At 27.7% G+C, this 141,581-nt stretch overlaps 17 protein-coding genes across 36 annotated transcripts in view; 8 read left to right on the forward strand and 9 right to left on the reverse strand.

The window, feature by feature from the left end:
• LOC122715818 (protein 60A) overlaps positions 1 to 3,829 on the reverse strand; it is a 30,663-nt gene extending 26,834 nt beyond the window's left edge. The window contains exon 1 of the mRNA XM_043938302.1: positions 3,061 to 3,829. Coding sequence (XP_043794237.1) covers positions 3,061 to 3,517 — 457 coding nt within the window. The 5' untranslated portion in view covers positions 3,518 to 3,829. The remainder of the gene's footprint in view (positions 1 to 3,060) is intronic.
• Positions 3,830 to 8,250: 4,421 nt separating this feature from the next.
• LOC122715742 (spliceosome-associated protein CWC15 homolog) lies at positions 8,251 to 11,842 on the reverse strand. Its single transcript, XM_043938165.1, has 3 exons — positions 11,559 to 11,842; positions 11,097 to 11,403; positions 8,251 to 10,967 (listed from the first exon to the last, which is right to left on the reverse strand). The coding sequence occupies exons 1-3, from the start codon at positions 11,687 to 11,689 to the stop codon at positions 10,725 to 10,727; spliced, it is 681 nt and encodes a 226-aa protein (XP_043794100.1). The 5' UTR covers positions 11,690 to 11,842; the 3' UTR covers positions 8,251 to 10,724.
• A 3,894-nt stretch (positions 11,843 to 15,736) lies between these two features.
• On the reverse strand, positions 15,737 to 27,253 carry LOC122715957 (dedicator of cytokinesis protein 9). Of its 4 annotated transcripts, none has more exons than XM_043938569.1 (29): positions 27,043 to 27,253; positions 26,252 to 26,368; positions 25,643 to 25,821; positions 25,276 to 25,345; positions 24,620 to 25,060; positions 24,034 to 24,528; positions 23,782 to 23,948; positions 23,539 to 23,700; positions 23,356 to 23,435; positions 23,019 to 23,272; positions 22,707 to 22,948; positions 22,440 to 22,539; positions 21,969 to 22,340; positions 21,677 to 21,874; positions 21,449 to 21,595; positions 21,091 to 21,277; positions 20,988 to 21,017; positions 20,044 to 20,222; positions 19,714 to 19,922; positions 19,218 to 19,625; positions 18,760 to 19,060; positions 18,459 to 18,618; positions 18,200 to 18,360; positions 17,780 to 18,109; positions 17,560 to 17,701; positions 17,077 to 17,339; positions 16,648 to 17,005; positions 16,284 to 16,575; positions 15,737 to 16,164 (listed from the first exon to the last, which is right to left on the reverse strand). In XM_043938569.1, the coding sequence occupies exons 1-29, from the start codon at positions 27,139 to 27,141 to the stop codon at positions 15,936 to 15,938; spliced, it is 6,372 nt and encodes a 2,123-aa protein (XP_043794504.1). In that variant the 5' UTR covers positions 27,142 to 27,253; the 3' UTR covers positions 15,737 to 15,935. The 4 variants fall into 4 exon arrangements, with proteins under 4 accessions (XP_043794504.1, XP_043794503.1, XP_043794506.1 ...); XM_043938568.1 differs by having other exon boundaries at positions 17,551 to 17,701; XM_043938571.1 differs by lacking the exon at positions 20,988 to 21,017.
• Positions 27,254 to 27,337: 84 nt separating this feature from the next.
• Positions 27,338 to 31,464, forward strand: LOC122715801 (protein phosphatase 1L). 6 transcript variants are annotated; one of them, XM_043938270.1, is made up of 9 exons: positions 27,338 to 27,356; positions 28,435 to 28,473; positions 28,776 to 29,021; positions 29,171 to 29,368; positions 30,079 to 30,369; positions 30,439 to 30,595; positions 30,680 to 30,810; positions 30,881 to 31,188; positions 31,274 to 31,464. In XM_043938270.1, the coding sequence occupies exons 2-9, from the start codon at positions 28,438 to 28,440 to the stop codon at positions 31,356 to 31,358; spliced, it is 1,452 nt and encodes a 483-aa protein (XP_043794205.1). In that variant the 5' UTR covers positions 27,338 to 27,356; positions 28,435 to 28,437; the 3' UTR covers positions 31,359 to 31,464. The 6 variants fall into 6 exon arrangements, with proteins under 6 accessions (XP_043794205.1, XP_043794206.1, XP_043794207.1 ...); XM_043938269.1 differs by lacking the exon at positions 27,338 to 27,356 and adding an exon at positions 28,249 to 28,266; XM_043938268.1 differs by lacking the exon at positions 27,338 to 27,356 and adding an exon at positions 28,253 to 28,287.
• A 2,378-nt stretch (positions 31,465 to 33,842) lies between these two features.
• Positions 33,843 to 36,619, reverse strand: LOC122715800 (cysteine protease ATG4B). 4 transcript variants are annotated; one of them, XM_043938264.1, is made up of 10 exons: positions 36,324 to 36,619; positions 36,039 to 36,251; positions 35,803 to 35,973; positions 35,475 to 35,652; positions 35,325 to 35,404; positions 35,104 to 35,255; positions 34,930 to 35,008; positions 34,602 to 34,756; positions 34,341 to 34,503; positions 33,845 to 34,109 (listed from the first exon to the last, which is right to left on the reverse strand). In XM_043938264.1, the coding sequence occupies exons 2-10, from the start codon at positions 36,139 to 36,141 to the stop codon at positions 34,042 to 34,044; spliced, it is 1,149 nt and encodes a 382-aa protein (XP_043794199.1). In that variant the 5' UTR covers positions 36,142 to 36,251; positions 36,324 to 36,619; the 3' UTR covers positions 33,845 to 34,041. The 4 variants fall into 4 exon arrangements, with proteins under 4 accessions (XP_043794201.1, XP_043794202.1, XP_043794199.1 ...); XM_043938265.1 differs by having other exon boundaries at positions 36,321 to 36,619; XM_043938266.1 differs by lacking the exon at positions 35,325 to 35,404 and having other exon boundaries at positions 33,843 to 34,109; positions 35,104 to 35,242.
• An 872-nt stretch (positions 36,620 to 37,491) lies between these two features.
• On the forward strand, positions 37,492 to 44,081 carry LOC122715786 (vesicular glutamate transporter 2). The gene is made up of 10 exons (XM_043938236.1): positions 37,492 to 37,714; positions 40,786 to 40,841; positions 41,094 to 41,277; positions 41,787 to 42,020; positions 42,192 to 42,494; positions 42,675 to 42,798; positions 42,887 to 43,020; positions 43,180 to 43,322; positions 43,516 to 43,636; positions 43,712 to 44,081. The coding sequence occupies exons 2-10, from the start codon at positions 40,792 to 40,794 to the stop codon at positions 43,889 to 43,891; spliced, it is 1,473 nt and encodes a 490-aa protein (XP_043794171.1). The 5' UTR covers positions 37,492 to 37,714; positions 40,786 to 40,791; the 3' UTR covers positions 43,892 to 44,081.
• Positions 44,082 to 45,223: 1,142 nt separating this feature from the next.
• On the forward strand, positions 45,224 to 49,139 carry LOC122715773 (rho GTPase-activating protein 24-like). Its single transcript, XM_043938211.1, has 7 exons — positions 45,224 to 45,625; positions 45,742 to 45,911; positions 46,023 to 46,232; positions 46,296 to 46,672; positions 46,771 to 47,127; positions 47,267 to 48,031; positions 48,207 to 49,139. Exons 1-7 carry the CDS (start codon positions 45,489 to 45,491, stop codon positions 48,978 to 48,980), a joined length of 2,790 nt encoding a protein of 929 aa, XP_043794146.1. The 5' UTR covers positions 45,224 to 45,488; the 3' UTR covers positions 48,981 to 49,139.
• Positions 49,140 to 50,394: 1,255 nt separating this feature from the next.
• Positions 50,395 to 52,501, reverse strand: LOC122715852 (U6 snRNA-associated Sm-like protein LSm1). 2 transcript variants are annotated; one of them, XM_043938377.1, is made up of 4 exons: positions 52,376 to 52,501; positions 51,459 to 51,575; positions 50,945 to 51,129; positions 50,395 to 50,869 (listed from the first exon to the last, which is right to left on the reverse strand). In XM_043938377.1, exons 2-4 carry the CDS (start codon positions 51,502 to 51,504, stop codon positions 50,696 to 50,698), a joined length of 405 nt encoding a protein of 134 aa, XP_043794312.1. In that variant the 5' UTR covers positions 51,505 to 51,575; positions 52,376 to 52,501; the 3' UTR covers positions 50,395 to 50,695. The 2 variants fall into 2 exon arrangements, with proteins under 2 accessions (XP_043794312.1, XP_043794311.1); XM_043938376.1 differs by lacking the exon at positions 52,376 to 52,501 and adding an exon at positions 51,655 to 51,714 and having other exon boundaries at positions 50,396 to 50,869.
• Positions 52,231 to 53,198, forward strand: LOC122715853 (cytochrome c oxidase assembly protein COX16 homolog, mitochondrial). Its single transcript, XM_043938378.1, has 3 exons — positions 52,231 to 52,433; positions 52,499 to 52,607; positions 53,007 to 53,198. The coding sequence occupies exons 1-3, from the start codon at positions 52,333 to 52,335 to the stop codon at positions 53,079 to 53,081; spliced, it is 285 nt and encodes a 94-aa protein (XP_043794313.1). The 5' UTR covers positions 52,231 to 52,332; the 3' UTR covers positions 53,082 to 53,198.
• Positions 53,199 to 54,146: 948 nt separating this feature from the next.
• LOC122715751 (blastoderm-specific protein 25D) lies at positions 54,147 to 60,366 on the forward strand. 4 transcript variants are annotated; one of them, XM_043938180.1, is made up of 14 exons: positions 54,147 to 54,215; positions 55,230 to 55,653; positions 55,741 to 55,871; positions 56,035 to 56,231; positions 56,342 to 56,578; positions 56,640 to 57,060; positions 57,146 to 57,306; positions 57,397 to 57,464; positions 57,564 to 57,625; positions 57,704 to 58,594; positions 58,799 to 59,242; positions 59,393 to 59,489; positions 59,714 to 59,814; positions 59,962 to 60,366. In XM_043938180.1, exons 2-14 carry the CDS (start codon positions 55,275 to 55,277, stop codon positions 60,097 to 60,099), a joined length of 3,327 nt encoding a protein of 1,108 aa, XP_043794115.1. In that variant the 5' UTR covers positions 54,147 to 54,215; positions 55,230 to 55,274; the 3' UTR covers positions 60,100 to 60,366. The 4 variants fall into 4 exon arrangements, 3 of the variants coding, with proteins under 3 accessions (XP_043794115.1, XP_043794113.1, XP_043794114.1); XR_006346899.1 differs by lacking the exon at positions 59,962 to 60,366 and having other exon boundaries at positions 58,799 to 59,246; XM_043938178.1 differs by having other exon boundaries at positions 58,799 to 59,489; positions 59,962 to 60,365.
• A 5,574-nt stretch (positions 60,367 to 65,940) lies between these two features.
• LOC122715840 (meiosis-specific coiled-coil domain-containing protein MEIOC-like) lies at positions 65,941 to 84,645 on the reverse strand. Of its 2 annotated transcripts, XM_043938358.1 has the most exons (6): positions 84,520 to 84,645; positions 83,810 to 83,932; positions 81,192 to 83,141; positions 80,938 to 81,103; positions 80,712 to 80,774; positions 65,941 to 65,979 (listed from the first exon to the last, which is right to left on the reverse strand). In XM_043938358.1, exons 1-6 carry the CDS (start codon positions 84,583 to 84,585, stop codon positions 65,957 to 65,959), a joined length of 2,391 nt encoding a protein of 796 aa, XP_043794293.1. In that variant the 5' UTR covers positions 84,586 to 84,645; the 3' UTR covers positions 65,941 to 65,956. The 2 variants fall into 2 exon arrangements, with proteins under 2 accessions (XP_043794293.1, XP_043794292.1); XM_043938357.1 differs by lacking the exon at positions 65,941 to 65,979 and having other exon boundaries at positions 80,052 to 80,774.
• A 658-nt stretch (positions 84,646 to 85,303) lies between these two features.
• Positions 85,304 to 88,554, reverse strand: LOC122715823 (FGFR1 oncogene partner 2 homolog). Its single transcript, XM_043938322.1, has 5 exons — positions 88,444 to 88,554; positions 87,082 to 87,273; positions 86,267 to 86,401; positions 85,905 to 86,156; positions 85,304 to 85,645 (listed from the first exon to the last, which is right to left on the reverse strand). Exons 3-5 carry the CDS (start codon positions 86,399 to 86,401, stop codon positions 85,418 to 85,420), a joined length of 615 nt encoding a protein of 204 aa, XP_043794257.1. The 5' UTR covers positions 87,082 to 87,273; positions 88,444 to 88,554; the 3' UTR covers positions 85,304 to 85,417.
• A 204-nt stretch (positions 88,555 to 88,758) lies between these two features.
• Positions 88,759 to 98,683, forward strand: LOC122715822 (clathrin interactor 1). Of its 2 annotated transcripts, XM_043938321.1 has the most exons (9): positions 88,780 to 88,956; positions 91,745 to 91,824; positions 92,471 to 92,592; positions 92,846 to 93,228; positions 93,301 to 93,514; positions 93,598 to 94,120; positions 94,219 to 94,362; positions 97,939 to 98,166; positions 98,573 to 98,683. In XM_043938321.1, exons 1-9 carry the CDS (start codon positions 88,916 to 88,918, stop codon positions 98,665 to 98,667), a joined length of 1,830 nt encoding a protein of 609 aa, XP_043794256.1. In that variant the 5' UTR covers positions 88,780 to 88,915; the 3' UTR covers positions 98,668 to 98,683. The 2 variants fall into 2 exon arrangements, with proteins under 2 accessions (XP_043794254.1, XP_043794256.1); XM_043938319.1 differs by lacking the exons at positions 97,939 to 98,166; positions 98,573 to 98,683 and adding an exon at positions 94,736 to 97,651 and having other exon boundaries at positions 88,759 to 88,956.
• A 3,710-nt stretch (positions 98,684 to 102,393) lies between these two features.
• LOC122715992 (nucleolar protein 56) lies at positions 102,394 to 104,972 on the reverse strand. Its single transcript, XM_043938659.1, has 3 exons — positions 104,836 to 104,972; positions 103,667 to 104,238; positions 102,394 to 103,547 (listed from the first exon to the last, which is right to left on the reverse strand). The coding sequence occupies exons 1-3, from the start codon at positions 104,836 to 104,838 to the stop codon at positions 102,638 to 102,640; spliced, it is 1,485 nt and encodes a 494-aa protein (XP_043794594.1). The 5' UTR covers positions 104,839 to 104,972; the 3' UTR covers positions 102,394 to 102,637.
• Positions 104,973 to 105,169: 197 nt separating this feature from the next.
• Positions 105,170 to 107,151, forward strand: LOC122715993 (mitotic checkpoint protein BUB3). Of its 2 annotated transcripts, none has more exons than XM_043938660.1 (5): positions 105,170 to 105,327; positions 105,434 to 105,629; positions 105,932 to 106,001; positions 106,081 to 106,391; positions 106,497 to 107,151. In XM_043938660.1, the coding sequence occupies exons 2-5, from the start codon at positions 105,435 to 105,437 to the stop codon at positions 106,899 to 106,901; spliced, it is 981 nt and encodes a 326-aa protein (XP_043794595.1). In that variant the 5' UTR covers positions 105,170 to 105,327; position 105,434; the 3' UTR covers positions 106,902 to 107,151. The 2 variants fall into 2 exon arrangements, with proteins under 2 accessions (XP_043794595.1, XP_043794596.1); XM_043938661.1 differs by having other exon boundaries at positions 105,188 to 105,327; positions 105,412 to 105,629.
• A 428-nt stretch (positions 107,152 to 107,579) lies between these two features.
• On the reverse strand, positions 107,580 to 112,002 carry LOC122715781 (mitochondrial coenzyme A transporter SLC25A42). Of its 2 annotated transcripts, XM_043938229.1 has the most exons (6): positions 111,782 to 112,001; positions 110,249 to 110,478; positions 109,652 to 109,980; positions 109,161 to 109,426; positions 108,740 to 108,914; positions 107,580 to 108,497 (listed from the first exon to the last, which is right to left on the reverse strand). In XM_043938229.1, the coding sequence occupies exons 2-6, from the start codon at positions 110,342 to 110,344 to the stop codon at positions 108,347 to 108,349; spliced, it is 1,017 nt and encodes a 338-aa protein (XP_043794164.1). In that variant the 5' UTR covers positions 110,345 to 110,478; positions 111,782 to 112,001; the 3' UTR covers positions 107,580 to 108,346. The 2 variants fall into 2 exon arrangements, with proteins under 2 accessions (XP_043794164.1, XP_043794165.1); XM_043938230.1 differs by lacking the exon at positions 107,580 to 108,497 and having other exon boundaries at positions 108,772 to 109,060; positions 111,782 to 112,002.
• Positions 112,003 to 137,569: 25,567 nt separating this feature from the next.
• Positions 137,570 to 141,581, forward strand: part of LOC122715883 (homeobox protein MSX-2) — a 33,933-nt gene continuing 29,921 nt past the window's right edge. Inside the window, exon 1 of the mRNA XM_043938421.1 lies at positions 137,570 to 138,365. Within this exon, the coding sequence (XP_043794356.1) occupies positions 137,618 to 138,365 (748 nt within the window). The 5' untranslated portion in view covers positions 137,570 to 137,617. The remainder of the gene's footprint in view (positions 138,366 to 141,581) is intronic.

Raw genomic sequence — 141,581 nt, forward strand, 5'->3', positions numbered from 1 at the left:
GAACGCGATACGCGAACCGGACGATTTTCAAGAAGAATATCCGATCTCGCCGATCTCGATCGCAGCTGAAGCAAAGCGTGACATAATCGAAGAGTTATGTCCGGGGGCTCGTTGGAAGAATTCACGATGGGCGGTCGGTCCGCGTCAGCTGGTTGAACCTTGCGGGAAATATCTGGCCGAATAGAAAGTTTCCACCGGCCCGTTCCGGCTTTCCGTAATCGTCCGAATCTCGAAGATTCTCCGGACGGAGGAACTCGGAGAGAGAACTCGCTGCCGTCCGTCGAGTTCGGGAGGGGGGTTTCGTTATCATCGGGAAAAGTTAATCTATCCATCCGTTGTGCGAGAAATTTTGGAGAAAGCGTAAAAATTCGAGAGGGAGAGAGAGAGAGAGAGAGAGAGAGAGGCGAGTAAGATCGATCGATCGATCACGAACGATCTTCCTTCTTTCGTCATAGAACGAGCGTGAATTCGAGTCGGGGAGTAAGTATGTCGGAGTGTGCGAGGGGAGGGGAGGAGGGGAGGGCGTTTGTTGGAAAGAATTCCGTGACACTTTAACTTTAAGAGGAGACGCGCGTTTTTTCCTCGATCCGTAAACTACTCTCGGATTGGAATTGTACGGTTTTTCGCGTGACGTCACGATTTCGTAGAAATCGACACGGCTTCAAATTTTATTACGCTCCGACTCTCCGATGAATATGCATGCGGAAGCACAGCGCGATTCGCGAGAAACAGGTTCGCGTTTCTGAAATCTGAACGCAAACTGAGAATGGAAATTCGTTTCTTCTTCTTCTTCTTCTTCTTCTTCTTCTTCGTTCGTTCGTTTCTTTCGATCGACCGATAAGTTTAAAAATGATCCAACTATGTTTTTCTCGTATCCCCCGTTTTTGTATAAATAATAGCAATTAAGGTAAAAAATTATCTCGCGATTTTTTTTCACGGGACACGGATCGATTTACTGTCCGTTCGCTGATATTACGGGGACGAGCAGCAACCCGCAGAATAACCACGGAAATGGACGTTCCACTTTTAAACTCGTGAGAGATCTACTTACGATCAATCGTGATATCCATTTCTCGCGAGATATATCGCTCGCAATACTCGCCGAAATATATCTTTACGTTTCCTCTTTATACCTGCTCTCCACTTAATCGCTAATCTCCGAAAATTTCCCTTCCATAATTCGTAATATTTCGAATCGGAGAAAGGGAAGGGGGAAAAAACTTGGGTTTCCTCTTAAAATCGAATGGATAAAGAAGATTTCGAATGTTCGGATATGGCGGTGATCGGGTTGTTCGGTTGAACGATATTCGAGAATCGAGCGGAGGATCTGCCAAAGTCACCGAAGAAACGCTAGACGAGCATTCCTTGCCGCAGAATGCTCACACCCACGAGAACTGCTTCTAAACCGGTAGAATCCAGTTGGTAAAGCGATTTATAATCCCCAAGTAAACTCATACAAGTGTGTTAATTATATCGATCGGTGCTGAAAACATTTTCAAAGTATCCCTGAATTCAAATCCGACGATTAAGAAACCAGTTCTCGCACCAATTCCACCATTTCTCTCTCTCTCTCTCTCTCTCTCTCTCTCTCTCTCTCTCTCTCTCTCTTCTCTCTCTCTCTCTCTCTCTCTCTCTCTCTCTCTCTCTCTCTCTCTTTCAACCAAAAGTTCTTCTTCTCTTTTTTATACCTTTTTTTCGCCCGGACGAGACAGCTCTCCGTCGTTTTAACTTTTTCGACACGAGGTTCCACGTTCCACCGAATTTACGATATTATCGATAAAACGCGATCCATTTGTCACTCGAACGTATTTTCCCCTGCGCGCATGAAAAGACGGCAAAACATCTGGATGGAAATATATTGTCTCTTCGAAATCGAGATAAAATAGATCATTGCTTCATCCTTGGCGTGTGTTAAAAGCGAAACGAGTTAATTAAATCCTTTATATTTAAAACTCACCAACCCCTCGAACGTTAACAATAATCGAATCGGAACGATCACTTTCGCCAATTAAAACGTAATTTTCTCAACTTTTTCAACCCGTAATCGTTCTCGATATAGCTATATACGAGCTACAAAAACAAAAAAAAATCCAACCAAAAAGAAAAAAAAATACAAATCGAACGTGATCCGCTCGCGTTAACGAAAACACGGATTAGAAACGTGTCGGTCCAAGAACAAGAATCATGCCCCTGCGTGGAGACTGCGTGAAATGAAAATCGACGGATCTCTGGACGGCAGCCCGCGCGGCGCGCAAACTAGACGCATGCCATCGGGAAACGCGTTCGCGGAACCTGTTAACCTCCGAGCCAGAGAGAGAGAGAGAGAGAGAGAGAGAGAGGAGGATGAGGAGTAGAGAGAGAGAGAGAGAGAGAGAGAGAGAGAGAGAGAGAAAGAATTCGTTCTGGCCGATTCCGATGGATTCCGGACGGTGTAGTCGGAATCGCGATCCAACGAAACAGAGACGTCATCTCGAGCCAATATCTCGAGCATTGAAACGACGACGTCGTCGTTGACGACAAACGTCACGTCTCCCCTCCTTCTCCCGCAGATTCTTCTTCTCTCACAGTGCGCGTATTGTACGTTATGCAGATGCACAAGAGTAAACTTACGTACTAACGTACGTACGTACGCGACGAGCAACAGTGATAATGACGATCGAGACGCGTAAACGCGACGCGACACGAAGGAACGAGCGCGCAATATCGCGAGCGCGAGTGTAATACGCACGCGTATGGATTATTCATCGTCACGAGTCGAAGCGTACGAAGATCGAACCAGCCACAGCGTTTTTTTTTTTTTTTTTTCATTTTGCCGCGAAAAGAAAATGTGTACGATCTCCGTCTCATCTTCGGATCATTTTGGAACGAGACGATCACCGAGTTTACGGATTCCGCGTACCACTCGGTCCAAACGTGATTCAAACCATCCTCGACCGTGTTGTCGACTAAGTTCGAATATATATATATATATATATGGTGTTATGTGTATATATATATATATGGTACACGTATGCGGAGAAAGAGAAAGAGAGGGAATAAAGAAACGGAATAATGACTTACTGTGCGCGGCAAAGGTCATGATGACGTCGCTCTGGTCGATGGCCCTGAGATCCTGACCGGTGAGGTCGAACTCGCCGGCCCTACGTTGCTGCTCGCCGATCGGCTTCTCGTCCTCGTCCTCGCCAAGAGCGTTCTTGTATATGTCCAAGAGAAACTTGGGCGCCGACCTCTTGACCTGCGGCGGCCTACCGGCCGTGTTCCTCGGCCGATCCGGCAATCCAAGAAGATTCAATATCTCGTGCTCGACCTCCCGTTTCTCGCGCTGGCTGACCACCCTGTGCACGATGGTCTGGTCGAAACCGTTGTCGACGTAGAGGCCGCTCATCCTGTCCGCGGCGGCGGTGCTCGTCAGCCCGGCGAGGATCGTGCCGAGGATCAGCAGGGGCGCGAGACGGCGCGGCGACATCTCGGCGCGTCTTCTTTCCGCTCGAGATCGGCACGGGCCGGAAGCCACCATTCCACCTCCCCCCGCTTCCACCACCACCTCCACCAGCACCACCTTCCCCTCCTCCTCCTCCTACGTCGGCGCTCGCACGACGACGACGTGGTCGTCGTCGTCGTCGTCCCTATCGAGCCACCAACGTGGACACCGATCGAGGCTGCGACCGACAACCGGGCCGATCGAGCCGAGGGATCGATCGATCGATCGATCGATCGCCCTTCGAGGACACCGCGCGCACTCTGTTATTATACCGTACACCGACCGTTACACCGAAACGCGCCACTCTCCCGAATACCACCGATTGTCTCTTCTACTTCTCTCCCTTGCTTCCACACCTCCTTCCCCCCTCCCCCTCCTCCCCCTCCTCCTCCTCCTCCTTCTCCTCCTCCTCCTCCTCCTCCTTCTCCTCCTTGCTCGACACGAGACGAAATCGACGGTTGATCCGAACAGGGCCGATCGATACTTTTCCTTCCCGTTTTTATATCCCGCCAAGATGAATTTATATCCGCGCACAGTGTAAGCACAGTGGCAACTAATCCCGAGGTCGATCGAACCCGATTCCACGGTGATACTCTCTCCGGTCGAGTTGGTCGGCTGGTTGGTCGGTTGGTCGGTCGGTTTTACCGCGATCGAGGATCGATTCCGAAGCACATAACCGAGCGCGCACTTTGCCCGTTTCCGCGATTCAAAGGATAGACACGGGGCGCATGTTGGCGAAACGCGGGCCGATTCTCGAGAGAGAGAGACCGTCTCGGTGACCAGCGGTGACCACTGCCGCTGACTCCCGCGATGCCAGTGCCAGTCTGTTTGTCTGGCCCGTGCCGTGCACCTCCTCGTCGTCGCTGCTCCTCCGCGAGGCCTCACCACCGCCTCCCAGGGCCGTACCGCTCCTCCGACAGAGCCACGCCTCGCTCTTCGCCTTCCTCTCTGCGTTTGCCTGTTTGGATCGGCTCGCTCGCGCCTCGCCTCGTTTCGCCTCGACTCGCCTCGCCTCGCCTCGCTTCGCTTCCACTTACCTCGCCACAGCTTTTGCCTTGCCACGCCGCTAGCCACGCGTACATACTGATCCTTTCCTCTTTTTCCGCGCCGTCCTCTTCGTTTCTTTTTCTTTCTCTCTTTTTTTCCAATTTTTCTAATTCTTTCGCCAAGTACGAACTTATTAATCGCCGTGTATCGAGTTACGTTACTTGCTCCCCTTTTTAATCGCGTTTTTTAAAGAGTATCTCCTCTCCTCTCGCCTTCCTTCTTTTCTCTCTTGTTTAAATTTCCCTTCGCGTCCTACACTTTGCGCGCTCCTTCTCTCTCTCTCTCTCTCTCTCTCTCTCTCCTTACGTGCCGTTCCCTCCATACGTGTTTTTCTTCGCTTCTTTATTCATCAAGTGTCACCGAATGCGTTTTGAAAGCGAAGTTATCGAAGATAAGTTCCATGATCGAATCGCCTCCCTCCTCCTTGGTATCTAAAGTTTCTAAAGTTTCGATCCGCAGCATCGTGCGCATCCAGCCTTTCGGAACGATGTCACTTCGTTGGAACGTGAATGGAAGGTACCAAGAAGAGGATGGTTAATAACGAACGGATGTCATTGCACCTAACATTGTCACCACCCGGTTCGAAGTAACTATTGAGTAACACAGAACGAAGGTTCGAACAGTCACGTGTTCGAACGACGAGAAAAGGGGAAAGTATTCGTGCGCTCGATCGATTTTGAAACGGACGCGTGTGCGTGTGTGCGCGCGTATCGTGATAACGTTGGATATCCGAGAGAACGCGTAGAACCGTGACTGCGACGGAGATGGTCGTGATAACGCGAGCCGCGAAAATGAAGGATAGCCGGTGAAAATGTTTCGCTCGCGATCGGATTGTTCGGCGTACGGAGCGTTGCGCGCAACGCCTTGTGTCGCACGCTCGACGCGACATTCCTGGAATGTTGCATGTAACACCAGATGTTTGCAAGGTTCCGAGGAGATTCGCGGACGCGTGTTACAATGTAACTCGTTACGTAATGCAAGGCTGGTGTCGTTCGTCCACGTAGAACGTGGACGAGGCGCAGGAATTCAATCTACATACGCACGGTATCCACAGCACACCGCCGCGCAAATTTCTGCAACCAAGTCGCCTCGCCGCGGCCACGAGGGGCATGAGACGATTGCAAATTTGATTTACTTTCACTGGGGATCGTTCGCGACCTTTTTACGCGTGCCTCGACTGCTGAAAATAAGAAACACGGGAAGGGAGAATCCGTGTTGAACGATGGAACGCAAAATAGATACCGGGCTGAGAAATAAAATCGCCGATTTCGATTCGGATTTCTCGTCTCGGATTTTGATCTTGCTCGTTCTTCCGATGAGAAAAGAAGCGTCCAGAGCGTCTATGTATTATCGTGTTTCTTTTTTTAAATTTATAATTTTTTTTTCCTCTCTCTTTTTCTTTAGAACGTGATCATTTCTTTTAGCGGTGAAAACACGTTTCATACTCGTACGAACGAGTAGTAGAAATGAGTAGATGGAAGGTTCGATGACGAGATCGAAATTGATAAATGTAAAACGTCGAACGGAACGCGTCTCGCTCAACGACGCGTCGTTTGTCTCGCCAAAAAGGACGAATCTGTTGCTTTCACCGGGCGAAATAAATTTCTTCGCGTCCAAGACTCGCAACTTTCGGAAGTGTAACGGCTACCGTTGAAAAAATAAAAATCCTTCGTTGCAACTGTTCGAACATTCGGATTTACACGGAGAAAGAGAAGAGCGGCTTCGACTCGATGTTTCCTCGACGAATTACACCTACTTTTCCTCGTAAGCTTTTACGATCGTCGTATGAGCGTAAAAATTGGGGAAGAAAACTTTCCAAACTCGTATCCGTGTGGAAAAAGGAAAAAGAGAAAAAATAATAGGAATAACGGGAGCGAAGGAAATAAAACGATTTGTCTTATAAAATAATTTCCCATCCGACCGATCCCACTGAATTTTCGAAGACATTTGCACGTCCCTGGGTCATAGAGATAGGACCGCCCCTGCCGAAGAAGTAGGCGGCGTTCACCAGCCCTGATCGTTGGTATTACTCGGCACTCTAACGTGGTGCCGGAGATCAGGGTTAGCGAAGACACGGCGTGCGATGGCGGCCGACCGAACTTCTGAACATTCTTCCACTTTTTCAACCCCCTTCGATCTTTATCGGATCGCCATTCAGACAAGTTGCGCGCTATTTCCGCCCGATAACCGCACACCAACCGCTACCTACCCAATGCGCGGCTAATGTTCTCGATCCGAGAAAACCCATCCTCCGTTTCCGGCCCGAGGAATGCGGCGGGCCTAGCATTGGAAAATCCCGCTACACGTGTAACGTGAAGCGCTCGAAAAATGTAACTCACCTCGGATAATGGACGGATATGGCAAAGAATTTGTTTACAGGCTGTTACAGGTAACAGCGGCGGGATGGTATGCAGCGGTTGACACGAAAGTTGGCCGTACGAGAAATTCCATTCGAAGACGCGCGCCTCGATGGCACGCAACCTTTACAGATATTTATTTTTGGAAACGGTGTTCCTCCGTGTATCGATTTAGATAGCGTGAAAACAAAATTTGACGACAGGTGATTTATTCATTTTTACGAAACTCCAAAGTGGATTTGTGGATTTTCGTATCTCGTGTAAATGGGACAGTCGAGTCGAAGATTGCCAATACCTTTTTCCCCCCCCCCCCCCGCGAAAAAATTGCGTTACGCATTTATACCATATTGGTTTCGATAATTTTAAAGATCGAAATTTAAATCGAGGATTAAATTTTAACACGCGAGAAAGATATATTAATATTTATTACGAACGTGAAACTTAACATTTTTAATTATGTAAATAAGTGACAAGTAAATAAATAATCTGTTCGTCATCGTACGATGATGTATTTCTATATAAAATATACGACATATTTCGTTATAACAAAATACATCACGTTTACGAATTATACGACTATCGTAAATCATTACGAAAGGATTCCAATAATACGTAGCTCGTAACTATAACCATTAAACGCTATCGACAATTTCACCAAAGTTATAACTCATAAATATTCATCAAAAATAAAAGGACATTTGGATTTGAATTAAAAAGAAACGAAAAACTGGAAAGAACTTTTTTTTCCCTGGATATACTTTTATTTAAATTATTATGCAAATTAATAAACTTGTATGTTTATTTTGTCAAATAAATTCGGACGATCGGAAAATCAATGTCGCGAATATCATGTTTTCATAGGGAATTTTTTAATAGAACTAAACGAAAGAAAAAAAAAAAGTCGCGTGTCATATTTATACGCAATCGACCATAAACGTAGAAGGGATCGGGGTGGGCGGATGACGGTGAAAGCGAATCTGAGTCGGTAGTATCATTAATCTGCCAATAAAGTCAACGTAAGTCTTACAATATCCAGTTTGTTGTAAGAAATATTTGTTTACTCGACACAATTTCTTCTCTCTCGTAGATATTCGCGAACCGATAAAGCGAAATTAAAAAAAGAAAATCCGATTTCTCTGCATCTAAAAAATGCTATTCGATTATCTATAACATTTTCATATTATGTTTCTTATTATAATTCTTATTATTATAATTAGATGGTTTCGGTAATGAATGCGCGAATAAAACTTCCAGATATTTTTAAACGTGGTATTAAGAAATTATACATTTTTTATGTATTTCGAAATTATGAACAATTGGATCTCTTGCATCTTTTGAAAGATCATGATACCGATATCGAATGAATATCTTGATATTTCTTCGATTATTTATTGAAAATACATGGTAAATAAATATGATTATTCGGATCGAATTAATATTATCAATTATCAAATATAATACAACATAATAACTCTATTTTAACAGCGACGACACTAAAATTCTACTTGGTCGCGCAAACAACTCCGGCCGGTTGCATGTGACAGGCATTAAGCACATACCAATGTTCTTCTTACAGGTGTCGGGCACACGCATACCATCCGCTTATTCCGCAATGTTCGGATCTCAATTCCACGGAGATAATCCTGAAAGCATGTTTGAAGAGGAGGATGGGGATTCCATTATCGATGCATGTCGGCTCACCCAATAAAATGTTAGTAGCTTACAGCCCTGGCTCGTCATTCTGCACGTCCATGGATGGAACTCTTGGAGAAAAGCAAGAGATGCTGCAGTTTACTCTCTCTCTCTCGCTCGCCATACTTCTCTCTTTTTCTATCTCTCTCTCGCTCTCTTTCGTCCAACACTCTTTCTCGACTGACCAACAGCAACGGAATAAATAAAGTAAATAGAGGAATATAGGAGGTAAATAAAAAATGTGGCAGCAGAGGAGAGAGAGAGGAGTGTACAAGAGGAAGGGAGGGAGGTAAGAAGAAAAAGAGAGTTAAAGGGAAAGAGGGAGAGGAAAGGAGTGAAAGGGAGAGGGAGAGGAAGGGAGAGTGCCTTCAGGGCGAATTCCCGTCGAGCATCGGCCGCTGCAGAATCCAGAGGTGCGTTCACCGGGGAAATCCCTCCCTCGGAGATTATCCTCTTGAAGAAAACTCGACAACTCTGCATTTTTAGCGCACCGTGTTCGACCGTGTGTCTACCAATTTACCATTGCATTTTCTCGAGCATATATCTTTCTCCTTTCGTTTCATTTTTAGATTTGCATCAAGAAAATTTAACGATAATTTGAATTTTTGAACATCGCGAAAAATAAATGAGATCAGATTATGATTTAAACTTTGTTAATCGATTTTAAATATGAAAATATGAGAAATAATTGTTTTCGCATTTGAAAAATTTGAATATTATCGTTGTTACAATTGGTTAAAGCGAACAAGCGATTGTTATATAATTTCATTCAAATTATTTATTTTATCGATCGTGATCAAGTTATAAAACTAGTCGTCATACACTAATTTTATTGTTTTAGAGAGTTCAAGAAAGATGAGTAACGATCTACGATCTAATTATCGTGAAAATAAATCTTCTCAAAGTTTATATTATTACACGTAACGACACGCATTACTTGGATGAAACTTCTCGAATAAAATATCAATTATAGTCACATTAACACAATGGAAATTGTAAAATACCACAAGGATCGCGATTAGTCAGATCCGAAAAATGGTATTTAAGCGGCACCTCTCCTAATTTGAAGGTTCGAGAAGAAGCCGAAGAGGATGAAATTGGCGATGACGAATTCAACCGCACGGAGAACCGATCGGTCGTACCGTAACGTACGACATATCTCTTCCCAGAAATCATCTTGAAGCGATCTACCAGTGAACGGTCGTCTCTCTTTCTCTGTCTCTCTACCGGTTGAGTCGAGCCGGTCCCTCGTGTGTCCCTGTTGCGTTAGTTGGCCAGGTCGGTGCCAGGGAGTCTACCGGCGATAACCAGCTGCGCGTCGTACCGGTAGACTGCCTGCTGCCTCCGGCTGCTCCGGGGACCCTGGGACCGGTTATACTTGACCCAGCGGTTTACACGCGCTTGCTGCCGTCAGCACCACCACCGCCGAGGCCGGATCGCACCGCTACCGAAACACGTACCTACATTGCCTGGACAAACTTCCAGTATACTCGGCTAGCTTGTTCCTTTTCTCTCCCTCTATTCTACCTCTTTCTTTCTCTTTCTCTCTTTCTTCCTTTTTCCCCCCTCACACAATCAACGATCTCTGTCAGACCAATACATTCTACCTTGATTCACCTTACCCCACTCTAGCTCACCCTGCTCCTCTCCCTTTACTCTCTCACTCCAATTATTTGTACGCTTATTTTTATATATATAAGAATTTAACGATTTCTTTGCGAATTTGTTAGAGTGGAACCTCCTCGAGATAGATTGAGTGCATAAAAGAAAAATTGCGGACAATAAAATTTCCTGAATCTTGTTGAATTGAATAAAATATCGATAAAATCTTGATAACGCCTTCTATTTTTAGATTCAAACCGTACGATGGCTATTAATTGTTCGTATTTTAATTCAGTAAATTTTGTGAATATAACGTGTCGTTAATGAACACACACATATACATATATACGTGTGTACATAAAATTGGATATATGCAATTTAATAATATGCTTATGAAGTTAGCCATTCGTAATCCATTTTTAAATTTTTAAGAATAATTTCTTACACTATTTGTAAGCATAACATAAGATACTTACATATTAACATACGAATATTAACTTAAAACTATATACAAACAAATAATATATACTTTTTATATAGTTCATTCACTTAACATATTTTTCCATAAATTTACGATGAAATTCACTTCTTAATGAATCGTTTATGAATACATCATGTTTCTTTTTTGGTTCGGAACGAGCACAATTTTTGAATACAACGTCATCGTCCCATCGTCGTCTGACTTTCATATCTGTTCTTCCACTCTGAGAAGAATAACTTAGTAAAGGATTTCCAGAAAGAATATTTTCCATTCTTATTCTTTCCTCTTCCTGTCGTTTCTCCATTTCCTGCAAAATAAAAAATATGAAATGAAATAAAAATATTAATTACATACATAAAATTGAATTTAATTGAATAAATAAAATATAACAAACATAAAAAAACAAATAAACATATAACAAACATAAACATTTTACCTTTTTAGCTTGTTCCGCAGCCCTTTCTTTTTTAATACGTTGTAATTCTGCTAATAATGCAGCAGTATCATCTTCATCGCTTTCTGACTCTGAATCATCATCATCAAGAGGATCATCTGCATCTAAACTTGCTGTAGGTACTTGATCAATTTTCTGTCTTTTAGCACTCGTTGTAGAAGTTTCTCGAGGTGGTTCTATCATACGACGGTTAGAACTTTTCTCCTTTTCTCTTTCACGTTCACGTTCTTCTAATTCTTTACGAAAATCTCGATTTCGCAATTCCTCTATTGTTCCTTGTCCATGTTCTCTGTAAATGAAATTCATTAATGTTGTAAATGAATGAGGTTAGGTTTGATTTAGATTTGAAATGATTATTCATTTCAAAAAGTTATAAAAAATTGTTCAAAACAAAAATAAAAATAAATACATATCACTCAAAAATAAAAAAAAATAACATAGTACCGGTATTTTAATTTCGTGTGTGATGGTAAATCTCTGCTGCTATATTGTTTTGATATTGCACTTAAATCTTTTTCACCACGTCCTTGTCCTCCTCTAGCAGGTTCGAACGTAGGTCTTGCAGCCGTTGTCATTTTATTTATAAAATATTGAATATCTATTAATACAAAACTAGATTAAGTTTTCTTTTTAATATAATACTTGTTTGTTCGTTTTCAAAACAGCTGATCGCCAATAAGTCTAAAAAATATCGAATATTATCGACTATCTTTATTTCGCGTATGATATCGTAAATTATATATTCTCACTAGAGGTCGTCGATGTAAACCATAAATCGATATGCCATTCGATTTTAAAAATCGTATATGAAATTTAAAACCAGTTTCGGATAAGAAGCTATCAGGGAAAAATATTCTGCAATTATTATTATATTACAAATGATACGAATAATTATTTTTATAAATTCTAAAATCTACATTATAATTTATTAATGTAATTTATCAATTTTAACTTATTTTAATAATAAAAAAGAAATCATATTGTTTTTCTCATTATTTATTATTTTTAATCACAATGAATCAATAAACATAGTATTTTTTATAACAATATACTAATAGTTATCACATCATTAATCCATAATAAATAATATTTTATCAGAATAATTTAAATATGAAATAAACTAGTATATGTAAACTTATTGTCATATTAATTTATTTAATTTAATAAACAAATCAAATTTTGTTATTTTCGCAACATTAAGATTCAATAAAACATATAAAGTCATTTGATATAATTTTTAAAATATATATATATATATAAAATAGATAAAAACAAAATTCAAAAAGCAATTTTCTATTATATAGTATTAGTGCTTAATTTAATTTTTTATCTGTTAAACTTATGATTACATTGTATTACTTACAGTTGCAACATTTATTTCATGCGCCATATTCATTTTTATTATTGAATACTTATGAACTTTTTCTTTTCTTATACGTTTACATGTTTTTTTTCTTTTTATAAAAGTTCATATCATTAATCACGTATTTTGTGCAATATATTATAAACTATGATCAGGCTTATATTTAAGTTGTTATTAAAATCATTTTTTTTAACATATTGGACAGCATTCTGACTTTCATTTATTCAAATTTTTGCAACTAAAGAGGCACTATATCTCAAAACATATCTTCAAATTTCATATAATAAACTTGAAATAATTCTGTCATTATCATATATTCGTTTATGCAATAATCAAAAACTAAATATTACATTATATATATATATATATATATATATATATATATATATATAGTCAGTATATATAATCTAACCAAATAAAACACATACACATATATATGTATATATACATGCATATAATATATAAAATAAAGCAATATAACTAAATTTTCACAAATCAATTTTAAAAAATATTTATAACAGTTTTAGGATTTGTAATACATAATTAGTTTGAAATATATTATAATAATTAATATATTTGATCTTTTAATTACTAATAATTATAATTTGAACATATATGTATACTTGATTAAAAATTTTAATGAATTTTATAATGTTATTGCTTCATTTATTTATATAAAGAATTTTTTAAAATTTGCACTTGAAAAAAGAATAAATTTCTTTAAAAATTAATCTAATTTAAATTTCTACTATGAAAAATCAAGATGTTATCATATATACGAAATATAATTACATCTTAAACATAGTTATTTTTTAAGAAAAGTAAATATAAACAATTTATAGTTTACTAAGTATAATTATTTCTATTTCTAGTAGTATCTATTATATCAGTTGAGACAAATAACAACATGTATTTCCAAATATTCAGATCTGTGCAATACTAATTTATACTATAACTAATCACTAAGTGCAGTCTGAATAAAAGAAATAATATGTCATGGCACACAAGTTTTACAACAGTCGAATATTTCATAGTTTCATAGTTTTATTTTATAACTAAATTTTATTATAAGCCTAATATTTTGTAATTTACATATTGAAATATATAATTTCTCACTTAGCCTTTTTTTTTTATAATATGAGAACTGTACATCCATTTTGCAAATTCTCAAATTAATAATAAAATATATAATAAAATTGTAATTTTGTCAATAAAATATTAATATTAAAAATCACATAATTAAATATTTAATAATGAATAAAATATAAAAATTATTAATACATTATTATATATTATATAATTGCACTAAATTTTAAAATGAATCATTTTTTTGTAATTATATATTTGTGCGTTTATTATATATACTATTTTTTATTTGCAGTGTTATATAAGCAGTTTTGTACTACCAAAATTGCAAATGTATAAAGCATATAAAAAAATGTGTATTCAATAAAACAATTTTTGCACATATGAGATAAATTCTAAAACATAATATTTTATATATACTAATTACAATTACATATACAATACAAATTGATTACATACAATAATATATAAATTTTGCAAAAATTTTTTCGAATAATATCTATAACAAAATTAACATCGGTATTGCTTTATACATATAATTCAAATGAAATTTTATTAAATAAAATTTCATTAAATAAAAAATAAAATCTGTATAAAACAAAATTTTTACTACTACTAATATGATATTTTGTATATAATAAAAATAATAAGCTATTCAATTTTACGAAATATTAAATATTTAATTCTATATTTTATGTATGTTGTAAAAATTCAAATATTTGTGTTCTTATTTACATTTTTAAAAAAAATTATATCAAGTTAATATGTAAATATGATAAAATATTACTCCCTGTTAGAAATTTATCACAAGAAAATTATATAAAGAAGATATGCGTACAATATAAAACAAAAATTTGTTTAATTATTAAAAATACTTTCTTGTTAAGTACATAGTCCATAAAATTTTATTAATTAAAATGAGGAATAAATATAAATATTTCACATGCATTTAAATAATCTTATTATATAAAACCTTGTTTTTTATTTTTAATTTAATTTTTTATAAGACATAATTTATAAATTTATAAAAAAAAATTATATAAAAGTTTAAATATTAAAATTTGTTCACATTTGTGATATATGCATATGCGCATGTGTAATACATTATATTATAACCTCCTCCTTCAATTAATAATAATTGAATAAATATAGAATTGCTAGCTCCATCTTCTTTACATAATACATATATATATATATATATATAGAATAAATTATACAAATATATATATATATATATATATATATATATATAGAATAAATTATACAAATATATACAAATTAAGCTCTACACATTTAACATATTTTAATATACAAATCATCGAATTCTTACGAAATATGTACATATACAGAATGCTATTAAATACTCATAGAATATCTTTGAAAAATCGATTCTAGACAAATAATCGATTACCAGGATAAATATAAAACTTGATTTTTAAAAATATTGATTGGAGTTTATTTTTCAAATGATTTATATACGATTTAAAATTGATTAATTGAATCATATCGAATCATATTATATTATATCATATTAAATTTTTATATCAACTTTCATATTTTTTTAGTATTTAGAATCTATTCTCTAAAGATTCCATATATTTAATAATACTCTGTACATGTATAAATGCCCCTTTAGGTGCTTGACACCAAAATATACTACATTTAACTAGATTTAAATGTATAATAATAAGTATATATGTATATATATATATATAATATTCTTAATTGTATATCAATATAGATTATTATAAATCTTGCAACTAGGAAAATTTTAATATATATATCTTTCATAGAAATAAAATATCTAAATAGTATTTTTTTGCATCTTATTATTTCTGTCTATATATAAAATTTCAATTGACACAATTATTTAAAAAAGACAGAATATGTATTAAATATACGAAAATGGCAGTGAATTAATTCTAAGAAATAGGCCATGAATAATATTTTTACATTAATTAAAGAGAGCAATGTATGTCATTTTAAAATGTTTTTTAAATTAAATATTTTTAATAATATTTTAGAGTAATATTTTTATATTCTTTTATTCTATTAAAAAAAATAGAAAAATCTTAGTTATTTCTTATTTATAATTTAAAAAAAAAATAAAATTAATAGTATATCATGATATATTAGCAGTGTATAAAAAAAAATAAATTTAATTATAAGAAATTTGAGTAAATATATAATAATAATCTTACTTACGATTGTAATGACATTCATTTATTCATTATTTATAATGAAATTGCTTTTGTATGCAAATTAATCATGGGTTAATGTGACCCAATTTGTACCATTCACTTATATAAAAAAATGCATAAAAAATAAAGCTAATTTAATTACAGATGATTTCATTTTAATAGTTTTTTATTTTAAGTTGTATGATTATTAGCACCACTGATAGCACTAAATAAAGCAGCGCTATTACGTTTAAAATTTCCAATTTGTTCATCAGGCCAAATAGGTTCTCCAAGTAATGAAGATAAATTTTGACAAAGTTTTTGATAATTTTCACGTAATACTTCTTGATATTCATGTTGATCAGATGTAATTAGTTTGCTATTTATTTGAAGAGCTGTATAACATATTTTAACAAATTCTCTGGAAAAATTGCGAAAATAATACGAATTTATAATTTAATAATCAAAAATCAATATGGGATATTTAAAGAAATAATTTCATATATATGTATATTTCATAAGATTTTTTAAAAAATATACCTGAAGATATCTTTTAATTCTTCAACTTTATCATCTGGATATTGTGGAGATAGAGCAGGATCTAAAAATGCAGAAGCATATGCAAGTGGTCCAGCATTCACAGTAACGCATATACTTCCTTGTAATCTTAATTGTAATTTTTTTACATCTGTTGGACCTATAAGAGCTACATCTTCTAATTCTTGGACACGTTGTCGCATTTCATCTAAAGCAACTTCAATTGGACTCAGTTCCATTATTCGTTTTTCAACTACTAAAATACGTTTTTTAATATATGGGAAAGAATATTGTGCTAAAATCATACAATATAAATTAAAGTATATATTTATAAATAAAACCATAAATAAAATTGAGATAAACTTACTTGTAAGAATTGTTCTACGTTTCCATTGCTCTTCTGGACTACCTCTTGGTTTTCCTTCTTTAGTAAATGGAGTTTCAAACATAAAACATAATACATTATGATTTTGTTCAAATTCTGTTTGCCGTATTTCTAATTCATATTTTTCAAAATAAGGTGTGACATGCGTCACTTGAATATACGCTATTTTTGAATCTAATTCACTTATATCAATAGGTATAGAATCCATTATCATTTTAACATTTTCTGAGCCAAATTTTTCAGAATATAAATGATGAAGACGTTCTGAAATTTCTGATAAAGATGTAACTTTAGGTTCTTTATAAATATATTCTTGTCCATTTTCATCCTCAAAATATGCCTGAAAAATATAATTATTATAAATTATATATAAATATATTAAAAAGAATATTATCAGTTATTAATACTTACTGAACCAAAAAATGCAACTCTATAAAATCTTCCAAGAAGTCTTTTTCCGGATTTTGTAACTTCAACAATTTTATTACATGCTTGTGCCAAATGAGAATAACAATTTGCTAATGCTTCGTAATTTCGTTTCTCTTCATACATAGGAACTATTAATCTGTATAAATGTCCAAGAAGTTCAAAACGTTCTGCTTTTTCCAACATCTCAGCACAAATTTCCAATTGTTCAAGAAGTATACATTCGTTGTAATGAATATCTTGTACACCTAAAATAATTCCATCATATATGTTTATGAAATTTTATTTTCAAGAGATATAATTTTTATTTCCAAGTAATTTTATAACATTTATATTAATTAAGAGAAATCTAAAAATTAATCTAAATTTCTAATTAATAAATATATACATTAAAAAATAAAAAAGGGAATTAAAAATAATAAAAACATAAAATATAATACAAATACATATAAAACATACAAATCTCACCAGCATCAAGTTTAAGACTGCATTCATCTCTAGAAATATTTTTGGAAATCTTATCAAAAGCTTCGGCTCCCCATGTATGAACTTTTCTTAATTTCAAATATTCAGCTATTAATGCAGCAATATGTAATTGACAAAAAGCAGCCTAAGAAAATAATGAGAATATAATATCATAAATATTTTTTCATTTAAAAATTATATTTAATAAAATTGTAAAATATACCTCTGAAAAATTTCCATCTCTTGCATGATTTCTAGCCATGGTTTCTAACCATGTATGTCTCAATTCAGGTGTACTAGCATAAGAATTAGCCAAACTATGTTGTAAGTCTACTAACATTTCAGGATCATTGTTATGTTCTCTCATTTGAGCTGTGGCCATTAAAACCGTTCTAATTCTTTTATTAAGATCTTTAACTTCAACTGGAAAACCAGTGCCTTTCATCACTTTATCAGATGAAGCATAACTATTTATTAATGATAATGATTCTTGAAATCTTGAATTATTTAATCCAATAACATTTCCAAGCATTTGAGAAACAGATATTATTACCTTTTTATAAATATAATGTATTAATATTTAAAATATAATTATAATTAATCCAATATAAAAAAAAAAATCATCTTTTTGATTTTTTCTTACTTGCAAATGAACTCTAGTTAATCCTTTTCTACTAGTGAATTCAAAATTGCTTCTCATAAGAAGATAAAGTAAAGCACAGGATTCCTGCCTGATAGAACTTAACTTACTATTACAACAACGCAATAATTCATAACATAAACGACCGCATAAAATTGCATTGCCTATAAGAATAATAAAATAATAATCACTCAATTAAAATTATTAAATATTAATTTTTTTTTATCTCAAAAAAATTCCATCTAATTATTAAACTTTATACCTTGAAACAGAATTATAGAATAATTATTCAAAAAAGCTCTGAAACTAGCAAAAACATGACGTAATAAAGTTTCAGATTGTCCAACTTGCAAAAATGATAAATATATGTTAAATACTTTTTGCATAATGGGATTGTCACCATCTGTTGCTAAAAGTACATCCTATAAAAGAAGTATAAAAAAATATTAAATAATATGTAATAAAAAATATAAAAATATAAAATATATTTAAAATATAAAAAATGTGATATACAATCATAACATATCAAATCTAAAATTTAATTTTTTACAATTATTTTATACCTTAAAATGAATACAAAATAATCCTAAACAATCCAATGCAATGAGACCAACTTCTGTTGCCATATTTGCTTCTAATAAAACTTGATGCATCTTTCCACTATCATTTTCAACAAGATTTTCTCTTACAGTAGTATTATGTGGTTGCAAAGTACTAGTAGTAGGTCCTTCATTAGAAAAATCAGGAGGTGCCATTCTAGCTGGTAATGTCATTGCTTTCACTGTTCGAGGTTTCCCAGAATTATTTACCATATTTGTAGCTATTTGTCTTTTACCAATATATTTAAAATGATGAAGACTCATTCTAAAATCAAAAATTATATATATATATAAAATAAATAATTTAAATAATAAATAATTTAAATAATTATATATGATATAATATATAATATAAATAATTTGATATATATATATAAAATATATCAAAAATAGTTTTTATATTTAATTTAATATTAACTTACTCTATTATTGTAAAAAAACTTAAAATTTCACAATCACTGCATTGTTGCCACCAAGCAATAACTTGATGATCACCCAAATATTTTATCACAAATAAAAAACAAAGTAAAATATCTTTAACTTCTGATGACTGCAATTTATCGCATCTAGGTGATGATTGAGTAACACTTAAAGAACGAGAATGTCTTTTTTTTTCGCTAGTACCATTTTCAATTGGTTCACGAATAATAGTAGTTTCTTGAGATATATTAGATTGAGAAGCACCAGATATTGTTGATGTATCTGATTCTATACTAGTGCAAGAATATCCATTAACTAAACCTTGACCTGCTATGGCTGCGAAGTATGTAGAATCTCGTAGATGCATAGATGCTCTTATCGGAGATTGAGTCTCCAAATGTAACGTAAGCCTATATATATTTTTTTATATAAATTTAATTTTTTTCACTTGCATATTTTTCAAACAAAATAACACTATCAAATTCACTTTAAGTATACCTATGAATTGATTTTGGAGTTCCAGTGGTTGTAACATTACTTGCAGTATCTTTATTTGCCAAAAATGAACTACTAGTTGATATTCTATTGGCACCATTTTGTTTAATTTCTGTTTTACTGTTGTCATGTATAGATTGTAATCGATGTAGATTTTCTAGTACAATACCTAACCATGGTATATAAATGGATGCTATTCTACTTAATTGACCCTATGATAATAAAATCATATTATTTTCGAATTGTATTTAAATAATATTAATATTTAAAAAATGCTAATCATATTAAAATATAACTTATAAAAACATAAAAAAATAAATAAAAATAGTTTACCTTATTTTGATATCTCTCATCAAGTTCATGCTTTGCCATTAAATCTCTTAATGTAGCTATTGCTACTTTACGAATTTGCACAATTTCATTTAAAGATGTTCTAACTTCTTGCATTAAAAGTCCAACTAAGAAATGATGTTTGCAGAAATCTTCAGATAAACAATATTCACTTATTAAATCTGTAAAAAATATTTAAAATTAATTTATTTGATATATTGTAATCTTAAATAATATGACAATAAAAAAATATGCATACAAGGGCCACCTAATTATATTGAAGATAATAAATAAAATTAAAATAACTTAAATGAAAATTTTTTTTTTAGTTTATTATAAATTATTAATTATTTCATAGACACTTATTATTTAAATGAAAAAAAAAATATATTTTATAAAATTGTTCATCATTTAATAATATTAATATTTCGTTAATTATAATTGCAATCTTATTTGCAAATTCATGCATTTCTTTTGCATTAAAATGTTTTTAAGTAATAAATATTAAGATAAAAATATAAAATTTTACATAAAAAAATATGATAATTATCTAATAATCAATATAAAATAAATTTATGTAAATCTATCTTATTGTATTATATGTTGCAAAATTATACAATATTTTATAAATTCCACTTTACAATTTTCAGTGCATTTTAATAATATATAATATAATATAATATATAATATAATATATAATATATAATATATAATATATAATATAATATATAATATATATAATATAATATATAATATAATATAATATATAATATATAATATAATAATATAATATAATATAATGAAACAGTCTTGCATAGCAATAAATAAGAATGAAATTATTTTCTAAACATCTACTGATTCATAGTGATTAATAACGAGATAATTCTGTGCAACTCCCATTCACTAGCTACAATAACAATAAACAGGGAGTGTATGACTTAACATACCATCATATTCTGGATCATTCTCTGTATCTTCTAAATAAAGCATAAAATGATTATATTATATAATTTTAAATATCAAATATAATACAATATTAATTAATTTTACCTCTGGAAGTAATTCGTGATTGCATCATTGGTAAATTGAATGATATATAATGTTCATGTGAACAGATTATTTGTAAAAATGTAAATTTAAAATCATGTAATGTACGTTGATCACCAGGAGAGAAATTATCCATATATAAATTTATTAAATAGAAAACAAATCCACGATCCATAAATGTAAGACATCTCTATTGTAAACAAATAATATATATATATATATTATTTATAAATATATATTATAATAAATATATATTATATTAAAATAATAAAATATTATTGTCAATAATTTAAAAAAATAAGATGATATAATATTTAAATTAATAAATTGATTTTACTTTTTTTTTATTGCATTTACTTACCTTTAAAAATTGTGCAAGACTTTTATTCAATTCATGAGTTTCAACTGGCATTTCTTTATATTTATTCATAAGATAAGGCATAATAACTTCCATTAAACTTCGAATTTTTTCATGATATTCTTTAGAAAATCTTTCATTTCTATGCATCTATAAAATAATTGAATTATTAATTGAATTAAATTTCATTCCAAATTATATTTTATATATATTGCAAAATTTTATTATTACTTTTATTCTTCCTGTTGATAACAAATGCTGTGCCATACTTTTAATCATTATTTCAAAAAAGAAACTAGAGTGATGCATAAATTTATTTACTACTAAAAAATCAGTATTGTTTAGTTGCAATAATGTAGAAAGATGTTTTCCTAATTGTTCATGAACTGTTAAAATGCAGTTTCCTTGAGAAGGTGGTACAAAAACAAACTGTAAAATATATTAATGTAAAATAATTAATATAAAATAATTAAAATAATTTTTTAATAAAATAAATTTTATTATATTATATAACAATATTTACCTTGATATAAGCTTGAAGTGTTTCTTTTCTACCAGCTTCATGTACCATATTTATAAAATGTATTAAAACTCTTATAATATATAAACCAACTTCTTCATTTGTTGTAGAAATTAATAAAGTAAATAATTGATTTAAAATAGTAGGAAGAAATGTAATAACAGTAACTAACTGTACAGCATGAGCAGCTTTTAATATTTTGCAGGTTTCTGAATCTGCTGGTACTGCTCCTAATTTTGTATCTAAGATACGTTCCATGTGAGCAAATAAATTATGCAAATGTACATCACGGGTAAATACTGTTGAAATCAACTGAAATGCTACTGTAAATACTGGCCGTTGGGAATCAACCCATATAATTTCCGGTCCCGCATTCTAGAATAAAAATTATATTTTTTAAATTTTAGAAATAATAATTGCAAATAATTATTACATTCTGTTATTTTTTCATATTGATAAAACAAAAATATTTACCCCTTTGCCTAACCCAAGAGGTTGTATTGAAAGATAACCTGGTGGTAAATGTGTCGCTACAGGTAGTGTTTGTATATTCATATCCATATCTACATTTAATCTATATAAAATGTATATATGATTATTTTATATATATATATATTACATATGGAATATATGAAATATATATGATATAATCAAAATAGTTTTTTTTTAAATATTACATTTATATATTATAAAAATTAGATTCATGTTTTATTAATAATATATAAATCACAATTAGCATACCTTCCTTTATGTAACAAGGGAGACCAAGCATAACCAACACAATTTTCAACACCATTTTCTTTTTTTTTATTCATATCACAACTTATATGATAAAAAGAGAAAAGTAAATGATGCTTAGCATGAAGTTTCGGTGGTAACCGTATCTTAATTTCTTCGTACCAAGAAGGAATTGCATTATGATGTAAAACTGCACAAGACGCTCGTAAGCACAAAAGTGGAGTACCGGGTCTTCCATATATACACTATTAAAAAGATGAAATTAGTACCTATTTATTAATAACACAATTATTTATAAAGCAATATTTTATATACTCTTAAAGGTGTAGTATTTTCACTATCATCATCTCGTAATTCAATAATGCAAGCAATGTTTCTAGCTCTTGTGAATATTTTTTGAGTATCAAAGCAAAGAGTTTGTGGATATACATAAAGATGATTAATATAAGTTGTATATGGATGAACATCTTTCTCTGAAATACTTTCAAATTCTGCAATTTCAAAAGTAGGTTCAGATATTGGTGGTAATGGAAATGGTTTTAAAGGTGCTAAAGATGTAGATAATGTATCTATAAAAAAAGAATAAAAATGTATTATATATTAAAAATATTATATCTATTAGAAAAATATTAATAATCCTTCAAATACATACTATCAGATAAATCTGTAATTGACTCAATTTTTATTTTCAACCAACCAGGTATCACAGTCAGTTTATTAAGTTTCTCAGGCCTATAATAAAGAATATCAAAATGTATTTGAATAATTTATTATTGTTTATAATATATATTATAACTTAATATATTATAACTTATTATATGTTTATAATACATACTTTCTATACTCTGAAAGAAGTTTGAGTAGTTCTTCATCTTTTATTTTATTCCCTTCTTGCCTGTATATTGCAGGAAAATCTGATGATGTATCTAATTCATTACTATATAATCTAAATAATGGTCTAGCAGCCCAAGCAAATGGCATTCTATAATTTCCCAATCTGTTTTTAATTATAATTATTAAACAAAACATGTTATACATATACAAATATACAATTAAATATAATAATATATAAGATTACCTTTGGCAACATGCTCTAACTTGTTTATGTACCTTTAAACCTAATCGTGGATCTTTTGTAGCCCTTAAATATGGTTCAGAAGTTTGACATATATTTCCTTGTAATATTTTATCTATTCTTACAACCAAAAATATATCAGGATGAGGATTACTAATACTAAATATGGCCTAGGAAAATGTAGATTATTATTGATAATATAGAATAATATTAATAATGTTATATTAAAAATTCAATAATAAAAAAAAAACAAACCTGTTTTGGATACTTAATCCAATCTAATGGTATATTTTTCAAATCATTTGGTAGTTTAACATTTTCTGTAGATTCTGTCATAATACCTACAGGACTCAATTCTTTTATCATTTCTTGAATAACTTCATGATTAATATCAAAATGAAAATTTTCAGTTAATTTTCTACCATTTCTTGCATCATAAAGGCTTAATGTAGTTTGATAAGGTTCCACTTGACATAATGATTCCTTTTCATCTATTGGTGCTTGTAATCTAAATTTAAGACTTTCACATTTTACAAAAATTCTTTGTCCAAATTGTTCTTTGTATGGATCAATATTTTGTTCATTACAATTTCCCAACTGTTGTTTAATATGTGGTATATGAGGATAAATACTAAATAATTGTTTACGATTTTCTCGTCTCGCTAATGCTATACTGGTATCTGTTTCCCTAGAATATTTTATCAATTGTGGATTCATACTTTGTTCCAAGCCTTTGAGTGTTCCATAAACCTACAAATAATAAAATCAAATAGAATTATATATAAAATAGTTCATTTAAAATATTAAAAATTCAAATAATGTTTATTTATATTTCTAATACCTGCATAGGTTGTGGAGAAGGAGGAGGTGTATTACATGCTCTTTCTAATGAAGCAGCACGCTTTTCTTCTTGTTGTTTATAATGTTGTAATACTGAGCTCAATTTTAGTAACCAATCCTGCATATCTGTTTCATTATCTGCTGCTAAAGTATATGATTTATGAGTTCCGCTCATTCTTAATTCAAAACAATATCTTCCACGTTTTGAATTCCTAACAACTTCAGTACAAAAATCCATTACTATTGTCAATTTGGCTTCACCTTTTTTTTCATCTTTAAAAAGTTCAAGAATGTATGTGCCATCAACTTCTTGCCTAAGATGACAAAATCTTCTTTTGAATGATTTTGAACCAATATTTGCAAACATACGATCACTACTACCAATTTCTGGTCCTTTCATTAAATAACCTTCTTTTGTTATTCCATTATTCTTTGTTAATTCCTAATAAAATTAAATAAATTATTTAATACTTTTTATTAAATAAATTTATCATTTTACAATAAAAAACAAAATATAAATGGATTAAATAATATAAAAATTAGTTTTATTTAATGTTATAAAAACAAAGAAATATTTAAAATTAAATTTTTTTCAAATTAGTTTTATCTCAAATTGTTTTTACACAAAAAAAGAAAGAAAAAATAAAAATATTTTACCTCATCAACCTGATCTACTTCTGTATCTATTTCATATACTTCATCTTTCAGATCTTCTATTTTTGCTATTCTAAAAAAATAAGAAAATATGAAAAAATTAATATTATATATTTTTATTATATACTTTATTATATATTTAATACGAAACATATATATAATATATTATCAAAAAAAAAATATTGGAATAATTAATATTAAAGTACAAAATATTATTTCATTATATGAAATATGAAATATTATTTATTAATTTATTATTAATTAATTAAATTATTATTATAATTGATTAAAACATTTAAAAATATTTATCAAAATTATATATATTTTATTAATATTATATATATATATCACTAGAAACATAAGGACATACTTAGGTAATTCAAGATAAGTTCCACTATATGCTGAATATTTATAATGTATGAGATTCCAATTAGATGTGTAACTTCGTAAACATTCTTTTGTAAGAAGATTTTCTCCTCCGTCTTCATTATCTGAAGTTTGTGATATAGTTGGTACAAGAGTACGGTATCTTCTAGGTAATACCACTTGCTATATTAAAAAAAGATATGAAACAAATGAAACAATAAAGATAATTAAAATCAAATTAACATTTTTTTATAATATTTTTTATAATTTTCCATATTTTTCCTTTTTTTTTACTAAAATTATATATATTATTATTTTTATAAATTATTTATATAATAATTTTATATATATAATTATATATATATAATAATTAGATATTAAGTATATATTATTTATTATATATATTTTAAATATATCTGTGTTGTAAGACATTAAAAATTAAATATAACATTTTATAAATAAAAAAATTAAAAAAAAATTCTGTATTATATATTTAAAAAAATAGATTTAAAAATAGCATAATATTATTAACATCCTGTATATGAATCTATATGATGATTTATCTATTCATGCAACGGATGTAAATTTTTTTAAATAGATAAGAAATACTCACTGAAACATCATCTTGAGGATATAGTAGAAGCTCTCTCTGAGGATCATTTTGTAATAAAGTTTTATTCTTTAATACAAAACTTTCAAAATCTATAGGTTCTACTAAATGTGGTTTATTCTGAAATTAAAATATTTTTATAAAATAAATAATAAAAAAGTAAAAAGAATATTATAATAATAATTAAAAACTATAAAATTACACATTTTTAATTAAAAGCTATATAATAATTATATTATATACATAAAACATAAATATATAATTAATATTATAAATAAAACATAAATACATAATTTATATATATGTATATTAAAATTTTTAACATAATATTTAAGAATTAGATATTAATTTGTAAATAATTTGTAAATAAAAATGTAATTTTGTTTAAAAATAAGAAATTGTTTTTTAACTAAAAAAAATAATTAATAAACAATGAATCAAACTATTACCATAAATAGACATGTTTTAATATGAATAACATTATCTTTAAAAGAATCTCAATCTTACTACATAAGAAATTAAAATAATGGATGACATTTAAAAAATACAAATAAAAAATTGATATTCAATATCATGCTTATCTCTTTTTTAGCTTGAAATATTTATAGTTATTCCCGGGTTAGTTGACAGTAATTATTATAAATAATGAATTAACGATATTATAAAGATTCTAATAAATAATTGAAAGAAAAATGTATTTTCATTAGTATTAATTATTACATGTTTTTTTTCGAAAGATAATAAAAAAATCTATATAAAATTAAGCGGTAAATATAGAAGATAGAGAAACCTACTTGTACCGTACTTTCACGTACTACCTGAGAGACAGTCTCTCGTAATTGAGCGGCCATACCCGGTTTACCCAGGCCGCGGGTAAACTTCCTTTCGCTCATCTTAGTTGATGACACATTGATCTCATCACCGTTCGCCAACTAAAGCAATCATGAGCATCACGCATACTCATTACATTGGACAATATTAACCACTCACTATAACCGCGGCCATATTTACGCGGCTTCTAAACTCACGTCGTAGCAACGCATGACAGTTCTCTCTATGCAGTTTATAGCGTAATACATCGCTGCAAATATATATATGTGTATATCCGGTATATATATTATATACAAAATATTTAATCACGTTGCAAGTATATAACATTATCCTTAGAAATTATATATACTATATATACATACGTATACATAAGATATATATATATATTTATATATTGTAAATATATATTATGCAATAATTACTTATTCTTCAAATAAAGATAAATATTCTAATTTTTTTGTTTTTAAGCTTTAATTTAATTAATATTATAAATGTAAAGTATCATAAAATATTGTAAATTTTTGGCTAATAATTATAATAATTTTTTTTTATTATTATTATAATCCTATAATATTGAAATTCTTAGTCTTTTAATAACTATAAAAAATCATAATAGATTACAATTTTTAATTTTATAACCAAATAAAGTTTTGATTATAGTAGAATAATCAAAATCATATTTATATTCATTTTAATAATATTAAACGCTTTCTTTCTTTTTATATATGTTCTGTTGCAAAAATATTTTCAAAAATTGTAATAATATAAAAATAAATAAATATAAAAATTGCACTTAAAAATATCTATATCGCATTATGATTATAAAATACATTATTAAAAGCATAATACATTATATCTTTCTATAGAAACATATTTTAAAAAATTATAATTATTTTATTTCTTTTTTATTAATTTAATCTATATTTATGTTATATCTGAAAGAAACAAATGTTTTAAATTTAGTTAAAAAAATATTATACATAATTGAAAATATTTAAATTTTTTTTATTTAAATAAATAAAATAATTCTAATTAATTATAAATAATATAGAATACTGTAATACCGCTTAATAATACTTAAAATTGCGGCGTGAGGTCAAATATCTATCTACAGCAACGTTTGTAATTTGGCATCGTCTGCTGTAGATACTAAATAGTATACAGATTTTTTCTTGAAGATTTTAAAGGTTTTTTTCAAACGAATAATTGTATGAATTTTCGATGATTTTTTAATTTTTTATAATTTTCATGCATATTTGGTGCTCTATAATATTTATTTGTTCACAAATAATTAATATAATTGACATACAAACTTATAAGAAAACTGGCTTAATTCAAGATATTTTTTGTATTAGATTATGGATGACGAACTAGAAGACAAGATTTTATATCAGGTAATATAAAAATAATCAAATATAATGCTTGTTTTTTTTTTAGAAAAATATTTTTGTAAGAATAGTTATCATATATTCGATCTACAATTTCGCGTGATTTGTATTCAAAAATAGTTCCGATTGATTGCTCTCAAATTTTTATAACATATAAAATAATTCATCTGTCATCTTTTTATTAATCAATAATAGATAATAATATTTATTTATTTGAATATGTTTGAACATTTAAAATTTATTTATAAAATTTTCTTTATAAATATCAAACACATCGTTAATTTTACATTTATGGGATTGTGTAACAGACATATGTATCATATATGAAGCTAGTATCAAAGTTTGCAGTGGGTATTCCCACAGGATTAAATGCTGGAATAAATACTCCTTTGGGTTATTTTTGGAAGATCATGAGAGTATATGCATTTAAGCCAGAAGTATTAATTTGTGGTGCAGTTTTGGCAATAATTTTATTTTATATACAAGCTGTTGATGTATGGAGCCGATCATTGTTGGGTAGAATTCAATATACTCTTGGTCGTACAACATCAAAAGTATGTAAAAAATAAGTATAAAAAAATAAATTATATAATAATATAATAATAATTTATAATTAAATAAATAATATTTGTTATATAATTGAATTTTATTTAATTTATTTAAAAAATTAATTATTTATTATTTAATATTTTATCTCTTTTAGGTATCAAAACTACAATTTTTAGTTAATGATTCTGTAAATAATGGGGTGAAACTTAGTTGGGAATTAAAACAAGGACATATTGCTGCATATGCAGTTCAAGGTCATAGAGCTCGTATGGAAGATCGTTTTGTTGTAAATGAAGATATGAACAATACAGGTGTATCTTTATTTGCAATATTTGATGGACATGGTGGAGAAGTAAGTTAAAAAATATTCAAGAAACAAATTTATTTAGATATTATAAAAATTTAATCAATTATATATTAATAGGATATTTTTAAAAGTTTATTTATAAAAATAATATTTTTATTGAAATTTTATATAATATTTTAAATTCTTCTAATTTTTTTATAACATTATTGATATGATATGATGATAGTTTTTCAAAATTGCAGATTAAAGGCACAAAAATAAGGTAAAAATATCTTACAATGGTAAAGTTATAATATAAAGTCAAATATAATAATAGTGAAAATTAAATTAAAAGATATAAAATATTAAAATATAGATTTCAACAATATACTTATATTATTAAGTAAACATATATATATCAATTACTTAGAATTTATATCATTTATAGATTAATTTCAAATATTATTATATTTTTGTTATTGTTTATATAATTATTTAAATAGAAAAATTTAAATATTATTATAATAGTGTGCATGCAAAAATAAATTAACAAAAAGATTATGTTCTTCATACATTAATATTTTTAGTAAAAAATATAATGTATATTAATAGTTAAATTATATAGTTAATGTAACTATAGTTTATTATTTGTCACTATTTTTAAATATAGCAAAAGATATTATTAAGACATATAGTATACTGATATGCTAATATTCTAAATCTTTTTGTTATTTATAAATACAAAATATTGATATATTTTTTTTTTCTTTCACCAGTTTGCAGCAAATTATGCTCGTGATAAACTTATTCCAAATATTAATAAAAAAGTGATTGAATTGAAAAATATGATAGCTGGTAAAACATCATACGTATCAGAAAATACACAGAAAAATGAAGAAATGGAAAAAAAAGAAGAAAAAAGTGATATAGGATATCTTGAACGTAAAAAATCGTTTCGTAAAACTGTAAGCACATCATTGACAGATGATTGCAAAAAAAATGTTGATGTAACTGATCCAGAACTACTTGATAAATTGGATAGTTTACAAAGACCAATAACAAGAGAAGTATGATTAATTATTATCTTTTAAACATAAATTACAAAAAAATATTTATTTTTTTGTTTTAATTGTAAGATAAGACCATGCAGAACAATAGAAAAACCTCAAAAAATAGATATTGCAAATTATCTTGATGGAAATAAAATAAACTATGGTAGATTATTAACTGATGAAGTATTAGCAGTGGATAGATTATTAGTTGAAGCTGCTAAAAAAAACATGGATATAGCTGGTAATCATATATATATTTTTATAATTTTTATAATTTTATTAAATTTCTTTAAATTTAAAAATAATTTTTTTAAATTTTTATAAGGCACAACTGCCTTGATTGCTCTTTTAGAAGACAATAAATTAATTGTAGCAAATGTTGGAGATTCAAGAGGTGTGATGTGTGATGGAAAAGGAAATGCTATACCTTTATCCTTTGATCATAAACCACAACAAGTACATAGTTTTATTTATATAAATCATATTTATTACTAAAATATATTTTATTTCTAAAAATAATTTTTAGGAAAGAGAAAGAAAAAGAATAAATAAAGCTGGTGGTTTAGTGACATTCAATGGTGTATGGAGAGTTGCTGGTATATTAGCAACTTCTCGAGCTTTAGGAGATTATCCATTAAAAGATAAAAAATTAGTTATTGCTGATCCTGATATTTTAACTTTTGATCTTAGTGATCATAATCCAATGTTTATTGTTTTGGCATCAGATGGCTTATGGGATACATTTACAAATGAAGAGGCTGTTGCGTTTATTAAGGAACGCATAAATGAACCACATTTTGGTGCAAAAAGTATTACATTACAAAGTTATTACAGGTAATGTATAACTTAACTTTACAATTTTATTTAATATCAATTTAATTGTTTTATATATTGTATATTTGTTTTTTTTTATATATAGGGGTTCTGCCGACAATATTACTGTAGTTGTAATTAATTTAAAAGATCGTAAATATAGCATATCAGAGGCCAAAAATAATCAATAATGTAATATATAATGAATTTGTTTTTTTCCAAAGATATTCTAGTCATTAATTATACATTAACGACTAAGTGTAAATCTGGAAAAAAATAGAAATATACTTTTGTTTGTGTAATATAAAAATTTAATTTCATTCTTTATAACTATATTAATTTATATTATATATTGTATTATAATATTTCATTTAAATTTAATTATGATTGTTAAATAATATTGTTAATGTGAAAACATAGAATATTTATTGAAAATTTGATAATTACAGCATAATGTAATTTATTATAAATTACTATATAAATATTTTTTTATATAGAAGATTCCTCTTATTTGAGCCATTGATTAATCGGGTAGTCATTTATTTGAAAGCTTTAAGAACAAAAACCAATCATTAAAGATAATCATTTATAATTTTCCTCTTAATTAGGACAGTGTATTATAACAGATAATTGCAATATTATAAAGATAATAAGCAGAACAATATAAGGAATATCCTCCCTCATTCCATTCATAATTATCATATTATGATTTTATTTATAATTTAATCAAAATATATACTTATGTATATGATTATATGGATCTAATTAGAAATAACCAATCATTCCTTTGTCTTGTCATCTTTTCTAAGTCTCACTATTTATACTTTGCATTTTTTTTTTGTTTTTGTTCATTATAATTTTATTTTTTTAAAAATTTCTTTAACTAATGTTAATTGTGCATACATTTCAGAATCAAATAGAATATGTTGAATATTTTAATTTTTAAAAATTGTTTTTTTTTTTTAATTTTTCAAGTTAAAATATAATAATATGTTACACAATAAAATGCTATATAATAATCTATCATTAATTGAAAAAATTACTATATTGGACAAAATAAAAGATTACTTACTCTATATAAATAATTAATATATATTTCTTATAAATAGATTAATTAAAAGGTCAAAAGATTCAATGTCTCAAATAATCGGAATCCATTATTATTACTAAATTTATTTACTATAAATTTATTACTAAAAAGTATTACAAAATTTGTAAATCATTTATTAATTATAATGCACACATGTTTTATATTATCAAAATCTTGTTTATTATTGCTAAAAATATAGCAACAATTTTAAACTGTATATTTTATTTTATTACATAAAATTTGAAATACAGGAAATTTTATGCTATTTAAATAAATAAATTTTGTTATTTATAAAGAACAGCCAAAATTTATCTTATATGTAGATTATACTACAAAATATTCTTTTATTAAAAATTATTAAAAATTCCATGTTTGTATATGAAACTATATATTATTTATATATCACATGATTATTAATTTTTACTTTTTAACAAAATAATAATGCAACAAATATTTAGAAAATCATAAACTATTAATAATAATAGTTTATGATAATAATAGTAATTCTTTTTTTATAAATTTTTATAAAAATGTAGATATATTTTTATTAGATTGCAATAAATCTCATTATAATTTGAATGCAAATTTAATTATTAGACATAATAACATAATATTAAAATAGTTTTAAGCATAAATATATAGAAATAGTAATATTTTTGTTGATTTATAAAATTTTTAATGATACTTTTAACTATAAAATATTAATAAATATTTTTAATCAAATTTTAGCCAATAATTCTAAGCATCTTATTTAAATTTGAAATAAAAATTTATATTATTAATTATTTCTATAAAATTTAGTAATTATGTATTAAGTAATTATTTTTATAAAATTAAAAATCTATTAATGCAAATAATATATAATATTAATCAATATGAAAATCAATTTATTTTTGTATACATATATATATATTCTATATTTAAACTTTAGCATTATAAATTACTAGCATATATTTGAAATAAATAATGTAAAAAGTTTTATTTAATTTTTAAGAATTCAATTTGATTTTAATATTTTACGAAGTATTTATATCACCATTAAAATCACATGCATTATTTGTTAAAGAAGGCAAAAATATTTTAAGGACATGAGTATTTTTAATTTTTGTATGAAATCCAATTCATTATGTAATTATTGCTTTAGAAAATTTTGATACTTTTAAGATATTTTTAAAATTAATATATGATTTAATTGATTAATTATAGTTGAAAGAAAGATGTATAAATATGAAGATAAAAATGAATAATGTACATGAATATGAATATTATAGCATATTTTATGTTTAAATATTTTTATACATTAGATTCTGCTAAAATAAATTTATTTTAAATATAACATTTTTTCATCTTTAAATTTTTAAATACATAATTATTAATAATAATTTAATCATTTACAATATCTAATATGTATTAAAATTATTCTATTATAACTGATATAAAAAGTAAATATATTCTATGTTGTTTGTGAAATTAAATATAATTTGTATTTTGAAAATATCTTGTTTTATAGAAAATTTTGCTTATATCAAAATTATTTCATATTAACAATGTTATTATTAACAATATAAATAAATTACTCATGTCCAAAAAATTTATAAATATAAGTAATATATACAATATTTTAATTATTTGGTATAAATTATTTTATTATTCAACTTTCAGTACTGAAATAGTACTAGTTAAGTATTGAATGAATGGTTGTATTTTATGTACGAATGGACCATTTCATTCTTTGATGTTATATATACATTATTTATATCGTAGATTTTGTTAATAATGAAATATCAACCAAGTAATTCAAAATCTTCATCAGATGTATCACATTGTGGATCTATATGTTCAAAATCTACAACTATAAAAAAAATTTTTAAAATCAACTATAATAAATTTAATTATAACATTTATCTAAAATTTATTTATACTTATATATATAAAAAAATATATATAATTATTTCTATAAATATTTATATATATATAAAGTATAATATATATGAATTATAAAACTTCAAATTATTTATACTCTTATAAATATATAAAATTTTACTTTTTTTTATTAATATTGTACAAATTTAAAAATACTTACAACTTGAAGCTGCTATTGCTTCTGAAGCAACATCTTCAACTGACCATTGTGCTAATCTCTCTGCACATAATTCAAGTAAAGGTTGCTTTTCTGGTGTTATTAATTCTTCTTGAATAAATTTGCATAAAGATTTAAAGTCTTTTTCAGTTGCACAAAAAAAACACTAAAATATATATTATTTTCTTATTTTTTAAAAATATATTATGTTATTAATTATTTAATTTTCTGATAGTTTCTAAATAGAATTAATTATTTACTAACAAGTGCTACAGAAGGATCTATCTCTATAATAGGAATACGACCAGAAAATTTACAATGATAGGTAGCATCCATTTCAATTTCTTCTTCTTCTAATTTTTTGGCAACACTACCTGATTTTTGTGTTGTATGAGGATCTAAATAAATCACTTCATTTCCTACAAATAACATTGAAATTAACCAAATTTAATTATCAATTTATTACAATAAATTTATTAAAATAAATTATCAATAAATAATATTTTCATAAATAATTCTCTCTAATTAAATAATTCATTTAATATATATTTTTCTTTAATTTAATAATTTTTATTTTCAAATGCATTCATACCGACACATCCTATAAAATATAATGCATGGGTGGGTTTTCCTCCAATTACTCCTAGAGATTGTGGAATTTTGAATGATGTCTGAAAAATTATAGGTATGAATAGATTACCCTTAACCTTCATCCATATTTCACTCCAATTTTAGCCATTCATGCAAGAATTTATTTCTTTATTACTTTAAGACCATTTATGTAGATAGGATTAATCTCGCTTAACCCAAGGCGAAGGGGTATTAAAAGTAATAAAGGTTTCCATTGGCTAGGTGCTTTTAATGGAGCATCACCATCGGCTTCCACTGTTGTACCTCCTTCTACTCTACATTGTTTTACTATAAATATTTAATTACATTTTAAAATAAAAAAAAAAGCACATTAAAATGAAAAGTTTAATCACTTACAAATATCATTAACTATTAATGTATTGTCAAGAGCAACATGTATAGTGATTGAACTCCATTCATCAAACACAACTAATTTTCTAAAAATTATAATTTGATAAAATATCAAATCTTATATACATAAATATTTAAAATATAATAAATATATACTTTAATACTTGTGCTACTGTATTAGGACCAAACCATTGACCAACTTCTTTTCCTTCTGATGCTCCCATTAATGCAATTTGATGAATAGAAAAAGGAGCATTTCTTTTGTCTTCAAAGCGTTCTAGAATTTTCAGATACGTACTATTTCTAGTTTCCAGACTCCATTGCCAATCTCTACCTATTTTATATATATAGGTATTTATATAATAGTTAGTTTAATAGTATTTATATAATAGTACATTCATGAATAAAAATTGTATTTAAAATAACAATAAAAATATTAAATGATATAATAAAATTAATAAATTTAAATAAAAATGAAATTTACCTAAATGTAATATAATTAAAGCTTGACCAAGAACCATTTGACCACATCTTAACATACAACCCCAACCTTTATCAGATGTAAATGTAGAATTGTAACCACCAATAGGTACAAAATTTTTTCGATAAGTAAACCATAATTTGGATCTTATATCCCTACGAATTGCGTCGAGTTCTGAAATTTAAGATCTTACATATCTAATTTATTAAAGATCTCTTTAATGTAACTGTTTATTAGACCTCTTATGGCATTATATTTTTTTCCTAGAACCCAAACTGGTTCATCTGTTTGTGGTATATCCTCTGGTTCGTCTGAAATATTTTGTGTGAAAAGACTGTCCATTTTCACAATATATATATACTATCTACGTGATTTAAAATCCTTCAATCTATTATAAAGATGAAATGCTTTGTTACTCTACAATAATACATAAAGGAGAGTACAGTTTTTTTCTACAAAAAAAAAGAGCAATTGAAATAGGTTAAGTATTTATCAAAGAATGATATTCTACATAATACAACCACCTTCAGCTTGGCAAAATGAGCATTGGTCATTGCTCATTGAGCGTAGATTTCATTGTTTTGGTAAATAACTAATATGATGATGATATTTAACTTTAAAAAAATGTCAATAATGCCATATCAACAATCCAGTTGATTAATAAAGATTTCGAATATAATCGAAAATAGTTTTAATTCTTGTAAATTATGATATCGGGTATTAATGTAACATAAAACATGTGTTATTTTAATTCAAAATATTTCGTTTTAAAAATAATGAAGTGAAAAATATTTTTTTTGTATTCAAATAAGCACATATTAATCCCATACATCTAACTTTTTATTTCACTTTGCAAAATATATATTTTAAATACTTCTTCTTTTCACTAGATGGCATACATTTTCACATATTACATATATACATAAATGAGCACGTATTATAAACTTCTTTATGCATATATATTTATTCGTTTATTGTTTTCATTAAATAATTATTAAGATTAAATTTGTTTGTCAATTTTTTAGAATCAATTATATATTTAATATATATCATAAAAAAGAATACGTGATCTTCATAATTTCCTAAATTGTTTTCCTTAATTTCCTAAAATGTTCTATTTTTGTTTTCAATATTTGTTAATATTAAAAACAATTTAAATAATTTGCACAATTTAAATAATATATATCGAAATAAAAATTTATTTTTTTTTTCTTTTATAATTCTATTGTGAATTAAATAGTTTTTTAAATCAAATAATAATATATAAAATAGAAAATAGAAAAATAATAACAATTATTATAATAATAGAAATAATATAATTATAATTAATTTTTAATATATTATAAAAATAAAAAATGTAGAAAAATGTAAAAAACCATACATTTTTAATAATTTAAATTTTATAAATATGTAGAAATATTTTTTCTGAAATTATCAATTATTTAAAAAAAAATGAAATATTTATATAGAATATTTTATGTAAAACAATTCAAAAAGTGTCAAATGCTACTAACGGAATTACCGGAAATAAAGAAATATTTATGAATTATTGCATAATGTCGAAAATATTGCATAATATTCGAACTGTTACAAGTGCAATACGATATTGTGATTGGTGCCTCGCAAAGAACAATTTCCAGCCTTCTATATATTCAACTTTACCTGTACAGTTCACTACTTACCCACTTAACATTTCCGTTTATTTCAAACAGTTGCTTATGGCCATTTAACGTATACCATTGCGGAATTTCTTATTAGTTCTTAAGTAATGTTACAAACATATTTTGTAATTTTTTACTAATATTATAATTATATGATAATATGATTTTTATTTTTTTTACATTGTAAATTTGTAAATAAGTGATAAGTGAAATTTTTGTGACGTTTATGGATTTATTTAGAAAGATTAAAAACAGTAAGTAAATAATTATAATTCAAATATGAAAATAAATTTAATTTGTATATAATGAGAAGAAAGTATTATTTTTTTAAAATTAAATGATTATTGATTCGATATTAATTTTTTATAATTGAAATAAATAAAATTATTTAAAATTCAATATAACATTTTATAATATTTAAAGTATAAAATATTATATATAATTATATATAAGAAAAAAAATTATTATAAATATATTTTTAATTAAATTTAAATTGTTATTAACAAAGGTATAAGAAAAGTTTATTTATATTATAATATATAATATATTATATATTATAATATATAATATATAATATAATATTTATAAAGTTATATTAGATTAAGATTAATATTAGTGAAATTACGATAAGTAAATTTTTAAATAAAACTATTAAAAAAAAATAAAACTATTAAATTTGAAAAACATTCAATTTTTATCCGGTTTTAGATTATCTTTAATCAAATGCCATTTCGATTTTTTTATTAATTAAATGTCCTGTTGTGCTGTTCTCTTTCATGAACTGGATTTCCTTGAGACTTTCTACAGATATTGTAATGATATTTTATATATATATATTTATAAATCTTTGTATAAAGATATCGAATGATTTAATGAATTATTTTAGAAAATTCCAATGTATATTTTATATAATAAAAAAAATTATTATATATTTTATATTTGAATAACAAAAAGTATATTACTATATTAAAATACTTAAATTTTAATGCTATGAATATCTATATTTATATTTAAATTGTCTAATAAAAATCATTTTTATGAGTTACCATACTACAATGCATAATTCATTAACTACGATATTACGACTTGACATGTAGATATGCAATATGACTCACTTTAGTTTATAATTCATGAAATTTCTTTTGTTCTTCGTGATATTGAGATTCTCTAAATTATTTGGAAAACATATAATATACAATATGGAAATGTATTTATAATAAAATATTAATTATAACAATTATGATTTAAAGAACATTAGTTTATAATACAATAATGTTATAATTTAATTCTTCTATCAAATTTTCTTATAAAATTTTAAAATTTCAAATATTTTAATAAGATTTATTTATTTCTATTTTTCTTTATTATTTATCATTTAGTAATATCACTTAAATTTAATCAATTTCTTTATAATTTGTGAAATATTCTAATTGTATAAGAGGAATTTTAAATTTATAATCCATAATCAATTCCAGTAATCTAATTGAACTTCGGTAATACACTAAATTAATTTTATCTAACGTAATAAAATTATTCATCGAATCAATATTTTGATCGAGTAAAATACTTTTTTTAAAAAATAAAGATAAAGTCTTACATGTCATACAATAAAATTTTTTTATTGACATTTGTTTATATTTATAAGATTACATATAAGATTTCAATCACTTATAATATAAATATATATATACAATCTAAGTGAAGATTAAATCCATGAATATTCAATTATTTCTTGTTATCGATAAATTTTATATAAACGTATATTCAATAATTTTTTTATAAAGTTTTGAAATAGAATGTAGGAAATGAAAGTGAATGTAGGAATGAAGTACGATCAATAATCTACAGATACAAGTATAATCCTATCGTTCATATCATGATTAGATCACAATTATATTTCATTGACATTTTTGAATTTTCAATTTATCATTTATGAATAACTTGTGCATAAATATAAATCAAAATAAAATTAAATAAAATTATAATAATATTAATGTATATTATTATCGATTTTAAATATGTATTAATAAAAAAAGATGTAATTATCAATTATTTTTTAATCACATAAAATTAGAAAATGTATTTAAAATAGTTGTAAATTTTACTTGTACCAATTTGCAAAATAATTTTCATTTTTTCATTTAATAATAAAACTTTAATTTGAATTATGAATACATGTTTTTATAATTTGATATCTAGTATTATTTTAAACAAAAAAAAAAATGGATATATTCTTGAATTTTTCAAATGTAGTAATTTACATGCAGGTATGTAATAAAATATACACGTTTGTAATATAATATGTTTTAGAGAATATATTTACCTCAAATATGATAAAATGTTAAAAATTACTTAACTGTTAAATTTGATTATATTGACGGAAATATACATATGTTATCACAACTGTTGCTTTGCGTAACAGGTTGTCGCTAATATTTACTGTATAAAAGCTTTGTGAATATATCAATAGAATGTTTATATATATCAGTATACTTGAAAAATTAATTTTCTATTCAAATGAGGTATCATAAAATATAAAAATACAATAATTGTTTGAATTATAATTGTTAAAATAATTTGAATTTATTACGATATTTTCAATTAATATGCACGACACTGCAATATGGTTTCTATTTTATTGTCTCTTGCGAATGAAAAGGAAAAATGAATTTGAAATTATAAGTGATAAAATGATTGTTATTTTCTAATAATAATTCGTTTTTAGTTTTGAACAAACAAAAATATTATTATGATAATATATTATGATTCTTATTATTTCATTTAAAATTTAAACATTTGTCTTTTTTTTTTATTATTATATTTCTAATGAAATAACATAAATTGATTTGCATCGTTTTCTTTGTATATTGTCTGCTTAGTGCGGAACTTTCTACTTTCGAAGTATGCTATTTGTAAGTACATACGTAATACAAATATATAGGTCATTGATAATAGTAATCTTTTTTTCGATATTTTTAATAGCTAAAATTTATATAATTATACATATAATTATATGTATTACTTTAATTCTATGCATTACTTTAAGTCTATTATTTATTATTATATAATGTTTGTATTAATAAATTGAAAAATTTAAAAATGAATTATTACATTCATAATAAATTTTTCTAATACGAACAATATAATTAAAAAAATCTTATCTTAACCTTGATAATATTTAATTGGAAACACATTATTACATATTTTTTAAGATTTTATCTGGTTTGTAAGCATGTAAATAGAGATATGTATCATAATTCTTTTATAACTTTGTCATAATTTATTAGATTTCTCTGAATTTCATTTAAAATCAGTAATCTTTCAGGAAACGATGGAGAGAAAAAAATCGATTGAGTCTGGCAAAGATACTGACTATGGAACGTGAGTATTGCAACTAATTATCCCATTGCAATAAAATTGATGAATTGTTTTTGTTTATCTTTGTTTATTCAAAGAATTCAAATGTATAAATTTAATACATTAATACATAATGTTTCATATTTAAATAATAATAATTAATTTAAAAAATATTTTTTTATTTAAGAAAATTTTTTATTATTTAAAAATTATAGAAATTATATTTATTTAATGCGATATATATATATTAACATTTATATATTGATAATCCTTTAGCGTTAAATACGAAGATGAACTTGTATCTTCCTGGAAATTTTGGAAAAAAAGAAGATATGTAGTCGCAATATTAACATTTCTCGGATGTTTTACATCTTATATTCTTCGAGTAAATTTAAGTGTAGCCATTGTTGCGATGACTGCGGAGATTCGTAAAATTGATGAAAATGGAAATGAATATTTTGTAAGTTTGAATTAAATTTTAATTGGTTTAAGATCAAATTTTTGTTATTATTTCTTATAAATTTTTTTTGTTTTTATTATAATTATAAGATATATATATATATATATATAATTTACTATAATTATTTTATTTTGCTTACAATATAAAAATTTTAAATTTCAAATTTTATCAAAATTATGTTACTTAGTATTTACATCATATTGGGAATATTATAAAAATAAAGATAAATAAATTAACAAAAATTTGATAACAAATTTTAACATTGTTATCATCATAAATTCAGTAAGTTAATGGATTAATAATAATATATTAATGCAATTAAAATGAAAATTTTCTCTTATCTCTTATCTTTTAATGCTGTGTTATCATATTTTCTATGTGTTATATTCAATAAATTATTTATTTACGATTTTTCAATATTTACAATTCATCATAAATTTTTGGAAGCTTAAAAAAAAAAAAATATACTATAATAGATAATAAATTTTAATTTTAAAATGCATTTACAGGAAAAAGAATTCGACTGGGATTCAAAAACACAAGGATTAGTTTTAAGTTCCTTTTTCTATGGATATATAAGTACTCAATTACTTGGAGGATTGCTTAGCACACGTATTGGCGGAAAAAAAGTTTTTGGTTTTGGAATTGCAATTACTGCTTTTCTTACAATTATCACACCACCTTTAGTTAAAGTGAGCGTTTACATTTTGCTCGCTTTGCGAATTATAGAAGGAATTTGTGAGGTAGACGATATTTAATTTTTAATTATTTAAATTATTTTATTTAATAAATAAATCTATAATTATTATTTAAAAAAAATTAGAATAATTATGAAATTTCTTTCAAACATATGTATATTTAATATGTTATAAAATAGGTACAATATATCATAGAAGGTAATAATTTGAATTCAGGGTGTAACATATCCTTGTATACATGCAATATGGGCACAATGGGCACCACCATTGGAAAGATCAAAATTAGCAACCATTACATTCTCTGGAAGTTTTTTTGGAACTGTATTTGCCATGCCAGTTGCGGGATTGATGACTGAATATCTTGGTTGGCCTTCTGTTTTTTATGGTTTTGGAGGAGCTGGTCTTATTTGGTTTTTTTATTGGTGGATAGTCATCAAGGATAGACCAGAGGACGATAAATCTATTTCAAAAGCTGAACTTGAATATATTAAAAATAGCCTTGGAAATTTAAAAGAAGAAGTAAATGTTAAAAAAAAACTAATTACAATATTATTAATTTTTATTTTTATTATCAATTTTACTTATTATGAAGAATTAAAAAATTTAAATAATTTTTTTTTTAAATTATATAATTATATTGTTTTTTTAGTTTTTCGCTTTTATAAATTATTATCAATAATTTTTATAACTCTTTCATAGAAAATTAAACATCCATGGAAAGCTATGCTTACATCTCCACCAGTTTGGGCAATTATCGTAGCTCATTTTAGCGAAAATTGGGGTTTCTATACTATGCTTACTCAGTTACCAACATTTATGAATGGTTAATTGAATTTTGGTTATTTAATAAAATGATTAGTTAAATAAGCATATTCAACGATATAAATTACATTTAAATAATTTATTTTTAGATGTACTTGATTTTAAATTGGATAAAACTGGATTTTTATCTGCATTACCATATTTAGCTATGACTTTCGTTGTTCAATTTTCTGGGCACTTAGCAGATTATTTAAGAGTGAAAAAAATTTTAACGACTACGCAGGTCGGTTATAAATTTTAAAACTTTTCTTTTTCTCTTGTTAATATTAAAAATATTCTAAAGTGACCATATTAGTTTATTGTTTTCAAATTTTGTTCAATTTTATTTTTTATACAATGAAAATATGAAAAAAAAAATATTATCATACTTATTATGTTTTAGGTGCGTAAATTATTTAATTGCGGGGCTTTTTTATTTCAAACTATATTTATGACCTGTACAGGTTTTATTTCAACAACAGCAGGAGTTGTTATTTCTATCACTATAGCTGTTGGTCTTGGTGGCTTTGCATGGTCTGGTTTTGGGTAATTTTTTTTAAATTTCATATAAAAATATAAATAGAAGAAAAATAAATAAGGAATAAGAAAAAATACTATTATTTATTATTTATAATATAAAAAAATATTATATAAAATATAAATATTATTATTAAAAAAGAAAAAAAAATTTTTTATACATAATCATTCTATAAATTGTTTTTATTGTTTTATTATACAGAGTAAATCATTTAGATATTGCTCCTAAGCATGCAAGTGTGCTTATGGGAATAGGAAATACTTTTGCCACATTACCTGGAGTTGTAAGTCCTATTATTACTGGATATATTGTTCAAAACAAAGTGAGTTTTAATTATAATAAAATATTTATCTTCAACTAAACTAAAAACTTTAATAATAAAGAAATTTTTTTACAGAGTCCTGAAGAATGGAGAATAGTTTTTATCATTGCTGGTGCAATTTATTTAATAGGAGCTATAATATATGGTTTATATGCATCTGGTGAAAAACAAAAATGGGCACAAGAAAGTGAAAAAGAAAACATAGAATCAAAGAGATCTTATGATAATCCAGCAATGGAAATAGATAATTTATAGTATAAAAAAATTTTATTAGTAATTATATCAGTATTTATGATACATGCAGAATCATTTAATATTTGACTATATTTATATTTTTATTGTATATACATGTTACAAATTATTTTTTTATCTAAATTTTTAAATTTTAAATTTTTATGAATAAAAAAATTGAACACAAAATATTTTATCAAATATATGTATATATAAAATATATATAAAGTATTACAAAATAAACTATTTTAGTAAACATTTTGACATTTTATCATGTTCTTTCAGGAATATTTATATATTTATTATTTATATTATATATTTTGAAAATAAAATATGGCTATATAAAAATATAAATTCTTTTTTAAAATTTAATTACTAGCGTCCTATATTTTTATAATATTTCAATATTATAACTATTTATAAATATTATGAATATTCATGAATATTATGAGTTGTATTATGAGTGATGGTTCGTATTAAAATATTCACATTATATATCGAAGTATTTTAAAAAATTATTATACATTTTAAGTTAAGAATGCAATATTTATATTTTTTACAAAATTATACATTATTATTTTATAATTATTTTAAATATAATGTAAATTTAAAAAAAATAATAAAAGATATATTTAATAGACGTTCTTTATGGTTATGAACCAAGAATAAATATGGACAAGGAAAGCAAATAACTTAAATAAGAAAGACAGAAAGTAAAAATATAAAAATCAGTATCATCTTCAGGATATCATAAATAAAACATAGAAAAAAAGGACAGAAAACAATGAGAGGAAGATAGATTAAGAATTGAATAAAATATAAAGAATTGAATAACAGCGACATCTCTTAAATATTAAAGATTTTTTTTTTTTAAAACAAGATATAGAGTAAAAATTGAGGATCAATGCCATCTCTTGAGTTTTATTTTATTTTATTCTAAAAAAAGATATCTTTGGTACTCGAGAGATGGCATTGCCAGTCAATTCTTATCCTATTTTTATTCTTCTTCTACTATTTTCTATCCTTTTTTTCTGTGTTTCATTTACGATACTGTGAAGATGGCGCTGATTTCAATATTTCTATCCTATATCTATCCATTTGCTTTTCTTGTTTATATTTATTTTACAAATTCATGTGTTCAAAAAATGATATCAATTTCTTATTAATCTTTTTTGTTTTCTTTACTTAATTATTTAAAATAACTACTTTTTTATACATCATAATTTAAAAATATAAAAAAATTATTTAAAAAAATTAATTAAATTGTTCATCTTTTTTTATGTTATACATTTTGTGTAATATCACCACCAGATGGTGCTAAGAATAAGATTTGGTATTGTGTTACTATAAAACCGTTATTACTTTGTATAAATCCGGATAATTGAGTACTGGTTGAATACGTATTTAAGAGAACTACGAATGAATGAAAATATTAATGCATTATGTTTTATGTCTCACATTATTTCTCAATTATTTTATAAAAGATAATTTATAATGGGTGCATAAATATCTTACATCAAAACAAATCATTCAGAATGAAAGTAACCGCCGTTAACGAAACGGTAACGAACGTGTACATAATAATTCAAAGATGTCAGAACGTGTTTAAATTATCATTATTATGGAATTAACAATGGAAGATTTTAACGATGGTGTGGATGGTAAATTGGCTTTTAGAATGCGAAAAGTCAATCCAGAACAATTCCACACTCTCGTCAAAATGCATTTATCTTTTGAATTAGATCTTAATACCGAAGAGTAAGATAATTTATTTAAATTATTTAAATTTGAATTTAAACATTGATATTATAAGTTGTATGTTTGTCAAAATAAAATATATTTTATAAATTGTAAAATTAATTATTATATTATAGTAGTGACTGCATCAATGAAAAGACGAAATTAAAAAAATGGGGTCTCTTAAGTTTTTCAAAAAAACCTAAATCGACAATTAATTTACAAAAAGGAATTGAAGGTGCTAGTTTATCTGAAGATGGAATAAATCAAGTGAAACAGTTAATAGAATATTTATCTAAAGAACAAAGTAAGTAAAAATTTATTTATTATAAAAATTTATATTATAAAAGTATAATAATTATTAATAAAATTTAAATAATTATTTTTTTTTATTTTTATATCTAAATGAAATTTAAAGATATTATTCAAGAAGGTATATTTCGACGTACTGGTAAATTAACAAGACAACAAGATTTAAAAATTGCACTATATCAAGGTAGTCCATTAAATCTTAATGATGGTCGATATAGTGTACATGATTGTGCATCAGTATTAAAAGGGTTTTTGGCTGATTTACCAGAACCATTGTTATCAGATTTACATTATCCTGCACATTGTCAAATTGCTGGTAAGGAATTAACTAAATTAATTTTAATTATGTTATTTTAAAATTTATTATTCTTGATTTTAGAATTATGTAGCTCTGATGTAAGTGGGAATGATGCTAGATTATTAAGATCTTTGCAATTACTTTTATTGCTTCTACCATCTATAAATAGAATTTTACTTAAATATATTTTGAATCTTCTTAATAAAACAGCTAGTTTTGAATCTAATAATAAAATGAATTGTGATACTCTTGCTACTCTTTTTACTCCACATTTAATGTGTCCAAGAAAATTATCACCAGAAGCTTTACATATTAATTCTCAAAATTTATCATGTTTAGTTGCTTTTATGATTAGAAAAGAAAATGAATTATTTGAAATTCCACCAAAATTAGCTACAGATATTAGAGCATATTGGGTAGAACAAGAAAGAAAATTACTTAGTCCTAAAAATACAGATGTAAGTTTTTTTATCTAAATCTTTAATAATATCTTAAATTTAATTACAAGACAATTGTTATATATATAGTTTAATTAAATAATTATTTATTATTATAGTTAAATGAATCTATACAAGATACAACTGGTACAGCACATACAGTTTTCAGTTTTGTGGATCATAAATTAACAGCAAAAGCAAATTCTACACAAGATACTCAGGCAGCATTAGCACAACTTTATGCTCACATACAAGCTATGCCAGAATCAGCTAAAAAACGCAGACTTGTAAAACAATTTAATAAGGAAAATGGTCAAGGAACACCAAGACAAGTTAAGTACTTTCGAACTAAGAGCCTTGGAGATTCAATTAAAAAACATATATTTCAGAAAAAGATTTTGGGACATAAAAAGTTTGATATTAATATAGGTTGCAATATTACTAGATCTAATAGTGAAGAAAATATATTATCATCGGTAAGATATATACAACATAATATTTTCTATGATCAATATTTGTTTATTTCATAACAGCATATTAATTTTATAATGCATAATAAATATTTATAACAATCTATAATTAATGTATTTTATATGCATGTTTGTTATTATACAGAATTTAGAAAAGTCATTACTTCAAACAAAAGTTTTATTTAGTAAATCAGATGATGAACTTAGTATGGAAAATTATGATACAAATAATGATAATTTTCTTCACACTAAACATATTAGTAATAGCACTGGTAGTCTTAATACTTCTACATTAAAAAGTTATAAAGACAAAAGAAAGGCTGTACTAATGAAATTTATAAATATAAAGGAACAAATGAATGATCAATATCATAATTGGCCTGTACATAAATCAAATAAAGGGTCATATGAATCTATAAATTCAAAACCAAGTAATATAAATATATCTTTACAAGATTTTAATAGCAAGGAATTTGAAGATAATAATACTGCAATTAATACTGTTAGAATATCTAGACAACTTAGTGAACCACCAGATATGTATTCTTCCCAAAGTACTTTGTATGAAACTAGTAAAAGTGAATTATTTAGACAGAATTCAGAACCTATAATTACAGCACAAAAAACAATTCATGGAAACATGGCATCCATTACAAATTATATTGAAGACAATAAGAAAGTAATGGAACATTCAAAATTGGAATCTCAAATTGATAGTGCATGTGTCCATTTATCTCCTGTTGTAAAGAACAGACTTTGGAATGTGTATGTTGCGCATACATCAACACCATCAAATTTATTACGTAAAAGCTTAGTTACTAACGATTATATATTAACTCCTATTACTAATAATGATAAGAGCATGAGTCCAATTACACAAAGTGCTACTAAAATGACAAAAGCTATGCAGGTATATGCATTTTATGTATAATATTATTTCTTCTATTATTGCATCTATTATTGTATAAAATATATTTTGTAATATATTTTATTTATTTTTATTATTATTTAATAATTAAATATTTATTTATATTTGTAATGTATAATTATAAATTTGAATTAGTAATTTTTTATATTGATTACAGGAAACAATGATGACACCACGATCAAGAAAACCAGTAATGATGATTTCTGGATCAAATTTATGTAATCTTGCTTCTGTTAATAACAGTTGGAATCAATATAATGTATCCAATAACATACACAGATCAAATATTGATATTATTAGTTCAATGAATTATACTTCAATTCTAGAAGAATCTCAAAAACTCAATAATACAAACAGTGAAATTACATATAATGAAATTATTGACTTGGAAAATAAAGAAAACTTAAACAAAAGTACAACAGAAAAACAAAAATTTGTTACATCGATTACTGATGATTGTTATGCAATCAAACAACAAAGTACTATGTCTATAACAAGCACATTTAGAGAATATTTATTGTCTAGAAGTGTATTAACTGCTAGTCCTGTTGATCTCAGTTTTTCATCGCGTACAGGAGACTTCGAACAATCAGAATCTGATTTAAACATTTTAAATGAAGATGGTCTTTCTGAAAGCTTATTATGTTGTTTAAATGGAAATCAACCAGAATCTGATACTTCTGGTATCGTTTCTGGAAGTACGAATAGTGCGAACAATTCGTTGGAAAAAAATGATGAAATGGCAAGCTCACCAAGAAAACGAGCAACTAGTTTACAACGTAATGATTCTAAAAGATCAATAGTGGAATTTAAAACATCAAAAAATTTAAAACATCAAAAAAAAGAACAAGGTTTCAGGCATAAGCAATTAAGTGAATCAACATTAAATTTGGTAAAAATAAGAGATACATTTCAAGAAACTTCATTTTGATTGTGAAATAATCACAATATATCCCAAAAATTAAAATAATATTTAAACATATAAAAGTTTTATATGTTCACTTGTATATCTTTATATACACTTATTTTAATAATTTTTATTTTAGACAGACAAATGAACATAAAAATCTATAATATTGATAGGTTTATTCAATTGTGTTTTTAAAACAAAATTTTAAAATATATTGTCATTGATTTTTGGGGATTTCCATTACTTTTGTGCTTTTATAATAAAAATAGATTGATAAATATGTAATATACTTGAATTCGTAATATTTATATAATAAATAATTTGTACTAAGATGTAATATTTAATGCTCTAAAAAATTTATACATTATTATATTACATATATTTTGTTAATTTATAATTATTCATTATATGAATAAACTTTTTTTGCATAAACGAAAATACTGTAATTATATTTAAAATTAGTTAATAAATTCATATTAAAAAAATAAATTAATGAGTTCATATTAAATGCAATGATTATAAATACATTCATTTCATTTTATAAGTTTAAGTGCATTATTTTAACAATATGGAATCAAAAAAAAAAAAGTTAAAATATATTTTGTAATATATTTATGTGATTTCTTTGTAGATAATACGAAAGAACATTTTTTTTTAATATGAATATATATATATATATATATATATTCATTTTTTATGATTTTTATGAATAATATTTTAATTTTATTAACTCTATAATAGACTTAATGAAAAGGAAGATACAATAACTTAAAAATCGTACATTTCATTAATATATTTAAATATATAACATATCTTTATATTTGATATGTAAAAGCAAAATACAATATAATATTGTAAAAAACCTAAATAAGTTAATATCATTCATAAGTTAGTATCATTCAAACAATATTATATTTAATATTATATAAACAAGAAGACAAAAAACTATAACTGTCAAAGAATGATAATATTAAATTATTTATCATAAATATATATTACTATTTGAATTAAATCTTATATAATATATTAGATTTTCTAAATAAAATATTTTAAATCATGAAATGATCTTATATATTTTTAACAAAATATATTTTATACATTTATTAAATATTTAATACATAAGTAACATTTACACATGATATCTTTTATGTTCAATCAAATTTTTAATCAAATGGTTCATCTTTATTTTTAATTCGAAGTACAAGGAAATTATTCAAACAAGAATTCTTTATATAAAACAAAGCATTTAAAACTGATCATAGAAAAATATATGATTATTAGTGAAATATATAATCTGTGAATATAATCAATATATTTACTTATGTATTTAATATAGTCAATAAAGACTATATATCAATTATAATGTTTTCATTTAAATATAATATTTATATATAGCAGAAATTTAAAGATCTTTAAAAGTATGATACAATTATAGTCCATACATTTTCTACATTATAAATACAGGATTAATATAATAAAAGTAAATTATATAAATTTTTATATTATTGATAGCTTAAGTCAAACTTCAATTGTACTAATATAGTTTTATAAAGAAATTATTGGGCATAGTTAATAACTATTTTTATCTTCACAATTATGTAATATAGTTATATTTTACAAATTATCATCACTAAATATTATCAGAAAGATAGTGATGTATAACATGAATCACACATTTCAGAATTACGTGAAGATGTGGATGACAAAGTATTAGTAGTTAATGATGTCGATATGGGTCAGAACATATCATCATGACCCATATCTGGAATATATGATAAACCTCGTTCCTTCAAAGTTTTATTTATTAATCTCTTTTGATCTTGTTTTAATTCTTGTTCTCGTCTTTGTGCATCTAAGATATCATCAACAGATACTTCAGTTAATGGTAAATCCCTTTCTTTGTCTCTGTCCTATAATAATAATTGTAATGTTTTACTAAAAAAAATTTTTTTTTAAATAATATAATTTTATATATAAGATATTACTATTTCCCCCAAAAGAACAACATTTTCTCCTCTGACAATAAAAATGCCTCTTGGGATATCTCCATATTCTTTACCAACATGAATTCTTTCAATTGTACGATGGAGCACAATATTAGCAAATTGATCAACACTTCTGAGATATCCAATTAATGTTCTGCCATCTCTTAGTAAAACCATAAGTTTTTCTAAACAAGAATTATATACAATATCTCAATGAAAATAATTTTTATCGAAATAAATATTAAAATAAACAAAGTGTTAAGTTTTACTGAAAATTTAGAAATTCATGAAAAATTTTAAAAATATAAATATAATTTTGATTAAAACAGTTTAAATAATAGTTTTATGATAATAGAAGTTAATGTCTATTTATATTATATTAAATTTTTTTATATAGCATATAATTATTTTATAAAAATTGCACTTAAGATTAAATGTAAAAATATAATAACATACCGGTATAACCTAACAAATGAAATATTTATAATGTTATTTAGATAACATAAATACATACTGTCAAGTTCTTCAAGCAGAGATGCCGTTCCTGGTAAAATGTTCATTTTGAAATTTCTTATATTTCTGACAGAAATATTTTTCAAATTAAAATTAAAACCTTATACGTCAGCTTAACCTGTAGTGAAATTTAAAACTAAAATCATTTTGTTTTTTTAGAGTCAATAATCGTTTGAATTATTTTAACTTTTAATTACCGAATGAATAATATTAGTAAATTTATTTAACTATATAAAGTGAAGATAATAAAATTATAATCATTATTATTTTCACATTTCTCACTTAAAAGATCCATATAAATCGATATATTTCGCTGACTTTTTATTGGTCAAATAAAATCAATTTGAATCATCGAAAAACTAAGCAAAAAATATAATTGTCATAACTAAAAATATTATTATATTATTAATTTTTTTTGCAATTAAATTGTATAAATAAATTATTAGATTAATATACAAAAATCAAAATATATATATAAAAATAAATAAAAATGAGCATGAAATAAATATATAATTTAATTAACATTAATATTTATATTTATCCTTAAATATAATAATATCATTACTTCAAAATATGTTAATCATAATATATATTTATTAATTTAGTAAATAATTATAAATAATGAATATAAAAAAAATACGCATAAAATTATGTACATATAAGCAAACATTTATATTTTAAATCATAAATTTATATGAATATTATTTATGATGTAACAATATTATGATATATTATGATGTAACAATATTAATAAGAAATATTTGATATATCAATTAAAATTAAAATTATAATATACAATTTTAATATATTAGAAATTGTAATGTATCATTCGCAGTTCATTATTCAAATTTGTGATAGCATATACATAACCTATAATGAAACGATTTTATGAAACAAAATTATTTCGGCAGTTTTTACCATTTATGATACTTGTTATAGGTGGTTCATTTTTCATTCAAGAATTTACAAAATTAAAGTATGTTTTAAATATTTTAATATTTAATAATATAACATTTTAAAAATTTATTTCAATTTTTCTAGATATAAATATCCAAAAGTTATATCACAGGATTTCAAAATAGAAATAAAAAAAAAAGGTATTGAAATGAAAAAATCTTGTACTCTTGAAGAGGAATATGAGAAAATAAAAGTAAGTGAGACTTTAATTAAAAAACATTTATTAAATTAAAATATATATATCAAATAAAATATATATATTAAATTATATTAAAATAAATATTGAGTATTCAAGAATATAGTTTATTTTTTTAAAGAGTAAAAATTATTTTAAATATTATTAACAAAAAATTAATAATAAAAATATTAAAATGCATAATAATAATAACAATGAGAGAGAAAATTAAGATAACAAGATAAACAAGATTTATTAATGTGTATTATGTATTATTGAATGAAAATGCATGATAATACATCTTATTCTTTTATTTATAAAAATAATATTATTATTGTTATTGAACAAAATATTGCAATTATATCAATATATTAAATTATATAAAGTATAATAATGTTTAATTTAATATTATTATAGACTTTGGACATTGATAATTGGGAAAATGTTCGTATACCACGACCATGGGAGGAACCAAATAGTCCAAACAATTAAGATTTAAAAAAAAAATTTTCATTTTAAAAAAAAAAATATATATATAATAGTATATATATAATATATATATAATAGTATATTTAATAGTATATATAATAGTATAATTAATATTTAATATTTAAAAAAAAATATTATGTTATTATTATTATAAAAATTAAAATTTTTCAAACTTTTCTTGTGCATATACTTCTTTTTTGTAATATTGTCATGAATATTTTATTACTACAAAAAAATGTACACTTAATTTATTTAATAACTTTTCTATTCTTTTCTATCTGCAAAATGATTTTATAAAAATAAAGATTGTAAGTTCATCAATATCATAAATTTGTAAATGACAATCTTTTATTCTTATATGAAAAATATTTTATATTAAATTTATTTATTTTCTTGTATTATTAATTTTAAAATGTAAACATTTGAATATAATATAATATTTTTAAGAAAATTTTGTGTATTTTATAATAATTTATAAATAATATTTAATAATTTTTAAATAAAAATTTAATAATAATTATTATTGTATTTGAATAAATATTTTATTATTATTATCATTATTTAAATAATATTTTATTTATATTTATATTATTATTTATATAAATAATAATATTATGAATTAATTTATAGAAATATATACGTATTTTTTTTTTATAAAATCACTAAAATTTGAAAAATACTGCCATCTAGCGTTTGTTACTGTGATTTAATAAATTTAAATTCTATATATTTTTTTCAATCGTAAATGAGAGAGGAAATTTTAAATTTTTTGTGAAATTTAAAAAAAAATATTATGATTGAAAGTAGAACAATATAAATATAAAATATATTTTGATGTGATTATTTACATAATCATATTTTATATATATATATATATATATACACGCGCGCGCACATACAATTCATAAATTTTCTGTGAAACTCAAAAAAAAAAAATATAAATATTACAGTTAAGTAGAACGATATAAATATAAAATATATTTTGATGTGATTATTTACATACCTATATTATATACATACACACGCGAGCACATACAATTCATATATATGTGTGTATACGCGCGCGCGCGCGTACACATATAGATAAATAGACAGAATATGTTTGCGTGATTTGTGAAACGAACTTATAATTTAGTGGTAGGTTATAATCATTTTATAATTTAAATGTTTAATTTTTTATATAATAAAAAATTATAACAACAAAGTTTATTATTTTGAAATTGTTATTTCTTTATTTTTGATTAGAATAACTTTTTTAAAATTTGTACATACCGTTATCTAGCTGCAAACAATTTACTTTGAAACATATTTATTACGCAATCTAAAAATAATAAAAATTTAACATTATATATATTTCTTAATTATTAATATGGTTTATAAATTATTAATATATATATTTGTGCTTATAATATGCTAATTTGTTATATATTAAAAATTAATAATTTTAAACATATTTTTTAGGTTAACATATCCTATATAATATTTGATTAAATATATTTTGTTTAAAATATTTTTTTATTTTCCTAATATAAAAAAACTTCACTGAATCTAAATGAACGAAATTGATTAATTTAGTAATATGGTATTAATTAAAGTAATATGAATATTTTGTTTATTGCAATCATTGTAATATTAATTATTTCTTTTTAATTATTAACAATAGATACATTGTTGTATGTATATATAAAAAATAAATAATTAATCATTTTAGTAAAAAAAAGTTAAGGCAAAATATTTTTGAAAATATTTATATTAATAAATTTAATAAACATATATTATATAAGTTTTATATATACATATTTTATATATACATAACATAAATTATTGAATTATTTTTAAAAAGAAATGATTAATTTTTTTATTAATATAAAAAGAATTAAATTGAAAATTTTTTTTGAAAATATATTTAAAAATAATAAAAAAATATATAATTTATATATTAATTTTATATAGTAATAAAATTTTGTTTTAGAAATTGAAAATTAGTATTTAATAATTTTGAAGATTATTAATAAAGAAATACACTTTAATTTATTTTATCTTAATTTCTAAACTTTATATAGAATTTGAATTATAAATATTGATATTATTTCTTTCCTAAGATCTAACAATTTAATTTAATAATTTTATGTAATTATATTAATATTATAGATTTACTTTATTTTATATCATATCAAAAAACAGTGAAAGGATGCCATGGATGAACAGAATAATGATCCTTATGAACAACAGCTTTATGCTGTGTTTCAAAGTTGTTTAACAAAAGGAGAAACTGAATTACGAGAGGATAATTGGCTCAGTTTATGCCATAAATTACATTTGGCAGAACAAAGTGAAGAATTAAAATCATGCATCCAACAACATGAACAAGAAAAACAATCTATATCATTCCAAGAGTTTAGAACTGCTTTATTAACTTTATTAGGAAAAACACAAAATCCAATTACACAAACAGAGAAAGATAATATAACAGAATTACAAAATGATATAAATTCACATATTATAGATAAAAAATGTAATTCTTTAGCATCTAATAATTCTAATTCTAATGTAGATTTTTTAAATGGAAAAACAGGTAATTATAATATTTAGATAATCCATTATCTTTCTGTATTTGTAATTTATTTTTATTTATATAAAAATATATGTTATTAATTTTTAGGTATAACAATAAATGAAAATAGACTGAAATGTTTATGGGAAAAGATAAATATTTATTTAAAAGAAAATGTGGATTCTGCAACAATCTTTTTTATATCTAACTGTTTAGGAATCCCAGCTCTTCCAAAACAGGTAATTATTTATATATATTATTTTTATAATAATTTTATTATATTATTATTTATATATAATATTATATTATTATATATATTATTATTAATATTATATTAATATTTATTTTATAATTTATATATTAAATGAATTTAAAGTTACATTACAAAATATTATTTTATAGATTTCACAGTGCATTTTTGAAAAACTTGATCAAAATTGTGATGGATTGATTAGTTTAGATGAATTTCTTGTTATATTTCAAAATAAAGCAATGGAAGATCAATTAACTTTAGATAAAAATAATGATTCTACAAAAGAGTTAACTAAATTGGATTTTAGAAAACGAAACTTTGATATACATACTTCCCGCAAAACTAGGTACTGCATTATTTTTGAATATAAATAGTTATAATTCAATTTATATAATATTATTCATTAATATTTCACAAAATTTTTATTTAATTTCTTATTCTTATTCTAAACAATAGTTTTACAAGGAATAATACTATTCTGGACACATGGAAACTTTCTAATATTACAAATACATCTTTATTAACGGATGGAGGTCTTAAAATATCTGAAATTTCTTTAACAGATTTAACATCTACCTTATGTGATGAATTAAAAAATTTTAATGATTCATTAGATTATTCTGCAATTCGATCTCATATAATGTTATTACGAGATGTTCTCATATTATATCAGGAAGAATTACATAATTTAAAGTAAGTATTACAATTTATATAGAAATGTAGTTTATTAATGAAAATGTTTCTATATTTTTAGTCTTGTGATAGAAAATATAAGTAGTGAAAAAGAGAAACTTCGTATCGATGCTATAGAAGCTAACGAACGAGCAAATACTCTTGCTCAAGAAATTGATGAACAACATGTTCGACAGGAAGAAATTGTTCAAAATTTACGAAAACAAATTGAACAACGTCATTCTGAAACTATACAAGATTTATCAAACCAACTTAGTTCTGAACGAGAAATGAGTGCTAGCATTCTGAAATCAAAAGATGATCAAATACAAATATTACAGAAAGAAAATCATGAGATTAGAAATAAATTTGTAAGTACATTACAAGAAAATCAAGTTTTAGAAAATGAAAATGAGAATCTTCGTAATCAAATTGAAAAATTTAAACAATCAAACAATGAATTAATAACTCAAATAAAAATGTTGGCGGCAGAGCATGATGAGGTATTCAAATAATTTTATTATAAATAAAAGAAAATGAATCTAAATCTTATGTTTATATTTATATATAATCAGTAATTTTATTTAGTCGCAAAATGTAGAGGTGAAACATCAACAGGAAGTTATATATTTGGTAGATCGTATTAAACAATTACAATTAGAAGCAGTTCTTTTACAAGATCAAAATGATGAATTAACAGCAGAAATAGAAAGTTTAAAATTGCATGATCGTCATATTAAAGATATAAGGTAATATTTAAAATAAAAGATAAATGAAATATATATAAGAATATATATTAAAAATAATAATATACATTGATTTTATTATATTATTGACAGACCGAATAATTTTTCTGGTACTCATATAGTAACTCATACAAGGAATACACAGTCAAATGAAAATGAAAGTAAGAAGAAAAATTAATATATCTTTCATTTAACTTTATATTTTAATATATATTAATATTTAATATTATTATATATATTAATATTTAACATATTTTTAGATAAAGAAACATTTGTAGTTGAAGAAGATGATTTAGATGTAGTTTTAAAACATTCCACATCTGTAAGTAATAATTAATAATTTATATTTAATTTAAAAAAACAAATATTAAATGTATATATTTACTTTATTATTGTATAGCTGTCTAGTAATTCCAATGAAGATGAAAATTGTAAAGTGATAGATTTAAAACAATTTAAAGATATAGTTATAAAGCAATTAAAAAACATATATTTAATTAATAGTAACAAATGTACTTTAGACAATTGTGCATTTAAAGATGAAATATCAGATATGATTATGAGATTACAATCCTATTCAAATACACAAGTTTTTAAAGAAGCTGAATTTGTCAAAAGTATTGCATCTGAAATAGAAACAGAATGTGAAGAACGAACGAGTGAATCTTTAAGAGATTTCGTTGTTCCTAAACATAAAAATTCTGTTTGTATGAAACGAATAATAACATCCAACAGTAATGATAATAATTATGATGTCGATAATTTCAATCAAGATATAAAAAGTTCGTTGCAAAATAAAATTTTAAGTCTTAGAGATTATCCTCCTCGTAAAGAAGAACATACGAATGCAGATAATCCAAAATTAAATAAAGAAAAAGACGTTTCAATTATTAATTACATTAATACAAAGAGTAATAATGAAATTAATACAAGAGCTAATTCAAGTTTAATAAAAACTGAATCACCTGAAAATATTCTTTTAAATTCAAAGCTCAAAGAACTTGAAGCTGCTCATGCTGCTGAAAAGAAACAATTGATTGAACAATGTGCAGAATTAGAAAGAAGTTTGGATATGCTTAAAATAGAATATGAAGAATGCGAAGATTATTGGACTGCTAAATTAGAAGAAGAAAGACAACTTTTTGAACAAGAACAAAAAATTAGTGATGAAAAATTTTCAGAACTTATAGCTAAAATGGCAGAATATGAAGAATTAATTAGTCCAGTTGACAAAGTAAAAAATGGTGGACGTTTGTCTCCAATTGAAGAGAAATTTAATTTAGAACAACAAGTAAGATATATTTTTATTTATTTTTATTATACTATTATACTATATTTTTACTATTGCATTCTATTATTATATAGTTTGTATTTTATTAATTATTATAGTTTTTCTTTAAATATTATATTCAGAAAAATTATATTAATATTCATTAAATTATAATTGAACTGCATATTATTTATTATGTTCACTTACATTATTTTATTTATATAGTATTTAGATTTAGAAGAAGAATTTGAAAAATGGAAACTACAAATGGAAGAAGAAATTTCTCAAAAAGATAAAGAAATTAAAGATTTACATGAAAAAATAAAGTGTTTAAAACGACCGATAATGACTGATGTATCTATACAAGTTACAGATGAATTTATTTTTCCATTTTTATTAACACAATCAAATTATGTTCCTGATGATTCATTCATTCATGTTAAACCGTCCAGTGAATCAATTTCAAAATTAACTCAATGTAATGATAATATTCGCAATCTATCTGAAGAATTTAAATATAATGGGATCCTAGAATCTTCAACTTTATCAAATGATTTTATTCCACGATTAAAAAAAGATGACATAGATAGTGGCAATTGTGATTTACAAATGCAGTATTCTATGAAAGTAAATGATGTATTTAAAGCTGAAACGCCAGAATGGAAAATAGTAGGTAATAATGGAAAAATCTTAAAAGAAGAAAATGTTCACAATACAGAATATGATTTTGTACAGAACACATTAAAGTTAAAAACATCAAATTGTCAGTGCATGCGAAGTGATACACAAGTAGATTGTATAAATATTAATATATTACAGAATTTAAACATGAAACTTCAGGCACAAGAACGTAAAAGGCATCAATTGCAAGAATGTTTTAAACAACAACAATACCATATTGAGCATGTATTACAACGTGAGTTATTTTATAATTTCATTAAAATAATTATATATAAATGTAATTATAATAATTAAAAAACTTTTTTATCTTTATTAATTTTTAGAATTTTTTGGTTTTTTTTACTTTGATTTTACTTATTTTTTGAGATTTTTATTTATTGAATATTTAAATTATATATATATATATATATATATATATAAAATAGTATATATTAAGATATTAAATTGTTGTTTTTTCAGATATTATATCTCAACATCAAATAGAAATATCAGAATTACAATGTCTTCTTCGTAGTACTCAAGAAAGACTTCAAATAGAATTTCAAACAAATGCAGAACAGGTATATAATTTCTTTTTTTAAAATTTGAAATATTTTTGCATTAATTTATATTATAATATGTAATTAATATTATTTTAAATAATATAATTTCACTCATATAGAATTTATAATTAAATAAATTTTAATTTTTTTTATTATTTTTTATAGGCTGAACGATTGGCACAAACTGATATATTAGTAAAAGATTTATATATAGAAAATGCCTGTTTAACGGCTAATTTAAAACGTTTACAACAACACTATAATATGATAACAGGATTGAATACTGAATCAACTTCAATATGATATTGCAATCAGTTATTAATAACATATAATAGAAAAAGCTTTATTAATAAAATATTAGTAATAATGCTACTAATATTTTAACAAATGAGTGAGTCAGAGATAAATAATCTATCTCAAATGTTAATTGTGATACATACTATTTTGTTTTAATTACAGTATCAAAAGAATAAACAAAATTCATATTTTTTTTATTATAATGTTGATGTTAAATCGTAGAATAGTTTGAACATCTAAAAATAAGTAGTTAAAATTTTTCAAATTGATATACGTATTTTTATTTAATATTTTAACATGTATACATATATTACAATGTTAAAATAATTATAAATATATATCTTAAATTTCATTTTATGTATACATGTACAGAGATTAATTACATCAACATAAAAGTTAAGATAATTCATTGGGTAATATTATACATAATGAACAAAAATATATGATACATTTTTTTTAAGAAAAATGTAGTATAAAAAAAAAATGAATGATGAAATTACCAATGATTAAAAGAGTTGAAATAATTAAAAATAGTTATATTTATATATAAAGCAAACAGTATTTAATATTAAATTCAAATTTTTTTAATGTGAAATGAAATTAAATTAATATATCATTGAATTATTATAGTTAATAATGAAAACATATAATCTGTTTTGTAATTGTTGATAAATTATAAACGGATTTAATTATAAGATTTTTTAAGAAAATTTCAATTTTTGAAAAATCTATAATTATAATTTATATTAAAAAAAAAAAACAAAAAGAAACATATAACTCAATCATAAATTATAGTAAAAAAAATAATCAAATTAATTAGTACAAAAAAATTATCTTTTTTTCATATATTATTCAATAATTATTATATGAACAAAAAAATTTCAAAACTGTTTGCTTAGATTTTTTAACCTATATACCAAAGATAGGAAATTTTGAATTTAACAAATTAATCATTATTATTATATATACTTATTATTTGTTACGTATAAGCAATTACTTTCTTAGTAAGAAAGAGATATTTTATTTTATAGTAATTATTATGATTAAATTACAATAAAGTTATTTTGTTATTTTAATAATGTTACTTACACATATAAAATAAAGCTTATACGAAATAAATATGTTATATACACAGTAGTATCATCATTTATAATAATAGTAAAATAATTAAGAAGACATTCAAATTGTAATACTGATTTTTTTAAATTAAAATAGAATATAATTGGTTTTTATTTGTTTCTTAAATAATGAGATTCTATTTAACATAAAATTGATTGTAATATAAATTCTATATAAATATTCATTGAATTTATTGATATTGTTAAAAAAAAAATTATTATTTATATTTTCAAAATTTTCAATGTTTAGCGGATTTTATTCAGTATTAGAGATTCTGAGCTTTATGATATATGATCAAGATTAATGTTACTAACATTAATATTTTGCATTCACTTATATTACACAGTTTTCAACAATAACATGAAAATTACTGTGTATTAAATATTCAACCAAATATATGCAGGATATTGTATAATATATGATCATAGCTTTATTGAATATATTATAACAATAATAATAGATACTGTATATACTATACATATATAACTTACTCCTTTTGTATATTCTAATTCAGATTTATCTTATTTCAATCATATCGCTGCCATATAAAGCATTTTGTACATGATATTTATATAAATATTTATATATTACCATGTTGCAGCGAACTGTTTTTTTCATATTTGCCTTATTATCTTTATTAAAAATCTTACATGATCTTTAATACTATTTTTTTATATATATTTCTTTATTATTACTGTTAAATTATATCTTTGAGTTTTTCATAATGAAATTGTTAAACGGCAATAATAATGGTTATGCTAAGTGCAAATTATACGATTTTAATGCAATAATTAAAAATTTAAATAATATAATTTGTTGTATTATTAAACAGATGTTACATATCCTACTTTATATATATTGCATATGTCAAAATGTACAAAGTATATTAATAAGTAAAAGAGCATAAAGAAAAAAAAACTACAAATCAAAATTTGTTTTTATTATTATACTATATCTTATATTTTGTTTATTTATGTTCCTTTTAAAAATGAAATTATATTATTATATTTTTTTCATAATTTGAAATGAAATAATTTAACTTCAAATTTAATCATAAGTTCATAAAATATAAATAATGCATAAAAAAACTTAAGAATAATTCTTAAAAAACTTAAAAATAAATTGTTAATTATTTTTACAAATTATTTAAATTCATATATTTCAAAATATTTTAAATTAATTATAAATAAGAAATATTTATAATATATATGAAGTAATATTTATTACATACCTTTTTGTTGCCATTATTTATTTCCAAGAAAAATAAGAAGATTGCGGAGATACGTGAACACGAAAGATATTATTTATTTATAATTTATGAGGACAAACAAGTAAATTTACATAGGAAGGACACTTTGAGTAAAACACATTTGCTAAGTCATTATCATGCTTAACATAAAAAAGGAAACTAATCGAAGTCTAATCACCAGCCTTGCTGATATAGTCTTTCACCGAACGGCCATAAAACGGCGCCATAAAACAATCTAATTAGAATTATGAAACATTTTCGAAGCGAAAGCACGATAATTATATGCATTTTTCGTTACTAATCATATTAACACTAATCTTTCGTCGATTTGTAGCGAAAAATAAAGGACTTATAATGTGATCTTCGAATGGACACTAAACATCCCTATTTCTTTATTTCTCGTCCTTTCGCTCGCTCGCTCGCTCGTTTTCTCTCGCGCTCTCTTTTGTTCTCATTTTATTTATTCGATCGCTTTTTTTCTTTCACTTTCAATTCCTCTATACGTAATCTATAATAGCGTCATAGTAAACTAGTAAGGTACAAACAGGAGTTTTATACATGGTTTTACGAGAGAATACATTAAGCTCAGGTCTTATTTCTACTTTTACGAAAACATGGTCCTGTGTGTGTCCAACTTTGCGCGAATATTTCATTTGAAATTCTCCGATGAATCCTTTGTCATTTCATGAAAGAGTGAATAGAAATCGACGGAAATCGGTGCGAGTTTAAGAATATAATTTTAGACACGCACGTAAGACAAACTTTATAAAGTTTGCTAACTTTATAAAAATGCTGACGCAAAACAAATATGCAAAATAAAAGCCGGAAAAACATCTTAAATATATTATAGAAACTTTGATGATAGATGTCGATCGGACAACTACAATTTATTTAATTATCGATAACGAGAATACGAAAATTCATTGCTCGCTTCGAAATTATACATATGTATATTATATTAACCTGTTGTCCATTCGATTTATTTAGCGAAAATGGTCAATGTTGTTTTGCTTTGGGAATTTAACTTAAAATTAATATCGATATATAATTTTTGACATCGAAATTAATATTTTATTTATTGAGCAAGGGTCTAAAACATTCTTTCTTCTTCTCAACTAGCGAAACTAAGGCTATGACATTCATATAAACGATTATTCATGCACGCTGCTTCGAAGATTTGCATATCTTTGCGAAAAATTACTTAACTAGAGCTATCAATTAAAGATACTTGCTTTCGCGTTTTTCGTAAAATCGAAAATAGAAAAATGAGAAAAAGAAGAAAAATAAAAAAAATCAAATTTTTAAAACTAAAAAAGGACCAATTATGAAAATAAATACTGTTACACTATTCGAATTTAATCGCAATAAAATTAGTATCCAATTTCTTAAAACGAGATTACAAATATTTTTTTTAATATTTTTTATCAAAATCTTATTAAGTATATTTTATACAATCAATGTTAGTATTTTCTAAAATCAATATTACTCATTTAATTATAATATTTAATTATTATTTCAGAAAAATAACATCGCAAAGAAAAACTTTCAAATATCAAAATCAATTCATTTTGCATTATATATTGCAATATTATAATTAACAATTTCTTTTAAAAATAGCATTTATTCCTTGAATTTAATTTAATATAAGAAAGTATAAAGAAACAATACGAGGGAGAGAGGGAAAGGGAGATACGTAAAACAATCGGCATCGCAATGACATTATTTTAGTCATACAAAAATTAATAATCGTTACGTGTTAGAGAATTTAAATTGTTTGTCTTCGAAGCAGGTACATCACAGTTATACAATTTTTTTTAGCGACTGAATTCTCTATCTAATCGTAGTTACGCCTTACAGCCTTACAGCCTAATATCATAATTTGCCCGTGTCGGGTATAATAGGTACAGTATTATTGACAATCATTAAGACGGATCCTACTATTTAAGTATAATTAGGTACATTTTGTGCAAGGTAATCGTTGTGTGACAGAATATAGGACAAGTGGCTATGCACTCAAACGATGAAGCGTCTTTATAAAATGATGCCATCTCTCTCTCTCTCTCTCTCTCTCTCTCTCTCTCTCTCTCTCTTTCCTTTTTTCATGTGTACATATACATTTTGCCTTTTTTCTTTTCTTAAATCTTACTTATTCATTTCATATTTCTTCTTTCATGTTCCTTCATTATAATCAATAATTGTTCATTTCTCCAGAAAGACAAAAGAAACAAGAGGATCCGACTCGTCCGGTGTATAAAGTATATAAAGGTTTCTACCACAGCCCATTTAACGATATATCATTCATATATATATATATATATAATATATATGTATATAATATATATTATTGTTATATTATCATATCATATATACGTATCATTAATATTGTAGTGTACATTGAAACGTAACATATATAATATATATATAAAAAACACTAAGAACAGTTAATTTTCTTTCCTTCTTTTATACGTCCAAGTTTACACATCTACCACGTTATTTGTTTCATCTTTTCTTTTTCTTTTCTTTTGCATCATCATCATCATCGTCATCTCTCTCTCTCTCTCTCTCTCTCTCTCTCTCTCTCTCTCTCTCTCTCTCTCTTTTTCTCCTCCCTTTTTCGTGACTATACATATACATTATGTTTATCCGAAAAAATTGTACGATTCACGTAATCACGATAAACATCTATTCACTGGCGCTTAAGTTAAAGGATGCTGAAGAATTCTCTTGTCTAAATATCGAAGAAAGGGCTAATAAGAAAACGTTTTTTTTAAAGTCCTTAAAAGTTCTCTCTGGTTTGGATTGTCGATTCAATTTCACTTGAGAATTAGTGCGGTTTTGGGTTATCAGCGTTGTAAAATCACAGCCCAAAAACATCGAAGAAGTTGAACAAACGAACAAGCTAGAGAATCGATTAGATACGATTCAATCCGCCAATTTAATTATTGCCGTTGCCTTAGCTTCGATTCGAACAACCCTTTTTTTGTTTTGTCACGAGCAAATGAATACATAATATGGAAGAAATATAATTCCAAATGTAAGCGGAAAAAAAAACATTACGAGAGCAAAAAGCGAATGCATTGATATTAAAGATTGGTTGAATTTCTTTTTCTTTTTTTCTTTCTTTTTAATATTTATGAGCTATTTTAAAATTTTAGCGTTGAAGGTTTCAATGGCTTTAAACTTTATTAAATATATGCAAAAAAGAAAGAAAAAAGAAAGGAAAAAAAATTCATAAATGAAAATGACAGATTTTATAAAATTTGCTGAAAAATTATTTCTTTATATAATATGAAAATATTCAGATTTACTTTATTAATAATATTAAAAAATACTATATTAACTAAAAATATTTTTCATTTGAAATTTAATTAAATATCTGAGAAATTCTGAGGAATTCAAATAAGAAATTTATAATGGAATTTTAATAAAAATTACTTTTATTGTACCATTGTTCCATTTCGTCCCATACAACGCTTGCACTTCGAGCGACGAGCGCTAATCGAGAATCATCGTTTGGTCTAAAACACGATGATATACCTCGGTTAATTTTTTATTATCTTTTTTTTTCCGGCAGTATATATTTTATCGCGATTAATCTCTTGACAGGAGTTTTTCTTTTATTTAAAAAACAGTCGAAGAGTAACGCAATGTTAATACGAGTTAAGCGTAACGAATATAAAAATTCATTCGAGTATAGGCAAACGTACACGATCGCTTGCGAAAAAACGACGAGAAAAGTGATTTTTTTTTTTATTTTTCATTTCATATCTTGCAATTCGGTGGCACTGTCATAAATAACGCATTTACATGAATTATAATGTTATCTGTAAAAAATTATTTTGTGCAATTTACAGAAGGTGCAAGCTACCGTCGTTTCTTTTCAAGAATTTCTACAGTCTTTAGTGTATGTATGCGTGTGTATGCATGTATATGCGCGCGCGCGCGCGCGTGTCAATATATAACGTTCTGTACGTATAATGCGTTAAAAAGATGCACGTCGAGACGCATAGTCACTTATGATTTGAGCACTATTTTTTTTTTCATTAATTGTTTTCCTTTTTTACCATCTTTGTTCAATCATTCTTATATTATTCACCGTTATGTAACTCTCTTTCTAATTTAATTTCATCCGCAATATTATCTTATACACCATGATATTTTGTTTGCTTAAAATTTGATACACATGGACGCAATGTTAATGTTCAGTCAAATTTTAAGCACCACGCGAAATAGGAGGATTATTTAAGTAATAATGCCCTGAAAACGTAATCCTAATCGTTCAGGGCATACGTAGATACATTACAAAGCATATATCTCTGTTTTGCGATCGTACGACATGGCAAAATATGTCCCAAGGGATTTATTCGTCCTCTTTCTGCGCATGATCAGGAAAATTCTGAGAATCGCGCGGGAAGTTTAAAATTCGATGACGATTATTCGAAATCGAATGATAAATCGTCCCCCCGCGTATATGTATGTATACAAACGCGTGAGCAAACAATTATATCGGAAACATTCTGCACTTGTTACATACTTATTTCCTTCATGGCAAGTGTATAATTATACGCGAGCAGAGTGTAATCTTGATAGCACACGAATTCCGAAGATTTTGCGATATGTTTGAAATATGATAAAATTGGCAACCGAGCTTTGAATTTCGGTTAATTACGTAAGCAATGATAGACTAGTAATCGAGTGAAATTTTATACATTTCAAAAAGATCATCTAGATTATTATGCGAAAGATCATTCTTTCTTTATAGAAATAACGTGCAAGTTTTCGAGCGGACAGATTTACATAAATTTTCTCAGATTTGGAGATTAAAAAAAATTTTTATTTAATTTTATAATATATAATATATATAATAATTTTGAAAATTTTCAAAATAGATGGATGTAATTTTTTTTTTTAATTGACACAACAAAAGAAAGAAAAAATTTTTTTTCTTAAAAAAACTTTTAAATCAATATGTTTAAGAATAAATAAAATAATCTGTCTAGCTTGAAAACTTCTTTACACCATTGTATGTTGCCGAATCGACGTTTAAAACTAAAATAGCTAATTTTTTTTCTTTACAAATGTCGATATCGGACTTAAAAGTCTGCCAAAGTATTTAAAAATATAAAGGGCATAAGCAGAAATGAAAAGCGCGAGTTTTTCGCTTCGATTCAAATGGAGGAAAATAAAAGAACCAAAAATTGAATTGAAATTGAAATTGATCATGAAACTTTTACATCGTACATCACCGAAGAATTTTCTCTGTCAAAATCTCGAAACTGTACATCTGTAAAAGTATTCAAGATTTATGCGACAAGTTTTCTAAGACCGAACTCGCATTCTCTCTTTATTTCTCTCCCTATCTCTCTCGTTTCTACCTTGATCATTATTTATTGAACAATTATGTTTCAGTAAGAAAAACTAATCGAACTTCGAAATACTACTAAAGAAACGCACACGAATTATAGCTGGTTCTTTACGAATTACGTCCTCAATCAAATTTACTAACCGACAACCGCAAAAACGGCAAAGAAATCCCCAATTTGGATTTCGATCACGCTTTCTTATCGAGCTTTCATTCGGATGCAAAATCACTGCACCCATCACTGCATTTCCATATTCCAGTGTTCCAACCTATGTTAAATAATTATTGTAACGCGATCGTTGTATAGTATTTGGTATTTAATGGTCCGCAAACCAAGCAGTATTCCCCTCGCAACGTCGATGTTTATTTAGATTTTTTTATTTTATTTATTTATTTATTTATTTATTTTGTTTAATTTCTCGATAATAGTCGGCCATTGTTGACTCGTTACCCTGAAGTTTGCAAAGCTATTTTTGTTTCTTTTTTTTTTTCCCCTTTACTTTCTGCGGTAAAACGATTGTCTTCATATGAACAAATAAATTTATGCGTATAAGTAAGTATATGACGGCCACGAGATCACACTTCTTTTTTATCGTTCAATGAGGCGATCTCGAAAGATCTGGACAATTCTCTCCGAATCAATGAATATCGTATTTCGTAATCATTCTTTCTTTATAATAATTATTATAAAAATACGTATTTCACGTAAACTATTTAAAAGATAAAAAAAAATTAGAAAATATCAACAGTGACAAAAAATAAGGCGATTATATAGAGAGCATTAGAATCAAGAATATATCGATTTTCCTTTTTGAAACATTTCCTTTTGAACATTTAATTTTAATGTTTAATTTTCCGTTATTAATAAATAAAAAAAAACTCAAGAATACGAAGAACTATTTTTAAATCGACGATTCAGCATACATGGAATAATTTTTTTTTTTCAAACGAACGAGATACAATTTATCAATCGTTTTATCATCGCACACATATTTTCATCGATTCGATCTTCTCGAGATTGTCAAGATCCTCTGTCTGGCATCACGAAAAAATATTGATCAGGGCAAGCAATTCTGCATTCACAATTATATCCTCTCTTTCGGTTGCATTTCCCTGAGAACTTTCAGCCTGCGACCTCGATTATTCGCTGGACACTTCTAAACATCGGCGAACAACACGTTGCTTTTATTTTTTTTCTATTTTTTCCCGTTTTTTTTTTTTCGTTTTTTATATATGTATATATATTGTATATATATTTATATATATATATATTTTTTTTTTATCATTTTTCTTAGACACCAAAGCGTATATACCCATCGTTTGCGACATTCGATCGCTGAATTTGATTGAGGATCCATAGCGATCCATAGTTTACTAGCGGCGAAAGCGAACAATCCTGCATGTTCTAACCAATATACATATAATTTTATACCACTTATGCGATTATGGATACGATTGTGTCCATTATTTTTTTTTTTTTTTTTTTCTCCATTTGTCCATCATATATTATATATACATGTATATTATGCAGAGATAGTATTTCGCAATAGTAGCTTGAAAAGCTTTGAGAAAACGTGAAATCGAAAAATTCGTTTCTTTTTGATAATAATACATTGGAACATGTCGGGATGAAATATTACTTATTTACGTGAAAAGCATCGCTAAGCTAGAGAATATTCTAAAAGATTACTATGCGAACGTAATATCCCTCGTCAACGCGTTCAAGAGGAAGAAAGAAACGAATTTTTTGAATCGTTCTCCGTTCACCATTTAGCCCCAACCCCATAGACAAGGAGATATAATTATTCGTTTCCATTAAATCTATTAATAGTTGTGATATCTTTCTTAACGATACGAACGATTTTTAACGATTGCATTTTAATAATTTTCCTTTTTTTTTTTTTTTAATTTTTCTTCTAAACGTGAAACAAGCGGAATAATGTTGATCGTAAACCTACTGGCAAGATATCGCTGATAGTTGTCGTTAATCATCGATATGTGACCATGTGTTATGGTATACAAACAACGTTAAACTAATTATCATCTAGTGATCGAAAAAAAAATAAATAATAATATTTCGACTATATAATTATCTATTAATTATATCTAATAAATTAGCTAAAATAATCAATAGGAAAAAAAAAAAAAAAACAGGAATTAGAACAGGAAGTTTTCAATCTCAAAAAAATTGAGAATTCCCCTTTCTTTCCTTTTATTCACTGTCTTTCAATCAACGAGAACGAATATTATTTCATTTTAACGTATTTCTTTGATGGTTGCAAAAAAAAAAAAATAATAATAATTACAAACCGACCAAAACAGTATAATAATATACTATTGAGTGTAATTCACGACATTAATGCAAATATTGAATTCTTAAGCTAAATTCACTAAAGTGGAATAAACAAAATAAAAAAGGAGAAGAAAAAAAAATTCACAGACAAGAAAATCAAAAAGAGTGAAAACGAAACCAAGAGAAATCACTGGCAATACGCGTATAATTATACCGCGTAATTTCATTTTTCTTTTAAAACTTTCTCGCTGGAAAGAACGTCAATCAAAAATCACTAGGAGTATTTACAATTAAAAGCGTCGCTCTCCATCGACACGTATCATTGGAATAATGTTGCACTATACGTATCTAGGATTAGCTGAAAATTATTTGCTAAAAATTTGAACTAGGCAATTGTTTTCTCGTCGTCACCTATAAAGTCTCAAATGATGAAAGGTGTATCAACGAGTAAATAACTATCGTCGTATCAGCGACAAAATAATGAATCTCGCCAGAGGTTTAACATCGAATATTAAATAATATATCTAAAATTTGTATTCCTATCAAATTTCTCTAGAGTGCCATCACCGACAATTTCGAATTTCATAAATCTTCCTTTCCTTGTACACGCATACAAATATTCTATATTTATCTAAATGTGTCTAATCGTCTTCTTTCGACGTTTTACTACGAATAATTCACGTAAATGTTTACATATATGTATACGTACGTGTAATATGTATTTATCTACTAATTGTTACTAATCATCTTTCGATTACTTCGTTCGCGATATCACTCGCTTATTCTTTCCTTCTTTGTCAAATCTTTGCAAGACTAACCTATATTTTAACATCGATGTGACTAAACTTTTTACTACACTTTGTTTCTAATCAGGAATTACAGATGCCTCTGCATCTCTTTGACTACAAACTTCCCTACGATCCTTGGCTTCTTTTCGTATCAGAAATATTTTAGCGTATAGCTTCTCGATAATTGTCCTCCCTCGAGTCTGTCTAGTTTTGTGAATCGATACTGATATTCGATGTTAATGTTTCACGAGCAATTCCGCGACCATAGATTCGTCGTCCAAGAATTAATAAGAGCTCGTCGATGTTTTTTGATAAAATGATATAACATCGTTATTTTAAGAAGTGTACGAACAATGAAATATGAACGTTGAAATATTTCTATCGTCGCGGATTGAGCAGTTTTCGAATCCATTTTTTTTCTCATCGTAAGATCTTATATAAGACAAAGCTTTCTATATACAATCCAATTATTAGCTATACTTTAATAATTATTAGTAGGAATCGATAAATGTCTTGTGCGACGTGTATTTCGGGTCTCAAGAGTCTGATACGATCGGGTGCAAGTTTCGAATGGAATCGATCGTATAATCGTTTAATAGAAACGTTTACGATTCGCTAAATAACAGCTTAATGTTATTATTTATTAAATTATTGACTGAAGATAGGAAGAGAGTGGCAAAAGCACGAACACTCGAATACAGATTGCGAATTATAAGTACAGATTTGATTCATAGATATTTCTTAAACGAATAAGCTTGTTAAGTTGATATGCTAAAAATTTACTGTATCATATCACATAGAAAAAGTAAAATTTAATTTGAAAGAAAACGAATGATTTTTCGTTGAAATTTGAATAATTTTGAAACGTATTTCATTTCAATAGAGGTTAAAAAAAAAAAAAAAGAGATGGTAAAATAGATTATTTTGTATTTTTATCAAATACAAATCAAATTTGTATCAATAATTCTGAAACAACCTGTTAATAACGCATAGGCCATTATATTTAACTAAATGTAATACTAAGACTAAATAAAAATTGCGAAGAAAGGAACGAATTTGTCCTCTCAGTCCCCCAAGCAATGGTATTGAGAAAACACGAAGGAACGAAAACGCGTGCGTGAATAATGCATATTTTAGAACAGACTTTCGATGAATTTTACGCGAATATGTAACTAGACCGCTAGAATCTTCTATTTTCACGTAAAATTAATTGATTCAACGATCTTTTAAAAAATCGTTAAATGGAACGTCGTTAAGTATTGAACATTATATCGTTACGCAGCGATCCTCGATCTTAAGAAGATTGATCGATCGAAAGAAACGACTTAATTAATATTAAGATGACACAAATATATATCTTGATGAATGTAATACACCATGCGTATATCATAATCAAAAACATTTCGATTTTTACTCAAAGTTTACTCTTAAACAAATTTTTTTTTTTTTTTTAATCTTAGATCGATTTTTTAATAGATCTTGAAGATCTTCAAGTGATCATCAATTTAATTCTCTTATATAGAAAATAATATTTTATATGCTGATACCACAATACGTTTTGGGAATCTTAAAGATTTTTTTTAAGACATTCCAGCTCATCTCAAGATCTTCGAATCTATTCAATTCAAATGTTTTCAAAAAGTATTCGTAAGTTTCGAATCAAGTTTTTGAAAAGCTTTTAGAAGAAAGAATTAATAACTAACTCTTATCCTAATATCTATAATCTTCTATATCTTGTTATAACATTCTTTTTTTTTTTTTTTTTTTTTTTTTTTTAATCAAATATCAAAGAAAGTTATTACCGATATTAATACAGAAACTTCGATAGAGCTAGCCATTTTAACACTAACATTACGTTCTCGAATACTATATTATCTACTTACAACTTTTCTTTTCTTTCTCTATATCGATATTTTTTTCTTTCAACATTTATTGCATATCTTTATTATATTTATCTTTGTTTCAACGCAAAAATCGTAAAAATAAAAAATTAAACATTTCAAATTCAATCCCTAATAATTGATATGGATTAAAAAAAAGCTAAATTTTGAAATTTCAAATAACTTTTTAATTTATTTTAATAATTTATAAATACTGAAAAAATTTCAATAAATGAACAAGACCATGTTTACGCAATAATTATATATATATAAAAATTTAAAATATAAAATCAAATGAATTCTGCGATATGCACATTACTCGATATAGAGAAAGAGAATTCACACTACAATTAAGCTAAATTGTGCACGATCATTAAAGCGTATTACACGGTCAATTATTATACGGAGAAATAAAATTGTGGCCGTCGTAGCTGTTCCAAAACAACAATTCTTCGCACCATTTTTTAAAAAATTCCTTTGAAGCTGTACTGGCGTTCGAAGGTACGCGATAAAAATTATTAAACTATCATACAATACTATCATACTGTTCCGTGTATACGATCAATCACGATCGTTTTTCGAGAAAAATATTGCATTTCGGTTGGACAAATTTCCCATAATATTTACGTTGCGCGAATACGTGTATCTTAGGCATACAGGTGTTCGTTTTTTAACAAGAAACCTCTGTGGATATGGTTTCTTCATAGGTATTTTTGAACGTATAGCGCTTCGTTAGTACCGTACATTTAATCATTTCTCATGGCGAAATTGTTCTATTGGTCAATCTATTAATTATTAATCGACGGTGCTAATTGATCGGAAGATTAAACTGTAAACATCATTATTGACTATTGTGTATCCATCTTTTCTATTCGATATCCTGACTATTGTATTTTTTTTTTTTTTTTTAATCGAGTTAAACCAAACTTAATTCAATTTCACGTGGAACTAAATATCCCTTTAAATATATCCATGTAATAAACTTTAAACGCGAGTTAATTAAACATTAACAATTCGTGCAATGTCGAATGATCGAGCGAATCAAGAACGAAAAACGGAGAACTAACAAGTGCAAAGTAATTGTTAACACTTGTCGATTGGAATGATCTGGACCAACTGACTATTGATTCTGTGGAATTAAGATCTACAAAAAAAAAAAAAAGAGAGAAAAAAAAAAAAAGAAAAAAGAAAAAAAAAATAGAGATATCAATTTAAGACAGTATTTAATATCGTTTATAATACTTATTAAATATAATATATTTATTTATTTTTTAAATAGAAAGCTAGAAATTTTTATAAAATTATCTAATAGATATTTGAACACTTGAATGTTATTTTATAATACAAATAATGGCAAAGAAATGGACACGAAAAATGCATGGTAAATGTCAATTCAGCAAATAGTTTGTTATTTATATAGGAAATATAAAATCGAAAACAGATAAACGTTAATTTGATAAGCGGAAAATTTGTTTTCATTATCACGAAACGTTGCTCTGACACGTACAATGGTTATTGATCTTTTTGATATACAACATTTTGTGCCATGGTCACGATACAACACGTGTCAGATTTAAGAAAACGATAGGCAATCTAAAGTGAAATAATGCCGTTTTTCGAGGTTAATATAATTCGTATCTGATAACGGGAATCTATTTACAAATTCACGAAAGAAAGAATAATTCTGAACTGAAAAAAAGGCACGAAATTACAATTATTTTTAATCTTAGATTTTTATTAAAAAAATTAAAATAACTTTGGATCGAAAAAGTGCATTTTTCTTTTTTTAAAAATATCTTATCTATTTTAAAAATAAATTATCATAATTATATCGCACAAAATTGAAATAAAATCTACGCCAAACAGTCCTTGATTCAGAGCTTCACGAGTATTTTTCTTTTCGGATAAACAATGATCACAGAAAAATTAAAGCAACTTTGGCAGTGAAAAATTTGAAATTTGAAGAAAAAAATGGCTGTGATTTCTCGAATGTTATTTTTAAAATTAAAGTTTTATCATTCGAAATTAAAATAAGCATGAAAAAAAGAAGGAAACCAATTCCTTGAATTTTCCATAAAAGATAATTATATTTTATATCTAAAAGTTTTACTTCGTATTTTTATAGAAGTAGAAAAATATAAGAGAAATTTTAAAGTATCTCTATAATAAATTTAACAATCGAAGGTAAATTACATTAATACATACAATTTATTGTATGTATTAAATTAAAAAAAAAAAAAAAAAAAAAAAAGAGCAGAAAATCTACAAAAATCGATACTCATCTCAATATCAATTATACGTAAATAAAATATTAGAGGAATTCTAACTTTCGTCAAGTAAAATGTAATAAACGAAATTAAACACTGTCTAATTTTGTATGCGCATCATATTCGTACGGTTCAAAATTATTCGGACCCTGTATTGATCCTAGTTGCCATTCGGAATTTTCACAAATGTTATCTAATATAAGCGAAAAATGTTTTCGCTATTAACGGCCGACAGATTGATCGGCAAAGAAATCATTGAGCCTTACAATTACACGCTATGACGAGACGTCTTGAGAGTTTCGTGAGTTAAAACATTGGTCGGTTTTTTATGTATTTTTCTTTCGTTATTACTTTGCTTTATATTATTATATCTGTGTATGGACGCTTATAGATTTTTCTCTTATGTAGCTTCATCGCGTAACTCAAAGAATTAGTTGTATATTCATGTATACGTTTCACACACGAGCATGTAGACGCGTGAATACGCATGTACAAAATATTTCACTGATTATTCTGTCACTTAAAACGTAACTTTAATTTTCAATTAATTCATCGATTAATTAATATTAATCGTAAAAAAGATATAGACACTTGTATACTAAAACTACAAAATATAACAATAGTTTTATTCAGTTATAAGAAAGAAGAAAAAAGACGTAAGTTATATACTTAGGAGAAGAGTGGCAAGAATAGGCTGCAAGAAGAAACTGTCAATATATCGTCAAACGTTACTATGAATATAACTAATAAGAAGAAATGATTTTCCATGCGATTTTTCATATTAATTCAAAGATTAATTTTTTTTTTTTTTTTTTTTTTTTTTTTTTTTAATAAGAACCAATATATGAGAAAAGATTTAAATACGTAAAACAATTATTGAAATCGAAGATAATTTCGATCGATAAATATTAATTTTTTTTCCATCTTTTATATTACGTAGTGAAACTTAAGAAGAAATTATTTCAATAAGAAATAATTAAAATCAAAATTAAAATTTTATCTGTTCGCAACACGAGTAAATACTTTTCACGCTCTAAAGTTTAATAAGAGCAAAAATTAAACATTGTTAATATGCTATCAGTGAAAAAATTTGTACAAATGCGTATATCCGCTTAGATATATATATATGTATATATATATTTAGCTATTCGGTAATATATAATATCACATGCAATTTAAATAGGATTGTCAAACACGTATCCGTGCAGATAGTGTTCCTATTCTTAACGATGCTGCGTACAATAAATATGATACGAGGTAATCACTGAATACGTGCCACATGCACATATGTATAATAACTTCACGCGAGAAAGCATTATTCGTGTTCTTTTTTTTTCGAACACAGGAAGAAGGGCAGGGGGGGGGGGGGGGGGGGGGATTGTGCACGCAACGGGAAACAAACGCAAGTGACGTTACTCTTTGCTACCTAATCTCTTTTATTCCCTCATTTTTTTCAAGATTTGGGAAATCCGCAACTCGTAAGAAATTTCCTATAATTTTCCACGATAAAAATTTTATACTCTTCCATCAATTTCTAGTCGATATATCGATTACCGAGATTCCTAAGTTTTTATTTCGAACAATATGATATCTATATTGAGAAGATTGGTCAAAAATCTATTTTTTCAATTTTACTTTAAAAAAAAAAAAAAAAAAACTAAGAAATGTCAATGTAAAATGCAGAGCAAGGATGAACATTCGAAATAAAAATTATTACACGTTGTTTTGAGATCGAAAGGGGCGATAAAAAATTATTTTTTTCTCATCGAAACTACAAGAAACTACTTTAAAAATATCGAATGTAAATGGCGTAGATATTTCAGATGCATGATATTGACAATTGTTCGTGCTAAGTACTATCTGTTAAGTGAAAACGTTTATTAAGAAACGATTCGTTTATATCGCGGGGGTATACACATCGATGCTTCCTGAATTTTTCCGAAGAGAATGTTTTTTAATCGAAACTAGAATCGAACGCGTATATTTATCTATTGGTATCACATTCCAAGTTATAAGAACAAAGGAGCGATTGATTGAAGCGGAAATGAAAAGAGAAACGAAATATTGACATAAACAAGAAAAGAAAAAAAAAATTAACGTGTAGACCGCGTTCACCGTATCGTTGCCGCGACAGTAAGTTTTTCAGCGTTAAGTTATGTACAAATTGGCATTACATATATCACAGTTATAATATAAACACGTTGACAAATGCGGAAGGAAATTGTGTAAAGCACTGCTTTGCTTTCTTCTTCAGCCTGAAATATCAGCACGCCTCGAATACTCGTGTTCGCTATTTTCTAAATTTTACGCATAAGCGACGATTAATCTTCTTTTCATTCCGTAAGAATTCTTCTTAACGAGCAATTCGATAATTCTATTCTATCCTAACAGACACGTATTTTTTGTATTTTTTTTTTTCTTTTTTACATTTTTCATTAAAGTTTTATTAAGCCTATACTTTCGTCATTTTCGGACGCATATTTATTAATCATTTGTCTCGTTTGATATTTTTGAAATGGAAGGAGAGAGAAAAAAAAAAAAAGGAAGAGGATTAAACACATCATAATGAACACTACACGCGTTTCTCTTCCGATTCTATATTCAACTTTGCCTTCGTCGTACTTTGAGAAGGGAAGAAAAGACAGGGGACAAAGAGGAACGTAAACGAAAAGATATTAACGTAAGAGGAAAGGAGTTAAATTTATACAACCGCACACCTGTGAGATTAGATAAAAAAAAAAAAGAAAGAAAGAAAGAAAGAAAGAAAAATAACGAAGAAATTGTGAAGAAATGCAAATGTTCCTTCGTGTTAATGAAAAATGAGTTTCTAAGATATGCTGATATATACGCGGAGACAATGCTCGACATGGTCCCCAATGATTATGTAAGCGCTATGTAAAAGCAGTCTGTATGTATATCTTGCGTCTTTTACAAGATTGGAGTACCGGACCATTCTTCGAGAATGGGTTGTCTTTGCGGCCGAGCAATTTCGTTTAGATATTTCAAGTTCGAAGACAAAATTAAGAAGATATCTTCGTAATTAACAATTTAATAATTTTGTCTGCTAAAAATGTCTAAAGTTAACAAACTTCTCTATCTTTTCGATATTACGAAAATGTGTTACGATTAAAATACTCGATTCAAAGTTATTAGATATTTTTTTGAATTAACAATCCTTTTATTAAAATTTAAACTTTTAATATATGGTCTTTTAATATGTAAAAATAAACGGATTTTATTCGATGAAATGATCGATTGATCATTTTGAGTAACCGATATAAAATTTTTTTTGTAAAGTTTTAATAATTTTGCAAATAATCAAAACATAATATATAAAAATAAATTTGTCTGTTGTCAAAAACTTAAAATATTCGTTCATTAATGGTGATCGGCAACAAAGACAGCCAGAAAATTCTATTCGTAACAAGTATTACTATTACTAAATTAAATACTTCGTTAATAATATCTCTCATCTAAGATTGATATAGAAATACCGAGGAATTAAACCGAAACACCATTCTTCCTCGTTTTATCATTGGGAATCACTACGTAGATCATACAGTTCAGACGGAAATTGACGGATATATACAGAAATGATTATATTAATATTTCATCATTTGTTAATCGACAACCGATTTTACGAGCATTTTTAATGATAATACAGGCCGACCGATTCAATTTAATTATTTATGAAAGTTAGACCTCGAGACAGCAAAAATGTTGCATCAAAATTTTGTTCGCCTCCATGCGTTATCCATGCGTCTACGCGTTGGACACTATATAAATTTACATTTCTTTTTCCCTTTCTTTTTCTTAATTCTCTCTAACACGAAGTATTTTTTGTTTATCGTTGTGCGAATATATGTTTTGTAATTTCATAGGAATACGGAAATAATCACCGTTGAAGTCTCGTCAAGAACGTAGAACGAAACGACGTTTGATGCTTCCGTGGAACTCGAACTTGCACGCGATTATATCGCGATTTTTAAATTATAATAAAACACGGATTCGTACGAACATTCGTACATACGCACATTGGAACGTTAAAATATATTGAGCCTAGGAATAATTATCAGGTGTGAAAGAGCTTATTTAATATTGAGTAGAGGAAATGTTGAACTTTGCAAGTCGGCTGTTATAGAGCTAATCAATTTGTCTAGAACGTATAGTACGTAGTAATATAGGTATGTAGGAATAGTTTTATATGTTTTGCGTATGCACGTTAAAAATTCTCTATATATCTTATACATGTTGTACGTACTTGCACATAAATCTATGTACATACGTACACGCACACACATAGACATGTATACGTATATGTACGTATATATATATAATGTTTCACATATTATGTGTAATTATATACACGAATATTTTATATTTTATCTTGCAATTAAATGTAATGCGACTATATACTGTGCGTAAATGTTACGCCAGAGCACGATTTTGTGTATGCGTGTAACAAGTATGCTTTAGAAAAGTCCTTTCTTAACAAAGATTTATGTGTAGTATATATAGTGGACATTATTTGCGTTATCACACCCACCCACACACACACACACACACACACACACCCCACATATATATATATATATATATATATATCTATATTATATATATATGTATATCTATATATCGAGTCAGATCAAAGGCTATACATATTTTCACAGATTGAAAAAGCTCACCCGATCTGCGATTTAAATTACCGCATCGCGTTTTGAGTTTTTCGAAATATTCGAAGTTTTCGAGATGTACTTTGACTATCTGACATACATCTTGGGTCACACATTTAAGGAAGGCCACATTGAACTAGTCTAAGAAATTACTGCCTAGCACTCTGAACAAATATATTGGTAAAATTTAGCCTATATTATCTAGCCTATGACACATACGCAAACGAGTAATAGTCGGAGATTCTTGCGAACGTTCTTTTTTCTCTTTTTCTTTTTTTAATTTTCTGTTTCTTCTAGTATGTCTGAGCAATCTTGTTCTTCGTTTTTTTCTTTCTACGAGTATCGGATCCTCAATAAATTTGAAATAATTATCTTTAGCATTGTGAAATATGTAACACAACACATCCAAAGATAAAAATGTTGACGTTCGTAAGTTTCCTTTTCCTTAGTCTGTTAGCGAAGAACAAGCAAAATCACTTGAAAGTACGATAGATAATTGAATCACAAGTATTGGATTCCAAGAACTGACACTCCCAAAACTGTACTATATAGTAGGGATAAAAATATGTACAGTAGAAAACTATGGAGTTACTATTAACTTGTAAAAAGTAGATACGCATATGATTTTCCTATTTCGGCGGGAGTACGTGTACTTCTCCATATGATGCTTTGAAAATTTCGCAATTAGTGGGCGGCATTGTTTTGTCTCAGCGATAAAATTATGATAAACGCCAGCAAAAGCTTTTCATTAACGTAACGCGAAATACGTAAGTAAAAAGCTGCTGGACTCGATCTATGTTTTTTCACACAAAATGGAAAAGCAGTTTTCAAAATCTTGCTAGGTACTGTTTGAATAATCACCAGCATCATGTGTTACCTGACTTTCATTACGTTTCATCACAAGGACTGGATCTTTAGAAGTTTCAACGACTTTCTTTTCTATTTCCAAGTCATACAATAATGTAGCTTGTAATGCGTTATACATACCAGTTCTTGCATATCGAGATGCCTTCGTCAATTCATATACACTGGCTGCCAATGTTAATATATCTATAAATAAAAATATTTAAAAGTGTTTTAAATAATTTTTTTTATTATTTTAAAAATAATAATTAAAAAAAATAAAAAAAATAACTTATAACTTTTTTTAATTAATATTAAATAAATTAAAAAAAAAATTATATTTTTTAAAAAATTGAATAAATGAACATACCATTATCATTGTATACAAGAATGCATGGTGGATTTTCTTTTTGGCGTTTAGTAGCATTTGCAACTTCACGTTTACGACATTCTTGGACGAATTTTATTGCTTCCAACCAATATTCCATAGCTTTATGTACACGTTGATTCATCGTGGTCCCTCGTAAACGTTCCATCTTTTTAAAAAAAATATTGCTTTGTTATTTAATGCAATTATGCTTTTTTATCAATGAAAAAATAAAAAAATTTATAATAATATATTACCTTTGCAATCAAAGTTATAACGCGTGCATGCTCTCTCAAATAATCAATGACTAAACGATCAACGCGTGATGGATTTCCTTGAAGGCGAGGAATAGGTATATTGTTTGCACTTGTCACTCTTTTACCAGGAAAATGAGCAGCTAATCCCGCTTCGCATTTTTTTCGTTCTTTTTCTAATTGTTTAAATTGTTCATAAGTTTGTTCCAGTCTGAAGTGTAATATACTTGAAGGTGCTGTACGTCTAGAAGTTCCACTTCCATTTCTAAGGCTCAAGCCTCCACCATATAGTACGGAAAATAGTCGTGGAACTGGAAGTGGTACAGGAACTGGCATTACTGGTGGGAATACTCCAGATCTTACTGTACTCGGATTTGGTACTATTCCTGAATTAAAAAGGACATCAGCAGATGGAATACCAGGACTATTTTGTATTCTTGGTATATGATGTCGTTGTTTCATAAGATAATTAAAAGTATCCTTGTTCATTGAAGACCCTGCTATTTGATTCGTCAAATGACTTACAGAAGGAAAAGCTATTTCTTTGGTAAGATCAAATCCTTCCACTTTATATGTATTAGTATTATTAGGCTGCTTCAAATCCTGATAAGATGTGGAACTTTGTGGTAACATTTTTAAAGTCTCGCCGTTATTGGCAGTGTAATGTTGATAATTATGATATCCATATTTTGCAATTGACTGGTGAGTATTACGCGAACTTAGATTTTTTGGAAATCCAATTGGTGAATATGTCTTAGTTTCAATAGTCTTTGATTTCGGACTGATAATTTTCAATAAATTATTATCAATTTTATAATCATTATTTGTAAGACAATTTTCATTTGTGTCTAAACTATTGATTGATGATGTGGTGAAATCACTTACACCTGGATAATAGTCAATTAATTGTTTGTATTCTTGGTCCACAGCTTGATTTAATTTGTAGCTACGAGCTTGTTGATGCAAAAATTGAAGTTGTTCATTTGGTATGGAGATATTTGTCATGCTTAATCTATTTGAATCATGTAAATCTTTATAATCATTAGCATTACTCCGCTGTATATTATTTCCAAAACAATTATGCAAATTTGTATCAGCTGGAGAAAAATGTTGTAATGGAGAATTTGAAAGAAAGCCAGAATCAATACTCAAATCAGTCATTGCTGAACTTGGTCTATAAGTTTGATTATTGGCAGTCATGCTGTATAATTCATGCATAGAAGGTGTTGGATTATTATATGTATTAGTTCCATTTTGTCCAATATTATTATGATACTCTAATTCATTTAGAGTTATTGGATCAGGAGAATCTAAAGCCAATGTTAGAGCCATATTAAAGTTAAGATCTGGATTTGTACAATTTTGTATTCGTTGATAATTTCCAAATAAGTCTGATGTACATCCTGATGTTGATAAATTTTCTGTCCAGTTAGCAGACTGCTTGCCTACATTTGTCTCATTTGTAGTTGTTAATAAATCGTTGCATATAGGCATAGTATTTCCACTAATACAACAATTTTCATTACTTGGACGTAGTACATAAGATTGTGAATCAGATGGATAAGTATTTGAATATGCACCAATTCCATTGTTATATAAATTTCCTTGATCTGATACTTGCCCTACACATGTATTGAGACTCAATGTTTTGAGCTCTCCACAGAGAGTGTTATAATTACATTCAAGTTTAGCATTATTAGAAATATTATTTTGTAATTTATTAAATGTTGAATGTATATTGAAACGATCCATAGTAAAATTAGGATCAGTATTACTTTCCATTTTATTTTCCATAATACAGGATTGAGTATCTGAATAATATTGAATATTGCCATTATAACTATTATTGTGAGCGTTGTCACCAACTATTGAATCATCATCAAGAATTTTTGACACTAAATCATTGACCATAGGATTATTTAAATCCTGACTATCTTCATCTTCTACATTCATCTATATGAATAAGTGAATAAAAAAGATTAAATTAGTATCATAATATAATGTTTTTTTCTTTTTTCAACAAATTTTCAAATAATATTTTTAACTATAATAGGTTTAGTTATAAATTATATTAAAATTAATAACCTAATATATCATATATATAACATCTTATTTTATTAAATTTAAATTTTTTCTTTTTATATATATAAAATATATAGATTTGTGTAAATAAACACATATTTCACAGATTATGTAAGATTAATACTTATATTTAAATGAAATAGAGTGAAATGAAATTTCTTACATGTATATAGTTTATTCAGTAAAATGTCATATTTAACAAATGAAAATATTATATAAGAAAATAAGCAGGTCTTTAATATTTTAAAAAAAAATAATTATCTTTATTGCAAAAAATTAAAAATAAATATATAATAATAGCTCAATATTTAAATTATAGCAAATATATTATATATATATATATATATATATATATATATTTATTTATTTATTTATATATATATATTATAAAATTTTTAAACATAATGTAAGATATAATAATAATTTTATTTAATTTGCTATGCATAAAAATAGTTTTTAATAAAACAATGTAAAGTATATAAAAATTAATTTTATTATTAATCATATAAAAAATTAAGAATAATTTTTAAGTATCTTACATTTTTTTGTGTATTGCATTCCATTAAGTCATAGTTCCAATAATTATATTCTGTATTACATCTATCAGCTGGATAATTGTTTCGTGGTTCCAACATGTTGATGTTGCGTTCAACCACGTTATTCTATAAAAAAAAATAGATCATTTTGTATTTAAATCAAATTTAAATTTCTAATTATATTACAATAATATTAGCAATTACATAAATATTTTATCTTTTATTTTATTATAATTATTTCTATTATGCATTAATTATGAATTATTATAATATAAATGTGTTAAAATTTTTATATGAAATAATATATACTATAAAAATATTATTAAAATCTATTAACATAATGATTAAAATAATTATTATAATATTAATTTTAAATTTATTAAAATAAATATAATTTTTCATGACTCCATTTCAAGAATAACAATTTCAAATTTAAATCTATTATGAGTAAGTACAGTTACATATCGTATACATCGGCAATAAACTAAAATCGAATAGTTTCTATCAATTAAATTATTAAATAATTATTATTTAAATTATGATCTTTACATCATACATTAAAGATATCTTTCTTTTATTAGATAAATAATATCTTTTATACAATAGAATTACGCCTTTTTGCACGTTATGATGGAATTATTGCATTGTACTTTGCAGTAAAGGAAAATGAACGTCACTTTTTCGGCAATGAAGTCAGAGACGCGGATGCTTACCTTGCTAACAGTAAAACCATTGTTGCCGATAATTGCAGCCAAATTGTGCACCTCGGACAAAGCCATTTGTTAAAGATCACTGAAAATCACCTCCACTCCTTGCCATTACCCTTTCACTTGTGCGGCTGTCTTCCAGCAGTATGCACACCCACACCAACCTACACTTTCTTTAAACGTATCTGGCTAACACCTCACAACACGACGTACATTAACGATACTACTATAAGAGAGTAGAATATAGATAGAACTATGGTTATTATACTATATATATATATATATATATATACCATATATATATATATATATATACCATACATGTATATTATGCGATCATGTAGTTAAATGTATTAAATATGAATATTAAATATTGAATGTATAATATTTCTGATTTAAATTTATTTAGCTTTTACTACTTTATTATATATTTTTTATCAATTAATTTATATACATATATAAACGTGAGTTTCCAAATTCTTTAAATATAGAAAACGAGACATCTTTTCCCTAGGAAAACAAACCTATTATTACTAAAGTTTTAAAGCGCGTGCGCAAATGCGGGAGTATTCGAATAACATTATGAATAGAATAAAATATATAAAATATATTCTTAATATAAATATATTAAATGTATAAAATGTACATAAATATTAAAATTTAAAAAAAACAATTTTAGATCTAAAATTTAATAATTTTAGATTATAATATTAAATGAAATAATAAAAAAATTAAAACATTTTTCTAAAATTCATTAAAAAAAATTTGTATGTATAAATCATACTTTACATGTGTATTTTATTATATATAAGTAATACATTTTTTTCTAGCATTATTTATATTATAAAATATGAAATAAATAATATGAAATTTATATAAGAGAAATATAAATTACAAATTTCTTTTAATATACTATTGGATCTGTTTGTACAGTTTTACTCTCTACATCAGTTTCCTTATTTAAGGAGCAATACTTATTTGCAATATTAACTATTTCTCGTAATGTAGTATTTTCTACTTTTAAACTACTATATATTTCTTTTTCTCTCATCTCATTTTCCTCATCTAAAGCTACTGCAGTTTTCATTACTGCTGCCATTTCATTAATTTTTTCTGCTTGGTTGGTAATTATCTGTAATATAATAATATAAATCATTTTTAATAATAATAATAATAATAATAATAATATTGTAAGATAAAATTGCAAGTAAATACTTCATTCAAATAAATAATATTAAATATAACTCAAATATTGTTTATTCATGTTAAAGTAATAAAAAATCTAAATTAGATTAAAATATAAATTACTTAAAATAATTTTATAATAAAATTGAATTATAAATCGTTATAAATATATTAAAAATATTAATTTTTAATTAATTTATACTTACATTAGCATATTTTGCATTATGTAATGAAGAAAGATCTGTTTTACAGAGACGTAATAAAGATGCTGTCTGTTGCCTATATTTAGACATAATTAATTCAAGAGCATGATGATGATCTTCTAATGCTTTTTTTAATTCTTTATTTTCAGCTTGCAGTTCTTGTAAATGTTTGACCTCTCTTTGTATTCCTGAGATTAATTGTATATGTGGTCTTTGTTTTGCTTCAGTATTTAAAATTTCTACTTCTTCCTGATACTATAAATATATAATAAAAAATAGATAAATTTTAATTAGTTTCATAATAAAGAACTTTAATAATATTCTATTTTTATATTTCTTAATTAAATTATTGTAAATAAATTTACCTGTTTCATATTAGCAATTTGACTACAAACTGATTCTATTTCACTTATCAAATTATCAGCTGTATTCTCATGATCTGATATTTTAATAACTAACTTTTTAGCATCCAATATAATTTGTTGAAAAGTTAATGACATCTATAAATATAAGATTTTAATAAATTAATTATTCAAAAATTGAATCATTTTATCGAATATAAATACATATTTATAAAATATTTTTTATTTTATATCTGAAATTTAACATGATGATAATGAAATTTAACATTAATGATAATATTTATTTTATATTTTATTATTATATATTGATTGTATATTAAATAAATAATAATTAATATTAATATATTAATTAATTATTTTACATACAATTATACATATATCATTATATTAATACATAAGTTAATTAATATATAAAAATATATTTAAGAAAATATATTTTTAATGTTTTATAATAAATTATTTTATAAATAACAATTATATTGAAATAATGGTAAGAGAGGAAGAAAATTGAAGAATAATTCAATAATTTTATATTAAAATAAAAGAAGTTATATAGTGTATATAATTTAAAAATTAATATACAGTATATATAACCTTTATATAATATTATAGTAATTAATTTGTATAGCTTTATTGTTATTATTTGTATTGTATTATATAATGTATTGTTCCTAATTATAAAAATAATTTATAAGTATATTTGTAAAGATTTTTAGTTTAAAAACTACTAAAAAATTGATGATGCATCAAGTAGGTTATACTTATATCTAAGTTGTCATATTTTATGAAAATCTTAAAGAAAATATTTATTCACTTACCTCTTTTCAATAAAAAACTTTATAATACAACTTTCACAAAGTGAAATTTTATTTGCTAATTCATTCAGTTTTAATTGTACAACGAATGAATAAGATCATGAGTTATATGAAAATATCTTCTTTAGTTATATGATAGGTTTGTTTATTTTCAATCACTTCCGTAAGATCATTGGTCTACCAATCGTAAACTAACTATACAAATTAATATATACATTTTTTTATATTATAGATCAATTATATAAATTATTATTTTTTTTGTGTTTATAATAATTTAATTTTTTGTTAAACAGTTGAATCGATTATAATGATGTTTTTAATTTTAAGTTAAACTTTAGTTTAAGACTCTTTGGATTTTTTCTATGATTTTGAATTTTTTTTTATAACTTTTTATAGATTCTAATAAAAATTATTCTTTAAAATTCAAAAATAATAATTTTAACAATCGAAATTTCTTAATTTGAAAATTATATACATATATAGTTTCATATTTTTAGGGTTTTTCAGTTATATGATGCCATCTTGGATTTTTAACCAATCCGTTTAAATCATAGAAATAATATATATCAAATTCAAATTATTATTTGTCAAAATTTATGAAAAGATATTAAAAAAATTTTCTAAAATTTGCAATATCTCAAGTTAAAATTCAGTCAACAATTTAATGAAATGTAGATTTCATTAAATAAACGTTATTTTTATATAAATAATAATATAATAATATGAATAATAATATAATAATATGAATAATATAAAAATCATTTAATATTATGTAATAAAAATATTTTCGTCATTTTTTGTTCAAATTTTGTTATTTCTAAAAATAGTAAAAAAATTTTCATATATTAGAATTTTCATAAATATTAGAATTATATAAAACTTTATTATATAAAATTATATAAAATTATATAAAATATAAGAATAATAAATGATATATATTGTATATATTTCATTTTTCATTAATCTTTTATAATAATTTTGTATTTATATCATATCATAATATTATATTAAATAATAATATTGTATTAAAATAATTTCTATTTATGAATTATTTAAAAAATATAACAAAAATTTATAATTTTGAATATTTTATTAATTTATTATTATGTTATAATACAGGATTATAAAAATATTAATGGAAATAATAAAATTATAACATGTGATTCTTATTTACAAAGAAATAAATGCTTCTAAAAAAACATTCTGTAAATTTAAAAACATTAAATATTTAATTTCAAACATCTATCTTATAATTTAGTTATATTCTGAATATTATTTATATTATTAATCAGTTATTTTTAGTTTTTATAATTAATTGGCAATAGTTCAAATAAATGTTATATTTAAATAAGACGTAGAGCATACCAGAATACAAAGAATAACAATCCTATTTTAAATAATCGAATTAGATTTTAAACAATTTGTAGTTCGTAATTAATCAATGTGTACATAAACATTAATTGTATTTGCCAAGGTAAAAAATGCATTTTATAATTTACTACATCGAATAGAAATTAATTCTTTTCAATTGTTTAAACCAATCAGGATTTTCTTTGGTTATGAATCGGTACATAATATTATGGAAAAATAATAAATATGTTATGTGGAAAGACTTGCGATAACGAAAACTAAGGTTGGCACACGTAAAACACCTGTGACGATTAGCTCAATGGAACGTGGAAGGGATAACATGGCCACCGCCTGGTGACGTTCGTTCGCCGTCGCCGTCGCGATATCAAATGCTCCTGAAAACAGCTGGTGAACATTTATCAGTGCAAGTTCCGTAGTTTTCAACGCGGAAAACACATATTATATTCATTGAAGAGTATAAAGCACGATGATGAACATGTGGAAAGTGCGAGAGTTAATGGACAAGGCGTAAGTACAATTAAGTCAGTTACATGCGATCTAACCTTGCTTTTACTTTTTTCGACGCATTCCACTCTACTTGTTTCGATACGCTACACAAGTTTTCGTTTACCTTTAACTACCTTTTTACATTGATTGATAGTCACTTTGTCTACATTGTTTAACTCATTATTCATGCATATGAATGTATATTTCATTTAAACATTTTTTTTCTCATTAATCTAGAATATTCATGGAAAATAAATAAAATTATTTGTACTTATTTTTAAATAAATTTTTCTTATGATCTTTTATGATAGAAAGACATTTTTTCTACAGATTATAAAAAAATAATTATATAATTAAATATAAAATTTTATATAATATAAAATGTTTTATATAATATAAAACATATAACATTGAAGAAAATAACATGACTATAAAAGGACAAAATAAACTGTCTTTAAATTATGCGATCTATTAATAATGCAAATAATTTAATAATATTCGTTTATCTAATATTTTTTTTTATTACTGTTATTGTAATATTATTAATATATTATTGTAATATTTTTTTATGAAATTTATTTAAATATATGTAACATATTGTTTACATAAATAGCAATATAGTCTTAAATACAAAAACGTAAACTCCGAAAGTTATCATAATAAATATATTAATTATATAATATGTTTACTTTTGTATTATAAATATCTTTATATTTATAAATTAATTATATTTCTCCATAAAATTATTATTTTTTTAATTACATATTTTTTATTTTTATTTTTATTTTATTTTTTCTTATATTTTTATATTTCAAATCGATTTAATTTTCAATGTTATTTGTAATTTTTTTTTTTCTTTCTATATCTATTCTAAATAAAAACATATAAAAAAGAAAGTATTTTATTACTTAAGAGACTAGAATTAACTGATAAGCTATCCTTAACAATACTCTATCTCAAAGTTATTCTCCGTGATAAATAAATTTGCTCGTTAAATAAGTGTTTGTATATTAAAAAAGGAAATAGATTATATTGATAATTATATCAATATCAATTTTTTATTTAGTAAAAAATAATTTTAAAATTCTAATATAAATAAGAATTTATCACTAATAACATATATATATATTAATTGTTTATTATATGCAATTAAAATGTGTAAAAACTGTTATCGAGTATCGGTAAAAAAGTATCTTATAACAAAATCATAGTAAGATAATATTTAGTTTATACTTATTATTATGCTTATTTACTGTTTATATTTGTCTTTGCTTAGAAGAATATCAAATTCTTACATGTAATTCTCACACCTGTTAAGTTTCGCTTTCATATATATATATACCGTTATACTAACATAAAATATTTATAAAAATTAAAAATATATATGAAAAAGTTAACATCGTAATTATATATTATATACTAAAATACTATATTTCTCGCTTATTTTTTTTTCTTTTTTTATTTTTACGAAATCACGAAATCTAAGTATCATTACAACATCAGTTCTTATACATGCTATATAATGTATGCATATAAGGTTATTGTTGAATTGAATAGGGGTTCTCAAACATCAGTATTATCTATATCTTTTCATTTCATACTATTTTTTAATTTTTTGTTTTACTTTTGTTGCACTTAAAATCAAAATATAGTATACATTATTATATTCGTAATATATTATTATCGTTCATATTTATTTATTTATTTAAAATAAATAATTACTAGCTAGTTTATATCGTCATGAAAAACGTGAGATATTTTAGCATCTGTAAAAAAGAAACGGAAGAACATTATTATCTCTAACAACTCTGTCTGAATAATGCAATCATAATATATATATGTATAAAATAATATAATATATATGGAGATTTTTTATTCCAAATATAAATATTATTTAAATAATATATATTTGATAACTTTATTTAATAACAAGTAACTTTATAAGTTTAATTATTTAAAAAACGTATACATACATATATATATATATATATAATTGTATATATAAAGAATGTATGTATATAGAGAATTTTTTATTATGATAAGAAATATATTAATTCTGTTATTTTTCTTTTTCCAAATTATTATATTAAATATTTTTTTAAATATTAATTAATAATAAACAAATATATTATGAAATATAAATCATCGCTATTTATAAAATAAAATATTTTAAATTGCTTTATAAAAGCATAAAAAAAAATAATCTTTTTGTTTTATTATTTTTTATTTTATATTTAATAAAAATATGATAAGATTGTTTTCATATAAAATTACGGATTGAAGTAAATACTATTTTATATTATTTTTTATCAGATAAATATAAAGAAAATAAATATAAATATATAGAATATTTAACAGCATATTTATGTAATAATCAGGATATTGAAATAAATTTATACTGCATAAAAAATTATTGATGAAGAATGCAATTTAATCGGATAATTTAATTGAATCAATTTCTTTTTTTAACAATTTCATTTATAATAATGAATTAAATTTTATGGAAACAATTCTTTTGATATAAATATATATATAATTATATAAAATATTATAATTATATATAATAAAATATATGTTATTGGAAAATAGAAATAAAAATATTATGAATAAGCAAAGACGTAAAAATATTGCGCAATTAACAGGTATCCATATGATCCACGTAAATGTAGTGAAAGTATTTTTATTTTAAAATTATTAATATCATCATGTACATTATTTTATATAGTCTATTTGAAATTATCATATATTATAAAATATATATATAAGTGATAATTTTTATATTAACGAAAATAAAATTTTAATATTATAGGACCAATGTAGTTATGAACTACACGGAAACAGAGGCCAAAGTTCGGGAAGCAACAAATGACGATGCTTGGGGTCCAACCGGTATTTTTATATTTAAATAAATTTAATTAAATTAATTTTTTATATTTTAATTTTTTATTTATATTGAAAAAAATATATTTAAATTTTATTTTTTTTCCTTTATTTTTTTAAACAATAATTATTTGTAATTGCAGTTATAAAAAAAGAAAACTTTGTAATAAAATTATTTATAATATTGTACTGATATATAAAAAATATATTATTATATAAAGTAAAATTATTTTAATAATATAATTCGAAAATTGTTAAAATTTTAAGAATACTTATAAATGATTAAACTAAATTATAATATTATAATTATAAATTATATATTATTAATTATATTATAATTATAGTAAAGTTTAATTTTATGAAGATAAAGTAACAGTTATTGATTCGATTTTATTTATTGATATTGTATTTTTATATATAAAGAATTCTTTATAATTCATATATAAATCAGTATTATTTTTGTTTATTTTTATATAATTTGATAAACAATGAAATAATAAAAATTTTTTGAACGATAATTTTTTTTTAATAAATATTTATTTTTTGTTGTTTTAAACATATTACAATTATTTGCTGATTGATATTTTTTGTAATTTTATTCTTTGCTGAAATTCGACATATGGCAAAATTAATTATACTGCATGTATTACTTCAGGGGCAATGATGCAAGAACTGGCTCAGGCTACATTCACATACGAGCAATTTCCCGAGGTAATGTCTATGTTGTGGAAAAGGATGTTGCAAGAAAATAAACGGAATTGGCGTCGAACATACAAGGTAAGTTTGTTTCTACTATACATATATGTTAATTTTTTATAGTATTTGATTATATTAATATAAATATATTAATATAAATTATACATATATAACATTTTATGGAATTATAAATAAACAAATGTAAAATATGTAAAGATTAATAATACAATCATATTTATGATAAATTGTATTGATATTTACATATATTTCTTATTTTATATAATTTTTGTTGATATACTTATTTAAATAATTATTTATAATTTATTGTTTTTAGTCTCTTTTGCTGTTGAATTATTTAGTTCGTAATGGATCAGAACGAGTAGTCACATCATCTAGAGAACATATCTATGATCTTAGATCATTAGAAAATTATACTTGGATTGATGAATTTGGAAAAGATCAAGGAATAAATATTAGGCACAAAGTTAGAGAATTAATTGATTTTATTCAAGATGATGACAAATTAAGAGAAGAAAGAAAAAAAGCTAAGAAAAATAAAGATAAATATGTAGGTTTATCAAGTGAAGCAATGGGTATAAGATTTGGAAGTGTGGATAGATGGTCTGATAGATTAAAATGGGATAAAACTAATACAGATACTTATAATGATTGGGATCGAGATAGTAGAGGAAAAGGTTTTGAAGATACAAATAATAGGTAAATATTAATTTTTATATTTATATTATATATAACAATTGAATATCTTTATTGCATATTTTTATGAAATAGTGATGATGGTGAGAGAGAAGATTCTGATAATGATGTTCATCCCAGTCCAAAAAGAAGTGGAAGGGAATATAGAGATACAATGGATAGTATAGATCGTGTTAGCAAAACTATTACATCTACAACTTCAACTAATGCTTCACCAGCAAGAATGACGAGAATTATTAAAAAAGTAGATTTAGGAGCTGCTGCAAATTATGGAAGAGAACAATCCAATGTAAGTAAAAAAAAAATTAAATAAAATTGTAGATTTTGTAATAATTTATAATATATATTGAAAATTAAAAATTAAATTTACAGAATAGTATATCTGGATCACAAAATAACTCTTCATCTGGTAAACAAAAAAATAAAAATGATATTTTAAATGATATTTTTGATTCTCAAAATGAGAATAATACCAAATCAATTGTTGATGATGACGATGATTTTAATCCAAGAGCAAATATTCAAACTACTGTACAAACTCAGAATTCAAATGCAGAATTTGGAGATTTTACTAGTGCATTTGGTAATACTACAGTAAAAACAAAAGATGTTAATGATGAATTTGCAGACTTCACATCAGCTTTTAACTCTTCTGTTACAATATCTAATCCCTCAATACAGCCACAAGTAAATTTAATGGGCACAACAATACCAAATATTAATAGTTCAATAACAGATAATGTAAATAATTCAATGTTTATTAATGCCCAATCATTAAACACTCCCTCATATACTACGAATACACTTCCTCAAAATCCTAGTATGAGTAACAATCTGTTTGATACCATACAACCACAAGTATTCAATAATCAACAATCATTGAACAACAATACAGGTATTATAAAAAATAATTGAATGATATTGAGTTATTATTTATTAATATATTTACTTATTAACATTTATTTATTTTAATATAAAATGGTTTTCTTACAGCATCTTCAAATACAGATCTTTTATCAGAATTAGATAGTTTAAATTCTTTGACTACTGGTTCTATGGATAGAAGAGTAAATAACTCCAACAATACTAATCTTTTCATAAATATGAGTTCAACATCTGCTACAGTTAATCACGGAGGTAAAAATATATTATTTATTAAAATAATTCATATTAAATTCAAATATTTTTTTGGTTTTGTGGTTTAGTAATACTAAGCATTATTTTATAGTCTAATCATATGAAATTCGAAATTAAAAATATTTAAATATATTTTAAATTTTAATAAATGCACATCTTAGTATTACTTGATCATAAAATCAAAATTTTTAAATAATATTACATTTATTTGGAAAATAAAATACTAATATTTCTTTTATTGTTTATTTTTATAATTATACTTATATTTTATAAAAAAAATCATAAATTTTTATTAAAAAATTTTTTGCATGTTTTAATATTGAGAATATGTTTGGAGATAATGTAATGTCCCCAAGAAAGATTTTCCTTACAGCAACCAAGATGGAAAAAAGCATCGCTTCAGCTGAAAATCTTTCAAAACATGCTGCAAATCGACTTTTAGAAGAATTATGTTCTATGGGTCCTATTAAAAGTCATAATAGTTTGGAAAAGCTGAAATCGTATATTTCTGAATATATTAAATTTTTACCAGGACCACTTACTCCACAAAAGTACTGTAACCTTGATTTTAATCCAGAAATTGATTCTATATTGTATGGAAAAATTTTAGAAGAGATTATTGAAAAATTTGATCATAATTGGCCAGTACAAGAAAATACTTTAGATCCAATACTTAAACAATTATTAATTGTTGATGGTGCTACATTATTAATATTAACCGAATCTTTAAATGCTTTAATTTTGGCTTTGAAAGAAACAGAGAATGAAAGGAAAATTTTTGTAATTTCGATTATTTTAGAACAATTATTGAAAAGTGATTCTTTGTTTTCTGCCATAGTAAATACATGTAAATATCGAGAGCAAAATGTAATACAAGAAGAAGAATTTGATGAAACATGGCGAAAATTAGTACAAATTTTAATTTCATTACCTAATCGCGTAGCTAATAAATTAAGAAACAAAATATTTGATAGTTTTCTTCCAGAAAAATATCTTAAAATTATATGTTTTCATATTGCTCATGCAATATCTTTTATAAATATTGGACTACATTATGATATCAAAGCAGAATTAAAATTACTCTCATTTTTAATTAGTAAATTAATAATCATTACGAACTCAGAAAATTTATTACCGTTTACTAATATTTTAACAGAATGGTGTTTCGAAAATAAAAATAATGAACGAGATATAATTCAGAATATATTAAAAGCATTAGATACACCTAGCATAGAACCAATAGCTGTATTATTTTTAAAATATTGCGATATCAATCTTGGAATACATCAAATTTTTGGCGATATATTATTAAATTCAAATTGGAAATATATATTAACAACAAAAATTCCTTTAATGTGTTACTATAAAGATGATAATTTAGTAATAAATTTGATCTCATATCTAGCGCAATTTTTAAATAATAATCGTATTCTGATCGAATTATTAATGAAACTTCTAGATATATGGGGTAATAAAAGTGCTTTAAATCATACTTCTGTAGAACAACATAAATATATTACAAAATTAATAATTATGTGTGTAAGAAAATGTAAACATCATTTAAACAGAAATGAAAAAGATAATATTCAAAGACTGTTATTTTCTGGTATATCTGTTCATCTCGAATCTACACATATTATTTTAAGGGCAATGGGAATGTCTGTTGGTGAAATTTTTACTAATGAATTATCCGAATTTGATGATGCACCAAAACTTTCATTTGAATATAATAATATGCCTAATGAAATAACGGATTTAGTACAATCTTTAAAAAATTTAGCTATAGAAATCAAAGTCTCAAAAGAAAAAGAACAAATTAAAAGAAATGATTTAATTATTGAAAATATTGAGTTTAATACATTAGGTGATAAAAAATTGTATGAATTAGGCATTGAATGTAATCTTTTATTTAAAAAGAATGTAGAAGAAAAATATAATAAAAACAATCAAATTTCAATTAATAATTCGAAAGAATCGATTATATTGAATAAACAAAATTTAGCAGATAATATAATTAACAAAAGTAATATTGAAAGCGACTCAGAATTAGATAGTGATGACGATTTAATACCATATGATATGTCTCACGATACAAAAGTTAGTAAAAAATTACGACCAGCATATCTACGAGATCTACGTGATAATTTAGTAAATGAAAAAAATTCTAATAATCCAGATATTTTTTCAGAATCTTTAGAAGTTTGTGAGGAATTGATATTGTCACAATTACCAAATGATGATGTATCATTTGCAATTGAATTATTAGAACTTTTCATTACGCTTAAAGAATCTTGTTACGTAGAAAATTTTGAAATATTAACATTTAAAGCTTGTGTAGCTATAGTAACTGTTTATCCTAAAGATTGTGCTGAATTTTTATGCCGACAGTTTTATTTGGAAGTAGATAAATATTCTGTAAGTCAAAGATTATTTTTTCTTGATATATTGGCACATTCGGCTAGAAAATTATCAACTATTCCACTTCATGAAAATAAAAAAGACGTAATTAATGAAGCTAAAATAAAACAAAAAACAAAAGAAATTTCAAACAAAGTTTCACTTTTCATTAATACTGAAAAAAGTCAACAATACAAAATACTGTATAGTGATGATTTTGATGAATTCGAGAAATCTTTAGATGTAAAAGAAAATTGGCGGGAAATTGTTGATAAAAGAATTGAATCAAATACAAAAAGATATGCACATAGTATAAAAATTTCTAAAACATTTGAAAATAAATTCGGAAATATTGCGTCCTCATTTTTTTATCCATTACTTTATGGTTTTGGCAAAGAAAGCACTTGCTTGAATAGTGGATTACAAATTTTCACAGATCAAGAAAATATTTTATTAATTCGATTTTTAAAAACTTTATCTACTATAATGATAGCAGCACAGAATTGTTTGTTAGCTTCTAAAATGGGAAAAGAAATATTGGAATTATCGTGGATTTTGAGATATCATGAACAAGCAAAAGTTAGACTAGCAGTAATAGAAAATGTTGCAGCCGTAATTATTGCAATACCGAAAGATACGATTGTAAATGAATTGTTTGAAATTTGTATGGAAATAAGACTATGGCTTTTAGATTTATCCCAAAATGTGATTAGTGGCGATCATGATAAAGATTGTAGAAATTTAGGTGCCAGTGTAGTATCTTTGATTGATTCTATCATAGGTTCAACATTCGATACATAATTATTAATGAGATATAAATATTATTTATGAAAATATATATTTTTTTAAATATTCACAAAATTCCTAAAGTTCATTTTAAAATTTTGCATGCTTTTTTTCTTTATATGAATAATATATTGTGAATATTGTGTAAGAAATATATTTATGTTATATTAAATACTTTATATAATTTTTATAATTCATTTTTTTAAAAAAATTGTAATTACTTAATATTATAAATAAATAAAATTAATGTGTTACTAATATATAAGATTTAAATTTTTTTATAATTTAATAAAATTTTATATATATATAAATAGAACAAAAGATATAAGAATAGAACAAAATATTAAAAGAAAGTGTTATTAAAATTAAAAGAGATTTAAATTTTATATTTAGGAACAATTGGATTATCATCAGTTACAAATCTTCTTACTCCTACATCTACCAATTCTAAAAATCAAATATCAAATAATACATCCACACAAATTGGATCTACATGGGCTGGTTCAGGATTAAATATAGATCTCGATAATATAATGGGAAGTAAAGCAAAACAAACAGGACCTGCACCAACAATGAATCAATTGGCAAGCAATAGTCCACAACATCAAATTAAACTTATGAGTGAGTTATATATATATATATAATATGGAAATTTCTATTTTGTTTAATAAATTATAATGATATGAAAATTAATATTGAATATATACAATACATAATACATATAATTAAAGCACTTAACATAAAATAAAAATAGTAAAATTTTTTTCTTAAGAAGAATTTATTGTATTATTTAAATTTAAATATATTTTATGTATATTATATATAATTCTATTATATTTATATTTTTTTTATATTTATGTTAAATATTTTAATTTTATGATGTTTTTTTTGAAACAATATAAATAATTTTACTATATGTATATATAGTATATATTATTATATATTTTAAAATTATTTATATATTTATTTATTAATTATAGAAAACTCAATTTTATGCATTTTATTATTAAAAATATAATTATTTTAGCATCACCAACAATTGGATATGCATCACCAATGATTCAATCTCAACAGCAGAAACAGCAGCATATAAATCCAGCATTTTTTCCTGCATTTCAATGAAAGCTTTTTTAATAAATAAAAAAAAGATAATAGTAAAACAAAAGGCATAAATGAAATAACTTGGAGTTATAAAACAAATAGGGCTTGTTATGAACAATCTATTTATTTAATAAAAATGGAGATAAATTTTCTATTTTCTGGACAAAGCAATCTCATTATACAGGGTGCAACTGTAAAAAATTGCATATTGTAAATGTCAGAGCAAAATGGTCAATGAAATATATATTGCATAATTTATGTGTTCACAAATAGTTAAAAAGAGAACTATCATTCATTTCTACATTTTATGTTTTGATTAAAAAATTTGTTCAGTTGTTTTTCTAACATATGAATTATATCATATGAATATGATTCGATATATCATATGAATTTGATTCGACTATTTGACTTAATAAGAGAAAAGTAAAAATTTATTGAAAATTATGATAAATATAATCGTGAATACTACATAAAATATATGATTAATTTAAGAGCAGCTCTGTACATTAAGTTTTAATGCATATTTGTTGAAATAAGAATTTTAGATATGTTCCCAATAACATTCCGCAATATGAATGTTGTACTTTTTTAATGAATCATGTTTTAATGAATTATGTTACTTCAAATCATATGGGAACAAATCAGGCAGACTTGTCTTAAATCTTTTATACATAATGTAAAGTGAATGAATCAAGATTATGCCTTACATATATAATGTATTATAAGTAATGTATGCATGAAAGTGAGTTATAGATATTCGAGAAAATGTAGTATATTAATTTTATTTACTATTGGATATAAGACATTCTGTTAAATGTTATTCAATGTCTTAAAAGAAAAGAAAATGCTTTTACAGGGGTTGAATGTAGAAAATAGAATTATTGCAGACTTTAGAAAGCTGCATTTACACATTGACAATTTGAATTGTAAGGATGATTTCACTTTTCTATATAAATATAATTATTTGACAATTGATGATGATATTCGTCTATAAAAAAAACAAAAAAGGCGCAATAACATTACTAATGATATAAGTGCTTCCCTATTATAGTTAGTTTTGCACGAAAAAAATAATATAAAATTAGTAGTTATTGAAAAAAAATAGGTACATATGAAAGCATAATGCAGGATACAAGAAGTTATCTTAAAAAGAAGCACAGAAGCACAAATCAGCAGGATTTATTGCGCTTCAAAAGCGCTCCACTCAGCATGGTGATTTAATATTATGTTTATTGTCCATTGTAAATTATTTAAGGATTTTGTGTAATTATATAGTGATAAAAAATTTAATCATTTATGTGATTGAATAATGATATTCTACAATTTTTGTAAAATAGGAAAAAGTAAAAATTAAATAGCATTTCCTTAATTCTTTGTTACTAATAATGATGAAATGCATATCTTTTAAGATAATTGTGGGATTAAAAAAAAAAAATTATTAATAATTAGATATTAATTAATAGATTAAGATCCATTTAATTTTATGTATTGTTTATTATCAATGATTTAATATATCTTTGCTGCATGATACTGAAATATATTTTAGGAAATAATTTATAAAATGTTTAGATATTAAAATATTTATTCATCAGAGAATATTAAAAAAATTGCATGTTCTATTTCTTATTTTTACTATAGCATACATATATATATATATATATATGACATATATTACATAAATAATTGATATAGTAAAATTTTTATTTCATAATTATATTTTAGTAGATATACTTATCTATTATTTATCAAATAATTGAAATTTATTTTATAAAATATTTCAGAATTTGCAGCAAAGTTGAAATTCATATTTATATATGTTTTTAAACAAATAATTTAGATAATTCGTTGCTTATATAGTACTCTATATAAATATCTATAGAACAGGTGCCCGAAAACTTATTTTATGTGATTGAAAGTATTTCATTTTTTATGAATTAATCATAATAGAAATTTTATTGTTATTTTATTAAATTTTGTTTAAATCATTTTATAAAGTTGATGTGGAATTAACTTACAGGCTTCTATGCGAGTATCAGAGACTGAATCTTGTATATATAAGGGAAAAATAATTCTTTACATTTTCCATTATTTGAGTATTTTATATAAAGTGTACTATTTGATGTAGATGGGAATATATTTTTAAAGTATTAAAGTATACATACATATATATGTATTGAAATACATATATATGTATGTATTATTGTACAAATATAAAAAAATATAGTCAATAAGTGCGGTATCATTGTCAGTTGATCCGTATAAATATTAATATAAAGAAGCACGATTACAGTCTAGAATTACAGAGGCCTTTATAAAGTCAAAACTGGATGAAAATTAAGATCATGAAAGTTAAATGAACATTTTTTTGTTAGCAAATAAGTTTTATAAATTTTTATATAACGATATTGGAAAATTGACATATTCAAAAAATTTAAAAAATTTTGATTCTGAATTTAAAAAAAATAGAAAGTAAAAGTAATATTATTTTATTGAAATACATTTAGATATGTATTTTTATGCTACTTGCGCGCGTTGATATTGTTTATTGTACGTTTTACGAATATAACTCAATAATTTTATTAGTATTCGTTATCGTTACAAATAAAATCATATAAAATTTGTAATCTTTTATTATTTATATATTAATTAAATTATAAAAAATAATTATCTATTAATTTAATATATGTTCATACATACATACATTTGTAACATTGCATTTATTATCAGAGAAAACTTAAGTAAGAAATATTCAACTATTAAGCAATACGTACATATTCTGGTACATATCAATATTAATCGCGCGTTTAAAATATATGGCTATTTACATATGCCTTACAATTTTATGTAAAATGTATTACATGTATTACACAAAATGAAAATTATTGTTCCTCTGGTGAAATTCAGGACAGTTATTATGTCGCTTATAGTACTACATACGTGCGAATGATAACTAATAGCTCACTTGTCGACTGAATATTGTTTACATTAGTCGCGATAATTGTAATTATTAATTCTGGTATTTATACTTACATCACAGTTTTATCGTTATTAAATGCTCATTGGTGCTGGTGTTAATACAAATTGTCAACTGTTTTATTTTCATTTTTAACATAAAGTATCATCTATTCCTTACATATGCAATGTCTAATTTCACATTCTACCAATTTCCTTCAAATTATAATTTAATCTTAAATATAAAACATGTATAAAATGTTATAAAATTTAAAATTTAAGAAAATTTATCTTATATTAATAATTTTTTCAAATTTTATAATTTAATTATTTTTTATGATTAATCAATGAATATATGTTTTGTTTTTTAAAAAAATATTTTATAATATAATTTAAAAATTATTTTCTTAAAGAATATAATGTTAAAAAATTTAAATTAAAAAATAATATAAATAAAAACAATAAGCATTATAAAATAAAGATTTTATATATGTTTAGATATTAATACCAATTTTATATATGTTTAGATATTAATACCAAAATATATAAAAAATTAAAAATTCAATATTATATTAATTATATTAATTAATATAATTATAATAATATATTAGAATTTTAATAAGAATAATCACATTAATAAGAATAAAAACCAAATAAAAAAAAAAGGAAATCAAATTATATTGGAAAAATAATATATACTATATATATATATACACAATAATTTAAATTATAAAGAATTATATTTTACAATTGTTTCTTCATAAAATAATATACATTTTTTAGAAGAAGATTTAAGAGTCAATATATGCAATATATGAAAATATGTTTTTAAATTATAAATCTAATTGTCAATCTTATTTTAACATAATTTTACAATGAAAATATGATTAAAAATAAACTATTTCATGAATTAATAGAGTTACAATTGAAACTATATTAAAAAATGAAGTATTCAACATATAATGTTCATTGTTATAAATAAGAAAAATTGATACAATTATTATAGCATGATAATTATATAAAGATAATATATAAATTCTCATTCATTTTCATTTAAATTTTTTGACTTCTTCTTTTTTTTCTTTTTCTTTACTGGTTCTTCAGTTTCTTCTTCCACTCCATTTTCGATATATCCATTTTCTTTTCCATTTTCTAAAACTTCACTTTTCCTTTTTTTATCTTTTTTCTTTTTCTTTTTAGCTGATTTTTGTTCCATACTCGCTATTACTTGTGCAGCTTCTTCTAATGCTTCTTTCATTACATCTATATTTTTTTTAGGTATTTCTCCAGTTTCATAAAATTTCAATCTATCTTCTACTTGTTGTCGCAATTTTTCACCAAACACATTAGTTGGTGTATCAGTAAAACAATCAATTCTTGATGCAAGAGAACATTTATTGGCAAGATACCTTGAAATTCTACCTTTATTTTTTGTACCTGCACGACCAATAAAACTCGAATGGAATAATAATCCATATTTTGGAGTGTTACCTCTAGTTTTCAAGGCTCTAAATAAAGCCTTTTCTGCTCCTAATATTTGTACAGTAGAGGCAGGATATTTAGCTAAATTTGTAAGAGATCCAGCATGTGCTATTAATCTTGCTCCCACTTGATCACCTATTAATGTAGCTAAATTTGGTGCTACGCCTGTCATTTTAGATTTTAAATATTCTGCTAATTGTTTTCTGTAGTCAGCCAAAGCAATAACACGTACTGCAAACATTTCAATATTAAGAAGATCAACAGGACTGATATCCATTCCCATAGATGATTTAGAAGCATCGATAATTGCTTGAGCTTTGGCACTGTCCATGACAATGTCTTCCAAAGCTTCTAATTTTTCATTTGTAAGTTCTTTTCTATTTTTTATTAATTTTGCAACTTTGGCATACATATAATTCTCAGGAACTATTTTTACAAGTTCTGGAAAATGATAACTATACCATTCCCTGTAAATAATAAACATATAATTAATAAACTAAAAATATAATTGAATTTTTTTATCTATCTATAAATATAAAAAAATTGATTAATATTAAAAATTTTTAAAAATATTTAAAATAATTACCTTATACGCATACTAAATGTATTAATGTCTTTATCTAATTGATCTAATAGAGCTATGCTTTGTATGATCATATTATCCACACGATTAACATTGAATTTAACTTTAGCTCTAGAATAACTATGACCAAGTCCAAGTTGTGCAATTCCAGAACTTTTAGCAGTAAAACCTTTTACTAAATTATGAAAATGAAATCTTATTCCTCTAATAATTTCTGGAATGGCACCAGTATGATCACATTTTATATTTAATACTTCAGTAATATTAGCTCCAAGTTTTGGATCTGCTACTCCAAGCACAACTTCATCTTTTTTTCCAGATTTTGGTATACATGAGTCTAAAAATAACTGTAAATCTTCTGGAGCAATTCCTTCAGAAATATTATTTATACTTTCTAGAGCTGTTAAAGCAGTTTTAAAAGGTGAAAATCCAATTAGTTTCACAACTGAGTTAAAACGAGACAAATCTGTTACAGACGCTTCAACTTGAGGCAATAACATTCCTACTTCTTCAAATTCTCTGACAGAAAATATGGCATAGCCAGCAGCATGTTCGAATAAAATAAAAAGCTTTGACTGAAAAATATAATATTATATTAAAGATATATATTAAATTTATAAAAAAAAATTTATAATTAATTATAAAAAATATAAAATGTTAATAAAAATTTGATTTAATAATTATGTTTAAGAATTTGATTTAAAATGTTATCATAATCTTATAATATATCATAATTTTATATCATAATCTATTGTAATATTAAGGTAATATAATATAATATTCTTAATAAAAATGATATGCTTGTTAAAAAAAAGAATGTTAAAATGTAAAAACATGCACTTATTTAAAAAATTTCAAACATTTTTACAATTACTTTTGTTGTTATTTAAATAAAATTTTGTATTATACTTGTTATTATCTATAGTTATATATATATTTTTTAATAATCCAATCAAAACTCTCAATATTAATACATAAAAATTTATTTTAATTTTAATTTATAAGAAAATATTTTACAATTATATTATATTTTCTAATTGTTACATTTTTATTATATAAATCATTTTATCAAAATTAATATATTGTTTTGAAAGGTATAAATGAAAATAATTTTAAAAAAAGTTATATTTCTAATTTATTTATTAAAAATATAATCAAAATGTTAAGCTTACCATGATTTTTTTATCTTATATTCCATTCAATATTTCTAAATAATCACTACCCAAAACCAAAACGTATTATTAAGGTTAGAAAATAACCATGTGTTCCGGATATAATACGAATAAAAATATGGAGTTCTTGATACTTCCTGAGATTCAAATGTTTACTAAAGTTTCATACAAAATTGTATATTTCAAAATTGCTAATTGAAATTGAATAATAAAGTTGCTTTCATGTAATATATTTTTGAATAGCATGATAATGAAATAAGATTGTATTTCTTAATTTTTCTTATATACATTTGTATCATAATTAAGTTCGATATACATTTCCCTTTATATTGTGTATGGAAGTGGATATCTCTATTTTCTTTTTCGATATTTAATTTCATTTAAATCAATTTTTATCTAAAATTTTATTTAAATAATATAAGAATTTATATTGATATAGCGAAGAAACATATTATAAGTCTATTATTAAGAACAATAATAATCTTTTAAAATGTATGTGAATATTTTACCATTTATAGGTTATGTTTATTTATATTATTTAATATACATATTTTTTTTTCTTATTAATTCTTTTAGCTTTTATTTTTTTCTTTTTAAGAATGGAATCTCGGACAGAATTCAAAATAAAATCTCCGCCAACTGATGCGATTTCGGCAGTAGAATTTGGGCGGAATTCAACACAATTTCTTCTTGTTTCTTCATGGGATAGTACAGTGCGCTTATATGATATTCATACAAATACTATGAGATTAAAATATAATCATGATTTACCAGTTTTAGATGTTGCATTTCAGGTAAATGAAATTTTTATATCATGTTATTATATATTTATAAGATATAAACAAGTTTTAAGATATTATAACAACATATATAATATTTAATATTATATCATTATATTTGTATTTTTAAGCAAAAAAAGAGAAATAAGAATAATAATGATAAAATATATATTTAAGAAAATAAAAATAAATTTTAATATAATATTATAATACATTAAATATAATTATATATTTTTTTCCTTTATTTTTATCTTTATAATATTAGTTGTTTTGAAAATTTTTTAATATCAATACAATAAAAAAGTTTCTTTTAATAGGATGCTGTACATGCTTATAGTGGAGGTTTAGGAAATACATTAAAGATGTATGACATAAATAGTAATACTGGTATTGATATTTTTATATTTTTATCTTTATTTATATTTATTTCAATATATAAACATCATAAAAAGGAATTATTTTATAGAATCAGTCATGGGAACACATGATAAACCAATTAGGAAAATTGAATATTCTGCTGCAGTCAATGCAATATTAACTGGAGGATGGGATGCAGCAGTAAAACTTTGGGATCCTAGAACACCTACTTGTGTAGGTAGTTATTTACAACCTGATGTTGTTCTTGCTTTGTCTGTATGTGGAGATAAGTTTGTAGTTGGTACAGCTAAACGCAAAGTTTGTATTTGGGATTTAAGAAATATGGCTGGTATGTTTCAAAGACGTGAAAGCAGTTTAAAGTATCAAACACGTTGTATTAAAGGTTTTCCTAATGAGCAGGTAGGTTTGATACTTTGATAATTAAATAAATAAAATATATTTAAATTTTGATTTCATTTAATATTGATATTAAATTTTTTGTTTTTAATTTTTAATAACTTTTAGGGATATGTTCTTAGTAGCATAGAGGGTCGTGTTGCTGTTGAATATCTTGATACAACACCAGAAGCACAAAAAAAGAAATATGCTTTTAAATGTCATAGGATAAAGGAAAATAATGTGGAACATATATATCCAGTGAATGCTATTAGTTTTCATTCAACTTATAATACATTTGCAACTGGTGGTTCAGATGGTTATGTGAATATTTGGGATGGTTTTAACAAAAAACGTTTATGTCAATTTCATAGATACAATGCTGGTGTTGCTGCTCTTAGTTTCAGTCATGATGGTTCTGTACTTGCTATAGGAGTATCATATTTAAATGAAGCTGAAATTCCACCAGGTGGAAATGATGAAAGAGAAATTTATATAAGATACGTGAATGATCAAGAAACTAAACCTAAATAATATTGTACAAAGTTTTTTATATATATAAAAAAAAAAGTAAAAATTTTTTAACTATACTTTGCTTTATCAAAGCAGTAAAAATTGAATGCTAAAATCTTTTCACAAAAATTAATAATCATTTATAACATATATAATAACAATATTTTTTGTCAATTTTATATTTTTATATCTTAAATAATTGATGATTATACAAATTCTAGAAGTGAAGTAATTTCTGTTCAAAATTATTAGACTAGTCAATTTTAATAAATTAACTTTTTGTAAAAAATATTATTTTTATTTAAGGTAATAGACTTATTCAACAATATACTATATATTAAATATTTGTAGATTTTATTGTCTATTTCATTATCAGTTATATTATTATTACTTGTAATATTAGTTGTATTTTATCATTTATTTTTAAGTATAAAAGTGTGTATATATATTTAATATTTAAAACACGTAAAATTTATGTAAAAAATTAGATATTTGAGAAAATATTTTATTCTAATTAAAATATATTTGAATAAAAATTTACAGTATATGAAATATTAATTCAAATGTATACAATATTAAAATAATTTGGACCATTATAAACTTATAAAATAATTATAGATTATTTTATAAAAAAAATTAGATATGAATAATTTTTATAATAATTTGTTTCAGTATAAGTAATTGTGCTAATTGTTAATATTGCACATTAATATTTATAAAATTATTGTCAGAACTTAATTATTATTGTTAAAATAATGGTGTTATTCTATACAAAATTTAATAACTATTTAGTCAATAATATAAAACAACTACTATTCTGTTACTATCACATTAACAATTGTAGATATTATATCTATATATCTGTAATTTAATGTGTAAAGATGTAGATGTTGTTTTTTAAAATTGTTTTTGTAATTATTGAAATTCACAAAAAAAATATTTTGTTTATCAATGATTAAAAAATATCTTGTGAGGGCAGTTGCATTGTTATGCATAATATCCACATTACAAATAAACTAAATGTTAATATTTGCGCAATATAGTTTTGCTTTTTAGTAATTTATATATACTTATATGACATGCATTTTTTAGTAATTTAACAATTTTTATAACATTTTGATTAACAATATGTACATCAACAATTTGTACTATTTTCTATTTTTTTAAAAATATGTCCTTTGAAAACTATAATATTTATTAAATCATTATTACATTACATGATTCTATTAATTAATTATATAATCATAAATTTTATATATATTGATGTCTGAGTATTTGATAGATTTTTATACAAATTTTGCTAGTATATAACTTATTAGCAGAACAATGATAAAGTTTGTATGCAATTCTTATCAAACATTCTATATTTCAAAGGACTTTTTAGCAGATGAAAATATATTTACTGCTTTTCTAATGAGATATAATTAGATATTTCTTATTAGTTTTTCTAATTGCATATATCATTTTTATGTTTTTAATGAAGTATTTTGGCAAATAATAATTTTTCTTAATGTATCGCGGATCGTGTCATGTGTTGCAAAACTAATTCCTACAGCAATTGGACCTTTTATCCAGTTCATACTTAATCCTTTATAAAAGGCCATTATACCTTCTTCTCTGAAAATAATAAAAAATTATATAAAACATTTTTATTTTATATATTGAAATTGTAATAGAAAAAATTAAAATTAAAAATTAAAAATTATTTTCTTTATTTTATATATTTTAAATAATTTAAATATTATATTTTAAAATTTAAATGCAATGAAAGAATGTAATTATATTTTATAAGTTGTATTAGAATTATATTAAATTCAATATTAATAATTTTTACTCAAATTAAAAAATGAAAAACTCACTTGTAAATTTTTGTGATAGTTGATCTAATTGTGTGATAGTGTTGACCATGCATCGCCGAAGTCTGCATCCTTCTCCGAATAATGTCCAAAGGGTAGCTGCTAGTCTGAGCAACCATTCCGGCAATGGCGCCGCAAATCAGTGATGTCGAGAAGCCAGGAATAGCCACCGTGTACACTGTTCATCGACACGTAGCCATCATCGAACATGAAGCACGTACTTGAAAAACACAGCCATCGGACTTGTCTCGACAAGCGTCGCTATTAAAGTAAGTATTGTCCCAATATCGGGAAACAGCCCCGATGTGCCCCACGGGTACCCTGCTTTATATACGAGCCACTCTCGTTCGTATAAATCACGACTTTTTCTCTGCGTACAAGCACCGTCACGGCGTAGAATAAGTTTGTAAAAGAAATGACTCACCAGTCAATAAATTCCTGAGTAGATCATAGGTGAAGAAACTGCAACCAGCATAAGGAATGACACCAAGTAGCGTTGCAGTAAATCCACGGTAATAGGCCGCTATTCCTTCTTCCATGTAAATGCGTACAAATATTTGTCGCAAGGTTTTGTATTTAGTCTTTTGTGTCACAGCCATTCTTGCTCTCATCAAGTCCAAGGGATAAGTTGTACCTTGCGATGTTATACCCGCTAAAGAACCGGCAAGAAAATTCAATCCTGGTTTTTCTCTATCAAAGAGAATAAATAATTTTTTATAATTATCATAAATAATTAAATAAATATATAATCGCATTACAAATATAGAATTAGAAGCAGATTTATAAATTAGTTTAAAATATTTGATACAATATGAAAAAACATTTTTTATATTGAAAAATATAATATTAAGTACATATGATTATTATAATGTAAAAAATTTAATAAATATTTTATATGTTGTATGTAAATTTTACCTTTCTGATCCATTTACTCCTAAGATTCTTTTCCATTGCTCATGAGCTGTGAATTGAACAGCAGAATATGGAACTATTCTAACCATAGTAGCACTGTTTCCACGCCACAAACTTAGTAAACCTTCTGTTCTAAGAGTTTTTATTAAAAATTTAATTGCTGCTTTTGCCGAAAATGGTTGGTTTGAAATTTGAAAGTTTATCTTTGTGCGATCTAAAGGTGCTATTGTCGTTTTTGCCAATGCTCCTGCAATAGCACCTGATAATAAACTTGTCCATACTCTTTGTGCATTAGATATACCAATGCTCCCAATATTTTTTTCTTGCTTCTTCTGAAATACACAATTTAATGTTGTGTATGATATAGTTGAATATTAGATTTTCCATTGACTGAAATCAAATATGTAATGAATTTCAAATTTGTAAAATAAAATTTAACAGATCCATTTTATTTGAAAATTTAATTGTAATATATGAATAAATTAATTTTAAAATTTCTAATAATTAAATATGATAAAGCAGATAAAAACTCAAATAAATATTTTATTTTAAATATAATAGAAAGTGTTATGATTTATATATAAATATTCAACAAAGTACCTTATTACACATTATAGTATTACCATCTTGTATTTCCATTGAAAGAGATGATGTATTTTGTAATACTTGTTTTGTTGAATTTGATAATACAGACATTTGTATTCTTTTGATATTATTTGAATACTTTGATATTACTATAATAGGATAAATTTCTTTAATACATTTCCTTATAGTGTGAATAATTCTTTTATTTCATCAGACTTCTTTACATAGAATATTTATAAAATTTTCTGTAAAAAAAAAAATTAAATTATTTAAATTATGTAACTATTATATATGAATGTTAAAAATAAAGAATTAAAAATGTCATCTATTATAATATATATACTGATTATTATTAATATTAAAAAAAATTAATATTGTAATATTATATTATATATTATCTACTATGATAATTATGTAATAATTAAAAAATAAATAAATAAAAATAAAAATAAATTTGAATATACATTTTTTTTATGATGATGGCTTAATGACCTTGTATATTAATGCAGAGACAATTATATATACATTTAAATAGAGATAATTTTGTATCTCTCAAATTAAATGCTTAAAAATAGCATAATTTATCTATTAAAAATAGTTTTAAAAAAAAAATTAAATAGTTTACTTTTTAAATTGTTTTATAAATATTATATTAGAGCATATTTATGTGCATACATATATGTATAAAATTTTTAATATCATATTTATTAATTATAATAATAATAATAAATCAGATAATAAAAATATGTTATTATTTTTATTCATAAATCAATTTTTAATTATCATAAAACAATTCTTTCAAAATTATTATAAATAATAAAGTATATTAAAAAATTAAAATCAGTATAATAAAACATTAACATAATATTATTTTAATATTTAATATTTACTACTATAAAAAATTAATATTAAATATTATATTTTTGTTATAATTTTTAGAATAACTATATATTATATTATTTCTTCATGATAAATATATATAACTATTTCGTGTTAAAAATTGCTACTATTTCTTTTAATTATGTCGATAATATACTGATTTTTTAACATTTGTTTTTTTAACATTAATAAGAAAATAATATATAAAAGAAATCTATAATAAACTTATGTAATATATATATTATTACTATATTATTAAGTGAATTAATTAAATACTGCTACTGCATCATTTGTAAAAGTATATATTTTTAATAATTAATAAAATGTAATACATTGTATATATATGATAAAACAAGTCATTATACATTTTAAATTTTACACATAAATTAATATAAAAGAAAAAATATTTATATTTATAGGATTTATTTGAATTTATAGTAAAAGATTTTTTTTAATAATTATGCGAATAATGGGCGTAGTAAATGCTATTTTTATGTTCTGCACTTGTATAAATTTGAATTCCATCTAAATTGCATTAGTACTTATAATCGATATTATTTTTTTTATACAAAATATAGAATAAAACGTTTTAAAAATTATTTCAAAAGTATATATATATATATATATTATAAAAATTAAAAAATAAAATAGATAAGAAAAATTTTGTACCTATAATAATAAGATAGTTGATGAATCCGTGAAGAATTCTGATTCTTGAAACAGTAAAGAATGCGTTTAGAACAACACTAATAAAAATACTTTATATTATTTTATAGATAAGTAATACAAAATTCTAATAATGTTACATGAAACGTTACTTCGATGATGTTATGTACGTAAATGATACCAAAACTGTAGCTACATCACAATATCACTTTTACTAAATATATATGTAATACAACACTAACATTACGAACTCATATATGTAAGTTTATCGATTTCGTCAATTAAGAATGGAACAATATTCTTATGTCTGACCTTCCGATATATTCGGTTATACCTTCTAGATGGCGACGTTAACGTTTATTCAGAGATTTAAATTTCTGTCATTTAAAATATTTTTCAACTGAATAGTGAACAGCAGAATATGGAATTATTCATAGTATTATTTTTTTATTTTTTTTCGTATTAGTCTTGTTAAGATAATAAATTATTGAATTTACGCTAAAATAATTTAAAAAAATTCATATAAAAAAATTCATATAAAAATTCGTAAATTTATTAAATCATTATTTGATGTGATTGCATACAATAAAAATATATGCATTTACTCGTTAATATTCAAGAATTATATATTAAAGAATATTAATTTTTTTAAAATTTTGTTTTAAAGATTTATTAATTATTAAATTAATTTTAATGTTATATATACTATAATTAAAGATAAATGTATAAAAATAATAAAATTTTTGTAACATTTATTTATAAAGAAATAGTTTTAAATGAAATAATATTTAAATTTTTTAACTACTTTTATTTTTATTTAAATATAAATTTTAATTTTAAAAAATTAACTATAAAGGTATAGAAAAAAAATTATGTTGTTTAAGTAGAAATCTACATAAGCTTTCTCTATATATATACATTAGCGACCTCTGGGCAACTTTTTATGAAGATGTAATACCTACATTATCGATATGTATCTAATATTAATTGAGTGAAATGATAATAATAATATCTATTTTTAATTTTTAATGCATTTATTAATATTAATAAAAATCGAATTTCGTTTCTTAATTATTTTTACACTAATATTTTAAATTAAAATTTAGAATTTTTAAAAATTGTCACAGAAATATTAACTTTATTTTGATTTATGTTGTTTAACTGTCACTATTAGCGTCATATCATATAAAATTTCAGCGGGAGTTCATCTGTTAAAATGAATAATTGTTTATTTGTTTCCGTAAAAAATGAAAAACTATTAATCAACAAGAAAACTTCGATTATTCAACGATTCAACGGACAGTGAGTTATTTTTCCGTATCTAATATATTCCGTTTTAATTTTGCAATAAACATTTATTAGGTTAGTTATGCTAGTGTTTTTTAATATTACTTGTATTGTATACAATATATACATATATACATATATTATTTGTATGTTATACAACTAATGATTTGTATAAAAAATTATAATAACTTTTATATAAATATATAGGTTGATTTATTATATATTGCACATATTTAATTTTAATCTAATTAACGTTATTTTTTCCTGTTACAAATTATTGATTGTAAAAAGTTTGCAATTAACATATTACAAAGGATGATTTAAACAAAATTAGTCATTTTCCAATATAAAAATATTAATTTAAATATTGACGAATCTTTCGAATATATCTATTTAAATATAATCAACGTAATTAATCATATTATTATATAAAGTACTATATAAAGTAATTTAATTATCTATTTATTCTATTCATCGAAGATAAATGAAATCTTGAAATAATCAAAATCTATCTAGAAAAGAGAATAGATTTTGAATTTCTTATCGTATCGAAAATTTTATTTGGTTATCGTTTCGTATTCAAACATGATACCAATAATTCAGAGGAGCGATTTAAAAAAATATGGAGGATGAAGAAAGATAATATGGTAGACGTTACGTCGTTGACGAGCTCCGTAGATCCGGTCCGTTATCATTGGAATTTTAAAAGGCCGCCTCCTCGTCAACTTGGATTTATTCGAATTAAAACCCTGCAGGGCCGCACGCCATTTGTCCACTTGATAAGATTCTTCCTGGTGAACAGGAACGGATCGAAATATTTCACATTGTCTTTTCGAAACCAGGTTTTAAAAGATTTGAATATTAAGAATAAAATTAAAAAAATTATCGAAATTAACGAATTATCAAATTATTTTTCAATAGGGAAAATTACGTTCAATTCTTAATTCGCTCTAAACTTTAATTCAAAATTACAAATATCGATACATGGAATATCTATTATCTACAATAAATAAAATTTCATATAAAAAAGTTATATAAATATAAAATTATAATTTTACGTATAGATCTGATTGTAAAAGGAGGATCGATATCAAAGATGTTTTTACGTTTTCATCGATAATAAATATCTTTAGCTATCGTGATTGTAAAACGTTAGATACGTTATCAATTAGCGGGTTTACCGGAGATACGCGTTTATAGCGTTCTGTAATCGACTACCGACATTGAAATTGCATTATAGAAGTTGGATCAGGTATTTAGATTCGTACAAACCCGTAGCAACAGCACGGTTGACGATGAATTTTCAACATGCATGCATGCACCTAGAAAGAAAACGGGACATAAGACACAAATGTTTAAAGCGTAGCAAGATTAATTCGAACGAGAGAATTTTACAAAAGTTTTAAAAAAAAAAATGAAACGTTTCTGATTTTTAAGAAATATATTTATCGCCATTTACTTAACACATAAGTAATATTCTAATAAAACAATTGATCGATAGATTATCGATTTTTTTTTTTTTCTTTCGACGTAATTGAGATCGCTAAAAATTTCACAATTGCTTTCGTTCCAACTTTCGTATACGTTTATATTCTTTTTTCGAAATCTAGAACAGTCTCGTACCTATACCTTTCCCTATTATTCGCATTACCTTCCTCTTACACGTTTAATCACACTCTTTGTACTCGTTCCAAACTTATCACCTTCCTTCTAATTCGGCAGATTACGATTTAAATCCCGTAGAAGAAAAGTGTCGTATTTTCGTAGGAAGGGAAGGAGGATTTTCCTCGGGCGGTGGAGAGGACGTGGGGCACCTTTTCGAGCGTGTCCTTACCTGGATGGTTCGGTGTCTACGCCGGACTTTGCTTTATGCGGACACTTTATGCCCCCGATTGCGAACGACACCGGAACGCTCTCAACTCCTCCAGCACCGATCGGGATCCTTTACCGATCGCAAAACAACGAGAGCGGTTTTAATTTAAAGTTCCAAGAAGGCCGGGAACCGTGAGGTTTCCTTCGTTGGGGTCTACGAGCTGGCGGCACGGCACGTTTTAATAATCGTGTTCTAGACGACGAGCATTCTCGTAAACCAGATTCGTTTTTATGCATGAATCTTATCGACGCTTCCAGCCTCGTTTCTCTCGCGTGAGAAAGACAGAGAGAAAAAGAGAGAGAGAGAGAGAGAGAGAGAGAGAGAGAGAGAAATCCTCTTCTCGTGTGCATCAAGGAATGTTCAAGGCTGATTGAAAATTTAAATCGAACACCAGACAAGTATCGACCGTTCATCGTACGAAAAATCTAAAACGTATCTCTCCGCTTCCTTCCTTAGAAGAGGAATCTTAGGATCGAAGATTCCGATTTTACGAACGTACGTGTACGCGTATTAAAATACACGTGTAGGTGCACGAGAGATCGTGTTAAGAGATTAAAAATTCGTGTTCTCAGAGAAGAATTTTAATCGCGGGAAATGAGTTAATTCGAAGCTTGATTATTAGTCGTGTGGATATGAGAGATTTTTTTTCTAAAAATTCTACTTGTTTTTATTTGAATATGTTGTAAATATTTTGAAGTTAAGGAAACATTACTCGAGATAAAATGTATCATTCGGTTCAGAATTATCGAAATTTATCAATATTTTGAAATGTAGCAAATGTAGTGACGTTCGAGATTATTTTGAATTATTATATAAAGCACTTGACGTGTTATTACATTAGAAGAGAAATGTATTAAATAAATAAAATGATGATAAATATTTCAAAAGCAATGATTTATTTATTTTGTTATTATTATGTGTATTTCTTTCAAGATATGATTTTTAAATTCTTGTTATCTTATTTTCTTTCATCAACAACGCAAAAATTTAATTATTAAATTTAATTTAATTTTTAATAATAGTTGTGAATATAAATATTTTTATAAAATTTTTCTTTTTTTTTTTTTTTTAATTAATTTTAAAAGTCATCGATATTTCATTCGGAATATCAATTTATATTATTTTAATTGATTGTATAATTAATCCATTTCGAAACACGATAAATTATTTTATCATTCGCCTTATCGGTTTGAAATAATATGCAAATAGATATAAGATTTAGTAAATAAAAAATTTAATTATAACATATATATATATATATATATATACACACTAATAAATATATAATTTTATAACGTTAGCGCTGATTCTGTTGATAAACTTTTATCAATCAAATCAAAGATAACAAGACATGTAATGTGTCTATATATTTTAGATTTTTATCATTACCATATTTGTAATTGAATTAACAATTAATTTTTTTTTTTAGATACATTATACGAAGACATACATACAACTGCAAAGTCTGACATACTTTACACAAATTTTTAACGGAGAACGCACTAATATAAAAAAAAAAAAAAACAACAAAGGTATAGTAGCATATTATTTGAATAGCCATTTTATAAAAAAAAAAAAAAAAATAGCCATTTCGTGTAGGTTACACGATTATATACATATGGTATGAGGGGGGTCAAGAGTCAAGACTCGAAGCAAGATGGGAGTCGAAAATAATTTAATGACTACGAATGGTGGTCTTGGGAAAATTGGCACTGCAACGTGGACCGTTGGTGAAACGAGGATCGGAGGGACAAATACAACGCTGAGAAATATCGGGAATCGGGCCGGGTCCCCATTTTCGTCTTTAAACGTTCCATAAAAAGAGCTGGACACGATTTACGTTTGATTATAGTCCCGGACTCGGGTCAAAAGTCGGTACGAAATGACTATCGATACGGGGGATGATGGGAGCGACCAACTGCAGATTATAGGTAATGACTAATAATGATATACCGCATAAATCTCTGCCGTGGAATCGACTGTTCCTCTTCAAAAGGAGAGGTGAAATACGCGATAAGATTTTCTTCCGACCGGTGTATAAAATTTAACAGTTAATAATTCAGAGGTGATAAGTGTTCTCGTGTGATCGATACTCGTGTGCTCGACTTTTCTGCAATTTTGCTTTTATAGAAATTGAAGTCTGACCTAGTTGAAATTCCGATATTAGGCGCGATTGCGTACGTACAACAATTTTCTAATTATATGTAACTAAATATCTATAAGTGTATAATTTTGTAATATTAAGATCAAAAGAATGTTTGGAATTGTAGGCATTTTATTTTAAACATCTTTAAACGTTTGCGTTATTCTTTTTATAAATAATTACAGCGGAAACAATTTTTGTTTAACCATGTATTACAGTATAGCATTACGAATCTTTTTTCGAGCTATCTAACAGAGAGTGAAATCAAGAGTGGTTAGGTATAGACACCGCTAATTCAATCGTTACTCGTATATTTCCATCGATATCGATGTCAATCGGTTTTGCATAAAATACCGATTTATATTCAATTCGTTTCTCGCTAATCGAACCGAGCCGATCAGGCTTAAGTAATTGATGTCTGCCATTTTCATTATTCCTTTTCCGGTTTCTCCATTTCTCCATCGGTGTAAAAACGTTCTTTATTAATTTTATATAAATCGCACTACGGAGAATACAAATCGTTTTTTTTTTTTTCAAAGATTTCAAATTTAGAATACAGGAATTATAATTACTTTTGTTGGAATTTATAATCGGTCAGATCGATAATTATATCGGTATTAGATATATTGACGTCATTAACTCAGCTTTGAAACTTTTACAGACCAAATTCTTTCGAGTATATTTAACATCGTATCCTTTTAAGAGAGATTTTCAAGGTTTCGACACCACTGTACACGAAATTATTCGAGTCCTGAGAATGCACTAATACAATAGTCAGTGTTTGGTTTTAAAGCTTTTCAAATTATTATACTTTATACACTAATCGAGACTTTTCTATGTAAGTTCCTCTTAAAAAAGGGGCTGATGTTCGTAACAACTATCTTAATCCTTACACTCGATCGAACATTCATTTCCTTTTGACATCCAAAAAATTGACGAGACTTATTTTTGTATTACACGAATGTTAATATCTATCCTTATAATTCTCGAACAATTTCACCGATAATTTCATCAATCGCATAAGTTCTCGAAAGGTGTGAACGCGTTAAGCGTTAAGTTTTTCCGGGTGTCGATTGATCCTCGTTGATCGGATCGATTGATCCGGAACGGGACAGCGGCGTGAGTCCGTTCTTCTTCGCCCTCCGCTTCTCTCTCTCTCTCTCTCTCTCTCTCGATACCATATTCCAAGATGGCCGCCGGTTTGCGCGCGCGAGCGAGCAGAGGCTGCGCTGCAAAAAAGGACGAGCGTAATAACGTAGTATCGTTAATGGCCGGGCAATTTCACCGTGTACGAGTGACCCCTCTTCCTCTCTCTTTCTTTCCTCGCCAAAGCGGCGCGTATCTTCCTTCTTTCCGCCTCGTTCTTTCTTCTTCCCTCTTCTCCCTTTTCTTTTTTTTTCTTCTTTTCTTTTTCCCGCCCCTCTCTCCAAAGGCGCGGCAACAACCACCTCCACGCGCACCCCTTCTTTTCGTGCCATCGCATCGTTTCGACGATGGAAACGCCGAAAAAACGGATCCGATTCGGAGAGTTTAACAGTCAAACTTATCGTTTCTTTCTTCTTCTTCTTTTTTCCGCCCCTCTCCACACTCTTCTCTCCTTCTTTTCCTGCGGAAAAAACATTTCACCGAAAATGTTTCCCGAATAGTTTAACAATTAAAGTCGACTTTACCATTTTTTTCTATCTAAGTTTTTTTTCCTTTTTTCCTTTTCTTTTTCCATCTTCCGAAAATGATTCGTATCTATCGAGAGTAACAGTCAAAAAAAGTCACCCTTATCCTCGTCCCCTGCCTCGCTTCTCGTTTCATTAATCTGCCTCTTTGCGCCTGACTCTTTGTTGGCTAGCTATTGACAGATGTTGCCACTTGTCTTTTTTGGATTATGTAATCGTAAGAGATTAATATTAGGTTTTTTGTTTTTCTTTTTGTCATTCGTCGCAGGATTGAATCATCGGAAAGATGGAATTTAATAGTGGATAGAATATGCATTTTATGATTTTTTTTTTTTCTTTTTTACGTAAAAGGATAATTGATTAAATTACGAATAATTTTTTCTTTTACAATTGCAGAGAATATTTCGTGGATGAACAGTCTGATTAAACGTTGGTAGTACTTACCAACGTTATTATCCTGATTCCGCAATGCATGATTCATTTACTGTGAAGGTCGTTTAAGCAATATTCTCGTAATTATAATAGAATGAGATTCTTGTAATTATTTCTTCTTTTTTATTCTTTTCTTGGTATGGTAGAGTATATTATCAAGAAATATTTCAATTTCACAATGATTTAAGCGAATAATGTAATTCGTGTCTTTTGAAACGATTATTAACTATGATTGAATCGAATCATGTTAACATTAATCGATCAAAGAATTTCTTCTTTTTTTTTTTTTTTTTTTTTTAACGTGTACAAATGCGTGCGTGTAATAATTCGTTTGTTTAGCAACCTTTAAAAAAAAAAAAAAAAAAAAAAGAAAAGAAAAATACAATTCGATGCACGAATGTTATCCATTCCCCGAAAATTTAAAACCATTGATTGTTGTTAATTATTCAAGTGATCCGGTGAATATCGGCAGGCAAGTGAGTAATGGTCGAATTTTTCTTCTTGTCAGTTCGTTTGTTTCACTCGGTGACTTTCGAAAAACGAGGAATGGCACTCGGATTGTTACGAGGCAGACGTACGTTGTTCAGTCTGACGAATATTTTACACGCGAAAGCTTTAAATGCAATTAGCGTCTCGTTTTTCAGGGGGAAAACGTTTCGACCTTTTGTTTTTTTTTCTTTCTTCCTTTCTTTCTTTCTTTCTTTTTTTTTTTTTTTTTTATCTTCTATCCCGCGAGAACATGTTTTCCGATTTTTCCGTTTTTCTCGTTTCGTTCTCGACATTGTTATAGGCGACTGGGAATGATGAACGAATACGAGAACGAAACCAGTTTACGCGAAAAACAACAATGTTTTATTATTCTCTCGTTTCAACCCCATGAATTTTTTACCGTTTGTCGATTCTTTTCGTTTCGTTTTTCATTTCGTATATTTAAAGTAAATTTTTGAGAGTTGATGAATTTATTGGAACGAGAAATGCGACTAGAGAGAGACAGAGAGAGAGAGAGAGAGAGAGAGAGAATTTACTTGAACTCACGATTAATCAATATCGATTAACGTTATGGATAATTCGAGAAATTCTGATGACTAATTTGACCCGGTGGTAAAGTTATTCCTTTTATTACGACGGTTATTACACTAGGGAGGAGATACTAGATAAAAGTCCTCTGGAACGGAAAAAAGAAAAAAAAAAAAAAAAAGAAAGAAAAAGAAAAAACTTGAAAAAACCTAATTTCTTTTATGCTTTACGATGGAATATTTAAGCGCGTTATTAACTACCGCTTAAATGTCGTGCAAGTTTTTTTTTTTTTTTTTTTTTTCCTCCCGGAAGTCAAACGCCTCCCGAAAAACTTTTATAGGGTGCTTTATCGTTATATAAATGAGAAAAGTTGTGGAAAATTTTTTAAACAAACTTTCTTACCTCGCTCGCTGTCTTTTACAAGAGGAGCAAGTTTATGCAAATTATCTACGTATTATCGTCCGATCGAAGTTTTAATCGGTTTTTAATTCATTCCGTTCGCGAATTGTGTGTTTAATTTTTCCGTTGCATTATGGAATTAATCGTTAATTTTAAACGATTCGATCTTCTCTCGTATGATTTATTTATTTTGAGAAAAGAAAGAAAGAAAGAAAGAAAGAAAGGAAAGAATGCTTCTTTAATCCCGAGTAAATCGTGTAACTCGATCGAAAGATTAATGCATTTCGCATTTACGTAATTCTTTTATGATTGTGCGGCCCGCTTTTACCATTTCGAAATTATGAGTCTGAAACTGCAATACCGATAGAAACGATACCAATGATACAATAAAGCCGCAACAGGTCATTAGGTTCGATCGACGTGTGTAATCCCGTTGCGCAGAATACAACCGAGAACCCTCCGAAATTGCACGGTGTTTGGGGGTCTTTGCAGGCGCATAGGGAACTAATCGAAAACATATTTGCCGATTAAGCCGGCCAGTACCCGGAGCCTTTTCATGATCAGATTGAATCACGAGAGATATACGATTATTCGGCCTGTAATGGGTGGCCTCCACTTATTGCGAACGACGTGGAAAATAATTCGCGTTTTCTATCCCTTTCGTAATACGATCGAACAGGTTTCAACGAAATACGAGAGTACACCACGTTACAAATCTCCGATTATTCTCCGATTAATCATTCCAATCATTAATCATTCCATTCTCTGATCTCTCATCTTCGATTCTTATCTTTACGAAGCGACGAAAAATCCGAAATCTCGAAGATTCCATTCGGATAAGATCCGATCCAAGATGGATGACGCGTCTAGATCTAATAATTTTTTTCTCAAGTTTCTTTTTCCCTCGATACATCGTTTTAAGCGTAATAATCTCAAATAAATTAGACGCGATCGTACGGTATAGTAATCGATGAATCGATGATCCGAAAGAAAGAAAGAAAGAAAGAAAAAAAACGGAAGCAAAAGAGCATCAAAGCTGTAACGATCCTCGGCTAATGGAAAGGGACCGTACGACGTCCGTGGACTCGTACGACGCTCGTCTGTAAACGAGGAGCCGTACTGCACGCCACCCCTTCGAACCCCCTCCGCACACACGGATCCACTCACACCGACCCAACGCCGTAATAACACATCGAGCCGTCAGACTGTAGCAATAGGGCTACGGGTATACTTGGACGCGATGCCGAGATTAACCGTGCAGGCGCGATTACGATACGCCAGTATCCGATTGGTCGGCGGTTCGTCGAACAGCATGGGCGGAGCGAACCCGTAATGAGTTTCTAGCTTAGTACTCTCCAGCTTCGTTCCTCTTCGTTTCTCTCTCTCCCTCTATCTCTCTCTCTCTCTCGCTCTCGTTCATCCCTTCTCTCTATCCGTTTTCGTCCAACCTTCGCTCACCTTCGCCTCCGTCTCGTTCCCCGCAACGCGTCATCCTTATGCACGCACGCGTGCATACACGCGCACTAACACACGCCCGGCCATTTCGACACGTGAATGCACGCGATTACGCGTCGTCTTTCTCCGTTCGTCCGTCTCCCCTTTGTCTCCGCCCCGAAACGCGCCTCGTTCGTCCTGGCCTGATCCCATACCGGGCCCCCTCCCTCCCCCTCCTCCCCCGTCTTGCGTTTCTCCTTCGAATAATTTTCGAATTACGAATACGGTTTTAAGAGTGTTCGACGTTTCGCCGGGATATTGCACACGTTCGTGGGATCGTGAACGGGTGTTCATTAGAGAGCCGAGATAATAGCTCGATAAGTTTCCTTCCTCCTGGGAGGGGGGGGGGGGAAGAATTATATCTAGCGATGATCGATGGCGCTTCCTCGGTGATCTATTTAATAACCTATGATGCGATGTTAAAAATTGTCGATAAAGTATATAACGTGGTAATTTATCGGTAGATAAATTATCGATCGAGTCGTGTACTTTTCGAAAAGTGAAATCGAATCGAGCTCGATCGTGCAACAACGGTCAGATGTTGATCGAAAGAAAGGAAAAAAAGAAAAAAATTTAATTGCATTATCGAACACGATAACGTTTTATTTCACCGGTCTCAACCCGCGTTGCCGAATATATATATATATATATGTCGTTGATTTAAAATCGATGCTGAATAATGGAAAAACGGGCGAAAAGCAATCTGCCCGGGGCAATCGGTTTTTCGGCTAAATTTCATTCCGCTGGAAACTTTATGTCAGCGCCGCTTATTGCAACCTGTGAATATTTAAACGTCCCTCCACCACGATCACCGTTTCTCATCGCTTTTGCACGGTTCTTCGGCCCTTGCCGAATTATTTCCCCGCGAGCTTAATTATTCCAACTTGTGATCAGGCGAAATCACTTCGTCCCATCGTGGCCACGGGTCCTCCCTCCGGATCCAGCTTTTATATGTTCGCTGGTAATTTCCACGCGATTTCCTCGTATTCTTAAAAATATACATACATATATATATACAAATCTTTCTCTTTAATTTCTTGGATCGCACTTGGAATGGCTCGTGATTCGAAAGGTTTTCGGTCGGTAAGCGTAGATTAAAATTGCTCGATACCTGAACGCATAATCGGATACAAGTTTCAGTCGTCCGTTGCTATTAAACCCGTCTGCGTTCCGTTTGCTCTTTCATTCGACCGCTATTTCACCTTCTCTTCGAGGGGAGAGCCTTCGAGACAAGGTGGTACAAGGGAGGCGTGCCTGCATCGAGATGCCACACGGAGGGAATTGAAACGGAGAAATAAAGAAAGAGGAGAAGGGAAGAAGGAAGGAAGGAAGGAAGGAAGGAATGATTCTAGGATTTCGAGCGAAACGCGGATTAACGTGTTCCATCCTTTGTCGGTTGTTTCGCGCGCCCGTGCATCCTTCCTTCTTTCTTAATTTCCGTCCCGGGTGTTTTACACGCGTTCTCGCGTTTCATGCTCGTTCCTCTCTTTTACGACTTCTGAAAATCGATGTCGACACAAGGAATTCGTGAATTATTTAAGAATGCTCGTTGCCGCGCGGCCCCGTTGTTGGCCTAATACGAATGAGCCGGTATCCTTGTCGACTCTGCATTCTTCATGAGAATCGCATTGCGCGCTCCGCCTAAAACGGACGTGAGAAACACTCCACGTTCCCTCTTCCTTCCTCCTCCTTTTTCTCCCTCGCCTTCTTCTTCCTTTCTTTCCGCGTACTTCCTCCTCCTCCACTTCTTCGTTCTCGCGGCAGTCGTGCCTTCACTTTTGCGGCCGTCGAGTAAACGAGACGAACGTTCGTCGATCTTTCTTGCGGCGAGACTTGCCGCTAATGGAAAAATAATATCGTTGTTTGCTTGGAAATCGCTTCACTTGTCTTCCAGGCAACGAGAACATCGAACGAAAATTTATTATCACGCAAGCGAAATTCTAAATTTTTGGAGGACGGAGGAAATTGTCCCCTATCTCGATTCCAACACGAATTCTACGAATTCGTGAAAATAAATTTCTCGAAACGAATTTCTTAATATCGATTTCGTCGTGTTCGTGTTTCTTCTCGAGACGAAAAAAAAAAAAAAAAAAAATCACGGACAACTCGTGGTTTTCAATGGTTCAATTCCCTCCATCGTGGAATCTTTCGAAAATTCGTTCATCCCCGATGGTATCGTATCCGATCTTACAGTTGGAGAAGCGTAACCATGCTAAAGCTTGCCCTGCCCGAGAGAAAGAAAGAAAGGTTGGGGGCCTAATCGCGTTAGATGGTCGGCTCGCCATCTTGCTTTCTGCTCACGTATCACCGTAAAACAAAGGAACATTGAGCGTGCGCGCGGCCAGAATACAATTCTTAATATTTAATCCCTCATTATCGGGACTGGGTCCGAGCTTTTGAGACAATTGGCAGTTTCATTGCCCAATAAGAATTCTTGGACGCGTGTAAGTAATGGTGCAAGCGTTACATGCTTCGTTCCAAAGAGAAGATCCATAATCATACAGTTGTTCATCAGAAAAGGAATCGAAATTGTTTGTTGTCGTTTACGCGTTTCGAAAGATTATTTTATTCTCTGTGTATAATTTAACAAGCAAGTTGGAACGAGAGAGAAAGAAGAAGCGCGTTCGATTAAATATCACGAGAATAGGAGAGAGAGAGAGAGAGAGAGATGACGTTGAAATTGAGTAAGAAATTCCAATATCTCTCGAAACGATTGACAGTTTCGGTGTTCAATAACAGTTTCTTGAGAATGGAAAGAGATGCTGGGAACACACGTGAGCCAATCACGTATAGATAAGCGATCATTTATACGCGAAGATTGACGCGAGTATTTCTCCCTTTCCATTTTACCTTCTTCCTCAATTATACACTAACAGAAATATTTTTACTTTTTCTCTCTCTTTTCTCTCCGCTTATATTATTATTACAATTTAATTGCACCAACGTTTTGATCTCATCTGAAATTACAAGGGGGCAAGATCGGAGAGATGATTCGAACGATAAGTCATTACCACCACGTCCAATCTTAATTCAAATCAAATTTTCTACGTATCTATTTTAAACATCTGGACGGAGAAGAACGGTTGAAAAATCATCGTGCTCGATGGCGGAAAGCGAGAGGTTTGTTGTGCAACGTTGTGTGCGTAACGCAACACCCATGATGCTACGCCACTGTCCCTGACCCGAGAGACCCGCAATAATGAAATTAGAGTTCTCTCGTTGACTGGGGCGAGGTTGAACGTGGAACGCATACCCGTTGAAATATCACTGCTTTTGCAAAAGGTGGAACAACTGTAGAGAAAAGGACGAACGAAACGAACAGAGAGAGGGAGAGAGAGAGAGAGAGAGAGATGGAAGACAGTGTGATCGAGTACCGGACATTGTGCGGTATAATGAAAACATGGCCGCCACCTGGAAATCCTCGATGGCACTGCTTTGAAGAGAGGTCGAACCGAAACACTTGTAAAATATTCTTCGAAAGGGGAGAGGGGGGAAAAAATTTTCGATAAATGTGAATAATTGATTTGCAATTTAATATTTTGCAATTTTAATAATTTGAGTTATACTTGTATATTTTTCGGGATCGATATTTCAATTTTTTTTTTTTCTTTTTTAGATATCGTTTTAAATTTATTTTTGCGATTAAAGGGAAAATATTTTCGAGAACGTAATATTGCGGATATACAAAAGACTGGGGTGGAACTTGGGGCATTAAATATACAATATCGTTTCCATCCCTGGCAATAAAAGAAGCGATTTTTTAAAGACGAAATCACATCCCCACACTTCTTGTTCATCGATTATTTAATCGACCGTAGCCATTTTTACGTCCACTAAAAACCGCTCTTTCCCTCTTTCCGCAGTCGTGAGTCCCTGGACGATCACTGTCCCACGAGCGTGGATCCAAATAAGAAGGCAATAATTTTATTTTTCAATCCGTGCACGAATCGAGGAAATGAAAATATTTCCAAAAGGAATTCGCGAAAGGAAACGTTATCCTTCGAATCGAAATGAACCGTACAACTTAATTAATTTTCTATCTCATCAAACATCGTTTCGATCGTTAACGACGATTAACATTCCCGAACTATACTACTATATTTATATAGTTTCGGAGAACATCCGCGAGTGGGTTGTTACACAACAATAACACAAGCGGTGTATAATAGCAAATTTCCGTGAACTAAAGTCGAATCGGTCGTTAATCCGATTTCCTATAAAAGAGAAGTACGCCGGCACGTCCTCGAGCGAATTTCATGGAGCTCGAAATTAAATAGAATTTAATCTCGGGACTGTGGCCTGTATTCCAGCCTCGGCAGAAGTCTGGTTTACGTCACCCGTAACCACTTAGCGTATTGGAGTTTGATTTATTTTCCGTGGCAAACTGCCGCCAGGGGAGGGGTGGTGGCCACCCTCTGAATGGGCTCTATTGTATTTCTATTAAGTCTTGGGCTCGTTCTTTCACCCCCTCCCTTCTCTCTTCCCCGTTTGCTCGGCATCGCCACAGCATATATTTTTTTTTCGATATTCTCGGGCGCAGCTAACACGCCCGAAACACGCTTTTCTCCAAATCATCATTTTTCTCACCAACAGCGTTTCGATTGAGCGTTTTCTTTTTTTCCTTTTTTTTTTTTTCTCGATGAGATTTATTTATTATTATTATTATTATTATTTTTTAAACAATCTCGGATATCGAGATCAGATTTATCGTTTAGGGAATTAGTCTGGATTCAAAGTTTTAATTAATTAGAATACAATTTGACGAACGGGCAACCGAATAAGATTTTCTGTCGGTGATTTAGGAGAACGAAGGGAGAAAGGGGTGCCGTGTTATAAATCCACCATAACGGATTAATTCCATCGTATCTTGGGAACACCAACCGTATTTATACTAATACACGAGAGATACGCGATGCTTGAAATTCAAATTTCAAATTTATATCCATCTACCGATTTATTATTAAAAGAATTGGAAATAATTCCCCCTTCGATCTTTTCTTTTTGTACGTACTATCGTAACGAGGAATAATAAAAAAGTAAATTTAAATTTAAAATTGAAAACATTGTTTTTATTGGAAAAAGAAAAAGAGAATAACGTAGGTGGATAGAAATTTTTAATTAAAAACGGAGGGGAATTAAATTCGATCGGGAAACGAATGCAATTATTTCTCTCGAATAAACGAGCATATATATAACGATTAAGATGGAGGGGAATGAGTCGTTCTTACACGGACAGGTTGCCGGCGGGAATTAAGCATTCTTTTATCTTCTTACAGCGTCTTTTACGCGTCTCAGCTTGAACTTGCTTTTAATCAATCAAAAAAATCATGAGGGTATAAATCAAAAAGCGACGCGCCTGGCGCCAGTTTAAAAACATTTCTCTTTATCGCTGCATCCAGTTGATCTCGAGTTTGCGCGCGAGATGGTAAAAAATCTTTTGTGAAAAAAAAAAAAAGAAAAAAACGAAACTTTTCTCCTCATTTAACTTTTCCTCTTTTTCTTCTTCTTTCTTTTATTCTAATTCAATTTCAATTCGAACAAACTTCGTTATCGAGAATCTTATCTTATTCCACGCGAATCCACAATATGAAATTTTACACAATGCGCGAGAAAAAGAAAAACGCACGCTTTGTTCCCTCGTCGTGTTCCGCGATAGCTAAGATATTTTTTCATTTAATTATCTTGGCGCTAATTACCGTAAATTACACATACGGTAGCGTGCAGCGAAATCCGCTAATGCGATAATTATTACACCGACTGCTAATATTGTTTCGCACTGATAGCTCGCTGATTGCAATTTTTCTTTTTTTCTTTTCTTCACCCGGCTAATTTACCAAGCAAAGCGATTATTTTTTAATTCTTAATGAATCAGCTTTCGGCTCGCGAAACATCGTAACCGAGAGTTTTCTCTCCGCCAATTCTTTTGTATCCGCTCGCTAACAATACAATTTCATCCCTGCGAATTCGAGACAATGATTAAATTAACGATTTATTTCCACGAGAGAAACTTTCGAACGATTTCGATACTCCTCCCCCTCCAATTTTTCAAAATTCCAATTTTTCTCTCGCAAATATTTACAATATTTACAAATATAACTTTACTCAGATTGAAATTCCAATACGATAAACATACCCTATCCCGCGTATATATATATATATATATATATCTCCATTCTGACATTTCTGATCGTCTCTTATATATTCTCGATTATTTAAAATATTCGAATTCGTGTTTTTTCACAAAGGGAAGGATGGAGTTGCGATTAAAAGCGAGCATCTCCTCCTCGGGATCGGCGGATAAATCGCGAGAAAGAAATCGACGCGGGGCATGCGAGGAAACCCGTCCCGGCACGGTGCACATCGCGGACGATAACAAGGGCGGTTTGGGGGAGGAGGGATGCGGTCGGTGATAAACTTCTCGGTAGACGGAATACAGATCGAAAGTCTGCCAGGCTAACCGAGTTATCCCTCCTCCTCCTCCTCCTCCTCCCGCAGCTTCGCTCTTGCCCCCACTTTCCCTCCATTTGGAAAATCCCTTGGCGCTAAATAAATGTTTCACCCTGGCCGGCCTGGCCTACGTATATTTGTATGCGGTGTTGCGCCACCGTATGTTGCACCTGTATATATATATACTTTTCCAGCTTGCCAGTTTTCGAGTAGAACAATGTCGGGATATAGGTGTTCGCAAGAAGTACGGGGATATCGGTTTCGCTCGGAAGGTAGATTATCTCGTCCGCAACGAAGATTAATCCGTTAAGGTATTCCGTATAGGTGGAGATAAGGTAAGGTGTCTTTTCTTAAGGGTTACGTACGTCTGTGTAAATTTTTTTACTCGTTGGAATTTATTCGGTTGATGGAAAAGATATTGGCCGAGAGAATGCTTGTCGAGATATTCGAAGATCGTCGTATTGAGAATAATCGTGTATTAATGATAGACAATCGTTTTAATCGATTGGATAAAGATGGCCGAATGATGAGCAATTAATAATAATAAATAAATAATAATATATAATAATAATAATAATAATAATAATAAATAAATAATAATTTAGAGATTATATATAGAATTTTATTTTCTCGATTGGATTGGAAAAATATTGAAAATTCATTATAATTTGGAGATAATAATAATCATAATAAAGGCAAGCTGCATTTTTTTACTCGTTGGAATTTATTCGGTTGATGGAAAAGATATTGGCCGAGAGAATGCTTGTCGAGATATTCGAAGATCGTCGTATTGAGAATCATCGTGTATTAATGATAGACAATCGTTTTAATCGACTGGATAAAGATGGCCGAATGATGAGCAATTAATTTAGAGATTATATATAGAATTTTATTTTCTCGGTTGGATTGGAAAAATATTGAAAATTCATTATAATTTGGAGATAATAATAATCATAATGGCAAGCTGCAACATTATTTTATGAAATTTATACGTTTATAAATATGATTTCTCCTAATATATGTAAACTGTAATTTATTACTTCAACGTATATATATATATAATATAACAAAATAGGAAATTCAAAGATTATATATATTGCAAGATATATTGCAATTTGCAATCGATATACTAAAGATCAAATTTAAATTTTCACCAAGTTGATGTTTAACCCTACGGACGAAATTATCGATTATAAATTACTCGACGTGGAAATTCATATTCGTGTTTCGCAAAAAGAGAGAAAAAGAGAGAGAGAGAGAGAGAGAGGCCTGATATGATCGTTGATCGGATCAAAACGGTAACCGCAACCGCGATATCTCTTCCCCCTACGCGAGACCTCCCCCCCGTCTCTTCTCTACGTAAAACTTTTTCTCTCAATGTTTCACGAACGTATTCGTAGCCTCGCCGTCACAAACTCGAAGGACCTTATAGGATTCCCCTCAGGGCGATCCTCATCCTTTCCAGGAGGAAGTTTAAAGTTCCGGAAATCTGGATCGGAAATCCGCGGGGAGAAAAGAAAACTTCCTTCTCCTCCATTTGTCGTACAGTCTGCGCAGGATAATTCAGAGATACGTCGATTTTCCATTCCACGGCGGCGTACGTGGGGCCCCCTGTTATCGAATGAATCTTTCATGGGATATAAAAACAACGGGCAAAACAACAGCTTTTCCCGTCCCCTTGTCGAGGTCCCAGAGTTAAAATTAACTTTCTTCCGATTCCGACATGTCGGCTGATAAGATCGAAGTCGTGTTCGTCGATTCATTGCGTCGATGGAGGAGGAGGTGCGTTTAAGTTTTAATCCTCGCCTTTAAAATGACACATTGGACATACAAATATTATATCTCCTTTTTTTTTTTTTTTTTATCGTTCTCGTCACGCGGTGAGAGACGAGAGAGCGAGAGACTATACATTCGTTGAAGCGAAGATTGAAATTTCTCCTCGGACGCCACGGTGTACGTGGTTGTTAGTTATTAGCGAGGCATTCGGCGCATGAGCGCAACGATTCCTTAAAGCGGTATAAAATTTCGCGTAATGGCGCGACACGATGGCCGCGAATTCCATGTTTCGAATCAGCGCATTCTTTTCATCGTGTGGCAGCGCTTTCCACAAAGCACGCTAGATTCCGTTGCAACGCAACGATCTTAAAACGATCGTGGATTGCGAAAATTGTCCGAACCGAATTACTTCGTATTTTGCTAAATTGCTTATTGCCTAAGAGAACGATTTCTCGAAGGGTCCCTATCGCGATTATTGCCGGTTGTTATTGCGGGCCGGCGGAGAGCTCGGCAGCATGAGCCCATTTCGAAAAATAATAACCCGTAAATCAAAAGTGCCTGTTAAAACTGAAAATTCTGCATCGTCAAACGTCTGTAATTACGCAACCCATCGTTTCCCCCCTCCCCCCCCTCTTTCTTAAACGGCGATAAAAAACGATAATTTAACTTAGCGTAACGTAGTAGACGATTAAATGGAGATTTTTCTTTTTTCAAAAGGAAAAATTGTAACGCTCCACGTTAATTTTTTCATCATCGTACAAATAACAATTTCTCAGAATCGCATTAAAAATCCTTCTCGAATGCCTCTCTTACCGATATTATTATTATTATTATTATTATTATTATTATTATTATTATTATTTCTCGAATACGATTCCATTCGATTCGTTGCGAACACGGAACGCGTTCTCCTTTCAACCCCTCCACGAATTACCAACCACCTCCTCTTCGACGTTCTCTCATCCCTAAATCGTGTGGTCGCAACAAACAGTCGCGCCAGATACGCAACCTGTAACCGAGACCCGTGGCAACCGGTCTTTCGAAAGCGGTCCCGCGCGGTGTAACGCTCGTCGCACGACAACCCCCCTTATGCGTATATCCCCCTCGACGATCCCCCAATTTTCACAACAAACCGATCCGTTCCGAGGCCGACCGCACGCCCCTCGTCGAAGCGGTCGCTCGCTCGATGAAGAGACTCACTTCGCCTTCGGAGAGGAGAACAAAGCTCTCCCCCCTCTCCCCCTCCTCCAATTCGTTTCCAACCGAATTCGCCTCCCCTCTCGATTCTCTGGAGATCGACGGGCAGGGGAATCATAACATTTTCGCGCAGGACGAAAGAGCTGGTCTGCTGGTCTGCTAGGTGTCGCGTTGCCTCTCGCGACGGGTCCAACGAAATTGATGTCTCTGTTTCGTATCACGTTCCACGAAAGGGAGGGGGGTGTTGCCCCGTTCCTCGATCTCACCCTCGATACGAGCGGATGCCTTGCGAAGGGAAGGGGAGAGGCTTTCGATTAGCATCGAAGCGAACATCGAATCGATGCTCTGAATGTATTCGAACATGTTTCGTTTAACTTTCGAGTGGCACGGTGGAAGACGTTAGGATATTGAGATTTTTAATTGCTAAATACTTTTTCACAAGGGTGAAACGATTTATCCTTGGAGAGGAGGTATATGCACCGGTCGGTTTTCGACGACGCAAGGGTCGTCGTGCAGTTCCCATTGATGGGAGCGGATGGATGGATACGCAACGCGCCACCCTCCTTCGATCAATTATTCACTACTTGCCGGTGTTCCGTTACGGGATAAATATTCTCGGTGCGTGATGCGAGGTTGAATGAAACGGGGAGAGGTGCACGAGCGGGCGATTACAGTGACGCGTAACGAGTGTCTCCGAGGCACAGGGGACCGATACAGGGGGAATTGGAAAGATTTTCTTACAATTAACTTTTCTCCTTCGAAAGCGCCACACAGTTTACAATTGGAAATCGTCGTAAGTCGAATTTCGAAATTTCGATTGCCACGCGATCCAATTAAAACATTGAAATTTTTTATTTCTCTAGCTATTTAGATGGAAAGGAAGAAAGAAAGGGGTTATTTCGCGAACGCGAGGAAAGTTCGAGAGATTTTTTCGTAAGTAATTAAAATTTTTAAATTTCTCTACCTTTGTTATAAATTTTATATTATGTAAAATTATATTTCATATTATATAATATTATAAATTTAACTAATTTTATATAGATAGAGAAAAAAAGACTCGATTATTTCGCTTGAAGACGAAAAATTTTCAAACTATAGAATCAGAGTGGCGAAAATTTAAATTTCAAAACGGTTGCTCGTCATCCGAGGTATTCGGTTCAAAATTGACTTGAAAATTTAAATTTCAAAACGGCGTAATTAAAGTTTTTAAATTTCTCTACCTTTGTTATAAATTTTATATTATGTAAAATTATATTTCATATTATATAGTATTATAAATTTCTCTAACTTTATATAAATAGAAAAAAAAAAGATTCGATTATTTCGCTTGAGCACGAAAAATTTTCAAACTGTAGAATCAGTGTGGCGAAAATTTAAATTTCAAAACGGTTGCTCGTCATCCGAGGTATTCGGTTCAAAATTGACTTGAAAATTTAAATTTCAAAACGGCGTAATTAAAGTTTTTAAATTTCTCTACCTTTGTTATAAATTTTATATTATGTAAAATTATATTTCATATTATATAATATTATAAATTTAACTAAAATCTAACTTTTATAGATAGAAAAAATTATTATAGATAGAAAAAAAAAAAGACAGGCTTGATTATTTCGCTTGACTCGATCCGGCGTAATTAAAATTTTTAAATTTCTCTACCTTTGTTATAAATTTTATATTATGTAAAATTATATTTCATATTATATAGTATTATAAATTTCTCTAACTTTATTATAGATAGAAAAAAAAAAGACTCGATTATTTCGCTTGAGCACGAAAAATTTTCAAACTGTAGAATCAGTGTGGCGAAAATTTAAATTTCAAAACGATTGCTCGTCATCCGAGGTATTCGAGGAGAAAACAGGCCGATTACCCGAATCACTCCCGCTTAGCTTTTCCAGAGCTTAAAAAACGCTGGATATCTTTTGAATAATAAAGAATAATCCTTTTCAGGTGGGGAGGGGAACACGCGTGCACCTACGGTTTTCCACGTCGTCGCGTCTTTCATCCTGCAACAGGACAGCCCCGGTCAAAACCCCTTCATCTCCCTCTTTGTCCCCCCGTCCCTCCTCTGGCTAACCTTTTCGCCCCCCTCCTCCCTCTGTCGCGACGCTATCGCGGGATTTGTAAGCGTTTCTAAAAGGGTTGGGATGAATTATTCGGGCGTCGGTGAAAACGCCTAAGTGACACGCGGACGTCTGACATCCGAATTGATCCTCGATCGAAACGGGATCGAGGCGAAGGGGGAGGGGGAAGGGGGGGTTGGAAGGGTGGGTGTAGGCGCGAGTAAAACCTAGCCTTCCTTGCATAATTCGCCCAACGGAATCCCATTAATCCGTGAAACTCGAATGTAAATCGAACTGCTTTTTGTTTGTCTATAAGTTTCTATCCTCGTCTCGAGGCGAATTTCAACTGCATTCGTTCCTTTGGTCTACGACTTTCTTTCAATCGAGAATTGCCGTTTAGTTTAAGTAGTTTTCGATGGTAATTTTTATAAGGACGGTAAAGTTCGATTTTAAAGGTTTATCTACCTTTAAGGAAATATCCACGTTTTCTTTCTTTCTTTTTTAATATTTCAAGTAATACTTTTTTCTTACTTTATGGAATTTAGTAGGTTAATTTTTCAAATTCATCGAGTACATTAGCAAAATTAAATTGCATTCCTCGACAACGTTAAATCGATCGAGGAACTTGTAATCTCTTCTTTCTTTCTTTCTTCTTTTTTTTTTTTTTCGCGTTACTTTGAAACGTTTGGTAGGTTGCGGTTGAATTATCACCATTCTGGACGTTTTTTAACACTCGTCACTGCGATATCCCATTTCTCGGAGGATAAAGTAACTAATCGATTCTTAGTATCGATGAACGTCGATATTGATCGTTTATTCCCCAGTTGTTTATTCCTTCGTTTCATTTTTCATTCATCCGTTTGGAAACGGAATAAAATGTCGTTTTGAATAAACGGCAAACAGTACTTTTACCGAGGAGGGAAAACCGAGAGTAATTATTTAAAATCCATTTCGAAATAATTGATTGTGCCGTTCGAATACAATTTTCGAGTAAAATTTGTATCGAGCGGTAATTATTGACAATTGGATAGATAATAATTCGCTTTGAAAATTTTTCGATGTAAAAAAAAAAGTGTAATAATAACCTATCCAGAAGAATTTTGAAATTTCAGTTCGTAACAATTTGTTTCGAATCCATCCATCCATCCATCTATCTATCTATCTCCGCACACGTTTTTAACACGAGATATTTCATCAGAACGGGATTGAATAAAGCGAGAAAATATTTTGAATCGTGCATATGCGCGCGTAATAACGGCCGGCTATTAGAAAACGAGAGGCGATGCAAAAGGTGAGAAGGTAAGGTTTAAGTCGACGTTTCGCCACTACGTGTGCGGCAAATTATTTCGTTGCCATTATTGTTGTTGGTTACCGCAACGCTTTCGTTGCGCAATGCCACTGCTGGACACGGATCGGTCTCAAATGAATTGCCGATCGAAATATTTCTTGCGCAACCAAGTTTCTGCGCAATTGCAACGAGTTGTCGTAACGTTGTAAAGTTTAAACAACCTTTATCTTTGAATTATTATTTTAATTATAAAAGGAGGGGAAAAAGGAATTTAACATTCGCGTCTCGCGTCGGTTTTTGTTTTTTACTCGTCTCAGATTAGAGAAGCGATCTAACAGTTTCGTAGAAATGGTGGAGTTAAATTTTCGCAAAGCGATGAAGTAAACACGAATGAAATTTCTTTTTTACGAATTTAAGAAACATTTATTTAGGTTCGTTTATTTGACGGATGTCCTGTTCCTCGTGTTTCGCTTTTAATTTTCCTCTCGTTTATCACGATTTAACAAGCAACGCTCCAGTTTGGAGAAGCGATAAAATCGCTCGATAAGAGGAGGAAAATGGCGGGGCGAGTTTGCGGACGGTCACCATTTTAAATTGGCTCGTACATAAGGAGGTGGCTAGAAGAGAGAAGACACCAATACTTTCGTCACGTCGTGGTAGAAACTATCGATCAATAGCGAACCAACGACACTTCCTTTGTCGCTCGCAGCGTCATCGAGCGACAATTTATAATTCTCTCGAGAGCAAAGGGATTAGAAATCGGAAGAGGGATCAATTTCTTTTTTTAATTTCGATGAACTATAGATGAACTTGATGAACTTGATTGATGGAAAATTTTCACCTGAAAAGTTGAACGATTCGACATCCGTCAAATCGGATTTGATTCGGTCTCGACTTTCATCGTGCAAACGGTTCATTACCCAGGACAATGCACGGAGAAGAAAAGGAAGAAGAAGAAGAAGAAGAAGAGAAAGAAGAAGACACGCGAAAGTGCATTCGTTTCGAGTCTTACTCGCAACACGGCATCGGTTTCTCGTTTGCTCCGCGGTGTTGGAAGGTCGAAGGGGGGACGAATTGGCGTGGCTGGCTGGCTGGCCTTTTGCTCGATGCTTCGGGCTGCATTCTGCGGGCTGCGCATACCTAGCTGCACAACACGGGGCAAAACTCCATTGCAACATCGCGATAAAAGCCGAGGAGAGGCGCGAGGAGATGGAGGGAGGGTGGAAGAGCACGAGGAGCGAAGACGGGAGAGAAGGGAGCCCGTTCGAAAGAACGGTGGAGGAAAAAAAGAAGCGAGGAGCGCGGCGGAAGAGGGAAGGAGGGAGGTCGAGGGGAAAATATGGAGGGGGCCAAAAGGATATTCGTCGTAATTAAGTCCCTCCGCTTCTTGAACGCGGCACGTTTCTGCAGCGAGAGGGACGAGGACAACGAGGAGTGGAAGAAAAGGCGAGGAGGGTCGAGGAAGAAGAATACGAAGACGAGTACGAAGACGAAGAAGAAGGAGAAGAAGAAGAAGAAGAAGAAGACGAAGGAGGAGGAGGAGGAGGAGGAGGAACGTGCCCCGTTGTGCGGCTCGAGGAGGGAGGAAGAAGCGAGGAAATAGTAGGAGAGAAAAAAGGAGGCACGACGATCGGGCAATAAATAATATAGGAGAAAAAGGCGATCGCCTGCAACATTCTGCTCAAATGTTAAATAGGTATCAATTTAACGGCGGCCAATAGGCGAGCGGGTGGGCGGGGCCACGTTGGACAGGATTGGAGCGTGGCGCGGTGGTGGGCGATACCGCGGGTCGGCACGTCGGATCGTGGCTCGAGTCGCCGCACAACCGTGGTAGGGATGAAGCATCTGGTCTCTCCGGTTCCCTCACAACGTCCCGTCTCTCTCGTCGCGGCCGACCTGGATTCACGTCCCAACTCACCACGGATCCGGAGTTCCCCGTGCGCGGAAAACACAGCCCTTTCGATCGCCACGTGAGCACCTCCTCCGGTCTTTCCTCTTCCGTCCGACTCCGTGTCTCGTCGACTTTTCCCCCCTTTTTTTTTCCCCTTTCCCCCTCCTCCCTCGCGTAAATCTGGCGATCGATCGATCCCTTCTTTCCCTTCTTTTTCCGCTCGTCGGATCGCGCGACTCTCGATGGACCAAGGGTATCGAGAGGATCGAGGATCCGGGCTGAGAGCGCACACGGTTCGATCGGGACCGGCCTCGTGATATTTCTTTCCCGTCGTTCGTTGCTCACGACGGAACGGACGGTGCATACATTTCCGTTCATCGTTTTCTGTCCCGAAACGAAAAGTGAAACGAAAAGTAAGGAAAAGTGGTGGTAGTCTGACTGATCTGGTTAACTGGTGATAACTTGTGCATGGTTGAGCGAAACTGTTCGACGGATGGAAACAGTGCCCCAACTGAGTGACGTTTAAGAATAATCGACGGTATCGTGATTCCGTAGAGTTTCTCGCAGAGGAATATCAAAAGAAATCTACGACGTTTGACGGGCAACATGGCCGTCGAGCGAATCGGATCTCTGGATGAACGTGCTACATCTTCCTTCCTCCAGCGTACGATTCAAGCGTAACGATCGATATCGATATCGATCTCGAAGAGTACGTATCGAATACTTAGGGACCGAGCTGAAAGAAGCTAGCCGGATGAGCGCAGGATGAGCAATTTCCGGTGAACGAAGGATCGGGAACGAAGGATCAAACGACGCCGCGTAACGATTCGATTCGATTCGATTCGATTCGATTCGAGGGATCATGTCGATTCACGGCGACAGCGACGTGGACGCGACGGAAGAGATAAACGTGGACGACTCCGACTCGGCGAGTTGCAGCCCCCGCAATTACGCCAACGACGGCAACCGCCGCTTGGACCACTCCGAGTGCTCCGATTCCCCGCCCCCGAGTCAAACCAACTCGAGGACGTTGCAAAACGAGTCGCCCCGCAGCCACCCGTTCAGCATAAGCCGATTGCTGGGCGAGAATCGGCCCCAGAACCCCAAGAGCCCCTCGTCCGAGGACCCGGACGGCGAGGACAAGGAGAGGAAGTGGTCGTGGGAGGAGGGGAACAACAACGGCGGCTCGTCCGCCACGCTCGACGACGGCAGGAGGTCGTGGGGGCACGAGATCGAGGAGAAGTTGTCGGAGAAGGACGACGACGACACCGGAAGCACGGCCGAAACCCAGACCAACTCCACCACCTCGTCGCTCCACTGCGCCTCGGCCACCGACTTGCTGGCGCCGTTCAGACTTTTCCCAACCGGGTCAGGACTGATATACACGGGTGGTGGCGTGATAAGGGTTCCTGCCCATCGGCCACCCGGCGCTAATGGAGCGGCGACCGGCGCCCTGCCGGCACAGGCGTTGATACCACCCTGGAGTTTGCAAGCCCTTCAACACAGTCAACAGCAGGCTGCGGCGGCCGGTCTTCACAGGGCGAGCTTGTTGGCCAACTTGGCCGCGCATCCGCTCCAGGGACACCCGCACCTCAAGGACAGGCTGGCAGGTAAGGAACGGTTGTCCACGTTCGGGGATTCTTCGATAGGACGTTTCAGATTTTTTTCCAATTTTCCTAATCTTCATCTTGGATTTTTTTTTTTTGAGCTCTTTTAGATCGGGTGGAATTTATATTACGTTAAAAATGTCCCGCTGAAAAGAAAGTGATTTTAATTTGGTCGTCTACTACTTAGCATCTGCCACGAATATTAACCAGTACGTATTCGAAATCGGTCAGTTTCGCTTCCCTCCTTTCGATCTCGATACGGTTATCGGCTTGCTTCGTTTTAATGCGAATTTTAAACGATGCCAACAACTTCGACGATTCTTCATCGCGATCGTGGCGAGACGTTAATAATCCGGAGAAACGAGCAATTTGCGCGAAAGCTTGCACGTAAATTCAATCGAACGCCGTATTTGAATTAAAATATCGATGTTGATACGTTTCGCGTATTAATTTCCTCGATTTCGATCGAGACGCGGAAAACTTTTAGCCAATAATTACGGTGCACGGCGATCGAAGGTAAACTCGATTCTTTCCGCGTTAATTAACATTATCTATTCTCACACGGTTGATAATATTTTCGGCGAAACGATCTAAAAATGACGCCAAATCTTTCGATCAAATCTCTTTTTCCTCGAATAATTCGTCTATATAAATCTATATATATTTCTTCTTGAAACGGCTTCCAAATACTTTTATTCCATTTCCTTATCTTCGAAATTAATTCAATTTCGTCTATTCGTAATAAACGTAACAATACAGAGAATTGCTAGAATTTCGTAATCAACGACATCGTGGTTCATCAGGCATCCGCTTAAACGACGAGCGAATAGCCGTATCGAGTTGCCGTATCTCTTTCTCCCTCCTCCCTCCCCGCGGACCTCGATTCTTCTTCCTCAACTTCGTAACAATTCGCCGTTTATTATTATTCTCCAATTACTCTTACTCGCTCGTGCCATTATCTGGACGCGAGACAACGAAGGAGGAGGGGGAAAAAATCGACGGGGATTCGGGACGAATTGCGGTTTCGCGATAATGCTCGCTCGATAATGGAGATGTCAATGCGTGCAATGACGATTCCCACGTCATCGGCGGGGGAGGGGGAGAGGGGAGGGGGAGGAGAAGAGGCGCATATGGATCGATTCAACGTTAATTCCGCAGATTGCGCATTCACGATCCGAGAATTCATAACTATTTGCGGTTTCGTGTCGAGGTTAAGCTCCACGTTCTATTTCTTTCGATTTCTTTTTTTCTTTTTCTTTTTTTTCTCTCATCCAGTTTTCAACGTACGATATTTTAATTTACAAACACAAACACTTGGGCAGATGCGATGTTTGTAGTAAATTTCCAACAGGTAATCGAGTACGTTTTTTTTTCCTCTTTTTTCTCTCTCTCTCTCTCTCTCTCTCTCTCTTGCATTCATCGAATAGTTTTCATTTCGATGGTGAAAACGATCGATTTCAATCGTACGTCGTTTAAATTCAGGTGCGTTTATTTTGCGATGTTTCTTTATAAATAGAAATAGAAATAGAAATAGATATGTAACGTAATCCTATTACATAATAATTAAATTCTATTTCTAATTTTATTTTTTCGTTCCTCGATTTATCGATCATTTCACCCAGACGATTTATATCTCTATCCGGGATAATCCTACCCACGAATCGACAATTTAAAATCCGTTTCAAAAACGCGGCCAACGCGTAACGATTGCAAAAAATTTTATCCGACGCGGTAAAAAGTAAATATAAAAATTCCCTCATTACATATCCTCTAATTAGTTAAAAATGAGCAAAACAGCTTGCTTATCCGGACTTATCTCGTCGCTACCTTTTTCGTTTCCCCGTCTCTCCACTCGTGAAACAAACTACTTGCTCGCGCGAATTACACGCCTCACCGATCGCCCGTGTAAAATAATCGTCCAAACATTCGTTCCGATATATTCGAACGTTAAAATTCAAAAATCTACTTTCGCGCGCATCAAACGGTGCCGCTGTTCAAATATTCAAAATATTCAAAAGAAAAAAAAAAAAAAAAAAAAGAAAAGAGAAAAAACTTTCTCCACCCTTTACACTTTTATTATTAATAATTTTAATCCCGAGCCACATTGTCAACGCGCGTGTGGGATAGGAAACGTACGGATTTAGGGAAATCATTATTAACGGGATCGTTATTAATTCGCGATGGATACGAAGGAAGCGGGGTTTGAAACGAAGGAATCGAGAGAGAAGGCGTGATACATATATATATATATATATATATATATATATATATATATATGTATATTGGAGGAATCGGTAGCACCGATCGGAATATGAATTTTCTCTAATTGAGTTCGTGTATCTTTAGACCAGCAGCCGTTCCACCGAGTGGCGGCCGACTCGTCGTCGAGGATGATGGCTCGCGAGGATGGCTAAACCGCGTGTAGTCGATATCAATTATTAAACGAGCGGTGGAAATTATTCAATCTTCCCCGTCGTCGCGATCAACCCCGTAGCCGAGTCGTTGAAAAGGCATATGTAATACATATCCGGTATATTCGGACTTGTAGAGAGACATATGGGAATGTGTGCTCCCGTACAGGACGATTCATAACTGCGTTATCAATCCAAAATAAAAACGGTTTATTCGCGGTTAAAGGGAATGAAAGAATGCCACTTGCTCGCGATGCGTTCAAAACTTTCGATCCGATCGACGAATCAGTTTTTCATCTCGTTTAAATAAGGGTGCAAGTTTCTTTGAATTGTTCCAATACTCCATCGTTTGATTTCCCTTGCTTTGAACCACTTAATGACTCTAATAATTTTTTTTTGCTATTAATTACGTTTACGTTCAGATTACCAAAGCGTATATATAATTCATACATCTAATTTCGATAGGTACTCGATATTTTCAAAGATCGTGACTTAATTTATATCCGAATCGTTCAACTTGGAAAAAGAAAACGAACGTTTCCATCCACTCGAAAACTAAGATACATTGCATTCATTTATTCGTTTCGATGAATTACAGATTGGTTCGATGGATATTGGCGCTTTATGAATCACCTTGTACGGATCCACGTCACATCACACACGTGTGGGGAGTATCACGTGTAAGTGTAGGCTCGGTCGCGGCTATGACATTTTAATGGCGTGCAGACAAGTTGAAGCCTTCGCGTTCCTCCGAACTCGCTCGATAAACCCTCGCGACTTCCTTTACCTTTTTTTTCTTTTTCTTTTT

This window comes from Apis laboriosa, unplaced genomic scaffold (genome assembly GCF_014066325.1).
Source record: "Apis laboriosa isolate Shangri-la unplaced genomic scaffold, ASM1406632v1 scaffold40_cov151, whole genome shotgun sequence".
Taxonomy (NCBI): domain Eukaryota; kingdom Metazoa; phylum Arthropoda; class Insecta; order Hymenoptera; family Apidae; genus Apis; species Apis laboriosa.

Excerpts from the sequence above, each read along its gene's own strand:
- LOC122715786 (XM_043938236.1), top strand. The coding sequence starts at position 40,792 with ATGGAGAGAAAAAAATCGATTGAGTCTGGCAAAGATACTGACTATGGA. Across the intron at positions 42,495-42,674 it reads TTGGAAATTTAAAAGAAGAA|AAAATTAAACATCCATGGAA; the intron begins GTAAATGTTAAA and ends ACTCTTTCATAG. Across the intron at positions 43,637-43,711 it reads GATATATTGTTCAAAACAAA|AGTCCTGAAGAATGGAGAAT; the intron begins GTGAGTTTTAAT and ends ATTTTTTTACAG.
- LOC122715957 (XM_043938568.1), bottom strand. The coding sequence starts at position 27,141 with ATGAGCGAAAGGAAGTTTACCCGCGGCCTGGGTAAACCGGGTATGGCC. Across the intron at positions 25,346-25,642 it reads ACTTATCTTGAATTACCTAA|AATAGCAAAAATAGAAGATC; the intron begins GTATGTCCTTAT and ends TTATTTTTTTAG. Across the intron at positions 23,949-24,033 it reads GGATTAAGTATCCAAAACAG|GCCATATTTAGTATTAGTAA; the intron begins GTTTGTTTTTTT and ends ACATTTTCCTAG.
- LOC122715822 (XM_043938319.1), top strand. The coding sequence starts at position 88,916 with ATGATGAACATGTGGAAAGTGCGAGAGTTAATGGACAAGGC. Across the intron at positions 91,825-92,470 it reads CGATGCTTGGGGTCCAACCG|GGGCAATGATGCAAGAACTG; the intron begins GTATTTTTATAT and ends GTATTACTTCAG. Across the intron at positions 93,515-93,597 it reads ATGGAAGAGAACAATCCAAT|AATAGTATATCTGGATCACA; the intron begins GTAAGTAAAAAA and ends TTAAATTTACAG.
- LOC122715853 (XM_043938378.1), top strand. The coding sequence starts at position 52,333 with ATGAAACGATTTTATGAAACAAAATTATTTCGGCAGTTTTTACCATTT. Across the intron at positions 52,434-52,498 it reads CAAGAATTTACAAAATTAAA|ATATAAATATCCAAAAGTTA; the intron begins GTATGTTTTAAA and ends CAATTTTTCTAG. Across the intron at positions 52,608-53,006 it reads AGGAATATGAGAAAATAAAA|ACTTTGGACATTGATAATTG; the intron begins GTAAGTGAGACT and ends ATATTATTATAG.
- LOC122715840 (XM_043938357.1), bottom strand. The coding sequence starts at position 84,585 with ATGGCTTTGTCCGAGGTGCACAATTTGGCTGCAATTATCGGCAACAAT. Across the intron at positions 83,933-84,519 it reads ATGGTTTTACTGTTAGCAAG|AATAACGTGGTTGAACGCAA; the intron begins GTAAGCATCCGC and ends TTTTTTTTATAG. Across the intron at positions 80,775-80,937 it reads TCTTGTATACAATGATAATG|ATATATTAACATTGGCAGCC; the intron begins GTATGTTCATTT and ends TTTTATTTATAG.
- LOC122715781 (XM_043938229.1), bottom strand. The coding sequence starts at position 110,344 with ATGTCTGTATTATCAAATTCAACAAAACAAGTATTACAAAATACATCA. Across the intron at positions 109,981-110,248 it reads ATACTATAATGTGTAATAAG|AAGAAGCAAGAAAAAAATAT; the intron begins GTACTTTGTTGA and ends TGTGTATTTCAG. Across the intron at positions 109,427-109,651 it reads GGAGTAAATGGATCAGAAAG|AGAAAAACCAGGATTGAATT; the intron begins GTAAAATTTACA and ends TCTCTTTGATAG.
- LOC122715801 (XM_043938270.1), top strand. The coding sequence starts at position 28,438 with ATGGATGACGAACTAGAAGACAAGATTTTATATCAG. Across the intron at positions 29,022-29,170 it reads TTGGTCGTACAACATCAAAA|GTATCAAAACTACAATTTTT; the intron begins GTATGTAAAAAA and ends TATCTCTTTTAG. Across the intron at positions 30,596-30,679 it reads AAAAAACATGGATATAGCTG|GCACAACTGCCTTGATTGCT; the intron begins GTAATCATATAT and ends AATTTTTATAAG.
- LOC122715742 (XM_043938165.1), bottom strand. The coding sequence starts at position 11,689 with ATGACAACGGCTGCAAGACCTACGTTCGAACCTGCTAGAGGAGGACAA. Across the intron at positions 11,404-11,558 it reads CACACGAAATTAAAATACCG|AGAACATGGACAAGGAACAA; the intron begins GTACTATGTTAT and ends TTTCATTTACAG. Across the intron at positions 10,968-11,096 it reads CTGCGGAACAAGCTAAAAAG|GAAATGGAGAAACGACAGGA; the intron begins GTAAAATGTTTA and ends TTTATTTTGCAG.
- LOC122715773 (XM_043938211.1), top strand. The coding sequence starts at position 45,489 with ATGGAATTAACAATGGAAGATTTTAACGATGGTGTGGATGGTAAATTG. Across the intron at positions 46,233-46,295 it reads TGCACATTGTCAAATTGCTG|AATTATGTAGCTCTGATGTA; the intron begins GTAAGGAATTAA and ends TCTTGATTTTAG. Across the intron at positions 46,673-46,770 it reads TTAGTCCTAAAAATACAGAT|TTAAATGAATCTATACAAGA; the intron begins GTAAGTTTTTTT and ends TTATTATTATAG.
- LOC122715751 (XM_043938178.1), top strand. The coding sequence starts at position 55,275 with ATGGATGAACAGAATAATGATCCTTATGAACAACAGCTTTATGCTGTG. Across the intron at positions 57,465-57,563 it reads ACAGTCAAATGAAAATGAAA|ATAAAGAAACATTTGTAGTT; the intron begins GTAAGAAGAAAA and ends ACATATTTTTAG. Across the intron at positions 57,626-57,703 it reads TTTTAAAACATTCCACATCT|CTGTCTAGTAATTCCAATGA; the intron begins GTAAGTAATAAT and ends ATTATTGTATAG.
- LOC122715852 (XM_043938377.1), bottom strand. The coding sequence starts at position 51,504 with ATGAACATTTTACCAGGAACGGCATCTCTGCTTGAAGAACTTGACA. Across the intron at positions 51,130-51,458 it reads TCTGCTTGAAGAACTTGACA|AAAAACTTATGGTTTTACTA; the intron begins GTATGTATTTAT and ends ATTCTTGTTTAG. Across the intron at positions 50,870-50,944 it reads TTGTTCTTTTGGGGGAAATA|GACAGAGACAAAGAAAGGGA; the intron begins GTAATATCTTAT and ends TTATTATTATAG.
- LOC122715992 (XM_043938659.1), bottom strand. Across the intron at positions 103,548-103,666 it reads ACATTTAGTATGCGTATAAG|GGAATGGTATAGTTATCATT; the intron begins GTAATTATTTTA and ends TATTATTTACAG.
- LOC122715823 (XM_043938322.1), bottom strand. The coding sequence starts at position 86,401 with ATGTCATTAACTTTTCAACAAATTATATTGGATGCTAAAAAGTTAGTT. Across the intron at positions 86,157-86,266 it reads AAATTGCTAATATGAAACAG|TATCAGGAAGAAGTAGAAAT; the intron begins GTAAATTTATTT and ends ATATATTTATAG. Across the intron at positions 85,646-85,904 it reads ATAATGCAAAATATGCTAAT|ATAATTACCAACCAAGCAGA; the intron begins GTAAGTATAAAT and ends ATTATATTACAG.
- LOC122715800 (XM_043938267.1), bottom strand. The coding sequence starts at position 36,141 with ATGGACAGTCTTTTCACACAAAATATTTCAGACGAACCAGAGGATATA. Across the intron at positions 35,256-35,324 it reads ATTAATAGTTAATGATATTT|TAAAACAATGTAGAGTAGAA; the intron begins GTAAGTGATTAA and ends AAATATTTATAG. Across the intron at positions 34,504-34,601 it reads TAGATCCTTCTGTAGCACTT|TGTTTTTTTTGTGCAACTGA; the intron begins GTTAGTAAATAA and ends TATATATTTTAG.
- LOC122715993 (XM_043938660.1), top strand. The coding sequence starts at position 105,435 with ATGGAATCTCGGACAGAATTCAAAATAAAATCTCCGCCAACTGATGCG. Across the intron at positions 106,002-106,080 it reads TGACATAAATAGTAATACTG|AATCAGTCATGGGAACACAT; the intron begins GTATTGATATTT and ends ATTATTTTATAG. Across the intron at positions 106,392-106,496 it reads AAGGTTTTCCTAATGAGCAG|GGATATGTTCTTAGTAGCAT; the intron begins GTAGGTTTGATA and ends AATAACTTTTAG.